At 41.6% G+C, this 144179-nt stretch overlaps 1 protein-coding gene across 2 annotated transcripts; it reads left to right on the top strand.

Annotated features, from left to right (window-relative positions):
- The first annotated feature begins 76895 nt into the window (after positions 1 to 76895).
- TGFBR2 (transforming growth factor beta receptor 2) lies at positions 76896 to 138924 on the top strand. Of its 2 annotated transcripts, none has more exons than XM_087770822.1 (7): positions 76896 to 77244; positions 104561 to 104732; positions 106387 to 106577; positions 119805 to 120604; positions 124846 to 124987; positions 132847 to 132974; positions 136487 to 138924. In XM_087770822.1, the coding sequence occupies exons 1-7, from the start codon at positions 77151 to 77153 to the stop codon at positions 136664 to 136666; spliced, it is 1707 nt and encodes a 568-aa protein (XP_087626948.1). In that variant the 5' UTR covers positions 76896 to 77150; the 3' UTR covers positions 136667 to 138924. The 2 variants fall into 2 exon arrangements, with proteins under 2 accessions (XP_087626948.1, XP_087626958.1); XM_087770832.1 differs by lacking the exon at positions 76896 to 77244 and adding an exon at positions 97750 to 97767.
- The last annotated feature ends 5255 nt before the right edge of the window (positions 138925 to 144179 follow it).

Raw genomic sequence — 144179 nt, 5'->3', positions numbered from 1 at the left:
GGAGCCTACGCCCACCGTACCGCAAGGTGGGGAAATCCCAAAGCTATCCTCAGCTTAAGGAGAGAGAAACTCCTCATGAGCTGGCAGAGGACATTCAGCAGTTCAGCCTTAAAGTTCCACAGGGAAACACCTGTAAAATCAGTGGATGAAATGAACTGTTATGGGATAGTATGGCACACCAGTAGTTCTTTAGAATATCAAGCATATATGCTGGCATTTTCCAGATGTGGACTGCAGAAGAAACAGAATTTTAAACTGATAATGTGAAAGCTTCTTCATAGCCACGGTGAGATCTCTAGCTTTCCATTCTGACCACTCTGTAATTCACAGTTTTCCAAATGCTTTCAGTGCCTCCTTCTCCTTTAACACTCAAACGTAATCTCCTTAGAGGATCCAGAAGGTATATGGGTAATAGTCTTTAGTGATGTGCAGTGGTAGGGAGGCATGTATATTTGTAACTTCATGACCTCTTCCTAAAGCAGAAATTATTACAGCCTACTCCACATCAGTGATTTAGATGTCAGTACTAAACTAAAGGATGTGGGTCAAATTCCTCTTCACTTGTCAATGGGAGGATTGTCTATAAAGAAGAAAGCCCTTTGAAGAAAATGAGCAAAATCATCAGCACTGATGAATATGGAGTGGGCAAACACATTCTCTCATGAAAATTCATTTTAAAAGATAAAATGCCCAACATACATCAAAGTTGATGTCCGTTAATCTAACCGCAGAGTACAAATCATTTCAGTTGTTAACCGTATAGGCATACAGGGGTTATTTTCTGCTGCCTCAGCACTGTAGCATAGTTTTTATGCCTCCTCCCCAAACTTGCTTCTTTTGTTCTTGCTACTTACAAATTCTGTTTTAAACTAACATATTTCATCAGCTACATCCCCTCCAAAGGAATTAATGTGCAGCTGGAGCAGCTGAGGTAGTAGGACAAGCAACAGTGCTAGAGGAAGAGAATACATTGCAACCCACAAGAGGCCTGTATTGACAGACCCAGATTGCTCAGGGCTTTGTCCCACCAGGTCTGCCCCTGCTCTGCTGCTTAATTATCCTCATAGTAAAATTACTTGCGTTATATCCAGGAAAAAACACCTCATTCCGGTTTATGATCACTGTCTCTCGTTCTGCTACTATTCATCTCAGCAAAGAGCCTGACTCTCTGCTCTCGATAACTTCTGCAGGTACTGGGGGCAGCAGGTCCCCTGAAGCCATCCCTTCTCCAGGTTGAACCAGCCCCACTCCCTCAGCCTCTCCTCACAGGGCAAGTGCTCCAGCCTTGGCTGCGTCTGGAGTGCTCTGCTGAACTCACTGCATTTTATTGACAACTTTTATGTACTGGGGGACCCAGAGCTGAATCCAGCATCCCAGATATGATCGAGCAAATGCTGAGCAAAAAAACTGCTTCTCTCCATCTCCTGGCTGTGCTCCTGCTGACACAGCCCAGGGTGCTGTTAGCCTTCATGGCTGCCAGGGCCCTGCTGGCTCGGGCTCACCCAGCTGTCCCCCAGGACCCCAGGCCCTTCTCCTCTGAGAGCTGTTCCCCAGTCAGGCAATCCCAGTCTGTTTCCTGGTGGGTGTTAGTCTGTCCCAGACAGAGGTATAGGACATTTGTCCTGGCTGAATTTCATGAGTTTCTTTTCAGCTCATTTCTCCTGTCTAGGTCCTTCTGAATGGCAGCCGTGCCCTTGAGCATATCAGCTGCACACCCCCCCATCCCCCTCCATTTCAGGTCATTCCAAACTTGATGAGGGTAAGTCTGTCTCCTCCAGACCCAGGACAGGCCCGTGAGCAACTCCACTTCTAACCATTGACAGACATTTGTGTGTAACTTTTTTCCATCCGGACCTTATTAAAAGCTAAAATTTTTGCAAGTGTTGTGCTAGAAAAAATTGTAACAGTAAATCTGTCCAAACATGATGTTTCCAGCAAACTTGTTGCAAGATGGTCTAAAAAAAATAAAAGTAGGCTGCCAAGATATTTTGTAAGGCAGCAGGAATTGATGGAGTAATTTTTCACATTATTTTAGCATTTTCTTATCTAACAAATTTATGGGGCTGGTAAGAAGTGACTTAGGCTTCAGTTATGGTTTAGCTCCAAAGTACCTCCAGAAACAAATATATAGGAGTGCCAGCATGCCTAAAACTGAATTGGAGACCTATATAATGGAAAGGATAACCTGTGTGCATGGCAGGACAGGTTCAGGGACCTAAAATTCACTCTGGTCTAATTTTATTTTTGCTTATCTTTGAGCCCAACTGTCTGATGCTCATGTGGCCCTGACCTCAGAGTTTGTTAGCAGGGTATTTCGTTGGAAAAAGCAAAATGAAACATTCTTTCAAGGTAGGATTTCTTTTTACTACTAAAACACACACACACAAAGAGGCAAAATGCCAAAAATGTCATATTTAAAGCACAAAAGATGCAGAGCCAGAAATTCCCTGGCTTCGTTAGAGGTGTGAATATTGCTATGTAGTTTTTATTCTGAGTTTTGGCTCTCCTCTCACTCAGTTGTTGTCTTTATTCATAAGCTCAGAAATTCTGCTGAGTGTGTCAGCCTCCTCTTTTGCTGCTGTGGCTGAACATGCTTTCTTCTGTTTTAGGAATATTCCTTGCAGATCTTCTCTCTGATAATAACTTCTTGTTCATTTGTTGGTTTGATTTTGCTGAAAGGATGGGACAGGTAAGCTTGCGAAGAAGAGAGTCCTTCCTCTTAACTCCTCCATATTTGCCATCTTACCTGCAGGATTAACAAGTTAGCTGATATGATAGTTTTTCCTTTTTTAATAGCTTCAGGCAGAATTTTGTGGTTGTGTCCTACTATTCCCACTTGAGTGTCTGTCGGCTTCAGTGCAGCTCTCTGGGCTTGTATACCATAGGATAAAGTGCCGTATTAGAGATACCTGGCTACCCTGAATGACTTGCTCTGTACACATAACAACTCAGCTCCGAGCAGACACTAGCTTCAGAAATGGAAGCAGCAGAGCTGCATCAGCCCAGCACTAAGCCCAGGCTAATTAGTCCCCCTGAGAAGCTCACCATGTTACCTAAAGCTTTTCAGCATCTTAGGTCACACCTTGTTTTTCCTTGTCTAAATATGTGGTATGGCTGCTTCATGTCTGAGCAGCACTCTTGAGCATCACTCCAGTGTGCCTCCATTAATTGTAGCTAGGGAACATCTTCCTTATCTTTGTAATAAAGATTTCCATTCTTAAAGCCCCTTTGCTTTTGGTACCTGGAGTCAGTGTACTTAGGTAGCAGGAGAGAGACGCTGAAATCATTGTCAAAAGCATAACGGGAATGTGTTGTCTGTAGGTCTGAATGGGAAAAGCATGACACCTTTTACCGAGAGAGCTACTACACATAGAGCAGCAAAACTACTTTTCCCAAAGAGACTTGATGCAATACCATGTGATAATGACACAGGAGTTATTTGAAGATGTTATCATCACAAGTTTTTCAGCTTGTACGCTCTGTCTACAAGCATAATACTGATGGCTGAGCCCAGCAAACTTTTAAGAGCCAGCTGCAAGGATGGCTGATATTGCTGCCTTTGTTTTGGTGCTTTGAAGACTGTCATTGAATTCTTTTGTGTCAGCTGCTTTCTTCTTATAGAACAACTGTAAGCAGAATTAATTTGGGCATAAGCAGATGAGAGGAAAGAGAACCAATGATGGTGATATCCACCTGGGCAGAGGTAGCTCAAGGTTGCAGCATTCAGACACAGTCCAAGAGGCCTGCTCTCCTCTGAACCCGACTGGCCTATCTCCCATGCAGCCATGTGAGCCGATGAATGGTGAGTCCACAGTATCCAAGTTGCTGTCAGTGCTGTTCCACTGGTTCTCCCATGTGGGCTTAATATTTTACTGTAGTAAAATATTAAGTGAAGAGCCTTAGCCAATGTCAATAATATCTGGTTAATGTGTATTTTTGCAGTTGTGGAGCAAAATGCAGCAATATACGACTAGGCCGGTTTTATTGTTTACCTAAGAAAGCTCAGCTTGGAGGCAAAATCTCTTCTTTTTTAGAGTTGGTCCCAGGTTTATCCATCTTTCCAGATGAAGCATATGAGGTGCCAAGAGGCCTTGTGGCTTTCTGAAGTCAAAGACTTGGCTGGTGTAAATTTATATTGTCCATTTAAAATTAACGGAGCTAATGTGATTCTTGCTAGCTCAGGATCTAGCCCCGAGACTCAGCAGAGGATTTGACTCAAATTAGAAACAGCAGGTGTGTTACTGTTGTACCTCCAAGTTGCCTGTAAATAGGCTGCAGGTGTTAAAACATACATGATTTGTAGTGTCTGAGTGTGAGGTCCAGGTATTATCCACTGTGATTTCAAAAGTAGGATAGGAGGAGGAGAGAACTGGAGTGTCCACTGTGCTTATGGAAGAAGAAAACATCACTGTGGAGAGGACTCAGGGAAAAGTGCAGAAGGGAAAACATAGGAATGGCATAGGAATTTTGTGTCCGTTAATGTGAGAGAGACTTGCCTTTGAAACAAGACATTTAGCTTGCTTATCTGGTACAACATTACATTGGCAGAAGTAGACAGCCTCCAGTTTTAACTGATTATCTCTTCTTAAAAAATATTTAGGGTGAGCAGACACACTACTTAAACACTCCATAAGATACCATTTATCAAAAAGATATAGGTGCCATTTGGCACCTGCTGTAATTGTTATGACGGAAATAGCAATAAATAATTATCAGAAGAACGGGTGCCACACTTCTAAAAAGCTTACAGCTATTTTATGCATTTCTAATGGCCAATGAATAAATAATGCAACATACATTTTACAGATCTGTGAACTAATGAATTGGAGATTAAATCATATATAATGATTTTCAGGTGCTAGACACTTTTAATATATTGAGGAAAAAATTGTCTTTGATGTGAAGTATTTACAAGTAATGACAAGTATGTTGGATAGTTCCTGGGAGTACCTTCTATACCTGAAGAAAATTATTTGGCTCCAGCATTGGACCCATCATAATACATGAAGAGCAGATCTATAGCCCTCATCCCAGATGTTTAGTTCATCTTCTAGACATCCAGTCATTAAAAACAAGTGCTAAATATTCTTGATTTTACCTGATCCTGCCACTGCTTGCTACTGTAGTCTTCAAAATGAGCCATTACAAGGCACACATGAACACAGCTGAACGTGTTCATAAATGAGTGGTGAGGAATTTAAATAATAATAAAAATGAACAAATTACATGACCTTCTTCCTGGAAAAAAAACTGTTCATCAGTTACAAGTATTGTTCAAATAGTAATAAAAAAAATTATTTTTTATTCCAAACAAAATGTCTGATTTTTTTTACTCACTGGAAGAAAACGAGATAATCTTTAAATCATGGAATTTTTTAGTCATTTTTTTAACTCTTAAGGAGAAAGTGCATTGTCTGCCAGGCAGATGAATCTTCCATCAAAGAATTTCAGATGTGATTTTTTTCTTAATGTAATAAGACACTATGCATTTTGTCCTCAGTTCTCTGGAAGGGATCTCAAAGAAGCAATTAATATCAAACTGAAAGACTGACCAACCATCTGCCAATTCCAGCACATTCAATACAACTGATGCTTTATTCAAATACAGAGTCAGAGTACAGACTCTGCCACCAGAAGAATTGATTTAGCTCAGATGGGAAGGCAAGAATGATATGTAATTATACCTAGAGCAAAACCTGCTTGTATAAGACTTTGATGCAGTAAAAGTCTTTTTCTGCAACAGTAAAGGAGAAAAGATAACAGGAAACTTTCAATATATTGCAAGGAAACTTTCAATATATTGCAATGTGTAAGATTGAAGGCAAGTTGTACTGAATCTTTACTTGTCAAGAAGTTGTCTGGGGAAGGGGAGGAATTGCCTCATTACAGGAGGTTTTGCTGTTTAAACTCACATATTCAGAGGTGCTAAAAGGATTAAACACTCAAATCTGCTTTATTTTGATGAACTTGGGCAACATAATCCTCGGGCAACACTTAACTCATGTTTTGACATCACAGAAGGCAGCTGCAGGGACAGGAAGCTACCCAACAAAGGGAGAGGAAATCCTGGGTTGTTTGGTTCAATAGAATATAAATGAAGAAGACATTATAATGAATAAGGAATCAAAGCTTGCAGAAGACATTTTGTGTCAGCTTCTGACCGCTGATTTGGTGACAGCCTATAAATCAACTGCAAAGTCAGCTGGAAAAGCCATGTGAGGTTTTCTACAGCCTTGGGAGAACCTATAGGTCTGCACTACATTTTTCCTCAATTGGCTTGCTTAGCTGCAGGGGGACCGGTTAGAATCTTGTCTGGAAACAAGGGCATAAAATCCTCACAGCGGTTACCATTTCTGTATTTACACAGAAAGTGTCCTCAAGTCACTATGCAGGATGTGTAGCAAAGTTTGAGGAAACAGGATTTCTCAAAGTAGGACTTCCATGGCTGGTTGTAGCAATTCTATGTTTTGATGAGAATAATTTCATAATAGTTATCAAAAGTAAAAAGGATAGTTCAGAGAATACCTACCTTTTCCTTTTTTCTTCTGTTAAAATAATGCTACTCTTCTATGTGACATGGACAGAAATCAGTAAGGATCATATCAGCCAAGCTTATCTATACAGCATAGAGTTCTGGCAACAGGCACAAAGCACTCTAACTTTCACAGAAGTGAAAGTGCTACTTTATTTATTCTTGAGACTGTTAGAACCTCTGCTTTGATATTACACAGAGCCAGTCATTCAGAAGAAGTTGATTTTGAGTCACCAACAGCTCTAGGATATGAGTAAGTTGCAGTTCAAGACTTTTATAAGTAGAGTTTGAAAATAGAACTTGCTTCTTGATCCAAAAGCTTGGGCCTCAGAATTAGGTAAGTATCTTTGTTGTTAACCTGTTGATTCTTGTATGAAGCACCTACAGAAAACACCCTGCCTGCACACTTCAGATATCATAGATAGCTAGGGCTTCCTCCTGAAAAATGCTTCTAAGGGATGCTTTGCTTTTAATACAAATTGAAACTAATTAGCAGCATGTGAAAATGATTGCTAGTAATTAAGTCACTGTTCATATAACCAGGCACATTACAAAGTTGGGATAGCAGGTTTTCTGTAGTCTTCTATGGGAGACTTATGTGTTTGTTTTTATTTGTATAGTAGTGTTTAAACCAGATCTTTGCCTGTTATACTTCGCATTTCACAGGTCAGTGAGGATTTATTTGTTTGTTTAAAATAAGGAAAATGAGTTGACATTAATTTTCAATCTCATTGATTTAATTTGGTGTGGAGGAAGGAAACTTTTTGGGACTGAACATTAACTGCTTCTATGTAATCTGACACTCTTGCTGTATCTGCCATCTCTTTTTAAATATTGCTGCTGACGTTTGTCAACCTACTGAGCCCAAGGAAGTGAAACTTAGTGAACTTAAAAATAATTCAGATTCCTTAGCAAAAATTATGCTTGCTGCTATTTTCTGCCACTATTGAGGAAAAGGGTAGAAGACCTTTAGACTGGAGCCTAGCTTGTTCACAGCCATACTTCCTTCTTGTTCAAGGTTCTTGCACTATCCATTCCATCAGGCTGCACCTCCAAAACAACCTGGAGATAATGGCACTGTGGGAAAGTTGGTTGGAGTTCTTGATATAAAACTTTACTTACCGTGTGTACAGCTGCTGCAAAGAGAAACTGTTTTGCCTTTCTTGGCACTTTCCAGAGGCAGCTGCAGCCCCCACGTTTAACTGCCTTGGTATATTGGCAGAATGGTAGCTTTGATGACTGTTTACAGGTGGTGAGGTGATTCTGTATATATGGCTGTTTTCCCTGTATTTCTAGATAGCGTTTTCTCCTTTCTGTTGTTGAGCATGTCTGATCAACAACATACAGCATCAAAGGAGCAAGTTTTAGCCTAGTTTGTTCTTTATGCTGCCTGGCACAGTTCTGTTGCAATATTGAGACCTGCCTCAACTGAAGGATAGCCCCCGTCCAAAATGATGCACAGCACTTTCACCCTGTCACCCCAGAAGGTGCTGTCACAGGAGGACTTGCTATCTTGGAGGGAAGGAAGGGCACAGGCAAATCTTTAGGCTACTTTCACTTATGCTAAGAATTGAATTAAAATGCAAACAGGATAGATTTCTCTCCACCAATTTCTTTCCAGCAGCAAAGAACTCTATTCAGACTTAATGATTTGGCTGCCTGCTGAGAGATGTAATATATGCAACTATCTCCCAATAGATTTCTGCCCTAAAAGATACTTTTTCCATTTCATTCTTTTCATCGTTATGCCACCTACCATGAAAGTAGAAAGGGCAAGAGTCATTTTTTAAGATATTTTTTATTGCAGATATGAAACTCTTAGTGGTCATTGTAAGTTAGTACACATCTAAATACGTGATCAGACCATCAGACCCTGAGTGTCTCGGGAACAGCTGGTGTATTGGCTGCTAAAGGCTAATCTTCACTCAGGATACTCTGATTGCAACTGAATATAGTGAAAAAGTATGACTCTCAAACTCCCTGCTGCTCAAAATGTTCTGTTTCTGCTATTATACTATTTTTTCCAAGATCGGGAAGATTAAAAGATGAATGAGATCTCAAAATTGAAAGGTAACATGTAGCTTTATGAAGATTAAATTTTTATTTCTTCCTGATAGCACTAAAGTTAAAAATTAACCTTACATTTCTAATGCCCTTCTCTAAATTTCCAAATCTGTGTTATTTCTTATGAATATTTGTTTAATAAAACATGAAAATCCTGTAGCTTCTTCAGCTACAGTGATGCTTAGTCATTTCTGTTGTGTCAAACTAAAATAATAAAAAATAGAAACCATTTTTGCAAGATGAATAACTAAATGCTTCTGGTAATCCAGCAAAACAAATTGCACTATGTATTTCTTAACAGCTGTGAGTTGTCAGATACAAATTTTTACTTTAAATAAATTTTGATTTTTTTTTTAACAGTTTATTATATTTAACAAGGGTATTTATTTTATACTTAACAATTGTATTTAAGTAACACTCTTTGACTACTACTTCCTTTTACGGACTTTTCCGCAGGATGCATTCTTGTATTAGTATTTCCCATACTTAGAGGGTAGGTCTTCAAATCTTTATGTGTTTTTGATGTTTCTTAATCACTTTTTAGCCCTTCTACTTTGCTTTTTTCTTTAGTTTTTTAACTAAATGTTTTAAATGGAACTTTTAAATATTTTTGACACTTCTGCAAATTTTTAATCAAAAGTATTTGAAAAACTTTGTGACTAGTAGAATACTTTCAGTTGCCTTATCGCTACTTTTCTTTGATAAATTCATTATTCACAAAAAGGATGTTTCCAAGTTCTTCACAAAGACTACTTTGTAGGTAATATTACAGAAATGCAGAGAATGATTTGGGTGAACTTGGTGATCCTGTATGTTCATTAACATAAAGACCAGGATTGTTTCAATGGGCTATATGTAAAATGGATCTCTAGGTTACAGTGAGAAAATAATAGCAATATTATTTCATTGCAAAAGGAAATACCACTGTCGGAAATGAGAAATCATGCAGACAAATGATAAGTCAATGCAGGAATGCTTCACTGTAATGGAATGATGAGGCTGAATACATTTTGAAATATTTCTTTTTTTTTTTTTTTTTTTTTTTTAAGATGAATGTTGTGGTGACTGTTTCGCAGTCAATACCACAGAAAAGACTGTACAGACTGTATCTGTATATAATTTGGAATGGCAAGCATTCACCACTCACTTTGCAGGCTTGAAAACATGTAAAAAGTATCTTTCAGGTGTCTCTGAAAGGAATGGGTTTGCCCCTGGTTACATACAGGGTTATCATGGCAACTTAAATAATAAAATTAATTTTAAGGCAACTAACAAATGTAGCAGAACTTGTTTGGTGGTTCACGATATGCAGACTGACTGTAAACTAGAAAAAAAAAAAAAAGAAAAAACATAGTTGTAATTTCCAGTGGAGTACAGTTGTGTGTTCAGTTTCTTCTCTATTTAGGTCAATAGCATCTGAGAAATGGAGAAAAAAGTCAAATGGTTGCCCTGAGGTTGAGTCTCATCTCAGAGCCCCTAGCCAGTGTCCCAACCACAGTCTGCTACTCTACTAACATTTACAGGACTTCACGTGGTATTTGGCATTACAATAGCTTAGTTGGGACAGTCATTTTCAGAAGTTTATTGTAGCACTTGTGAAAAGATCTAGATTGACAGCTCTGTACAGTGAAGTCTTCTGTTAATTGGTCCACAGAAGATTTGCAGCAGCTGGTGCAAGGTCTCTGCACGTCATACCTGCCACCCTACAGAACTGCCTGGGGGAGCAGGAGAAAGAATCTCCTTTCTCCGCCTGTAGCATCGCTGGGATTAAAGGTATTGATAGTCACCATTGTGTAAATATCTTCACTGTGCATAAAAGGAGAGCAAAGCACTAAAGCAAAAGGTACCAGAAATGGCATATGCCTTAACAAACCTGTTTTTTAAGTGAAAGAAGTTTGGCTTCAGTGTCAACACTAGTAAATTACAGAGTGACACTCCTACAAGAACGTTGTAGTTATACATGGATTTTTAAAGCTCAGGGAATTCAGAATCAGGATTAAATTCACAAGCCATCGAACGCTCGAAAGTTTGAAAATTCATAGTTTAGGTCCACAAACTCACTTGGCTTGCTCCCATGGATGATAGCAGCCTCCTCAAATTATTTTTTTTATCTGTGTTGTAGTAAATGGTATTTTTTGATGAAGCATTTTTTAAATACATTAAGAAGTCAGCAAATTTGAAAAAGCCATTGGACTTGTACTTCCACAGAAAATCCAGGAAGGGATCAAAGTGTGTGTGTGTTTGTATTTCTGGCTGGCTCTTCTCTGTCCCCGAGCTGCTGATGAGCTAAAATCATCAGCATGGGTTGCTGGGATCTAATCACTAATAAACTTTGGTTCTGTGTGTTTAGCTCTGACTGATAGATCCATTGAATCATGATGATGTATCTCTTTTTCTTCTTTTTTGGTCATGTTTTTGCTGTGAGATGGCAAAAACTGAGAAAGGAATGTGAGTTTTCTGTTCTGTCTCATAACTGCTGAAAAACTGCTGGTCTTTGAATTCCTGGAAGGCACAGAATATTGTAATAATGATAAAATTATCTTTTTGACGTAACCATAAGCTTAGGGGAAATTACATCTTAGCCCTTGCTTTGAAACTTGACTTGGGGGGTGTGGGGCAGTAGGGTGGCAAATTTTAGAATGAGGGCAAAATTTCTGATAATTATGAAAATTGTAGATGAGGTATTATTAAGGTATGGTCTCCAGGAGTATACACAAAGGAGGAATCTATTATGTGTATTGAAAACACAACTATTATCACTGCATAAATAATTTATGCAGTTTAGGGGTGAGCTTTTAATTTCTAATACCTGTGTGTTGTTTGAGAGTTACTACGCCTGTATCTCTCATACAAATCCCAAAGTAGCAGAGGCACTGCAGAGTTCAGAGAAGAGCTTCCAGAAGCTTAAACAATGTGAAACTTCACTGATGCCCTTTCCAGTCATGTGGATCCTGCTAGCTTTGCTTCTGGATGCAAGTCAAATATAGCTGTCTGTGGAAGTAATGCAGAAATACATTACCGGTGTTTGTTTTTAATTCTCCTTGTGACCTGTACAGCTTATGAACAAATTTGGAAGCCTAATTAAGATAATGCATTGAAAGCTGTCACTGAATTTGAACACAGTGTGAAGCCGTAGTGACGCTTTTTTGATTTAAAAACAAAGCAAGTTGGGAATCAGAGTGAAAAATAAAATCCTCTCTTTATTTGAAGGTTCCCAGAGATTAAAATGAGCACACAGTGGAAATGTTTGGAGAAGTCTCGGTTTTCCATTCCTCCTCCTTGTGTACTGTGAACACTATTATATGAGAATGGCAGGTAATATTGGCTCTAGGAAACAAATGGCTGACCGTTTTCCAAGCTAGCAGCAGAGTATCCCTTACACTGCTGCTGGCTGGTGAAGACGACCAAAGCGTTTTTAATAGCTTGCAGAGATAGCGCTGTTTTGATTTAGAATCAGCACAGAATATGCCATTCTGTGCTTATCTACAACAAGCGTCTCTTTTAACATTACAGTACTTTCTATAGAGAGCTGCAAAAATGTATTGACATGTTGCAAGTTTAAAGGGAGATAGAGCTCACAGTGTGCTCACACAGGATGCTGCTCCCACCAAAGCCAAAAGCAAAGCTTGCCGTGACTTCATATACATGAAGGATTCAGTCCCAGCTTCTGAAACAAATTTCATGAAAAGACAAGGGAGAGAATATAAGGGCTGTGTAACAGCCAAGTCCTGAATCAAGTCACTAAGGACAAAGAGTCAACCTCTGACCCTGGCCATCCAGCCAACTGTTTGCCTGGAGGTAAGCAGTCCCTACCTGGGTGAAAGCCAACAGAGCCTTCTCCCATGCCACCCGTCTTGAGGAAAAGGAAATGTGGAGGTCAGTGTTCAGCTGTGTAACCTCCATAGTGATGTGAAAGCAGGCACATCCTAATGAAGTTTGTTTGGCTGTGAGAGAATGTACACAAACAAAGATGACCCACAACCACCAACTTCTTGAGATTTTCTCTGATATGTCTATGTATTTGTACTTTTTTTTTTCTGAAATGAGGATTTCTTATTTAATGTCATCAACATAATATATGCAGAAACATGCATAGGCACAATTTACTATATGCTGAGGAGGAAAGTGTTAATTTTGTACCCTGTAATAGCCAAGATCAGCAATTGTCTTCTATTGCAGTTATAAATACCAATTAAGCTTTTCCACTGTCTGATACCAGCTAGGACCTCCCATGCTTACCTTTCTACTGGCATACTGCAATGCAATTTGTGTTTCTCTTGTGATACTGTAACAGAGATAAGGCTTTGAATGGGCTAAAAGTAATCTTGAGGAAAAGGTTGTGGTTTTTTTTACTCTTAAAATTCCAGGTTAAATTTAGCACTTAAGAGCCTGGTGATTCATCTGTATTATTCCTTTAGAAATAACCACTGTGTTATAGTTCTATATCCCATCAGCTCTGTGTTTTACATTTCCATTTTTGTAATCTTGACTGCCAAGAAGACAACTGGGAGTGCAGTGAAAATTTCTCAAAGAAACTGTGTTCACCTCTTTTGAAGGGTTGTAGGAATGTTGGAGGGATTTAGTAGTGCCTTTTGATTAATGCAGAAATATTCATCTTGGTGTGATCCAATTTGATTATGTGCATTTGTATTCTTGTGTAATTTGAGAATATCTGCAGAGATGTTTTTATAGGAGGTAAAGGTAAGCAGTAATGCATCCTTTGTTAAGAGGCTGTGTAATTTACATGGATCAGTTTCAGTGCGGTTAGGTTAAATAGGAAGGTGCTAGCAGATACTATCTGTCAGTTGTAGTATATTACATAAATATGCATAGTACAGAGATAATAGAAATGAAATCTCCCATATTTTTCTGTTTTTATTCTTAACGCCTAAAGATATTGGAAGTAAAATCCCCCCAAAATGCATTGTAACGTTTTTCCTGTTCACAACAGAGTAATTTGTTCTCCTCCCAGCCAGGCCTAGATGAGCTAGCTAGTTATGTGTTACTTATCTCTTGGACTGAATTCCATGTCAGCCTTAAGACTTCTTGTCTTTTTCCTCTTGTAACTGAGGGTCTATGAAGACTGATGCAACTTGAAGAGAAGAACTGGCAAAGTAGTACCTGCTGGTAGCTTGGTAGGGTGCTGCTGAGCAATCTGTCTCAGACATCAGTGTTACACCCAGGCATTCCTGTCGCTTGTGATTCCCCTTTTCTTGCAGTTGGGAGTAATGGCTGTTCCTCAGGTTTCAATACCTCCAGTGTGGCAAGTTTGCCTTCCTGTGGTGAAGAATGAGTATGAAGAGAGCCAGCTATGGTTGATGGTAGCCACAAGTAAAGCGGCTTTCCTGGTGACTGTGGCCCCAGTCATGGTTTCTGAAAAGCCTGCCACAGAATAAGTATCCTCGTTATTTTGCTCTATAGCAAACAAGACCTTTTTTCCTCCATAATTGATAGAGAGGAACATAATTGAGAGAGATTATCATATTTGCTGACTGAAGTAACAGAAATTTGGGGAAAAAAATGTGAGTAACATTCCCTTATTACTTTCTTGACTGAAAATCTACATAAGAAAATACCTTCACTTCATTCAGGCTTGAAAAATAGCAGGTGCTCTTACTGAGGCTGCCAGAAATGTTTTGTGAGACTTGCATGTTCTGATAAAGCAATACAGATGTGAGGAAAGCAGACCATGTCCATCAGCAAGATAACAGAAAAGGAAAGGGGGACTTCCTACTATTAAGTTCAGTGTTTGGTTCCTTGAGGCTTGTTTCATATCAATTTGGGGGTTCCACAGTTGTCCTGATGCATGTGTCATGACTAATTACATAATCTAAAGTTTTAAGCCATGTAGTATATGTAATAGCAAAGCTCTGACAAAAGGATGACCAGCAATATATAAAACCCATCTTCATTACATTGCTTGAATCAAAACCACTTGCATGTAAGCACTAGCTGGATAATACAGCAAATTGCTGCTCTCTGTAAGTGTTAAACCAACCTAGGAAATCTTGCACTGTTATGAAATTTTGTGATTTATGTTGGTTATTACGAAATATTAAAAATCTCCAACTATGCAAAAGTGTGCTATAGCTGGAGGGGATCTGGAGATGCTCATATTGTGAAGTGACCCTTTGAGAAGAGCTCTTCTTTACTTGACAGCTGTGTTATTCACCCTATGATATGCTTCCAAAATATTTCAAGTTGTGGATTAGTTGCACTGTTTTAATTACTAAATGCAGGCTTTTTTAATCAACCATGCTTCTAATGCCTGAGGAATTTGCCCAATCCTCTGTTAAAAGTTAAGTCTTTGTTAGTGAAAGGCATTTGAAGAATAGCCCAGTAGTCTGAGGGCTAAAGAAAATCCATATAAAACAAAGATATATTTTCATTTTTCTAGTTCTGCATATGAAAAAAATGCTGATATGCCATAAACTATGTAGCCTTCTGCCATTTTTGTAACCCTTGGGGAATGCAGTGCAGAATGGACACTTGTTCAGTTACTAAAACTTCTTTTCAGCCTCACAAAGACTTGGCTTCCCAACCTGATGAAAACATTCTCAGGAGTTTATATATAGCACTGATTCTTTGAGCAGTATTGTTTGGTGACAATAATAACATTATTGTTTTAATTTCTCAAAAGCTCTCTTCACAGCAGTAGTTGAATAGTAGCAGACTAAATGCCACAGTACAGTCATATGTGTTGTACCATTTTCTTCTGCACCCATGGACATAGAAGATGCAGGTGTTGGTTTCTCCCACCAAATGTATCTTGTTTAATAATATCCATGGGCATAAAAGTATTACTGCATGAAATACACCTTCACAAAATTTGAATACAGCTTCATGATTTGTAAAATGAAGGAAAACAGTGATTTTTGGAGCAAGCTCCCAGCTGGTATCAATTAATTCAGATTTGTTGAAGTCTTTCTTTTGTTGTATGCTACCCTATGGTTTAAGGGAGACATTTTGGCACAGTCATTTTATTCTGGCTCAGGATTCATCTACCTAGAGAATTTGACAGCCTCTTCAGTGATATGAAGTCAACACAGAAGTTGAGCGCTTTTTCCCCCACCCCATCAGGGCGCTTTCATTTAGAAGTAGACTTCTATTCACTGCGGTTTACACAATAGAGTATTTGAAGAGCTTTTAAGGATTATTTTTTTCAACTTCAGACATTAAGCCTAAGCTTCTAGAGTGCCTCTGGATAGATAAGCAAAGAGAGTCCTTGACTTGCTCAAGCAGTTTAACTGCATATTTGCTTGGTATATGTTTGTGGTAACATAACTCATTCCCGTAACAGTAATTCATAAATCAGGAGATCTCTAGGCTTCCAGTTTACTGTTTAGCACCCCCTCTTTTAAACCTGCCATTTTGCTTGCCCACAGTTGTGAGAAAACCCCATTCTCCCAACCCCAGTTTTACATTATGCTCACAGATGTAGTATAACCTCATGTAATTGATACAGTCCCTTGTGACATGTTATAATATAATAGGCCAGCTGGTAAAAGTGGAATAATGAAGAAATGTAAGTAACTGTTGATGTCAAGATAGGACTGTAGTGAATGTTGTGCTCTGGCCAAATCCCAAATTAGAGCAGAAAACACAGTCAGCTGAGGTAGGTATGGTTTGAAGCAGCATTCAAAATGTTAGCAATCCTACAACGATGTGCAAAAAACTCACTAGCTCACTAACTTTCAGAGGAACTGTGGATTCTCACCACCTCTGAATGAGGCCCATTCCTGAAGAATAATTCACAGTGAAGTCAGAATGCATGAGAAAAGCTGCTTTGCAGAAATCCCTCAGCAGGAACAGTGGTGCAGTTTACATCAGTCTCAGCCATACCTTCTCAGAAATCAAATTATGTTAAAACCCAGGCTCTTGAGGATGTGGGCACGTTCTTACAGCATTGCTCCAGAAACATTCAGCCAAACCATATCGATAAAAAATGAGTTGTGCTTGCTTGATTGTGCTGAAAGATACAGGATGTGCACTGGCTAAAAATCACTGTAAGATGCTTATCACACTTGACCTCTTGGGAACAGGGCTATACTTGTATGTACAGCTGGTCAAAATTCCTTTTTTGTAAATGTTGACTTGAGCACAAAAATATTGGAGCTTCTTGTCCAGAATATTCTTGAAAGAAGGAGGGGAGAGTTTGTTATCTAAAAGAAGAAATATTTTAAGAAAGCTTTTTAAGAAAAGGAGCCATGCTCCACAAAAAGCAGATTTCCACAAACCCCACCCATTTGCAAATATTCCTGGTTAATTAAAAATTCACTTTTTGTCTTTGCTTTTGCCTTTTTATGATAATCTGACTTGGAACACACCAAGTTCCTTGCCTAGCCTAGTTATGATGTTACCAGCACTAGAAGTTAGAGCAGCCCACTGGGAGAGTAACAACTTCTATTTTTTCACATCGTGTTTAGAAACAACCTTGAGCCCCAGAATGGTTGAAGTGTTACAGCTTCTTTGGCCTCACTCCTGTGCTAGTCTTCTAAGGGAGCAGCTTGAGGTTTCACATACAAGTTTAGCATCAGTCTTGCATTATGGAAAATTCTCTAAGAGGCTACTGAGATTCTCTTACATTGTTGAACAAGATCAAATGTTTGATGGTAATCTGAGTATGAGTGAGCTCAGGAATGTTACTTGGAGTTTAGAAATGTTTTCACTTTGAGTTCAACAAATACAGGCTCTATCTCTTTAACACTCATTTTGTTCAAACGACCAAAGACTAGACAGTTTCTAATTTGGTATCAAATTGATCTTGTCAGTGAAAATAACCAAGTGCTTAATGTGTTCAAATAGGCTCTGCCTTCCAGAGGTAAAACTTTGTAAGCATTAATAAAATAAAACTCTAAGTCAGCTGTGAAGTATCCAAAGCACAACTTACTGATGTTAAATGTTATTTGCCCCATTCCTCCATTTCCAAATGGAATAAGATGGCTAGCAAAGGACAGAAATATCTTAAAAAGGGATGTTGGAACAGATTTTTTTTTTTTTTAAATGGAAGAGACAAGTTAATGGCCAGGCACCCAAAGCTGTGTTCTTGTGGCCAAGGGGAAGGAAGAATAAAAAGACGCCTTAAGGCAAAGAGCAGTCTCCAATTAGTGGCTAGTTTATAAGGGAAAAGCTTTTTAGATGCTCTTATTACTAGAATGGGGGAAATAAAAAGAGAGTGCTGAAATGAATATAGACCAACTTCAGAAAGTTTCATCTGATGATGTTGAGATGGTAAGGTTAGCTGGAAGAACCTAGCAAGTCTATATTTCACTAGAAAATACCTATGTAGTTTTGAGGAACTGATTATTCACTTTGATTTACCGAAACTGTGTAGTTACCTCGGCTCTGCAGTTAGCAGCGAGATAGGGTGGACTCAGTGTTGTGCTAGGGAAGAAAACTGGCTTTCACCATCGTCGGTGTGATCCTGAACAAGGCCAGGTTGGATGGGGCTTTGAGCAACCTGGTCTAGTGGAAGGTGTCCCTGCCCATGGCAGGGGGGTTGGAACTAGATGATCTTTAAGGTCCCTTCCAACTCAAACCATTCTATTATTCTATGATTCTATGACATGTCTCTGTTCGTGTTGGTCATAACAAAGTGAGTTGTTCTCAGTCAGTTCTGTAGAGGAAACAAGGAGAAAGTAGATGGAGATGTTGTCAAAGTACAAAATTATGAAGATGACCTTAAGCATCCGTGTGTTCTTTTCTTTCCCTGTCAGATAAAGTCCAAAAATCTGAAAGGACAAGAATAGGCTGAGATGGGGAGGGGAAGGAAGAAGGCAACTGCACATATATTTCTAAAGAAAATTAACACGCTGAAGACAAGATAACTTGAGAAAATTCAATTTCAATTGATGCTGAAATCTTGATTTGTATTTTTTTCATAGACATCAAGCAATTGCTTGGCCTTCCTTGTTAGAAAGCTATAAAAGCCACTCAGTTTATGAATTGAGACAGGAAGAAAAATTGAGAAAGTAAATAAAAAATTTCACCCTCAAATTGTCATATTGTCCACACATGACCTAGTATAAATCGTCAAAGAATTCCAGTTTGAAATAGAACATGGTAGAGAAATGAATAAAATGAAATACAAGAATTCTCTGGTTCTAATGATGTGCCTTTAAGGGAAAATCGCTCAGCTTACACAACTTATTACCTTTTCTGTGTAATGGAAAAAATATTTACCTACCTCAATGGAATTTATGAATTGGATCCTGATTCTGATTTTATGGTCACATAAATGGTAATTTTACCAATGAACGTTTTGTCTGGTAAAAGGACAGAGGAAAAAAAGTCTTTTTTCAAAATAGAGACTTTTGCAGGTGCAAAGCAGCAAGCATTAGTATTTCCCTAATAATATTTGACACCACATAAAATTATAAATAGATGCCCATCGCTTGGGATTCCCGAGTCACTATTAACAATAATGATACAAATAAAAGCTGTTTTGTTTTGTGTCATGTTTGGAATCAGTAGATTGGGCTATTAGCTCCATCTGGAAATATTAAAAATATATAACCCTAGTGTAGCAATATTGCTTTTGCACTACTTTGACAATACTGTCTGGTCTTGAAACAGAATTCGCCTAGAAATGCAATGCAAAGACATCAAAACAGACGTTTGCATATAAAGAACCAGAAGAATTAATGTGATGAGGTTCTCAGTTCCTTATCCTCTGGAAGTGAATAGCAAAACTCCTGCTGACTTGGAGGGTGGCTTCAAACATCTGTCCATGTCTTGTAAATCAGAAAAAAAATGGTAATTCAACACATCCTCAAGCCTTAGGAGTCTAAACTATCAGATTCTTGTCAATTTGCTGCTTCCTCTCTTTCCTGCAAACCTTTTTCCTTCTGGTTCTTTGTTGCAGGCCATGCTTGCTTTGCTGTGCCTGTTCTTTAGATATTTAGGATGGCATAAAATGAAGACAGCCACTCTGTGCTTGGAGGAGATAGTTGTGTCTTGAAATGGTTAACTTCAGATATGTAATAGTCACTGCTCTGCCTCAAAGACTGCTCTTGCTGATGTACGAACTGCTTTCTCCCTAATGTCTTGGCATATTTCCTCTTCATGAAAATGTTAAGATTTGAAATTTAAAATGCTTCGTTGCCCCAGACTTCCTGCCACTGGCAAAGGAGGGAAGACACTGTCAATAACCTTGGTGCTTTTTTCAGTTGGGCTTTTTCAGCAAATCCAAACAAAATTGCATAGGTCTCAATATAAAAAGCTTTACAAGATTGCTGATTCCCTCTCAAATCAGTCTCAGTGCTAAAGGAAATTATTTGATTGCTTTGCACATTATAAATTATTATGAAGGATATTTGCAAAAATGCTTAACTTCTGATGGATTTAGGAGCACAAGTCATGACCATAGTTCCTTTCCCTGCTTTTACTCCCTAATATATAATCTGGTGCTACCAGACTGTACTGCGCTGGCAGTTCTGATACAGGATGGGTCCAGGCAGCTGTGCCGTGACTTCAAGGAGGCTAGGAGTTTGCTCTAAAACTTTCTTAATCAAGAAGTCCAAAATGCAGATGAACACAACAGCATCCCTTTCTCATATAAGTGGCCCAAATGCAGTTGATGGTTGCTTCACTCTTTTAAGTTCTTAATCTCTTACACTATTGTCCTTGATTAGAGATGCAAAAGCTTTAGTACCTTTGAAACAGCTGCAGCTTCTGTCCTTACGTCAGAAGATAAAAATATTCTGCTCTTTGTGTCTAATTCTGTTCAGTTACAGTAAAATTAGGGCTGAAATTAGGGATTCTGGTTTTCAGATTACTAAAAAAAAAAAAAATCTGATAAAATTACATCAGCTCTAAGTTTCCTAGAGTCAAAATAAACATACTTGAATGGCAGAAAGTGACACATTTCCTTTAAAATGTTTTTCTGGAATTCACCTTCTGTTCACACTGTCTGCCGCACAGCACATACATCTCTTCCTGTTCATGCTCTCTATGGTCACATGTGCATTGGTAAAAGTAGTATCTTAAACAGCTTTTTATTTGTGCACTAAACTCCATGTGGGACCATATGTACCAAATCCTAAATGAAGTAATGGCAAAGTTTATATGCGTTTTCCTCCTGCCTTTCTGTCTGTCTTGTAAAACAGCTCATTTTTGCTTGGGTTTACATGGCTACCATTCAGATCATCGTGTAAAAATCAGATTTCTAAGAATTTACAAAGTACTAACTATTTGTAAAAGCAGACACTAAGGATTCACTAATTATACCACTAATTAAAAAGAAATCTCTCTCCTGAAGCTGTAAATAATTCGTTTTATGTTATATGCCTGGGAAGAGTACAGTCTCTCTTTTTTTAGGGGAAAAGATTTGGAGTTTGTTCTAAATGTTACAAAGTCAAGGATAGAAAATACAATTAAAAATGACATTTTGATCATAATCCCCCTTTCAGATACGGTATGTAAAAGAAAAGGTATATTTAGTAATGGATCATTTCACAGAAAGGCTTAAAATGTCATTGCTAACCATATTTTCTACCTTTGCTCTGTGCGTGTAGATAACCACTTGTTCCATTTGCCACCTACACACTGATAAAGCTTTAAACCCCCTTCTCCAGGTGAAAGGATAATCCAGTGGTTAGACTGAAATTTGAATTTGATGAGCAGTTTTGCTATAGACCTATATCTGGTGACCTGTCACAAATCCCTTATAGCCATATGCAAATGAAAGGCAGTAAATGCTGCAATGTTTAGGTCTTCTGGTGGTGTCTGGCTTGTGCAGTCTTATGAGGCCCATTTGGGCTTGTGGGACACCTTACCTAGAGAGAGCTGCCTTGAACTGTGGGAACATTCAATCTGGGAATTCAGGCCAACTCAAGTCTGAAGTAAAACGCACAAAATGACTTGCACAGGATCGTCAGTACCAACTGCTTGATCTGCTTTTATTCCACTGCACTTACTAGTGTGATTGACTCCTGCTGTGTTTCAGCATCTCGTTTCCCTGACTGTACGCGCCATCTGCTTGCTAGACCAATCCTGAGATTCCACCTGGAATGGAATAACTAGGCCTCTTTCTGGACAAAATTAGCAGCTATGTAGGGTTTGAACAAAGATCGTTCCACTGGGCAGGAGGGTCCTCTGGTATTGGTGCTCCAACCAGCCTGGTCATCCACTGTCATTCCAGAAAACATCGTAACGATACATGACCTCCTGCAGTAGCATAGAGAGATTAATGCTTAGAGAATCTTTAAAAGATTTTTAAGATGTCTTAACCTAAAATAGGGACCACAAGGGACCTGGAAGAGAGATGGGATCTTTATGCCAATGTTTCTCAAGCTATGCCACATGAGAGAGGCGAGTTCATGACTGTGATATTGGTCACCTGCAGGGATGTGGAGTGGCTTCATCTAGAGGAGTTTAAAAACGCCATTGAAACTAAATGTGATCTATACTAAGGTCCAAGGAGGGAAACTGCCATGTCAAGCGCAGGGCAAACAAGTGTTGTGCATGGCGTGAGCCATGTGCTAGAAATGCCTTTGACAGAGGAAAAATTGAGGTGTATGGGACAGCTCTGGAGCCAGGGTTTGCATTATGTGGTGTGCGGTATGGAATTGACTGGCTGGTGTTGGGTGTGGCTAGGCAAAAGCAGGGACAACACGAGCTACTCTGGACCCCTTGGCCAAGGCAATGGGCCCAGCCATAGGTGGAAACCACAAAAAGGTGAAACTTACATGCTTCAGTTCCCCAGTGATAGAATGAATATTTCATGATCAAGTGTGTTGTGAAGTGAATAATTGAGAGGTACTTGGGTGTTATAAAAGAGAGTTGTGTAAGCAAGTACTAGATATGCAGTGGTTATCCATTGGCCTTTGAGTCAGCAAGGCGGGTGTTTAAATGTTCTGCTAAACAAGGATGGATTTAAACAAAAGCATAAGGTCAGAGTCCTGATTGTTACTTTCTTCTCTTTGCTTTGGTCCTAACAACATCTGCTGCACTGCATCATCCTGTTAAACACATCAGAATAGTCAAGACAACACTTCTTAAAAAAGCCGGTAGTCATTTCATACTAATTTCCTGGCAGGAATGAAGCTAAATTGGTTAGAATTTTTTTTAGGGAACATCAGCATTTGGCAAATAAGGATGCATAAAAATAATTGAATATACTATACATTTTGCTAGAGCAGGCTTGAATAGTTTCTGCACTAAATTACATACGTGGACCCCACTGTTTCATCTGAGATCGTCTCAGCAGGGATGACTATGGAAATGCAAATTTACGCTGCTGCTGAGTCCTTGCAGATTTTACAGTGTGTCAATAATTCGCTTAAGGATCTTGGAATGGTTTGCTTTCTTTCTTAACGTTTAGCAATTCAAACATTCTGCTCTCCAAATTAGATAAAATGATTTAAATCATAATGGTCTTTTCAGTACCTGCTCTGGGCCTCTTCTTGCTTCCTGCAGGAGGTTCCAGGTTTCCCTGTTTCTCCTTTGTGCAATGTATGTGCATCACTTCATCTAAAATACGGAGGGGACTTTGTGCCAATGGTCTTTCAAAAAATGACAAAATGTTCATTTTTCATATAACTTTTTATTTTACCAAAACCAGAGTCAACACAGATGACAATATTGCTGTTCACGCAAAATCCTACAGTTATTCTGCCATCTATTGTTTTTACAAAGCTTCCTTCAAAATTGCTGCAAGCTATGCCGACATAATGACTGAAGAATGCTTCAGTATGGAGGTGTTAGATATCTTGTTAGACTGACTGAGTTGTTAAAAGATAGCCAAGTTTTTGCCTGTGTGAGCTGCTTTCACCTTGTCTCAGCCAGATTGACTCCAAGTCTGTAACTACCCAAACCTGGCAAACTTCTAATTGCATTAATTCTTGTACTGAAGAAGAAGCAGTGAATGACCAAGACTGGTCTGCTAAAAGTTGGAAAAAAATTAAATCTTCTAATAACATTGTCTTGCTTTCTTCTATGAGAAAAATCAATTTTTTTCTGTAAGCATCAAGAAGGAAGGACACTTACGTTCTTACGAATTTCTTTTGTGATTGACTTCACAGCCCAAGAGGCAAGGTCTTGCTCAAGCCTTACCAACAGTGGAGTCATTTGCAGGGGGGGTTTGATATTGCAGACTTTCTGGTATCTAATAAACCCTGCACCTTTTTCCCTCATGGGAGGCACTGATAGCCTGACTCTACCCAGCCTTCATGAAACTGCTAGGAACTTAATGTCTCTGAGACTGCCGTCACTCTGCCATGCTTGCTTGAGCATATTATTGGGAACTGGATGGACAGATAAGTGCAACACTTAACAAGTCACATGAGGGTAGGTACCTTACTAACAAGGGTAGAAAACAGTATTGTTTGTAGCTAGGCTAGTCAAAGTCACATTTTGGGATATACCTGATTTTTCAGGGGATCGTTAACTTTCTTCCAGTTTACTGTAAGACTCTGTACATGCCTCTCCATCTGCCAAGATTCAGTTGTAGAAAAAATTTAGGGATCTTTAAAGAAATCAGTCATTCTGAAAAGTAAACTGCACTTGGATGAATTCTTTTAATATAAATTGGTCTTTCTGTTGTCTCTGCTCTTTAACTCTGTTTCTGCGGGTGAAGATTTTTGGCAGTCACAGTGAAAGGGATAGCACATTTATATGGCAGTGCTGAAGGTGCTTTTAGCTTGAAACTAGTGGTATTTCTTGAAATGAGATACTCGTGGGAAATGTGCTTGGAGGCCTGACCAACTGAAGCATGCTGCTCTGGGCTCCATTAGCTGTGGCTGTGTTTTGTCGTAGGTCAAAGAACAAGAGGAAGTCTAGTATGACAGAATTTCTAGCCATCCCAAGAATAGAATGGGTTGGATGTTCTCCAGTCAAACCATTTTTTTTTTTTTCAGAAAATGGTGACTCATCACATCTGGAATGATTTGTGGAACTCTGTCAGTGTTAGCAAACTGACGGCAAACTGTAAGGAGGTTTTCATCATTTCATGCTTGTTTGCCTGGCAGGAGGTTGTAGGCCCCAGTAACAGTCACTTCTTCAGCACCATGGGACTTCTATGGGTTATTATAGCTGCCAGGAACTCTCACAGGCATTTGGAGGCCAGAAGCCCAAGGAGCCTTTGGTCCATTTGGAGTTTGGCCCACTGTTGTGCAGCTGAGAGCTCATGCTGAGGGACTCTCTCAGGGCTTTCATGTAGACACTGTTGAAATTTTCCAGATATAAATTGCCTTTTTTTTTTTTCCTGAAAAAATAGCTATTTATATCCATACAAGTAATTTACAGATACTTTGAGTGAAAAAGAGAGTCAACACATTTCTTTCTTAAATTGACCTAAATTTAAAGTTTAAAAAAACCAAAACCCACCACAAATTCTCAAACTCCAACATTTCATTCTGCCCAGAAGAGTCTTCCTTCCATATTTGGGAGAAAGAGAGGTTGAGATGTTGTTTTCTCTTTTTTGATGGTGGCTCATGTGGAAAGCAGGACTTAAATAAGCCACCTAAAAAGCGTGCTCTGTGTAAAAACCTGACTCTGGACACCTTTGCCAGTGAGCTGGAACACTGATTCCCACACTCCCTATCTGTTGCCTCACCCATGGACTCTCGGGGCTTTGCCATTTCTGACTCCCTGTTGTTACCCTAGGAGCTGGGCATTAAGCAAGAGTCTGTCATGGTCTCCAGTTTCAGTGTCTTCAACATTTTTGAAAAATCAGTCATTTTAGCTATTTGGAAACAAAATATTTGGGAACTTTTCACTTTCATGAGAAACTCTTGAAATGTCTATTTTTTTTATTCCAAAGAAGGAAGAAAAAAGTCTAGAATTTCCTACAGAGAAGAAACATCAGCTTTTAATGTGGTGTTCTCAGGAATATCCTTGCTAGAGGCCACAGCATTGCAGCCTTAGGAACTATCGGAGCTGGATAGAATAGCTGGAGGCAATCTGAAGTGTCTGTTTTCTGTGATGTCATTTTATTTTTATCCGGGACCAGCAGAGTGCTAATGCCTTGACAGCCAAAATCACAATCAGCTCTAGCTGTAATGAATGCAAGGATGCAGACTTGCCTGCAAATCATAAGAGGTGTGAGTTTTGGATGCAGTCATCTGTACTGCCAAACCTTGCCCACATGTTGTACTGTTCTCACATTGGGATTTTTCAACTGCTACTTCTATTAAGAAATAGCATCGCTCTCAGAAATTACAGAAAAGAATTTTGGGGAAAAAGCAGAGCATTTTTGAAATCTCATCTTTGCCACCCCCTCCCTAACATCCCGTTGTCACCTTTTCCTTCCATAAATGACTTGGAATAATTAGAGCTTTTTAACAGATCTGAAATTATCTGTTTATCAGTGAGTGACGCTATAGCTCTTCAACAGCACTTGTTAGCAGGGTGATGTTGATCTGTCATCTTTGATCTTAGGAAATGATCCTGGTGAAATTAAAATGACATTGAATGTGCTGTTTTCTAAAGAACAGCCTTTTGGTTCCATGGAAGGAGAGTTGCCTCTTTCACTGTGCTGCCAAAGCTTTTCTTCTACACTTTCAAATTAGTATGAGTCATTTTTGTAGAGAGCTGAATATCTGCCTGCTAGTGAGGCTGCAGGTGTCTGGTGTTATTCCCAAAGTCCTCTTCACACTCCGTGCTTGCTGTTGTGTTCTCCCAGCACTGCTCCTGCCTTTTTGCTTGCTAGATTGAAATGTGCATTCAATTCTTGCTAAGCCTTTTTGCAGGGAAGCATTGATCCTGGTCTTGTTCAGTAACCTCTGACACTAAAGGTGTCTGCATGTTCTCTTTGAAGCAACTTCAAGCTTGAAGGGAGAGGCCATAGTTTGCATTAGACCAGCTGAAACACTTGGAGAACACAGATAAGTCTTCATACATGCAAACCTTTCTTCTGGTCTGTGGGAGAAGCAGCAGGCAGGCTCACACTAATATTGCTCAGCCATCATGGCTACAAAACCGCCACTACTATTGTATTGTAATGCTTTCTGTAAAAATGCCAGATAAATAGAAAACAGAAAGCTGGGGAGGAGTACTTTATATTTTTAGTATTCTGCACGAGAAACAGTTCCGCCAAACTGAAATAATTTTGTTTGGCATTTTTCCTAGATTTGTACTTGCACAAATCTGACTCCAGAGTGAATATGATCGCTTAACAGGGTCACAAAAGTATTTATCAGCAGGCATCTTTAAGATTGCCTTCCTCTCTTTTGCCTTGTTTCACTTGCCAGACCATATTCCCTCAGCCCTAGAGAGCTTCATTTTCCTTCCAGCCTGAAGGCTGGTTCTCTGGTGTCTGTTCATATCCATAATAATGCCTTTAGGTCTACAAAATATTAGGACTGAGCATAAGACTTTTCAGTTTGTAAATAAGAGCAAAATCTATTAAGCAAGCAAGGAAGCAAGAATTCATCATTTAAATCCCAGATTAGAAACAGTGGATATAAAAAGCTGCTTGAAACTGTATCCTGCATTAAAAGGAAAATACAGCCTGTCATTTACTCACTAGAATTTACATTTTTTTCTCTCATGCATGAAGTGGAATTCAATACCTGGGTCATTAATTACATCTTAACTTCAGCCATCTTAAGGCTTGCCCCTTAATCTACATAAATTATCTTAGTTCCGTCTGGAGACGGAGGAACAGAGGCAGGCAGCTCCTGAGAGTAATTCAACCCACCTCTCTTAAGAGAGGATGAATAGTCCTGTGTGACAGTTTTGCATTGCCTTTCTTCAAGTTAGGTGAGATGAGCCCCATTTTCCAAAGTGAAACCCTAGATTTTCCCCATAACCCCCCTTCCTATTAATTGATCTGTTTTTCTTGGAAGCACTAAAGGAAAAAAAGTGGATATGGAATCAGTTGGCAGGATCCTTGCAGGATGATGCCTCTCTTCTTATCATATATATGTATTTTTTTTAGAAGAAAAAAAAAAAAGCTGCAGCGATATCGTACAATCTATAGAGAGTCCTCTACATTTGGCAGAAATAAAATGCAAAGTGTTTATACCTATACTGCAAAGGGCCCTAGAAGTGCAGTAATCAACACTTTATACAGCCAAAGCGGTGTTCTAGGAGACATGCTGTAAAGCAGACCCAGACTCAGCGGCTATACAATCCTGTGTCTGTGGTAACTTTGATAAAGAGGGAAAAGTGGGGATGGTTGTTCCACAAGGAGGTTTGGATGGTTTAATCCTGGGGATCCTAGTGGTAAAGGCAATACAGCTGGAGCAATTTGTATTTCATTTAAAGCCTAGAAGACCCTCAGCATTCTCCATGCTGATGGAACCAGTGGGGCACAGGGAGGCTCCTTATTTACAGTTCTAGTCTATAAAGAAAATGATATGAGATAAACTTCATTTTCAAGACCAGGGAAATATGACCAGGACAGTCCACTTTGAGGGGGGTCTTTAAGTTCCCAGAAATATTTACCATGGTGTGGCCTACCCTAAAGTGAGCTGGGGAGCAGTGGCTCTTCAGACCACGTGGAGACCCCCTATATAGAGTCCCTCTATGGGGGGCTCTCTCCAATGCGGATCCCATTACCACCTAGCCACATTTCTCTGCAAAGATGTTACTAGTCAATAGGCAGTAACGACCTTTATTAGAGAAAAATGCAGTCTTGCAGATCCTATGAAAAGACCCTTTCCTTCAGCCTTTATCAGAACCAGGGAGTGACTCATTTCAGTACTGATAGTAGAGCCTTCTCTGCATCTCACAGGCATCTAACCACTTTCTGGGAGCCTCAAAACCCACGGAAGTAATTTCTGGGTAAACCCTAAATCTGGGTATTTTGAAACAGATGTTTTTCCCCAAAATAAAGGTGCCATTTCTCATTGGTTATTCTACTCTACCTTTTTATTTCTCTTTTCCTTAGAAAAGGCTGTAACTGCAATAATTAAATTGATGCTTTTAAGAATAAATTTACCTGGAGCCACTTCTACAAATATGAAGTCATCAGACTTTGGCCTTTGCTTCAGATTTTGCCAGGAAGCCACTTCTCCTTACAGTCATCTCCATTCAGCCAAAAAGAAAACTGTCATATAAAAATGCTATGCAGCTTTATAGAGTGATTGGACCATTTATCAGTTTTGGGCCAAATCTCGTCTTCGGTGATTACCTCATGCCACTGTATTCACTCTAATGGATTTGATGTGAAAAGAGATGGAGCTGATAGAAGCTCAACCTATGCTTTCAAGCCAAAACTACAGGCAACAAATCCAAAGCACGTTGAGTTAATGTATACCGATAAAGCCAATGTCTTGGCAGAAAAATTCATTAGTGTGCTTACGTGAGCAAGACTAGTAAGCTAATGTGTGCATCATTCAGTACAAACAATTGCACCTTCTACTGGCAAAGTATGATTAGTAGGAATGAGAAATCCGAATTCTGGTAAATAAACACTAATGTTTGTTACACCCAGTAGTTGTGCAGCAACAGAAATAGAAGAAAAATTTTATTCCCTGACATGTTCACTACTAGTCTTGTTAAATCTCAAGCGCTCTGATCCCATGAAACATGCAAATAAACCTAGTTGCAAGCATCTGGGTAGTCACATGGGATTATTAGCTCCATTGCATTTTCTTCAAATGGATAATCAACTCTAACCTTGCAGCTTCTTTACTGTCTGACACTTTGCACCTAAGGTTCTGCATGCTCTGTCTTCGAAGGTGGTTAAGGACTTCCAGAAGGCCATTTGCTGAATACAGATGGTGAATATGCTCCTAATTCCAGGCCCTCACTTAAATCACTGAATTTGGATGGAAATAATGCCAACCATAGTCTTTTCAGGAGGATATCAAAACCCAATTAAATATAGTCAAGAGGCAAATCTGATGGTGCCCAAAATAGGTGTGGAAAGCACAAGGAGATATCATCAGCGTATGTGACATGCCCTTGAAATTTGTTATCCAGGAACACGATCTGTTTCTGAAGAGGGGAATAGTGCTGGGAATCAAGGCTGCAAAACTACATGGCTAAAAGAAGTAGTTAAAGTGCTGTGTGGCCTGAAAGGCATTTGGGAAAGAATGAAATGGGAAGGCACCACTCAGGGATGCCTTAGTGTTAAGTCTGAAGTTTTATGATTGCAAAAGGAAGGCAAATAGACTCTGTAAATCTCTTCACTATTATGGGAACACATGTAAGAGGAGGTCAGTTTTCTGGAAGCTGGTCTTTTGAAAGTTATTCTGATCTGTGTCTTCTCATTTGAACTTTACTTCCTGAAATGCAAGAAGTTAGTTTCCTAAGTAGAAGATGGATTAAAAAAAAAGCTGATGTCACTTGATTCTTTTCACTGGTAGATCTATTGTTATGTAACCATCATAGAAACATAGAAAAAAATAATTGGGAAGGGACCCTTGGAAGTCAACTGATTCAACTACTGCTCAAAGAAGCCTAATGAAAAAGTTCAACATTTCTAACTTCAAAATCTTTGCTGGCAGTGTCATAAACCATGTTCTTTGATTTTAGTCACTGTGGTTAGTGTAGAGACTGGGGAAAGAGAGAGATTTTAAATGACTTCTTTGATTTTCCTGTATTTTTGTGCTCTTAGGTCTGCCTGGCTCACACTGTAAATTGAGACCACTCTAAAGTATGTTTTGTTAATGGGCCGTGAGAAAGAAAATACAGTTTTAGCATTCCCTACTCTGCCTGTGTCTTTTGTTCCCATTTTAGAGGAGTGCCATTACAGTGGGAGCTGAGAGAAGCACTGGAATAGGGTCATTCCCACAACCTGTGCTGATGGGGGAGGTTCCTCCGCCTAGTCCCACAGTACCTTTCATGCTGCAAGATTAAATGTAAGCCTTTCTTATGTCTTTTGCTGTACTCAAAGAGATAGTACAAAGGACCCATACCTTTATGTTTCAAATAACCATGTTTGCTAATACACAGGGCCCAGCTGCATACAAACCTCTGCTATCTGGAGGGAGTTGGAATCCATCCACATCCTCTGGATTTCAAATTGGCACTTTATGTATCTCTCAGAAAACCAATAAGAGGCATGTAAAGAAATGAGATACATTTTCCTGTTCTGAATTTCCCTGTAATTAGAAATATTTCAAGTCCTCTTTTTCTATTTCAGTAAACTAAAATGGAAAAAATCATCATAAGCAAAAGGCAAGCAATTTTCAATCTACATGCGAGACATCATTTATCATTAGGAGCTATGAGAGCATGACCATTAATTTTTTTCCCAGGTCTTTCATATCTTGTATTTTTAACTTGCTTTTGTATTACGTTTTTGAATGATAAAGTGTTCAATTCACTGCTTAGGGATTGTTCTCAAACTCTTTAATATAAACCACATCCATACAATATTGAAGGATCTGACTTAAATTAAATCTACAGAAGAAGGGATATTCAAAGTTCTCTATTTTTATGAGTGTATCATTCATCTTCATCTGTCACGTCAGTGTCTCTCTGTACTGAAAGACTGTGCACTTGTCCATTCTAAATTGCTTCGATATCCTTGAAAAAAGAGAAAAAAAAATCAGAAGCAGTGAGCATTTTGTCATCAACTTCATGGAGCCCAGAATTCAGCTTTCAATGCAAGGAGTGCTACTTACATGGAAGTCTCTGCTCAGTCACTGCAGAAAATTCAATAGCAGGTGTGAGAGACTATGGAAATGATGCTCACCTTAGTTATGCAAGTGTTAATCAAAACTAAGCTCCATGGATTTAAATGGAGGTGCAGAAGGTCGATCAGCTGCCAGACAAGAACCAGGTTCATTAAGTGCTAAGGGAGTGACTTCCACCAATTTTCCAGAAGTTGCGTTTTCCCGTATCATTGCAGGGTGAATGGGAAGCTATAAGCAGCAGTAAATAACAGAAGAGGATATGATAAAGTAGGGGGGGGAGGTTAACTGTAACCTTTGTGAGCCGTTTTCCTGCTGCACGTTGCTTTCCCCTGCAGTTGGTTTGCCAGCCCACAGAATGTCAAGCTGTTGCAAGACACACTGTTTTAGCACATCTGTGAATTCTCCAACCAGTGTTTACTTGATGCACTATACACATGCAACCTGGCTTCCACATACGATCTAAGAAGGCACATATATATGCATATGAACCCGAAATGTTGTTCGTGAAGACTTTCAGTGGTCTGGCACCTTTGGAAACGCAGTAAATAATATGGTATCTGTGCACCAAATTGTGTAGGAATTTGCTCCTGAAAATACTTTTGGTACCAGAGCTTCAGTTCTAAAATTTGTTCGTGATCAAAAGTAGGCTTGTACAGTTTCTGCTACTTAGAGTAGCTGCGCAGCATATACGTTCTAGAGAACATTTACGTGCTTTTGATGCAGTTTAGAAACAGTTTGTCAGAACAGAATATAACCCAGTATAACTCATCACTAGCAATCTGGGTAGTTTTTAGGGCTTAAATACTTCTTCCTTTTCTTAAAGTGCAAAGACTTGACTGACTGCACTATGCCTTCTCTCGTAGAAAAATGCTATCATGCATAGGTCATGCTACCTCAGTTCACAGTTACAGGAGCATACATTAACAGTATCAAAATTGATGTCTCTCATCAGCCCTTTTAAATTAATTCACTACTATTTATTATAGGGACTGTATTTATTAGGGCATTTTATCAAGGGTTTTGGACTTTTTTTACTTAAATAAAAATATATGATTTTCTTCCGATTTGTGCTACTGTGACTCCATTGCTTTTAGTGTTTCAGTGGCCAGTGTAATTCAGAGGACAATTTGACTTTTTGTATTTATGTTCCTAATGAAGTTAGTATGAAATTTCACTTCCATTTCCCTTATTCCCAGATGAGCTGTTGTGAGAAAATAAGTTCGGGCAATACCGTCTGGACGTGGCATATCTAAGAAACCCAAAAGCTTGGATTCCAAATGAAGAAAATCAGTAACCAGAAGTGATTTTTGTTTACTGTTCCCTACCACGTCCCTGTCCTTGCACTGTCCTGCAGTGGGCACGTGTGGGTTTTTAACATTCTGGTCTGGACACCTGCGGGTCCTCTCTCTGTTAACAGCTTTCAAGACTCCAAACTTCCAGCAAGCAGAAATGTCTGATTGCAGAGCTGTGTCCTTGCTGCCCAGCTGAGGAAAGCTCTGCCCCCAGCACTTCTAAGAACACTGTGCAGTGGGGTGACTAACGGGTGAAACGCTCTTCTGGGAAGAGTTAGCACAAAATACAAGGAACCTGAAAAGAATGAACTCACTGTGTGGTTGCGGCGGGGGTGGGGGTGGGGTGGGAGGGGGGGGTGTATGTGTGCATGAAATTCAAACCAAATGTCCTACAGAATTAAGACTGGTTTGCAGAGAGACCTACTGTGTTAAGATTGTAAGCTGATCATGTTCTGCAAACAGAAAGAGATGAAAAATGAATGTTGTGGACCCCTCAGATTCGTAGTCACCTGGGAACTTGGGCACATGTGAAGCTTCCGTCACATAAGCAGCCACGTTGAAGTCGGTGTCCGTGATTAAGCCTCTTCCTGAATCGGGACCTGGTTGTGAATTATTGACTTAGCTCTAATTCTTGCCACATGGGACTGCTTTTAAATCTAAATTCATTCATTAATGTTTATAAGGCGCACTGAGATCTTCCAACGTGTATGGCACTATTGAAATGTTAAGTGTCGTTATAACTCATGCTTGCAAAAGCAGCTGAAGATGGATTTACTTTACGTGGCAGACGGTAATGGCTCACTTGGAACGGTTACACATTCTATTGAGTAAATAACAGGAGTGTTATAAATTGTAGCAGTGATATGTTTACATAATAGATGGTAACCACTCCAGAGGAGCCATAACAGTCAGCTTAATAACATGCATTTTGAAAATGATGTAAATATATGTATATGTGAGGAAGCAAAATGGCTGTAGGAGTTAGAAAGCTGACAGTTCTTGGTAAATACTGCATGTTTTCAACGCTGTATTTTAATGTTTTTATGCAAACATGTCCATCCGGTGGCTTAACATGATAGCAGAGCAGAAAAAGGGTTGTATTCCAGGGGCTGTCACTAATGTATACACTAGTGCTATTAAATGCACTATAGATGGGCTATATGTTGGGCTGCTGAGTCTGCAAGTCAGGCAGTGCTGCTAAAAGCTTTCAGGCATGTTTGCTCCCCAGGACAACTCCCTCCATCTTCTCATCCCCCTTTTGGCTGTGTACCTTCACTTAAGCTTCCTCCCACACTTTAAAAAATGCGACCACTTAGTTTCTGCCAAGCACGTTGCCTGTCCTCCATCTGCACAGTGCCTCAGGAAAAAAAGTCCTCCCAGCTTTGTTTTCTGGCTCTGTAGCATTTACCTGGCTGTTTCTACCTTATCGTGCCTTAATTTTTAATATTCTGGGTAGCGAAGTTCTGGTGAGAAATGCTGCTCTATGAAACAGTATCAAACTATATTTTCCACATGCCATAACCATGCTGTTCATGGTTGTACGCACTATGTGTGAGGGGAAATAATGTGGTAGCATTAACGGTAAGTGTGAAACCGAATTCTTGACTGGAACTATTCTGCGTGTGTTTGTGAAACATTTTTTCAACAAAAGTGAAAATACCTTTTTGACCAAAGGAATTTTTCTTCCAGGGGGAAGGCATATTTTGGTCAAAATAATTCATTTTGGAAAGGAAAAAGTGGGGGGGGGGGATACAAAAAAGGCATCATTATAACTTCTAAAAAAAAAAAAAATAGTAGCAAAGTCAGGATACAACTTTTTTTTTCAGACCATGTTGTCAAAAATGGTCATATCTATCTGCTTTATTCCATAGCTGTGTTGATGCACCTACCATTACATAGTTCATATAAGAGCTTTCCCCACAATTCTTCCACCATTTTGAGAAAATACCTGAACTGTATCACTCCCTTTGGTTTCCTCGTCTGTAAAAAAAAAAAAAAAAAAAAATTACTCAAATAGCTTTTTAAGTATTAAGAATAAGCTAAGAACACTTTAAAATTTATTTTTAGCATTGAAACTATTTTTAGTACCCTGAAATAACAAGTCTATAGACAGGAAAATCTGTCAACAAGGAGTTCTGTTAACCCCTGTGCTGTGGTGGCTGTATGACAGACCAGGAGAACTGTAGTCTTGCAGCTTCTGTAGAGTAAGAATCATACTGCTCTTTCCATATTTATCTGGTTTCTGTTTCTCTCTAAGTCTATGCAGTTTGGGCCCCCACGAGAGAAAAGATTTTCTGCGGGGCGAGCCACATGGCAGTCCAGAAATTATGCTGCCTTTTCAAATCTGAGCAGCGCTCTGCAGGGATGCAGCCTGGTGCTGTGGCTGCTGAGCCAGGCGGGTCTCTTGGTGTGCACCAGCCCTTCAGTGGGGCCCGCACAAAACACCTGTGGAGGATTCCTTCACTCCTCCTTGCCCCCCAGCTGGCATAGTAAATGGGATTCCTCCCCTTGGGTCATCTGGGGTGAAACGTGAGGAAGAGGAAGTCTTGTGGAGCCGGAGTAAGGACCTTTGGACGTGTAGTCCATGGACAAACTGGGATCAATTTGTCAATTATGGTTAGTACTAAAAAATTGAAAAATTTTCTTGGGGGCTGGGACTGGGGGGAGTCCCGCAAAGCTCTTGTGCATCCAGTTTATTCATTCGGCATCTCCCTTTGCCAGAGGATGAACCTGGACTGCAGCTTTGATGCCCCTTGCAGCTTAGCCCCAGGGCATGCTCCTTCCCCCCCTCCCCGCTGCTGTGCGGCTCTGTAGTCTCTTCCTTTACATCTACAGCAGGAAGCCAAGCAAAAGTCAGGAACGGAAAGGTCTGGGCACGAGTCCTGTGTCAAAGCTGAGAGAGAGGACCAGCTTTGGGTATTATATATGGCTTTCCATATTCCTAATAAGGATTATTTACAGTTAGAATAAAACTTACAGCGTGGTTTTGATCTGTTTTTTAACTTATTGGCCTTCAATAGTGCCTAAGAGCTAAACAGATTTCTACTATTACCTATTTCAGATACCTGTTTTAAAGTCTATTCTAATACTTTGATCTAGATTTATCCATGATTTTGTAAAGATTTTGCTTCCTCGAGGATTCTCTTCCTAAACCACAAGTAATATCTCAGTGTACACGGCAGATCTACAGGTTTACAGTCAGTTAGGTGCAGCCTAGGGGAGGGGAGGAGTTTGGATTTCATTCTTATCTGTATGTGCAGCAACTGGGTTAGGATGAGGACACGCTCAAAAGATTGATTTTCTTTTCCTGTAAATACAATGGAGGGATGAGTCTTTTCAACTACAGAAAAACCACACCCTGCTATAACAGGATCCCCGCCCTGTCTCTGCTGAATCCTTTTGATAAAAGCCCCATGCTGTGGGCAATACGGATCAGTTTTAGATGAAGGAAGCAAACTGGAGAGGTAAGGATGAAGGGGAGGTCTCTGACTTGCAATGCTGTGCATTCTAGTTATCTAGGAAAATGTCTAGGGACTGCACCTCATCTTACCCCAGCAATTGCTAAGAGCTCTGTGTCTCATCAATGTTCAGTCCAGCTGTGGGACTGGGACAGTTTCACTTCTCATATGAAATGGCCTTAGCTCTTTCCAGGCACATAATTTTAACTGAAATGTGGTATTTACAGTATATCCTTTTCTCATTGATTTTGCAACATCAAATGTCATTTAAAAAAAGAGACTTACAGGAAATATTAGGGGAAAAGGCAAAAGTACAAGAGTTTCCATCAGCAAGACACTGGGAAAGTGAGACACACACAGACCAAAAAGGAAAAAAGAAATTACCAAGCAAAACCAGCTGACATGGGTTGACATTATTCTTCCTAAAATCAAAATGTCATGGCAGCAGCAAGGAGCAAGATGTATAGCATGATATTTTAACTGGGCTGATTCGTGGTAGACTCACAAGAGTTGCAGAGAGACAACCCCAGTGACAAGTAAATTTTAATCAAGATGCAGGTCTCTCCTTCTTTGTCCTAAAGACATACCATTAGCCCAAAAATTTACTTTTGTTTTCTTTTTCTTATTCAAGCAGTGAGACAAGCTGGATGGGAGAAAAGAGCTAAACTATAAAGTAGTCCAAGTTCTTAAAATTTGGATTTTGGACAACATATTTGGGAGTGTTAATTAGGGGACAAACCATTAGAGTTTTTTCCTGCAGGCCCTTCAAGGTCCAGCCTATTAACTCCAATTAAGTTGTTCTGAAGAACAGTTTATCATGGCCAGAGTCCCTGTTTCAGTATCCAGTGAGGAGCTGGATTGACTCATGCGCATTATATCTAAACACTTCATCTGAATAATAAAAAACCTATTTCTCTCTCCTCTCTTCCTAATATCCATTTTGTGATGATGACTTGATTGTAGACCATATCTTGTTTGTAGTATTTTTGTTTGGGAGTTTCAAAATGCCTAGGCAAGTCTGATACTTCTTGCCACTGAAATGCAGGGTTAACTAGGAATTGTAACTATTTTTCATAAGCTTCAGAAATCTGGTCTTTTATTTTTCCATCTGTTACTAATTTTTTTTAACAGATTTCATTTTTTTGAGGTGTGAAAAAGACAAACAGATTTTATTGGGTTTTTTCACCTGCAGAACCTGATTAAAAAACATCTTTCTGCACAGAATACACTCAGCCTGTGACACTGTGGGTGGGGAACTCTTCCGAATTCTCATGTGGCAGGAGACAGATTTAGTACGTAATTCACATTTTAATATGTAACATTTTTCTTTCCAAGCTGTAGCCTTTTCTAATAATTTTGATGACAGCATTTGTCATCAAAAAAAATATATACAGTACATGTATACATATGTATACATATCTGTATATGCGTGTAATTCTGGCGTGTGAGAGAGCATGGTGCCTTATGGAGTTACTAGACAATATATGCTATCCGAAGGTACTGATGTCTGCGTTGTAAAATCTGAAAAGAAGGCAAGTTAACTATTGTGACACTGAGGGAGAGTTGGCAGCTGAATAGCTAAGCACTTCCTTGCGTGCCAACCTGTACAAGGGCAGCAGGGCTGGTGTGCTGTGAGACTGAGTACGACCCTGTGGCGGTGCTGCTTAGTTCCTAAGGCATCTCCACCTCTCACTCCCTTTCACTATTTCTATATTGAGTAAGACAGTTTCAAGTTTGAATATTTTGTCTTCTTCCTTTCAGTTTTTAGAGGCATTTAAATAAGTCCCTTTTGAAGAAGCTCTTTGGCCTGGCTGCAGGAATTGTTCCTCAGAGGAAGGCAGCCAGGAAAATACCCTAGAAACAAAAGAAGAAAATGACAAAAACAGCCCCGATGGGAATGATTTACAGGCAATCTCGGTGAGATTAGCAAATGGAATAAAAGCCAAGCCTGCAAAAGGAGGCAATGCAGAAATGAGATACTGATCTCTCTGCAAGAGACACTGTCCCAGAATTTGGGATCAGCTCAACTGAGCAGCAATAAACAAACAAACACCAACAAAGCTTAAATAGTTGGGGTCATAAAAAACTCAAACTCATTCTGAAAGCCATATTAATACAAAGCCAACAGGAGAAACAACAAAACTTTTAAGTAAGCTACAGTATACTGCACCTCATAAGAAAATTGCCACCCCCCCCAATATCTAACGCAAATATACATCATGTTACAAGACCTCCTTAGCACTGGCTGACTATATCTCGGTATTTTGCAGAGCACCTTACTTGCTGTGCCTTGTTTCTGTTCAGCTGTTTCTAATAGTCAATGCCTATGTTTGCTCTTCATCCTCATCCCTTCCTGAGAAACTTGACCCTCAGATCCACACACCCTAGTCAGCTCTCGGAAGGTGATTTGAGATCTTCCACTGATGTTTTCTTTCTTTTTTTTTTTTTTCTTTTTGGTCAAAAAAAATACAGAAACTAAATTTTTTAAGGTTAATATATCACTTATGAAACAATTTTAATTGGAAAATATTTTCAGTTCCAGGAATTTGTGGTCCAAGTGTGAGAGTAACAAATTGTTTCAGTCTAGGGTTTAGTATCTCCTGTTTGGAAGAGATCACAGGTTTTTCCAGATTTAAGGCATGGTATCTGTTTTGGTTCCCTGATCTGTTAAAAGAACGTGACAATGGATTAAGACTAACAGAAAACTTGCTCTAGGCCTCTTGGTGTAAACTGTGAACATGAATGAATTTATATTAGCAAAACGCAGTCAAGCCATTCAAAGCAGTATTTGGTGCAGCGCCACGGTGGATATTTCTGAGCTACCTTATTCTGTTCCAGCTCTGGGCCCCCTGCACTGCACTCTGTTGCACAGCAAAGATATGACAAATTCAGGTTTTGAAGATTTTGCCAAGTTTCACATCAATTATGTTCCAGATCAGATTTTTTTTCACATTAATAGTCACTGCCCTCTGATTACTGCTGGAGTCCACTCTTGAATAGTTCTAGTGATTTTCTCAGTTCCTATTCGTATCATGTAGCCAAACTCCTAAGTTCAGTAAAAATAAAATAAAAACAGATCCACAATTTACAATCAGCACATCCATTTTGTATTTTAAGAAACAGATTCTACACAGATTGTTCAGTGCAGTGAAGCAGTATTCATGATGCAATAGCACTGAGACATTTCCCACACTACAAGCCAGGATCTTTTAACTAGACTCAAGGGATTGTTATTCCCTGGCCTGCTTTTCTTGCTCAAGGACATGGTAGAAAGAAGTTCAGCCTGAGAAGCCCGTGTGGCACCTCGCATTCATTGGCAGCTTTGAAAGCCTTGCCTTCAAGGCCAAAACCTGCACTGTCCTGGAGTCAGTCCTGACCTCTCAGTTGAGATGTTATCTGCATGCTAGAGCTAGCTCACAGAGAGTTAGGACATAAGGCGTAAAGGCACTAAAAATCCAGTTTGTTCTGCTTTGCTACTGGACGTGTAGTGGGGGAGCTAAGAGGAGTCACCTGGGGAGGTAGGATGGAGAAGCCATTGCTTCCTAGCCTCATCCCCAACCCACTGCACTCCAAGAGAGCTTGAGGAATAGCGTCAGGAAAGCTTGCTGTGGTGCTGCCAGAACTCAACATTTGCTGCAGAAAAAGGCCTTTGGTCTCTAGTTCTGCTCCAAGCCAGCAAACATTACATTCACTCCAAAAAGTGTTTAAATATTTTTTTTATGGAAGAGAAAAAAGATTGTATGCTGTGAGTAAGGGGGTGCAGAAAAGAAGCAAATAAAAAAAAAAGATATGCATAAAAGTTAATTAAAAATTATTTGCTGCATGAAGCAGTTAAGTAACACGCACCTAAAATATAACATTGGTAAGAAATCAAAATATGGATTTCTTTTATATTCAGAATGAAACTCTTCACTACAGTATCCGGTAGCTGGAATCATTAAATAACTGTGAATCCATGTTGGAAGTGGTTTTGAGGTTATTTTAAAACAAAGGGAAAAGAATAAAAGTCAATGAAATACAATGGTTTGGAAAGACTTTTCCTGGAAGACAGATACACGTTTTAGGGTATTCATGATCCACTGGGACTAGTACTTCTTCTGCTGCTTTGATAAATGATTTTTTGCTGCTTCAGAGTGAAAGGGAGAGCCACTTTCCAGAGTGAATGGAGCTGGGTGAATCACATGGTCTATGGCAAGCTCTGGAGTGCTTAGCAAATGAAGTCATCCAGACAGGATTAAACAGAATTATGTCTCCGTAGCAGAGCCTTGTTTATGGAAAATGAGTTTGGGCGATTGGCTTAGCCTAAGCACATACTGTTCTTTTTTACCTAGGCACATACGGCTTTCTTCAAAAAAGTAGTCCTGTCCCAGGCAGCAAATGTTCCTGGTTTTAGTTCATAGAGGTGGAGCTTGGGGGAAGTAGGCTGGCCTATCTGTTCCTCTGATTGCCCATAGCCTTGGCAAGTGCCTCAATATATACAGCAGTCTGTGCTACTTTTTTTTTCTCTAATGAAATCCTACACTTTTTGAGGTCCCTGTGTCTTTTCCAAATGAAACTGCCAAGAAACACATGAAGCATATATCAGCTGCAATTAGAAAATGGTGTTTTAAAATTATGTCGGTATTTTAAAGCATAAATATTCCTATTCATATGCATCTAAAATGCATAAATGCACCAGCTGTGAGGTTTTTCCTTTACTTCAGCTTATGAAAAATTCTGGGAGATCAGGAAATTTAGAGCACAAGAATGGTTTATTTTTATACCTATTTCCCTTGTCATTTCCGTTCCCCATTCCAGTCCCCCTGAGAAGAACCAATTAACTTGAGACATTTTCCACATTCATTAGTATCTTCATTAAAAAAAGGGCAGAATTGTTTCAAGACTAGTATTTTATGCCCAGTAAACTATGGTAATGTTGCCTGTCAGAGTGCAGCAAATAGAGGAAGCGCTAAAGATGTAAAATCTGTGAATAAATAAAACTGTTAAATTTTGCATCTGCACCTGCATCAGAATGGAACAGATGCCATTACAAAACAGCAGGTTACTAAATAAAATGTACTTTAAGAAAGCAGGTTAGTGGCCATAAATGAAAAGGTGATTGCCAATGCTGTTGGAGCTAGTTGCTGGAAAAGAACCTGATTAGCACTTTTCAATAGAAGAACAAACTGTTGTGACTTCAGCAAAACTCTTTAACACTGTCAGGCATGTAAGGAGTCACCAAAATGTCACCTCAGCTACATGCCACAATCAGAGCCACAGGTAGGGAGAAAGGAATGCCCCGTCTGGATGCCCTCTGGCGAGTCCTGCACCCACAAGGCATCTGCTGCTGGTACTGCTGCATGATCCCCTTCTCCCTCTCCCTCCTTCCCTCTCTCCTCCTGCTATTTCAAGATGCCACAGCCACCCTGTCATGAGCACAAACAGTAGCAGAGGCAGGCAATGGGGAGGAGTACAGGACGTGTGGGGGGTGAGAGGTGGTCCCTTCACGTGTATGCTTTTCTCACTTGATTTGGCTGGCTGGGGGTATTGGTCCAGGCCCAGTGCTCCTTAGATGTATGCTCAGGTTTGGGCCTGATGCTTTGCTACTTTGCTTCTTGGCCTGAGTAGAAAAACACTAAGTCAGTAATAGTGTAAGAGAAAGTTACTTTTGCTGTGTACGTATGGTTGGTTCCCTGCTGTTTATCACTGCATTTCTATGGGCTATATAACAAACTATTTTTTAATTATTATTATTTCTAATAATTTAGTGAAAAACACTAACAGGTTCTTTCCACAGCTCTTTTCCTTTTTTTACTACTGAGGGGGCTGGAATTAGCTCACGCTGTCCAGCCAAAATTGTGTGTAATATCCAGAAGTCCTCAGATGGCGTAAGACCAAGGTAGCTGGTTCTTACACCCATTCATCTTATTTTTTTGCTATGGAGATATGAAGTCCAGTGCAGATTTATTCTGTCCTTCAAAGATTTCTCAAATGATGTAGGGTGAATATTAGACACCAACCAATAGTGTACATTGGAGCAACCCCAACAAGGTTTTGTTTTAGGATTAGAAAAGCCTGTTCATCAGCAATGTGTCACACTTCCTTATGCTGCTCTCTGTATTCTTTCCTTCTTGCCATGCTGAGCAAGTTGTCGTACATTCTCGCTAGACTGGCAGCAACCCTGCTCTGACCTATTTACCCCAAAAGGCTCTACAGTCTCTTGCGGTGACAGTTGCCTAGCACAGACAGGTCTGACACTAGTTTTTGGTGAAGTTCCAGCAACTTGCTCTACAATTCCTAGCTGAATCTGTTTTTTCCTATTATTAGGATTTTTAAGTTGCCAAGCTCAGCCAGCATTTCAGACTTAGGGTTTATGGCTAAAGTCAAGTACAGTCAACTCTGAAAGGAACACTAGGGTCTAGTTGCTGCTTGAATAAAGTGACCAGATCTTTAGTAGCTCCATCTCAACTATTAAAGGTAGAGAGAGAAAGAAGAGGGAAGGAAAATAAAAGCATTCGTGATGGAGCAAAACTGTCACCCCAGCAATAAAGTGGGGAAACCTTTCATAATTCTTAAACTGGTCTCACAAAACCTCTGGTAAGGTTAGAGAGGCTTTTTGGTTAGATGCCTTTAGTTCCCAGGCTCCAAGGCCCCACTCAGAAAATTCAGCGTGCTCTTACATGAAAGATTAAACTTTTCCTGACTAAATTATCAAGAAAGATTACAACTGCCTTCAGTGACTGCTTGCAAAATATTGTTCCTCTTAGGAAAAAAAAAAATGGCCCCATTTTTAAGGAAAAGGCTTCGCATACAACTGCCACACTGTAGGTTCAGACACAGATAAGAGAATTTTAAATGCAAAATTTAATAAGAGAAACGTAATAGCTGTTTGAGTTCTTGATAGGCACAATAGGAATGGTAAGTTTCTGATCTTCATCGCAAATAGCACTGAATACAGCCTCCACCTCTCAGTCATATTTGCTGAAGTAATTTAGTATCTGTTATCGTGTTGCCTAAATGGTTTCATTACACACAGAAGACAAATCTGAGCCAAGTATCTCAAGCATCTTTCAGAGTTTGTAAGCACAATATCTTATAATAGAAAGCATTTCAGTGTCAGAGTGCTGCAAAAATCTCATGCTTAAGAATTGTATGTATGGAACAGTTCACCTCGGAAATTATGTTTAGCTTTTTAAAATAACATTTTTCTGATTTTAGTCAACTTAATTCGTCAATCTCCCATACTTAAAAATACAGGAAACAAGAATTAGACAATGGATAAAAGAGCTCATAATAACTAAAACAAAATTTCCTCCCATGAAGTCAGAGATCTCAACCTTGCAGAAATATCAAAGTACTGCATAGATTTTCTGTGCACTAAACTAAATATTTTAAAATACCATAGAGGCTTTTAAAAATAAATACCTTACTTAAAGCAGTATTACCCCTAAAAATATTTTTAAGAAACACAATTGTGGTTTTGGTTTCTATATTGTTCAAAAGAAGAAAAGACAATCTGATGAGGCAGAAGCCAGAAAACAGAGCAAATGCTGTAGTGTTCCTGTAGAAAAGTAAACAAACAAACAAACAAACACTATGGGGGAAGATGTACTGAGCTACCCAGGGCGAGATTGCAATGGCAGTGAAGGGAATCACATATGCCACATTAGGAAGGGGAAACTAGATTTAAAGCTAAGTCAATCCCACTACATAGAATAAAAAAGATGACCTAAACAAGCACAGACACTCTGTTGGCTTTACTTGTCCCTGCCACACATTTACGAATTTCAGTAGTTGATTAAGGATTTGGGAGGTTTTTACATCTTCATGGGTCTGCTGCTTTCTTGGGGATATCAATTCTGTCCTTGACAGTATACTGCACGTGAAAGATGGATGCTTGCAAAAAGAAAAGCCAAACGTCCTCAAGCCAAGCTTAGAGCTCTGCATTTCAGTGTTCTCCATGGAGCTGGTCATACAATACTTACCCTGCTCTAATCGTTAGTGATATCTGTGCCTGTGCAACAAGGAAGATGAAGTAATAGAGCTATAGCACCTTATGTGAAGAAAAGATGTCTTATATTTGTGAATGTGTTCTAAATTGTTGAATAACAGCTGAGACTCTCTGTTCTGACGGCACACGCACCTTTGCAGTGGAAGGATCAGCAACAAATGTTACCCAAAACAGTATTTGATTAGTGCATGAATAGCTGCAGCTAAATTTTGGAGCCTTTTGTCTCATGAATTATGACTTTGATCCAGCTCCTACTGAAGTCAACAAGCGTCTTTCCATTGACATTCAAGAGAAGCTGGATATAGATAGACCTACAAAGTCAGTAGTCTTTGGGCAAAACTCCTTTGGCTTCAGCTGGAGAAAAGCAGCCCAAAAAGGCTGTAAATATTTCAGGATGGAGTTATATACTTGTGCTGACACAGCAGACAGTTTCTTTTTATCTGGACATAAAGAACATTTCAGCCAACTAGTGGATTTTATCTGGTTAGAGCAGAGTTTTAAAATTCACAAAATACTTCATTAGAAGTGGCAGATGTATTCCTTACTCCTGTGGGTCAATGTGAAACACTTAGCAGAAACATAAAACAGCTTGAGAGAACTTGCCATGTGCCCTGTTGATGGACTTTCACTAAATGGCTGCATGTTTTGGGGGGTTAACTGCAAGTTTGGATTTGAGCATTTTGGCACATCCGTGGGTCAGCAGAACTCTAATGCAGCCTTTCCTGGAGTTATTGCATGACTGGACTTGTATAGTGTGAATGATTGATTCAGAGAGTCTGAGCCTCCTCCCTGTGCCTGAGAGGATCCTTTAGAGAGCCGTTTTCTGTGTTTGCTCAAGTTTCCTGGAGAGATTAAGTATGTGGAGTGAGGTTATTGCTAGAACTAGTGGAGAGGGGTGGAAGAACCTCACAGATCTTCACTGCTAGAAAATTGCTATGGGATTCAAATTCTCCAACACAAGGACATGTTAGGAGTGGGTCAAGAGCAAAGGTGTGAACAGATCTCTGAAATCCTCAAAGGGACCAGATGGGATTTAAGTAAATGGACACTGAGCTACCCATGTCTGGAAATAAACACACTGTATGGGGGAACAGAAGAAGTACGTGAATTGTGGGGATGGCAGGAAATTCAGTTTCCCCATTAGAAGATCTGGCATGTGTTGTACATTGACTAATGTTAGTGAAGCAGACTATATTTTCGTCATTGCCTGGTAACTCTGGCTCTGGCAGTGTATTTATGCATGCTAAGTCTCTACGTATAAAAAGGATGTTTTTCTCTGTCTTTCTTCACCTTCTCTTCCCTTCAGTGGACAAATCTGGCAGGTGGTTACTGCCTTTAACTCTGCTTCTGCATGACCTCTCCCAAGAACAAACACTGTGTATGAAAGCTTTCCTCTGCAAATTTTTATAGCTTTACTAAAAATATTGTACACACACACTTAAAAGGATGTCTTATCAGCATAAAATGATGTGGAAGCCCTTTTAGAGTAAATTACTGTAGGAAAAACATATCCTTCCTCTCCTCACACAACGTCAACACATACCATTATTACGTATGTGTTCCTGTCTCAAGTCCAACCACGTGTACTGCTACATATTGAAATGTCTGTACATTAGACAGTTACTTACTTTGAGCAGCTTCAAAAATTACAAGCAATTTTTTAAGTACATTCTGTGCTTCGTCCTTATGGCCCTGTTCCTGTTATCCATCAAGTCTGTTTTAAAATAGGACGCGTTTTTGGTACTGCAAAGTCAACAGTGCTGGAAAGTTGGCAGGTACGCTTGTTTAAACAACATTCCCAAGTAGTCTCCTGGCAGGTGTTTCCAGAGTACTTTGAGCACAATTCTTTGGATGGGATATCTGCCAAAGTACATAGCAACAGGGAAAAAAGTGTTTTCCTTTTACCGCAGTTGGGACAGTGCAGTGTTTTAGATGCTGCGCTGTGCATCCATTTCAGGAGCTTATTTTGGCACAAGGTCAGAGCCTATACAATGGTAAAATACACAGCATCTTCCTGCCTGTTTAATGCAAGTGAGGTCCAGAATATCAACTGGTAGGTTATCTTCCTGGCAACGGGCCAGCCTCTGACATGCCTCTTGCACCGAACTAGTCTTTCAGCTATATAGAAACCCTTTATGTTAGAACTCCTTACCGTAGACCGTCATGCTGCAGGGGTTTCTGCAAGTTCAGAACAAATGTTCATTTCATAGCTGGCCAACAGAACAAAATGGGAAGGATGGGTGAGGCAGGAGAGGGATCAGAGAAGCCTTGTCTACCTGGCACTGATTTCTGTTACAGCTGAACCTAGCTTTGCTTAATTGAAGCCTGTCCTTTAGATTTGAAAAACACATGACTGGTTTTATAATCCTTCTGGCAGCCTGTCCACTTCTCAGTATGTGTTCTAGACCTAAAATTACCCTCTGTATTATCCACGCAGAAATAGTCTCTTAGATATGTATACTCTTAGATACATACAAACGTTCTCTGACCTAAAATAGAAACAGGTATGTGGAACAGTAAACAGACATCAAAGGCTAAAGGAAACATTAACTGAGGGATATGCTGTTTTGAAATTTAAACTTTAATGCTATGCTGAAATAAGCCCTGTTCAAAGACATGGTCACAGCATGTTTGGCTGTTAAACGAGTACTTAGGAGTTCAATACCAGAGTTGCAGCTGCAGGTGACCTGCACTCATGCAGCCTTGGCACAGGTTATGGAGAGTGCTCTATGGCATGAAACTGGTTTCCAGAATAAGGGCTTTAATCTCAAATCCAATTCTAGCTCTTGATTATAAAGAAAAAGACCTGGGTCAAGCCAAAGCACTTGCATTTTCCTGGGTGTGTAGACAGGCTAACACAAAAGTTTCAGATATAACCTACTCCAGTCATTTCAGAAGCTTTGGCCATTGAAGTGACTGTGTAAGCATCCGTACTGCCAGTTATTTCACTTGAGCCGTTACTGTGCCTGTGACACAACTCCATACTGCCTCTTTACTCACCCCCTTACTCACCTGCTATACAGTGAGCTACCAGTACCTTCACCTTTCTCATTTGTAACTTCTGCAAGTTGGCATAGGTGCAGAAACCTGTCGTACCCTGTAAGGAGCAAATGACAATATCATGTGGTAAATACTGTAGGAAGACAAGCAGTGTAGGTAGTAACTTTTTCCTGTTTCATTTTGTAAAAATCTCCATTCTCTATTGAAATTGTCTGGCACAGAATTTTCAGGTAGCCGGAGTAGGCTGCCATCAAATCCAGCTGGCCTGGCTACAAAATGTGTGGACTGACAAGGACTGACCCTTGTCCTTTGTAACTGCCAATATTCCTGTTTCACTGAGCCTGTCCTGTTTCCCACCCAAAATTCACCTTGGCCTGAGCTAGAGGCAGGCTCTTCTCTAGGGGCTAGGCTTCTCTAGCGAGTTGTGACTCCGCCTGTCTTCAAAACTAACTTTAAAGCTCTCCTGTTGTGAATATTTTATAAGTGACTACTTCCATTACTTTTCTTTGCCTTTTATGTGTAAGTAGAAGGCAGGGCTTGTTTTTACTATTGTATGTCATATAGGTTAGAGAGCCTAGGTGTATGGACAGGGATGCTGTGGGACTAGGCACTGTGCGAACTCAACACAAACACAGGCAGCCCGGCATCAGACACCTCCTTGTCCCAATGTAAGGGGTGGATGAGCAGGAGAGCAGGAGGACACAACTAAACACTACAGGGTGGCATGGTAGGTCTGAGCAGACTTGCTCTTATTAGACTGTGCTTTTAAGAGCATTGCAGCAAACAGAAGTTTTCAGCAAGCTTTAGAAGAAAAACTGACTGTCCGAAACAAAGCACGAGCATCACTTCAGGGGAGCCCAGCCCAGATACGATACTTAAATACTATTATTGGGGGGAGAACCTACAGTATGTTTTTTCTAGTAAGTCCTTAATAAATTGTTTTATATGTTGTGTAATAACTGTTTTAAAGAATGAAACAAAAGAACATGAAAAAAAGAAAATGTGCAATGGATCCAGGGGAATCAAGTATTCAATTCTGAGTTTTGGTGTTTGACTTACAAAAACACTTGTCAGTGGTAGACAGAGATACCTGAGTATTACGGGGGCATTATAGTTGCATTAGATAAGCGTCCTTTTCTCTTGCTTTTTAGACATAACCTAGTTGTCAATCATTTAATATTCTCAGAGGGTGACATTCACTCTGGTGCTGGCTCTGTCCCAGGGAAGAAAGTAACCCAAGAAAGTAAATATAAATGCTTTGAGTCTGGGTGAAGCAAAATTTGAGTGAATATCTCCAGAAATGTTTATAGTATTTGCCAGGCTATGTTGCTCAGATTAACAATAGAGTGAAGAATACTAGTACTGCTCATAAAAAAAGCTATATTCTGAGTTGTTATTGGAATCCTAAGCATTTCCAGGTGTTGTGCATGGTTTACAATAGTAAGGATGGAAATTTTCCCAGCCTCCTTTTCCTTTTTGTTTTGACTTTTTCTACACTTGTGAAGGATACTAGACTGACAAGCCTAGAGAATTCTCATTTGCCTTGCCACGGATCATATATACTCCTGATGTTTGGGCTTTTCCACTCTGACCTATGATCATATTTCTTGTTTGACTTGATTTCTTTATGTTGGAGCTGTCTGCCTTCTTCAGATAACAGAGTAAGACCATCAACATTTTCCATAAAAATAAAAACCCTTATTCCATTCAAGTTGCATAAACCCACCATGGACATCAATGTGAACACAATCACTTTCAGTGATGATAATGCTTTCTAGTCATTACCAAAGTAGGCCAGAAAAAGGCTAGTGACCTAAAAACCTCAGAATTACTTTATTAATCCTGTAAATCTCTGGGTTCCTTAGCCAGAAGGTGGACCTGCTGCATCTGACCAGTGCTCAGGCTGATGGAGATCCCTGTTCAAGGCAATAAGGAATTTTTGGTTCCCTAATAATTTGGACTAGGCATGTATTTTCAAACATCTTGCCTTTCGCTTCTGGGGTTTCCTGAAAACTGTTACTTTTGAAGAAGCTTCTTTTAACTAGTAAGTACTCCTGTTGAGGAGGGTGCATTAATGGTGTAGTTTTTCTTAAGGAAAGTCTTTAAACATATGTGATCTTACAGATTTGCATCAGTCAGACAGGGCCTTGGAGACAGAGCTTTGGAAACTGCAACAGAAATTTTGGAAGAAGGTCTAAACCTCAGGAGACACTGGCTGCCATTCTTACAGAGACTTTTTGAAAGACGAATGTTCCTGAATACTTTACTTTCCTTACAGTTCTGGATGTAACTTTACTCCAATGATGGTGTAGCTTTCTCTAGAGTGGGGAGTGGGCAAAGATCTTGCAACCAAAATGGAATTTCTGTGAGTGTGGTTACAACATGCTTCCTCCAGAGAACCTGACAAGGCAAACAGGGAGGAATGTGCTGAGCAATCAGTGTGGGGGTTTTTTTGCCAAGCATGCTAATGCCTGTCATCCTCTCTGAACAGTCGCTTCTGAAATTTGTGGGAGTTTATCAGTAGCACTGACAAATTACCAACAAAGATTCAGTATTTAAATCAACTGTTCAGACTGCAAAGAAATCACCTCATCTTTTCCTCTGTTGAATGCAAGGTGCATAATAATAATTCAGTGGATATTTTCCTGTAGAAAGTAGAAATCGCTAAAAGCTTTAGAACAAAATGTTTTCTAAGCCTAGCTGAATGGTCAGCAGGTTGCTGAGTTGGAGGCAGCTTTCAGATCCCTGTTTGTTTGGAGCTGTGTCTAGGCACGGCTTCTAAATCAGCTTACCAGCACACCTCTGTGGAACAGATCCTCTGTCTAGTATCTCTCACCAGCACGTGCTGCCGTAGCATTCAGCTGCCAGAGACCCAAGTATCAGTTCTGACACATCCCATTTCCTTTACTCATCTCACTAACTGAAATATGTCCAGAGCTCTAACCTTTGGATTTTGTAACCAATTAACATATGGGATAGAGAATATCAGCTGAGTAGTCTGTTCCATTGCAAGGAACACAGACTCGGAAATCCCAGCCCACGCAGAACAGAAATATGAATAAAAAAAATTAAACATAGGAAGGACAAGAAAGAAGTAATGCATTAGAATTGCCTATTGGAAGGCAACTCACTTTCTAGCAAGACGTGAACACGAGGCTAGGAAGGCAAAAGAGATTCCAGATTCTTTGGAAGGGTGCTGTGGCCGGGACTCTCAGGAAGAGAGTCTCAGTGAAGACACTAAGAGAAGATCATGTATGTAACGTAGACTGTTTTCTTACAGGCTGTTGTCTCCTGAGCTTTGCCAATAAGGCATCTCATTTTAACAGTTGTTACAATTGTGTTTTGTTCTGTGACGCCTAGTCTAACTATTCCAGCCTTGTTTTAAAAATAACTGCAGGACCCAAGAATTTGTTTCCCAAGCTGAAATCTGAAATTATCTTCAGACTTCTATATGCAAGCAAGAATTGCTAGGCTTGAAATGATCACTCTCTCGTAACATCTCAAATAGCAGACAGCCAAATGATTGTCCACATTTTCTTTGAGAAGAAATTTAATGATTATAAGGCAATAATGATTCAACATTTCCAATTTTTTTATTTCATTGAAGTATGTGATTTGTTGCAAATTATTTACCAGTTCCACTAATGAGAGAGAAGAAAAGGAAAGTCATACAACAGCTTCAAAATAGAAAATGGAAGTAGTGTTTATTGTCTTAGGCTGCAGTGTGAGAAAGAGATTTGTGCACATAGATCAGGCTTCAACTGGTGCAGCAAACCATGTAAGATGGAATTCCTATCATATCACTTCAGTCATCTGGAAAGTAGATGTTTAATTTAGTAGCAGCCTCAGCTCACTCTATAGCCAGTGGCAAGTAGGCACCTCCTGAGAAAAGTCATCCACTTTGGATGGGTTAAATACTCCTCCACACTGATTACAGAGGAAGCCTCAGTAACCAGATCAATAGCTCAGACAGCTATCTTTCAGGAGGTTAATGTTAGGTGAGATGACCCCTACTTACAGGAGGGTCTAGCTTCCAGTCAGGGCCAAAATTACAGGTCGAAGTTTATCATGTGCAGTAAACACATTTATATTATGCAAACAGTTCTTTGTCACAAGGGCCTCCGGCTGGTGAGGGCCAAACAAATTCATGAGATGGTTGCCCTGTCCCTGGTGTGGTTCTTGGTCTGTGAAGCACAACAGCCCTGAGGCTGGCAGCACTGGGAAAGAGCGGCTCAAGGAACAATGGGCTCGTAGCTGAGCCGCACACAAATGAGGAAAGGAAGCCATTTATCATCTCTGGGCCATAATGGAGAGCCACTTCCTATTAACTAGAGAAACACAGAAACTGAAAAAAGAAAACAAGAAACTTACGTAATATGATCTCAGAGCTGGCCGATTTGCTAATGTAAAACACAGGGTGGAAAAAAAAGGCTGATAATGTGGAACAGTAGGGCATGACTGCTGATCTCATAGAAAAAACATGCGGAAAATACTATTCAAAACACTGGCAAAATGACTTCATGTGAAAGGCAGATTTCTTCTCTTCCAGTGGGCAGAGTGTTCCAAAGGAACCTGCGTGCATCTGCCTGTGTGCTTTTTCCATTAGCAGGCATGCAGAAGGCTTGGGTGTCGCAGGGCCAAATAGGCAGTGTTTGGCTCACCTCATGTGAGTATCTTCATCCTGGATTATGAACCTGTTAGATTACACCTGTGACATTTTTCCTTCTTGAGCCCTGGCTGTAAGGCTAGGGCATTTTCTGTGGTTTTGAGGACTTGGGCAGCAAAAGAGAGTTCTTTATCAGATGCCGTCACTCACCTCTAGCTCTCTAGACCCAAATGGTAACAGAAGCAGAACTAGCAGCAGGATATGGCCAGTCCCTGTTTTTTAAAACTGGAGTCTGGAGCATGGGCAAGTGACCCAGGAACACTTCCTACTACTTCCATTTTGTAACCATGTACACTTTTTATTATTTCTATAGTAGTTATGAATGATTGAAGAAATAGGCGTTAGTTCAGGTAGATTTAAAAAAAACACCCATGATACTGTAAAAAAGTGACAATTTACAAGGCAAAACTCCCCTTCTCTTTCATGTATAGCAAAGAAGGTTTAACAGTGATTACTTTAGGAAGAGACGGTATGTTGCACTGAAATAAGAGATGCCCAGTATTTTGCATGACAGTATAAGATGGTGTTCAAAATCTTTAGTAGCTCCTAAAAGTTTAGGAGGAATTTCTCCATGTGCTTATAAATTCTCACTCCCACTATTACACACTCAAGCACTACGCTCTTTTGCTGTTATTGGCAGGAAAATGAGTTTGACAGGGGCTGATCAGAGGCTTGAGAAACTTGACTGTTGGCCTCTGTTTCTCATGCTGTTTTTCCTGCCCTTACAAAATCTATAATAAACCTGGGCATTGAATGAGATCCCACACAGACTGAGAAATGAACAGCTAATAAAAAGAGACCCCAGACATCCCTTTGGAGGTGAACATGGTCCTCTCTTGAACAGGCATCTCTGCACCACTTGACCGGAGGTAAATGTGCCACATCAGCACTAACTGTGTGACCACAGTCTCTGTGGTCCTTCCTTCCTAGCAAACCTATGCTTCCTATCTGTGTATTTTTTGAAACATCAGAGTGAAGACAAAACTGAAGTTTTAACCCTTGCCCAATACAAAAAGGCTGTGGAGTCCTTTTGCTCTGGGTAATACGTGTGTGTTTGAGCATTGGTGTATTATTTTGTCTTTAGTTGCCAGCCTCTCTGACACCTGGTGTTATGACACAAAGGCACCTTCTAATTCTTTGACAAGCGCAGTAGCTAAATGAATTATTTTCTTGCTCACAACTGTTACGTGCACCATCTTGCCTTGGTAGTGCTATCATCTGGCTTAAACTAGTATGCTTCATGTAAAAGCAACCAGGAGTGCCCAGTTTTAGGCAACAGTTTTTTTGTTAGGTCAGGCACTGAGCTGACTCAGATGTAGCTTACACTGGCTTTTGGTTCATTTTAAAGAGCTGTGCAGATGCCATGGCAACTGACCCAGGCTAAGAGAGGCAGGCTGGGCATTACTAAATGAGGCTTTGAGCTTTTTAGTGCAGTTCACTGGAGAATAACCTGACCTCCATATACGTGGCACTCAATCAGGCTTTTAAAGTATTTTTTTCATTAAGAAAATGTTTTTATAATTTCTGCCCTGAGGCAAAACAGCCTTGGCATTTGCAAAGGCTTTAAAGATTGTTAATATTTGACTAGTCCCTATCGCTGCAGCAAACTGAGCATAGGAATGGCATAGGGGATACGGAGTGTATCAGGATTTTGTCTTTTTCTGTTATTCACATAGGAAACGTACAGTGCATAATAAAACTTTATTCTGAGTCATTGCATTTACCAAGAATAGATCTGAGAGCTGCAATAGTCCACAACAGAGATCAACAAGAAAGGCAGGAAAGCCAAAGACGGCACACAGGCATTTTTTCATGCTATGTGGTCTAGAGCTAGGAGCAACATCATAAAAGAGAGATCTGTAAAAGGCAACACCTCCTTGCTTCTGTTTAAATCTAAATTGAGCTCAAAACCATTGTCTCATAAAGAATTGAGATGCCATCAGTAAAACTTTCTCGTGGAGGTGCAACATGGCCTGGATTCTGGTGTATATTTACTAGGCAGGTTTTAATCTCCGTTTTGGGAGAAGAAAATTACATCCTGATGCAACCCTTTCAGATAGGCTGCTGCCTCTTGACATAGAGCACTGGGCAAAATACCATATTGCCTAGATAAGGAGGTTTTTGTAATGTTAATTGTGCCCCACATTTTCTCCTAAGAAATTTTTTTTGCACTCTCTCTTTCATTTTTAAAACAGCTGAAAATATGTCATGTACCTTAATATAGGGTTGAAATCTTAATCCCAGTTTTATGAGGTCTATGAAACTGATATGTATTGTGCAATGTGGGAATTAATCCCAGGTGACCGTTAGGCAAGCCTGGTGTCTCTAGTTATCAAGTGCTAGTTTCCTACAAGTACGCGTGTGATCTGTGTGTTTTCCAGTGTGTACAGTGTATTCTGTGTTACAATTTAATGAGATAAAGACAAGTGGAATGTGCACACTTAATCAGTTCGAATGATAGTATTTCCTAACCCACATCACCAACAAAGGCTCACAGCTGTTCAGGCTCATTCCAGTGAATAATAGCTTTCAAAGAAAAATGAACCATAAAAAAATAGTAGAAATCAAAATGTAATTAGAGGCAACTGGTAATCTTTCTGTCCTAATTTCAGCACTGCAATTGTCCTTACTCCAGAGAGAGAACTCCTGGGAGAGTTTTGCCCACTGGATTGTTCAGGGGAAAAAATTAAAAACCTGTAATTTTTCGTCCATTTCCCTCTTGTGTGATTTCTTCCTTTATCCTAAAGACTGTCAGGTTCATGTCCTTTTAATTTCATTGTCTGGGAACATGTCAGCTGTGGTATGGAAGTGACAAAGAGAAATTGAGGGTTTCTGACATCTTATGGAAGAATTAGGAAAAGTTTTAAGAAAGCATGTTCTGCATCACTGTAGAAACTAGTGATTTATCATTTTCAAGGGAAATTGTTTAGAAAGTACTTGAAACTAGTTTTATGGAGCAGAGTGTATTACTTCACCTATTTTGAACTTGGTGGATTGTACCTGTTGCTCTGAATTAGATCTACCCTCTCTCTTTGCTCCTCACCCTTCATATCCCCTTTCCAGGACATATTTCTCTAGTGCCTGTTTTTAACCTTTGCTAGATTGTACGTATTGTGAACAAAGTTGTTCTTCTCTTTTTTTTCCCCTCTTCCTCTTCTCCACTGTTATCTTGTCTTTCCTTTCCTATAATAAGTTGTTTAATCCTGTCGGTTTTCTAGCAGAGACTGTTGTGGGTATACTCTGGTTGTCTTCTGTATGGCTTGTCCTTCCATCTCAGATGTCTCTCTGCTCACTACATCCCTTCCACTTGTCTATTTGACTGTAAGGGTGGGATTCACTCATCTAAACATAGGTGTCCAGAGACATTTCAATGCCTTAGGGTATTCCCTAAGGCCTTCAGTTGTCTGTCTTGAAATCTCTTATAGGGCCTGTGTCATATGAGGATGTCTTAGATACTCTAGGACATCTAAACTGAACTTGTTGACTGTGTTTAGCTAACTGAATTGTTTCCTTTTAGCTCCTCTTTCTCTTCTCTGGCAAAACAACTTATTCTCCTAGTGACAAATACATAGTCTGCAGGCACAGGCCAGCCTGTCAAATGGCTCCTCTCTGGCATATAGACTTCCTGGGAAGCTCCAGCCATTTTTACGCTTGTGAATTCTTTGCACAGTATCAACTTCTGATACTTAAGAGCTATAGAAAGATGAGTAGGTCGCTGTGCCACATCAAGGTTTATCCCTTGATAAACCACATTTACTGCTGACATGTTGAAAAAAGAGAGGCAAATTATCACCCATGCTTGAATCCACATCCTGGCTTATCCCGCCTTACTTTTTCGTAGGAGGCTTGACAGAAGGAAATGTATTCAGAATTCTATCCCACTTTGAGCACTGAATCCTCATTTTTCAGTTGTCACTTCCTAGTCTCCGATAGCCTTGTTTCTCTTTACTTTTCCCACGTGAGTTCCAGTGAAAATGCAGCCCAGTCAGGAGTTTTGGGTGCAAAACGGAAAGACTGAACAAGAGCACCACTGGGTCAGATTCTGATACCTTTTTTTAGTGTCCTAGACCCTAACTCCAGACAGACCCTCTAGAGTAACTGTGAAGCACAGCACTAGTTCAGACAAATAGGTCTTTGAAAACAGTGGCAACAGCCTAATTCTGCACTTACTAATATCTTGATAAACTCCAATGAATTCGGTATAATTCATCCACGAATTTGGCTGCCCTTTTTCTTTTCTTTTCAGGGTAAATAGTTGACCTTAAATGCCAGATTATGAAACAAATTACGGAAAATGTGATGTTTTTCTAAGAAATTAATCCAATGTAACCATAGAATGTGCCTTGTCAGTCTGGACTCTGTCACCCTGGGTTTTTCTTATATGTGCAAGTATTACTGGAAGAAGTCAAAAGAAGTGACCCTTGGGAGCCCTTTCTTATGGGAAGCAAAAGCCAGGCAGCACCATTTTTGTGAAAGTGTTGAATGGTGCTTCTTAAAGACAGCCTTAAGTGAGGTGGGAAACCATCTGTCTGAAAATCATTTCCTTTGCCAAATTTTGTATCTCCTCCTCAATATCTTTGTAAAGGCAGGCTGGGAAATCTGTAGGCAGTTGTTACCAGCAGTAGTTTTGCCTAATCTCCTGTCAAAAAAATTCATTCATTTTAGCCTGGTTTCCTGCCTTGAGACACAGCCAACATTTTGAGATATAAGTGAACGAACATTGCTGTGCACTTAGCCAGGTATATAATGTTGTTCTTGTACTCATGTGTGCGACAGGATTCCCTCTTGATCTCTCCAACCATGAGCTTATGCCCTGAAGACTGACTACAAAGAGAAGCAACATTTTTAGGTCATAGCCTGATCTTGTGGGGTGGTATCACAAGATGATAGAAGACAAACACTTGGCTGAGGAGACAAGTAGTCAGGCTTCCTTCTACATTTCTTTTTTTTTTCCTTTTTTTCTGTAATTATGAAGGATTAATCACTGTTATGTCAAGCATTGTCGAGGCCTATGATGCACATTTGTGCTACAGAGTCTGGGAGCTTGGCTCTTTTAACTTGTGCTAACACAGGGCAAGCATGAGGAAGTAGAATTTTTTTTTAACAACAGCTTACTGGTTATGAAGCAAGAAGTGTTTAAGCAAAAAAAAAAAAAAAAAAAAAAAAAAAAGGAAAGATTTGAACGAAAACAGATTTAGCAAGACTTCTGGTGTCCTCTCACAGCAACATGGAGAGCTGAAGCGAGCCTGCCTCGGTCCCCCGCCATGCTGCAGACCACTGGCCTTACTTGGCAGCTCAGCAGCCACTTGCTATCGCTGAGCATCTCCCCACTTTGCCAGGTGGCCAGAAGTCAGGCAGCCCTGTCTGAGGAATGGCTGAACTGTGTCTCTTTGCGGGGTTTGATAACTGAGACATTTTGCAAAAGAACCTGGAACCATCAGGGGAAGCATTTATAAAGCAACTGGAATTACTTCTCTGTAGCACTTTCCCAGACTTTTCCTTCCTCACAGCTCTCCTAGATCACTTTTCGCTCTCCTCCATCTTCATTTTCTCAGGTACTTGGATAGCCACCATAAAGTCTATTGTTCAAAAAAAATTCTTACTGATTTGCAGGGTTTTTAGCCCTGAACATAGTACAGGGCCAGAAGTCAGTCTTCACTGAAGGGGAAAGACTCCCCCTTAACTACCTTTTAACCCCTTCCTTAACTAGGGCTCTAAAGCATAGAGGAGATAGGATGAACTAGGTTCAAAACTCTTAAAAGGATAAAGAATGCAACTTTTCCGGGAAAAAGCATCCTAAATATCTCAGTGCCAAGTACAATGATTGAGAATCAACAATATTTTTTTATCCACTCTAACATTAGAGTTAGGCAATGCCCTTTAGCAAGAACTTCTATGTCATTGATTGTTGAGTCAAAATATTTTCTATGACAGGTCACAAAATGGTTTTGCAGCATTTCCACACAGCTGGAGAAATAATCATACAAGCAAAAGAGCAGCAGCTGTGAGATTTCAAAGTCTTACCAGGAAAGGAATTCTGGAAATGTAACAGACATTTTGAAGTCCCCATCATCTGTTCAGTCCCCCCATTTTTCTCCCTTTCTTGCCTACATATTTCTTAAACACCAAGTAAAATAAATTACTGATATGGTATAGTTCTGGTTTCCAATTTGTATTATCTGATATTTGCAAAAAGCTATCCATAAATAAAAGTAGAGCTCTTTGTCTTAGGGGTTCGATGTCTCAGCTTTAAGTATTAAATTGTTCTTTAAGAATCCATAAAGTATGGACACCTATTTGAATCCAGTAATTCCAGGCTGTGTTGTGAAACAAAGATAGGAAACCTCCCAAACTGGAAGCGCACAGCAGCCATTGACTAACTTTCTGCCCACCAAACAACTGAACATACAGCTTGCCATTTTCGGCACACTCCTAAGTCTCACAGAGAATACTGCTTACATGCACTGTGGAATGAGCAGTTTCTTGAGCAGCGAACACTGATTATCCTGGGACTGCAAGTCTGAAGAATATGGATGAACTGCAGGGAGAGAAAATGAAGTAGTAGGCAAGTGCAATCAGCATAGTGAATTTAGGGGCAAATTTTTCAGGGACTTGCTCTCTGTCTTTGGGAATAGTTTGAGTTTGTGCAGATTTTCCTGAACTATTCCAATCTAGAGCATTTTTCCTCATACAAAAGGGACGCTATTTTCAGTTTGCAAATCTTCAGCTAAAGCAAAAGAAGAGTTTGTTTAGCGCTCTTGAACACTGTTATTTATATTTCACACACACCCTCTCAGCAAAAGTATAACGCGGAGAAATACTGACCAGCATATCTTTTGTTGTTCTTAAACCTTTCCTTGCTTTTATTTCTTTGATTCATTATGAAGCGGCTTTGCACTATGGGTGCTCAACTTACCATCTTCTGTAGGTACAGCCTCTGTGCCCACCTGTAACAATAAACTCCTCTTGACCTCAATGGCAACAAGAATGTGCATTAGGCAGAATCAAAGAACAGTACACAAGTACTGAGAAAGCGGGAACACTGGGCAGATTGCAGTCTCAGATTTACAATCTGAGAACCCACTAGTTTCATCAATATCCTATAAATAGCTAAATGCATCTAGTGGTGATTTTGTCATACCTAAGTATGGGGCTGCAGCAATGAAGGATGTATTCTGGAAGGACTTAGTAGCCCCATGCAGGGACAGATTCTTGGAGCTCAGTTCCTTTGAGCTGTTTCAGTCACAGACTGTCCAAGATTCCTATTGCTCTCATGGGAGCCAAAGTGGGTTTTGTTTTATTCCATTTGGAAAGCTTCTTTTTGGTTCCTGCATGGGTCCTGGGGCTTTTGAAAATCTGGTCATTTGAGATGTTCAGCCCTTCTGAAAAGAAAGCTTGTACTGCAGTGTTTTGCATGCATATTCATACAGGACAGAAGTGTGGGAAAAAATCTCTCTTAGCCAGCACAGCCTGTTAAAAACCTACCAACAGCACAGGGAAGGCATAGCTATGCCAAAGAAAAGGGTGCCTTCTGATGTACTTCGTGTCATGAGGAGTTATACAGAAGGTCTCCACTAGGAGGCTCTGCCAATTAATCCCCATTAGCCCAACTCCTCTGGTTCAGTTCTGCCTTGCAGCTTGTACCAGGAGATGAGGGTTGGCACCTTTTGCTAAGTGTTCGGAGTGCATGGCATGGCTACAGATTTTGCCAGGGTGTTAGTGAAATAACCTAGAAGGGAATTCTGCCTTAATTTAAGTTACCTCCCAATTACTGCAAAGTGTGTCCACCCAAGCTTACCTCGTCTTATTTGTCTTCCTGTACACCAAAGTGTCAAGCAATGCAAGCACCATCACTTCTACCATGTCAAAATGCCTGCTAGTAACTATCTAGATGAAGAACAGTCAGCTCAGGCTGAATCCAGGCAAGACCAAAACGTGTCTGGCTGAAAGGGGAAACACTTTGAAGAGCTGGCCAAAACATTGTCACCACCTTTCATCAAAGATATACAGCCCTTATTCATCAAAGTTATGGCTAACTCCTCGCTGGACTTGGATGATCAAATTTGCAGCAATTTCCAGAAATGTTTTCTCTCACCTTCAGCTCGCTAGGAAACTCTGTCGTTTCCTTATAGATGGGCATCTTACCCCAGTGATTCATGCAGTTGTCACCTCCAGCCTGAACTCCTGTAACGGGAGTGGAATTCAAAACCTGTGAACAGATCCAGAAGGTGACTGCTGACTTTTTCCATGGTGTAAGGTGCTTTTAGCACAGTATGTCTGAACTCAAGTCCCTCAGCAGGCTTCCACTTTCTCTCAGTACCTGTTTACAGCCTTGGCCATCATTTTCAAAGCAACTGAAGAAATGTCAGGGACAGCTGCATACCTCTGATGTGCTTTAGATCAGGAGGTTTGGGAAAAAATGTGTGAGAACTACTCACAATATGAATCTGGTTTTGCTTTGCTATGTCTGCACCTCTTGCCAAGGTAATCCTGCTGTGGAATGCTCTGCTGGATTCTGATCATCTTCATGAAATATTGCAGTTTTCCCTATGTGATTGGGGGGGGGGGGGCTTATTACCATATATGACATAATTCAACAGCTGTTTTTATTCCATAATCCCTTCCTCCTTTATCCCAGCTTTCCTGCACCAAAAAGAACTTAATGAATGTTCATCCCACAGAGTATATGCAAAGAATCCCATCCAGGCAACCAGGGGCTTCACTATTGCTTTTGTTGCCCTGTGGAAAGTACTCAGATAGTACCTTGTTCTGTTCAGGATTTAAGTCTTAGTAGCTCATCTTTTTCACCTTCAGGCTCTTTTCAGTTTCTGTTACTTTTATTTCAAGGGAGGCCATAAAGGTTTCCAAGTACTCTGAGTTTTAAAACAATTTGAATTCTGAAGTTCCATGAGTGTGACCTCCTGAGGGCAAAAGTCAGTTCATGTGGTTTATTCACTTGGCTATCTGTGGAATACAATTTGTTTCAAAATGCACCTGAGATATATATTAATATATAAATATATCAGATATATATTAATACATATCTGATATATTTAAATACCGAGATGTTCTTGGCTGCTTCAAACTCGATTTGAGGTTCTTAAGATACTATGTTTCTGATGTGATAACAAAAATGTTGGAATTAGTGAAGTAAAGGCAACTGTTTCATTTAGAATTAAAAAACAGGAGGGTGGAAGGGAGGGTATTTAGAGCTTGCTTCTGAAACAGTGAAATAGTTTAACATTTAGGGCTATTTTGACAAGTGACTAAATCCAAGGGAGTACAGGTCAAACCACTGTAGAGAAAGTGGTTTTCATATGATAGTAAAGAATGTGAATAAAAGTAAACTAAACTGAAAGGAACACTCCATCAAAATGCATATTTTTCTTTGGAAGAGCAGGACAGTAGGGGCTGATGCAGAAGGCTTAGATGGAGGTGAGCATACACAGACTGTTACTGCACTGAGGCCAAGACTTCAAAATGCATGCAAGAGTATGTAGATTGCATAGCAAAAATGCTTTTGGCCTTCAAAGTATAAATCTCTGTTGAGTCAGTATTCCCATCACAAGGAAGATTCATGAGCAAATTGTCTTCCCTCCATCCTTTTTCATTGTGGAATATCTTGTAGACCTATAAGGCCCATGGCCAAAAGTTTTACCTGTCTGTATAGACCAGACTCAGAATTTGGAGATGTGCTGGAGCCTAAGTTGTGAAGCACCAGATGGGAAATGAAGCTGCTTTGAATTAAACTGAGCAATAGACATGACTGGAATTCATATGACAGAAAGCCAGCTGTAAATTTGTGGCTAACATAGATTTCTATGGAGAGGAGGATTAAAAGCTCCTCCACACCAGTCAGGGGTTGTTGCCTTGACTGTTCGTATAGCAAGAGAGCAGTTGTGTGTCTGTAAAGCTCTCCCCCAGTTTCCCTTTCCATCACCATTCTGGTAGATGTAGTGCTTAGGGACGTGTAGGTGTGGTGCTTAGGGACATGGCTTAGCGGTGGACTTGGCAGTGCTAGGTTAACAGTTGGACTTGATCTTAAAGGTCTCTTCCAACTTAAATGCTTCTATGATTCTATAACATTACTTGTGGGAGCCATTCATGGGAAGAACATTTTTCCCATTCATAGGGATTATTGCTGCGGAGAATGGGCAGCCCAGAGAGTTTAGACAAGGCATTTGGTATGAGGTTAATTAATACAATTCACAGAAATACCTCAGCATAAATTTCTACATCCCTGCCAGATGGAACTTGTTTGTCCCAAGGCAGACGCCCTGAGGGTGAAGCCATGGCTCTTCCTTTCTGCCATACATGGAGGACTTTCTACAAGAAATCCAAACTTATATAAGTAAAAAGAGCCTGGTACAAATGGCAGAGAAGCTCAGAGAGGAGGAAAGATTGGTCCAAAACAAGAAAGCTAAAGAACCTCGCTTTCCTTGTAGCCATTGATTAGAGAAGTGCTCCGCTCTTAGCCCACAGCAGGTGAGAGGAAGCAGCTGGAGCTAGAAAGGTAGAGCTGCTGCCCACGCTTTTCCTACTATTCTCACACTCTTTCAGAGATTCCTGGAATTTATGGCCAGAAAGGACTATTAGTTGATTTAGTCTGACGCACTTTTTTTAATTCTAACTTACTCCAGTAACTTGTGTTTCGTTGCAACTTCTATCTTCTCAATCTGAAGACATCAAGAAATACAGAATCCACCACTGCCTGCAACAGTTTGTCCAATGATCGGTCATCCTCACAATTTTTAAAAGAAAGTATCTAATTTCAAAGGCATCTGTTTTAAGCTTCTGCTCATTGATTATGTGTGATTTTCTCCTGGTATTTTCTCCAGATGAGAGTAATCAATGGAGACTGCTCAGTCTTATCCTAGGTGGCCCTCTCCTACTTGTGAAGGTGCATTCCCACTCTGAATTAATCTATAACAACATAAGCCAGGAATAAAGCTATCTAACAGTGTCCATGGAGACACAGCATTGGTTTAACTCAAATAATTCATTTTAGTTTTGTATTTTGCTTAGCACAGAAGACTCTACCCCATCACCATCCTCTAGAGACCTTGGACATTATTACAAGATGCTTAGGGAATGAAATTCCATTCCCTTTCAAAGCATACAAAATATTTCTTTAAATTTCTTTAAAATTTCTTTAAATTTTCTAAAAAGCCTTCACCTAATCTCAGTCTGTTCTAATGTTATGGGTAGGGGGAACTCCTGGGGAATATGGGACTAAGCTGGTTGATCCAACAGATCCTCTTAGGGAAATCATAAAGAATGTTTTTTCTGCAGCTTCCTCAGATCAGGGAAACCTGCTATATTTGCTGCTTCCGTTTTCCTTCCTTTGTGGAACAGCAACACAGAGGAGTCATTTCTCAGGGGTGTCACAACAAATGAATGCATGGATCCAATGGCTGTAGCTTGCACTGAAGGAAAACAACATTCCTGATCAGCTGAGCAATATGAATTGCTTACGCTCCCAGTGCAAAAGTTCTTGCTACCGGGTAAGACTTCAGTAGTTCAGGATCACTGACATTAGAAATTATAAAATCACCCAGAGTAAATAACAGTAAAATAGTTACAGTCCCCTGGGAAAACATTTAGTATTTTGCTTTAGTATTAAAAGCAGCACCTTGCTAGTTGAGCTAAAGGAGCACTAATGTCTTCACCCTTCCCAGAAAGATTCACACTGAATCCTGATTCTCTAATGTAGATTGACATTAGCGAAGATAAATAAATCCACAGATCTCTCTCTTAAGACACTGATTTGATCTGTTTGGTTCTGATTACAATTCAAGAACCTCTGAGAAAGGCATGGTTTGTTCAAGGAAGAAGGTAGGACACCTTTGAATTTGACTGCCCGTATTTTATTCTTTGCCACAGCTCAGAGACTGAGACCCTGTCACCTGTGGAACTAACTGTGCTAAGCAAGTTGCAAAAGTGCTTGAGCTTGAACACTAACCTCATTACAAATATCAGTCAGTTTTAAACAACGCATTTGTGCAGTGCTCCGTCTGAACAAGTCATATGTGTACAGCACTCTTCTCCAAAGGAAGGCCAGATGGCACTGTTGCAAAAAATCTTGCTAATCTGCGTGTGTAAACTGGTAGTCCTTGAAGAACTCCTTATTGTCACTGATGAACCATTTCTTTCTAGTTCTTACCAGTAAAAATTTTTTTCCTGGCTTTAATCTCTCTGTGAAGCCATTGTATGTAAGTCTGCTGCCACAGCAATCAAACAAAATATTGTACAGTGCCGAGACATTATGCCACAAATGAATTCTCAGCACGTAACTCTCCAAGAACATCTCTCCACCCAGTTAAAAAGGGGTGGGACTTTTTCTCTCGTTTCCCTTGGTAGTCTCTCCAACAACTCTCTGCCTAATTAAAACAATTTTATTGCAGATTATTTTGCTTGAACTTACTTTGCTAAAAGAAATGACACATACTAAGAGTTTTAAAGCACTTCTGGAAGGTACGGTACAGGAAAGAAAAGACATATGATGTAAAAGGCAGGACAAGGTATGGTTTATGAAAGAGAAAATGAGCTAAATATCGGCTTGTTCCCAAATATCAAGCAGCTCACAGAACTTTAAAATCTGCTTTTTTTTTTTTCTTTCAATGTTAAGGTAAGGAAAGATTTTTCTATGAATTGTATGCATACCCATACTGAAGTATTGCCATCAGCTTGAACAGTCTTTTTGCGGTAGAAGATGTAGAGACACTAACTCTCCTAGAAAAGGCAACGCACAACTGAAGGACAGGCTTCACTGGCAGGAAGGGGCTTGCCTCTCCCTCTGCCCTGTGGTGCTGGGGGTGATTCTGCAGAGGTTGCCCACAGGGCTGTCCTCGTGGCTCTGGAAGGGGTGCACAGGGGTGCACTGCTGTTTCTCTTGAGGGAACAATTCACCATCACGGTTTCTTACAGAATTCAATTCTTCCCTTATTTAAGGACTTGTGCATGTACTGTAATTAAGCTGTTTTCTGGATAAAAGCCTGAAGCATTTCACAGTGCTAGGGAACTTCTGCTTATAGAAAAGCCAATATGTGGAAAGAGTTAAAAACATGACCTTGGTAACAATGGACTTCGCTTTACCCAGGTACTTCTCTGCCCACTTCCCAATTGCTGGAAAGCATCCCACATAGTTATGTGAGCCTCACAGCACTGTTGTATTATGAGGCTGACCCCTTCAAAAATACTCCCTGCCCCTTTCATAAATGTGGAAGTATTCCAAGTGTCTTATTGTCCAGTGACATGGACATTTAGCAGCTTGTTCCTTGCAGAACCTTTTTTTTATGTGTTTAAATCTTAAATCTCTTGCCTATACTCACATGGGAAGAGCAGTAACAGAGCTGAGAAGTGACCATAAGTAACCGCATGAATTTCTTCCTCTTTGCTTCTTTAGACAGCCTAACCTACATGCATAGTAGCTTGATGTGACAGGTACTGCTGCAACTGCAGATTTTCCCAGGGCTCTGTTCTGATTTCTAAAGTCTGATGGAGTCTTTTTGCTCTTGCTGCTTTTCTCAGCACTTAAAACTCGCTGTCATTATTGAGCCTCTGAAATAAAATTCAGATATATGAAGATTTCCTTCATCCAACACAATGAAGTTTCACACAGACTGTGAACAGAAACCGCTGGTGTGTTTCAGAGGCTGACAACAGTCCAGGAGCATCGTACAGCGTTGTGGAGGAGTGCTAGGTTAGTAATCAGAGGTCACCGAGACTGCTTAACAGTGACCACAGCCACCCTCTTCTACTGATAATGTTTCTTTCTACACGACTGGAGAAGCGACTGTTTATACAAATAATCTTTATCACACTTTTACCAGGAAATTGCTTAACATGTATCTGATGCTGAGCATGTTCAAGTTGAGCTCATTTCATTTCAAGCCAACTGCTGTTTCTATGCTGCTCAGTGAGCACAACCCATTCAATTTTAGTTTTGTTACAAACAAACAAACAAAGATAACTAATAACATATGCTTTAGAAAGACTCTTTTTCCTAGAGCAAGATGTTTTCCAAAACCCTTTCCAATATAGAGCTAAGAGCAAAAACTGTTCTAAAAACTCCTGTGAGATCCTGAGGAGTGCTGTGCTCTGTGTACATTGCTGTCCTCTCCTTCGGACAACTGGTGTTCTGTGCCATTCAGCGCACCGTCAGCTCTCACCTGCTTGGGTTGGACCTTGGCTTTACACAATGGCAGAAACATTAAAATGGTTGCCTTGGTAGGCTTGGTGGTCCACTCTCATCTGTTATCCTATCTCAGTGCTAAATCTGTTAGAGGAAATGACCCACCACCCCAGAAGCAATTACTAGAATGTACGAGGTCAAACCAAACGAGGACTTTTTGACATGTTTGTTGAGTTAATGCTAAGTAGAGAAGGCCATGTGTCTATGAAATAAAATGTGATCACTAATGGAGATATCTACAGACCTAAGGTGTCTGATTGGCGACAAAATATTAGGCACGTAGGAAAATTCCTGAAAACTCCAGTTGGCATTGATCTTACCTATATGATCTAAATCCCTTTTTTAAATGGGTGTCAAGAAAGCAACACTCTACTGACTCCAGTGAGACAAAGGTCTGGTCTTAAATTTTCTACATATAGTGCTTTCAAAAATATCTAGAAATTGAGCTAAACTAGAACTACAACCCCAGACCCCAAAGCTTTGAGGAAGTTTTGGTTGGAAGACAAGCTTTGCAGCTGGGCTTTGATCTGAATGGAGCAAGCCCAAACCTAGGATGAGATCTCCTGTGAATGCTGAAGAAAATTGTGTTTGGATCCAGATTCAGACTTTACAACTTGGGGCCCATCTCCTAAAATGGTGTAGATGAAGGCCAGAAATGGCTGCCTGCTGTAAAAGGAGGCAGAAAGCCCCCCACCAGCTGCATACTCTGAGCAGCCTAGCTGCCTGTGTACAATAGTATCAACACAGCAGGGGTAAGCCCACAAGGAAGTCTCTGCGGTAAACTGGTTTGCAAAAGCTGAAAGTGGTGTGCATCCTTTGTAGCACAATAGCAGAAGGTTATTCTGCGGCTGCTGCAAAACAACCTCTAATTCCTGTCTCGGGCTGCAAATGCAGCCTTTGCAAAATACACGTTAGGCTTTGAAACCAAAGTTCATGCCGGTTCCTGCTTATCGCATATTGGCTTACGCACTCTATCAGCACCTGCTAGTTCTCAGTTGTCACCACTTCTTTCACACCTGGAAGCTTACGTTGCCGGTCTATGATTGGCACCAAGTTGCAAGTGGTGATGTTAGCATGCCCCAGATGAATCACATTTGATACTGCAGGTGTCTTCTTAAGAGTCATCAACATGAACACTGCAAAGAGAATGTTTGCAGCTGGAAGGCCGTGTAGAAGAAAACATACTAGAGTTATGAAGTACGTATATCATTTATGGTGCTTTCCACCTGGGAAGTAAAGTATGCCTTATGTACCCTAATATATGTCTCATCCACACTGTGGGGTAGTAATTATTACTTCCATGTTGCACGTGAGAAAACATATCCACAGAAGTATGAGTTAGCCTCCATCTTGTCCCTTCATGTGTCACACACAAAAGTCAACAACCGAAATAAGAATAGATATACATCCTCGTCTAAAAATCTGCTCAGTGCTGTAAGAAAAGGGCACTATTTTTTTAGGTCATAATGATCACTCATGAGAAAAGAAACTTACCTATGCTTCCCGGGGGTCTCTTTCTCCACCATGCATTCCAGCTGAGGATCTTTGAGCACTTCACAGGGAGTAGTGTGTCTCCTAGTCTATGAGAATCATTTGGTTTCCTCTGATTCTTAGAAAGCTCATATGGCTCCCTGGAGAGAGGTGCAGGCTGTTGGCATGCATGGTGCAACTGTGATCATTTGTAGCCTGAGTGGTTTATTCCAATGCAAAAAAATATTTTTTTGCAAAAAAAAAACAGGGGAAAAAAAAGACTCAGGTCCTTCTAGTGGTTACCTCCAGCCATTGTCTCTCGTGGAAGATTATAAATTGAGTGACACTTATGGCTACTTGACTGCAGTTCAGTGAGGTGAAGGTCTACATGTCTGTGTAGAACAGGCAAAATGGTACCTTGCTCCCTTCGTCACCTCCATGAGCTGCCTGCTTTCTGGTTGCCAGTGAAGCCCCTTCAAAGGCATGGCTTCCTTTGCCAGGAGGTGGGTGGACAGTAAGCAGAAAACAGGAAGGCAACGGAGCTTGGCTCCATGCTCCAGCTGTATCATGCAACACGACCACAGCTGGCCCCATTTGTCAGGGCACATGGAAGGAATTGTGACTTTCAGGGGATGTTCTGCCTGACTGAAGACTTTTGGAGCCTGTGTACTAAATGATTGGGCTGACAGGCATGTCTGACTTGGTGTGGGGAAGGAAAGGAATAATACTTGAGCTGTCTGTGTAAATTCGTTCTTTGCCAGGTTCTTATTTTTCTCACCAACACCCAAGAGGATGAACAACATCAAAACTAATCAATAAGCAGCAGCTAGATATCCAATTTCTTAAAGAGTCCAAGACAGCACTTACTCGATGTTTTTGGTGTAGAAAGGCAGTGATGAAAAAACTCTTGCCAATGATTATATGACTGTGGCACCAGCAAACTTTAATCACAGTATTAAAAGCAATTCAGTGCTAAAAATCAGGTTTACCTTTTAAATTCTTTTGCCTACTGCAGCTAAGTAAGGAAAGAAATTCAACAATGACCCAGTGGGTGTTTCAGATTGTTTTTTTCTTCTTGAATCTTTATTGGTTTTAAGAAACTTTACATGAAATACCATGTAAAAGCTTCCACAAGAGCCATGGAGGATGATCCATACCGGATAGGCAGGGACACATACCCCAGCATTCCTTCGAGGGGCACAGCAACCCAAAGCAAGTATGTCAAACCCTGCCAGCCAGGGCTGCTGCCCAGCAAGTCGGGCAGTGGGCTGAGCGGGCCGAGCAGGCAGTGGCAGCTGGCAGGAACTCAGAGAGGCTAGAAATAGCAGCGGAGAGACTGAGAGGGAGAACTCAGGAACTGGAAGGAGCAGGTGAGGGAATGCATTAATGGCAGGGGGGAAGGCAGGACAGAAAGGAGAGGCTCTGAGACTGAAACATCCTGCTACGACTCTGGGTTATGATAAAGCCTGCTGGTGTTTTACCTTCCCGTTTCGTTACATGTAAGAAGGGTCTTAACTGCAGTCGCAGCATAGGCTCTGGTAACTTGGATCTGAGTGTGTAATTTAGCCTAATCTACCTTTGTCCCCTCTGGGTCTCCCAGGGAGAGTATGTCAAGCAAGTCTGGGAGCGTGTCTCGGTGCAGCATTCATCTGAGCTAATGATCCAGTCCCTGGGAAGGGTGGAAGAGCTCCCAGCCAGGGCAAACTGTGGGACAGCAGCAGCAGATGTTCAGCTCTCACATGAGTCAACTTGTGTCCTTGCTGCAAAATAAGTACGTTTTTGAAGTGAAAACGGGATCGATACTCCCCGATATGCCACTAAGCTTCATGAGCAGATCAGAGAGGAGTGGAAACAGGTTCTGCACAGGAGGCCAAGCTCATTCTGCAGTGCCAGCCCCAGTTCAGCTACATCCTGCCAGCTCCACAGACATGTATATGATTGCAGTGGTAGAAAAAGTGGACCTCAGTGCTGTGGCTTTTTGCAGGGCTTTATGTATCAGCTTATCAGCCCATCTGAGAATAGCTAAAAGAAATTGTTGAGGGTGGTAAGGGAATGGAGACCAGCCTGGGCTGGGAATTTTCATTGTGGTTAACAGGGCAAATAAAAGAGCTGTAAAGTATATTATGCTGCTACCATTTCACAATGCCCTTTATTCTGGGCTTTGACTACAAGACACTATATTAGACCCAGAAGTTTTATGACTGATAAATTAACTGAGTGTGGCTGTTGCTAGTTGCGAAACTGATAGTCAGGATTTTCTTCTGATCGAAATGTTAATGTGCACACACAAACACACAAGCAGACACACTTTTGAAGAAGCAGCTTGTTAAGTCTAACAGTACCATAGTTTGAAATAGGAGTGATTGCAAAGATGTTAGAAAAAGTATTTATTTTTAAAATAGCAGTCTGTAATTGACACCCAGAGGAAAAGTCGATGGGAATAGATTAAAACGCTCAGAACAAATAAACTGAAAGAAAAGACGGAAAGAGATATTAGAGAATAGGAGAAATAAGGGAAAGGAACCCAAGGAAAGGAGGCAAAAGAAGGCAACAGAATGAAGCAAAGACAGACATGCCAATTCAGAACAGCATGCCCTTTAAAGGAAAAACATTGAAATCATACAAGAGTAACGTCATGCAGACAGCTGTAAATGACTTTTCATTTGTTATGGAGATTACTGAAGTTGATTTTTCAATCTTTTCTTATTTTTGAGTCACAGTAAAAAATTAACAGGGAAAGGTTGAGATGAAAACTAGGCTAATATTTATGCAAGCAAATACATGCATCAAATAGCAAGTACTATAAAAGCTCTTCAGAAAATTCAGTCTGATTTAAAATCACTAATGGATCTCCTCACTCACTGACGATCATGACTACACTTTTCTGTACAACATCCCACCCCATTGACTGGCTGTCTTGTTTACCTCACCATAAAGCCTACAAACTCCTCAATTTCCAAGCAGTTTTTATATTAGATGGGCAGCAGTCCCTCAGGACAGGAGGGCTCCAACTGCTGCATGATTCAGAGATCAAACTGTGGTAGCACTGGACAAGATGTGTCCTTATCTATACTTTAAAGCATGTGAAGAGACAACAAATATTCATTTACACTCTCATCAGTCTCAATTGCACCTCGATTTGTAGTAGGCAGGAGAATTACCAAGTCACTTTCTCCAGCCATAGGTTACCAGAGACATGAAAATGTTCTTACAGACAGGGCAAAGTTGAGTGAGAAATGTTATGCACCTTTGCATAGAAGGGAAGGCTGACTTTAAACCAGCAATGCTCATTTCTTCCCTCACTGCAGTCAATATCTGGACGTAGAACCTGGGGAATTGACACTCCAGAAATGCCAAATTGACAGAAAATGCATAGTGTTATTTCCCCATAGACATTGGGGTCAATCATGCATCTTTTATTAACTGCAAAGCATCTAATTCTCAGTTACGTTAAGGACTATTTATAACACTTTAATATTGTAAAAGGGTAATAAAATGGGTGTAAATTGCACTAAAGCTTTCTCTAATAGCCCCTATATTGTTATAGTGATGCAAAGAGCCTTGAATATCACTGAGGCTGTGGATTAACAACCTCTCCCTGATCCTTGCAGAAATCTTTAATGCCTCCAAGGCTTGTCCCAGTCTACCAGATGGAGTTGGTATCCTTCACACCTATTGAGTGAGCACTATGTAATTTTCACTGCCCAGTATTAGACAGCTCCAGCCAAGAACTGAAGCTATTGACGGTAGCCTGGCTAGTCTGGCCTGAGTCGTGAAGGGAAATGCCTGCCCAACATTCAGGGCTGGTAGGATTGCACGGAGAGCATCTTCCAACTGGGGAGATGTCGTACCAGCTGGAAGATGTGGGAGACTGTGTGCACAGCCTGAAAACTGGGCTCACAGGCTAGTTTGGTAATGGCCTCGGTCACAGAAAAGGAAAGTATCAGAAGTGAATTATGTTAGCTGAGTTATTTGCAAGCCACAGTTAGCCCATTTGTTCCAGGGTCAGCTCTGTTGGAACAATACCCAACTCCCAAGGCATTCTGAATCCTCCTGTACTGCTTGCTTCTGACCTCTAAAGCACAGTAGCCACCTCCTGTGACCACAGATCATAAAGTTGCCTTGCAGATAAAAATTATGGAACCATGCGTTTCTTTCCTGAGAGGAACAGCTGTGCTATCGCAAATAAATTTATTTAAAGATCCTGGTCAAATGAGTCAGTTTAACATCATCAGTGTACTGCATTCCTGAATAACACAGACACGATCTTCTGCTTGGTGGGGTGGGAGGATACTTTCCTTGGTTCTGCGGCTTTGCAGTTGAAGTATTTGGATTCTTTCAGATTAGATTTAGGGATATACTCTATCATAGATTCACAACTCCCTTTTGTTCCGGTGGGAAAAATGAAACAGAAAGGCCTCTGTGTTATGCTACTTAGGTTCTTTGATAGCTTCAGGTATTTTCTGAAGATTGGCATCCAATGTTCAAATTCTTTCTAATGAAGAGCCTAAAATAACAAGCTTTGATGATAATAAATACTACAAATTATGTGGTAATGGAGACAAATTCCATGGGTAACCATATTTTTGAGCAACTTAAATTATCACCCAAGCATATCTGTAGTAATTTGGTTCCATGTCTTTTAAAAATGCGACTTCATCTAGACTTAGTTTTACTAGTTCTTTGTACATGTAAAAGAGTTAAGACAAAAGACAGAACATGCTTATGGAAACGTGCAAGGTTTTTCCCCAGCTCAGATACCCATTGTAAGAAGTACAAGAAACTGAAGAAAACAGTATAAAATTCTCCAAATGTCCTTTGCTTTTGGAAAAATAGCATGGAATTCTTAATATAAAAGGTTGTGTGGTGAAATTAATGGTGCTTCCTGCTTCTGGCAGGGCCAGAAGCACTGCGGGAACGATATCTCTTCTGACACTAACGTACTTCTATTTTCACTATTGGGGGTATTTATACATACACAGTAAACACAGAACAAGCCAATTCAGTGAAGCTTAAAAATGGTTGATTTTCATTTCAGCTAAAAGTCAGAGATGACGTGAACAGCAGTGCCCTGAGAGTCTAGTGCTAATTTGAATAATATTTCAAAACTTTATTTTGCTAAGTGTCATTCAGGAGATTTGTACAGAAAGCATTACTGAGATAAATCTTGAAGATAACATTATTCTTGTTGCCTCTGATGTATGCAGGAGTTGATAACAAGCTGATTGCCTCCTTCTGATGGATGATTACACACAACAGATGTTTTAATTTGGTTATATCTGTGAGATAAGCATAAAGCTGTGTTAAGTCCAAAGACTTTTTATGAGTCTCTCAAAAGATTTTGCAATGAATGTAACCTTTTGTAAATGTCCTTGCTTGAGGCTGCGTGTGTTCTCATAATGGTGCAAATTATTAGTAACAAGTTGAAACCAGTGATTATGCAAAAGAAGAAAACTGCATTTAATAGTAGTTGTAATTCTGTGCTCTATGATAACCTAAATTAAGAGAGAAATACGATGCAAGCAGTGATACAAGGCACAACAGTTTAACACTACTCCAAAGAAGACTATGTGTTCTTCAGCAAATGATGCACAAGACAGGCAGAGCTTTTATCAAGAACACTGAAAGGCCAATACTGCGTGCCAAGCACCCTCAATTTGAAAATTAGCGGGCCGATGTCAGCTTTGTGAACAGAGCACTGCTGGGAACAGAAGTTTGGAGTTGCAAATAATACAGGGTTACGAAATTTGACTTTGATTTGAACAGAAATGCCAAAATTTCCCTGAAAATAAACATCTTCCTTCACTGCAGTGAAATCAAAGTGCTATATGTTGTTCCCGTGTTTTGTTTTTATATGTAACATGGAGAGAACAAAAAAATTTCAAAACTAATTGGGTGCTTCCAAACAAAACCCAATCTGTTTCATACCAAAAACATCAAAATAGGATGTGTCAACTTTTCAATGCAGATTTCCTGTTTTTCTTTTGAAAGCAGTTATGACAAAACTTCGACAGAGTCATCAATGTTTTTATTTTGGTCAAACTACTTATTCCAGTTATGTCATTTATAGTTTAGTCAAGGCAATATCAGCATACTATGTACCCGATTGCCTTGTTTCATTCCAAACAAAAATCAAAAGCAACAATTCCAATGATTGCCAGTCAGTAAAGCATCTTGTAGCTTACATTATATCATGTATACAATTCAAAGAACATTTTCTTTAGGCTTCATGTCATCTAACATCAGATACCTAAAAACTAGATGTCTGGGCTAACTATGCTTTCTGTCATCAGCTTATGTGTCTAGAGGTTTTTAAAATATCTAGATTCCTCTCCATCCTTTGATGACTGAGGGAATGTAGGTGACCTAATAGCTTGCTGCCACCATAATGGCAGTTCTGTTCATCCAGCCTTTGTCTTCCATCCTTTGGTCCTTGAACCAGATCTGGGACTAACCCACTACAGTCAAACAAATAAGACTGCTCCTTTAGATGGCAGAAAAGGTGCTAGGTTGTTTCCACTGTCTCCTGGAACCTCACTCCGAGGCTAACTCCAACAGCTAAAGTAGGGTGAGATGTCTTCACCCCAAGCCACATATGTCAGCTTTATATAGGCATGAATATTACGTTGTGCTAGTGCAGCCATATAGGCCTTATTTCATTCTGAGTCAGTGGATCTGGGAAGTAGCTTGTTGTGGGATTCTTAAACAAAGCAACACTGGAGCTAATAAACTAATCAAAATAATGGCTTTACTGGGCACATCGGCAGTTCTTGGCTGTGGGTAGAATGATTTTGGGTTAAAAGTGTATGTTTTATACAGTGAAACAACAGTTTTTAGTAACAACGCAAGTTTTGTTGAAGCTTGAAAGCGTTCATGTGAGAATAACGCTGTAGTTCACATAGGATTTTGACAGAAATATGATACTGCAAGCTGAGAAATGGTTGGAATACTAAAGAGAGATCATTTGTACTCAGTAGTTTTTATGAACTGTTTTAAAAAGCTGTACCTAAAACTGCAGCAAGAAGCACTTTGCTTGTCTTCACTCGGAGGCCCTGAGATACAAGAGGTACCAGCTTGTTTGTGTTCTGGGTATTTCTTTTTAAGGCTCAGAAAGAAAACACAATATTCAGTGCTTCAATATTTTGCCTTCCTGAGTAGCGAACTGAAATGAGCTGACCCTTCCTTACCCTGTCAGGCTGGAGTTAATTATTTACAGCTTTAATCTGCAGCCTTCCAAGCGGGCTCTTTCTTACTTCAGTCAGGCTGAGGTTAAATATTCACAGTTTCAATCTAGAAGTAAGTAATAAACTGCCATCTGCAAATAGGGAACTGGGAACTATGAACAAGGAAATGGGAAGAAATTACCAGCTTACTCCTGTTTTACATATTTTGGTTGTCCAGGAAATCCTGATTAAGCTGCATTTGGGCCCTAACAGGGAAGCTTATAGTACTCAAAAAGGCAGGATGTGAGCTTTTGTTAATAAGCCTGTCTGGGACAAATCTGTGAACCGAACTGGGGTTCACTTCAACTTCCACACTGACTTTTGGCGACAAAGTTACTCCTCCACTGGGGACATCCAGGTAAGATATATTCCTTCCACCCAAAAACTTTCTAGTAGCACCTACCACTCTCATGGGCTCTCTGAACATCCAAAGTGCAGCTGTAGCACAATCCTCACTGCATGATGTGTCTGTGGAAATAAAAACAATGCTTAAACGGAAATAGCAGACTTCTGAAATGCACTTGTAACAGACTCCTCACTTACTGGGTAACATGCACCATATCACCTCATGGGAGAGAGAGGGGCTGTGATGCCAGGCTGCAGTCAGGGATGTGAGACCAGCCCTCCCCAAGGCCTCCATCTCCTGCAAGCCCCTCTCTGACTCCCAGACGCGGGATGAGAGAGGCTGGTCAGAAGGTGCCCATGTAGGACAAGAGCCATAGAACTCGTGTGAGGGAGAGAGTTGTAAGTGAGGCAGAGGCCAGCTTGCCAAGTCACGCCTGGACTGTGACAGGTTCAAATAGTAACATTAAATCTGTATTTAACTGCTTTTAAGCTTCTTTTCGTATTGAAAGTTAGTCACCAAAACTAACAGAAGATTTCAGTACACACAGCCAACTTTCTAAGCAAACAGCAACTCTTTGGCACCTGCAGCTTGACAGCTACAAGGAGAGAGAAGCGAATACAGCATACAGGATACATACTGATGGGGGTTGAGAAATGCTTTTGTTTAAGTGGATTACTGAAAACACAGCCAGCTTCTAGCACAGAGCTGGTGCACAGGAACTGATAAGAACACTCCAGTCTGTGCTGAAAGGGGAGTCCAACATTTTTCTTACCTCTGGAAGGTGGCGACTGTTTGAGTGAATCTTGACTGCATTTAAAGGGGGTGCGGGAGAGGAAAATGCTCTTGGAGAGGTTTATGAGAACTTGCACCATAAACTGGGACTGCACAGTGAAAATATGCATTTAGGGAGTTTTTAAAACTAAATTTACATAAAATCACAATGAGATTTTTTTATGTCTGTTATAGACCAATTAAATGCATTAGGCAAACATTTCTAAATTCATACAGAGTTGATCTGGGACATTCAGAGCACGATTACATATATTCCCCCTGAGGCCTTAGTCCTTTTTCTGAAATACCCAAATCTGTACCTCTACCTAGCGTTGTAACCAAGACGAAAGTGAATCACCAAAAGTTGAACGGGCATTCTCAAATTATTCCCACGTGCATCAGTTTACCTTTCAATCAACGCCCAGACATTTAACTCAGAGAGGAAGGAAGACTCTGTGAACCAAAAATGAGTCTCAAGACAACTGCTGGCTATGCAGTGGCTGGATTTATATTGGCAGAAAGCTCAGGCCTTATTCAGGTTGAGAGTCTAATGGTTCTTAGAGTCTCTCTCTAGGCCATGCAAAGCTGGCATCACCGGTGTGGTCCTACTCGCTGAGTCCTATGTGCAAAGGACAAAGGGGAAGGCAAAATCGCCGGTGAAAGCTAAATCTGCTTTAGAGGGGAATGGAGATGAACTTCATCTGTGTCACATAGGCAGCGTTTGGGACTAAGTGGTGTGCATCCAGCCCATTTGGGAGCAAAATGCAAAAAAAGAGGCAGGTGACAATTGTTGCAGTCAGCTTCAACATCTGCAGGCTGAGTGCCCAGCTCGTCTGCGTGAACGTTTCCTGTTATTACCCTGACTTCAACCTCCCCTGTCCCCTGCTTTAGTTCATCTGGGGGTTACGTCCGCCTTTCAGATACCAGGTCTGCAGAGGGGGAAAGAGGCTGCAGCAGCATCGATAAGGACAGGGATACGGATGCAGGGCGGAGATCTGGGAAGCCCCCGTGCCCCAAATGACAGGACTGGGCCCTTGTCAGCTCGTGGGGAGAAGGGCCCGTCCGAGCTGGCGGGTTCCCGCCGACCTTGAGCCCCCTCGCAAGCCCCGCCGCCGCTGCGGGGCCCGGCAGCGCGGGCGGGTGGCTGTGCCCGGTCCCCGCCTCGGGAGGGAGGCAGGCGCAGGGATCCGTGCTGCACGTCGGGGCTGGCCCCGGCGCGCTTGTGGTGGGAGAGCCAGACCTGAGAGGGGCTGGCCTCTGGCAGATGATTGACACGAAACTGGGTGAGGTTTCATGTTAAAAAAAAAAAAAAAAAAAAGAAGAAAGAAAGAAAACGGGCGAGCGCAGGGGAGGGGGTGACTGTGGGAAGGGGGAGAAGGAACTACTGTAAGAGTAAGAAAGTCCTGCCCAGCTGTTTGGGAAGTTTAAGATTTCCTGTTTCCCCTGCAGCGCCGAAGTGAAGTTTTCAGTGAGTCACCCGCAGTCCCGAGCAGCGGAGCCGCGCAGCCCGCTCCCCCGCCGCCCTGCCGGCCCCGCCGCCGCGGCCTCCCCCGCTGCCCGGCCGGCCCGGCCGCCCCCCGCGCCTCGCCGTCTATGCCGATCCGGCTCCGCGATGACTCCCCATCGGCCGAGGAGCCTGCGGCGGCTGCTTCTGCGCGTTTCCCTCTGGGTCCTCATGGGCAGCTCGGTCCCCGCTCTGCTTCGGGGTAAGTGCGCGCCGGCTCGCCGCTCCCGCTTGACAGTTGCCGGGGCCGGAGGCAGGAGCGGGGCAGGAGGCAGGCGTCCGCCGCGGGAGGGGGGGACGCGGTTGCTAAGAAAGTTTTGAGGCTGGAAACGTTTCGGGAGGGGTGAGCGTGTTTGTTTATTGCCCTGCTGGAAAGTAAGCGGGGAAGAAAGGACTGGGAATCTGGGGGTTTCGCGGCAAAACCCGAGGTCCGTCCGTGAAGGGAAGAGGGGGGAGAAAAGAGAGGCTTTGGCAGGAAATGCTGCAGGGTCCGGTCCGGCCGGAGGAGCCCGGAGAGGGCAGCTCGGGAGCTGACTGCTGTCCCCGGGGGGAGCGGCTGCCCGGCCCTGCAGCTGCTGCGGCAGCTCCCGCACCTGGTGCCGGGCCGCACCGTGTGCCCGGGGGGAGCCGGCCCGGGGGGAAGGAGCCGGCCCGGGGGGAAGCAGCCGGCCGCGGCCCGCGCCTCCCGCCCCCTTCGGTGCGTGCTCGCGGGTGCAGGATCCAGCCCCCGGCGCAGCTTTTGCCTTGCCCTCTGGGATGGGGAGCAGCTCGCCCTGCACTCCCATAGGGAGAGGGGCTAGAAGGTGCCGCGGGCGCTACGTGGCCTGAGCCGGTGCGCGGCGGCTCGCAGAGCTGAGGGCCTGTGCTGCGGAGATCAGCAGTTGCTTACCAAAAAGTTATTTTGCATGTGACTTTCTGCCTGCAGCAGAATTAAGCCGTGACTGTGAGCAGTTGGACTGAGAGTAGCAGTCATTCCTGTAGCACTTAGTGCTCATGTTGTTTGATTCACTTTTAATGATACTTTTTACATCCCTTATTCTGTTTTAACCAAGACATCCTTAGATAGGTTTTTGAGGCTGTGGCTTGCAATATTCTTCATAGAATAATTTGGAATGTACCAAGAGCTTAAAGTGCTGCTGCAAAAACAAGGTCCCTGCCCTGAGGAGCTTTCGATCTCACTCCTACCCGTACTAACCCACATCTGTGAGCTAACATCTGTAACTGCAAAGTTGGGCCCTAAATCGTGTTGCAGTGCAACTGCTGAACCTAAAAAGAGAACATCAGATTGCAGCACAACTACATCTGTAACAGTTTTGAAGAATTACGTAGATTTCTGAGATGTCTTGTGATATCATGTCTACTTCTAGTCTCCAGGTAAGATGTGCAGACACCTGAGCTTCTACAAACTTTGCTCTGTGCCCTCTGGTTCTCCCTTGTGGTCCATTCGTGGTCAATAATGATCTCAAAATTGTTGCTAAAACATAACAACATAAACTAGATAGCTCTTGTGTAGCTACTGCCAATAGCTACGTACAGTATGAATAACTTCATGCCTCATTAATAATCCTGTCAAAGTCAACAGGTTTTTACATACCTGCAAAGTTACTCATGGAAGCTTAGGGCAGATGAAAAAAAACAGTTTAAGAATAAGACACTGTGGTGTCCCAGGGCTCAAAATGATATCATTTTAAGTGTGAGGTGTGCAGCTTCTTGTTGATTTTGAGACATATTTTTATTATTTCTGATTAATATGAATCATACTCAGCTAGTGATGGCTTTTATTTTGACCCCAGCCCCAAATTTGTTGCAGATTCCCATTGCAAAATGCTTTAAATGAAAAAGCGCCACTTTTGTTAACCTTGTGTTATTTACTATTATGCTTTTTTTTCACTCAAACAGTATAGACAGTCTCAAACTACAGGTAGATTTTAAAAATGGACATAGCTTAAGAATTTGTTCTTCTTTCTTGTCGTAGGTCCAGTGAAGAAAAAAGATATATAGATTGGTTACAATTCAGCATTTTTCATGCTGATCTTCTGCACCCTACAGTAACTAAAGCTGAGTAGACCTGTTGTCAGATGATCTATCCTATATCTCCAAAAGTTGTTTTAATAATCACCATAGGATTCTGTTGTGTGTATAACAGGAAGAACTGGTCAGAAAACAACAGTTCTGTGAGGGCAGAAACTGTGAGGTTTGGATATTGGTTGTTATTTGGCATCAAAATGAAAACGAGAGCTGCCAAATGTTTGGGGAAAAACAAAACAGAAAAAAAGAGCTACTTTGTAATAATCAATAGCTCAGCAGTTCAGTGAGGATGAGGCAGGAGAAATACCAGTCTCAGGAGAGCTCACTTCCCAGGTATGCCTACTAACCAGCTGGCTCTTGTTGGTGAAAAGGTGAAAGCCCTAGCTAAAATTTCATTTTAACATTCTTCACAGCAAAATATTAGACAGGAATAGCATATTCCCATAAAGATTCTGAAAAAACAAATATGTGAGCAGGTCCAAGAGGAACTGTCTACTTTGAAAAAGATGTTCTCATGTCCTATACTACACACAAGTAATTGATATTTTTTCCATAGAGTAAAGGGACAAGGTGTTATTTTTTTGGAATGACTGTGAATGCTATAGTGAGCATTTAATCAATAAATGGCAGTGCAAACCAGCAGTTGCCCACATAAGAAATCTATGCTGCTGTGTCCAAATGAATATGAATCTGTAATTTATCTTTGGGGTATCAAAACCAGAAATTTGTTCTTTGGGATAATCTGTGTAATAATTGTTCATTTCTGAACACCAGGAACTTAATTTCTCCATTCAGCCAAACTCTACTTGCATTATTGTCTCCTTATCTTTTAAAAGCCATATCATAGTCAGTTAATTTTATAGTAACAAAATCAAATTTAGAGCTTCAGATATTTGCAAGAGGGAAGTATGAGAACAAACATCTTCATAACATGGTGGAACATGTTTGTACCATGATCAAATAAAAAATGCATTCCTGCCCCCCATTAAAACTGGCAAATTTCCAGTTATTTCAGGAGGGAAGTAGGAATAGAACAGAGATATTATTGCGTTTTCTTCTATTCATGGGGTACCTTTGAATTCTAAGACTTTTATACCTGAGACTTTGAAAATCACATTTATTTAAATTGCTATTTTGAGCTCCTTGGCATTAACCCGCTTCTATAATATTCAGGTGCTGAATTCCATATAGGAATGGTTTCTATTAAAAAATGATGAGCCAGATCTTAAGCTGGTGCAAATGATTATAGTTCCATTAGCATCAGTAGAGTTACGTAGAGTTATAGCATATAAGTTTCCTGAAACAATTTCAAAAGTAATTTCAAAAAAAGGGCAATGGAATAATTCAGATTTTTTCATATTCATAATATTTTTTCACTTATATTTTATAAACACTTACTCTTATATGATCTACATTTTGAAGCAATGCTGTTTGGCTAAATTAAATACTCCTTTCTGGGATGAATTGTTACAGTTTCATATAACAGTGGCTGATAACAGTTGTCATTGTGACAAGGTTAATTCTGAACTTAGGAGCAAAGGCAGTGTCAGGCTCTTACCAGAAGGAAAATTCTTCATGGTTTGGTTTTTGGGGTTTTTTGTGTTGTTTTTTTTGTTCAGGACTAGGCTTTTAGAAAGGAGTTGCTCTGTTGAGGGGAGAAAAAAGAGTGTAGTATCACCATAGCACCCGTTGTTGGAGTTTCCCATGCTTGTATTTCCTCTGCAGGATATTTTTAAGATGATAATTTTGCATTTGTGGCATAGGAACTTTTTTTTCTCAATAATGTATGTCTGTGCTATATGAATTTTGCTGGCATTCACTTTGTATCACTGTCACTCCTCTGACTTCAGAAGAGCTGTGCCTCACTTATGGTATAGCAAGAATGAGCAAAACCAACTGGTTGGGCCCAGCTTCTTACTCTCTTGGATTTTGCATAACCAGGTGCATTTGTATCAGCTAGGTATGAAATATTATCACCAGTGCAATGACAGCTTTTGATCTGAAAGTGGTCCGTGCAGTTTCCACACTGGCTGGCATGGCTACACTTGAGTTTTGGTGGCACAGTGAAAGTCAGGGCTTCCAGCCACCTTTGTGGCCCCACGATCCTGGGCTCAGCAGGAGGGAGGTGAGTCGTTACAGTCCTGGTCTGCCCATGGTCCCCACCGTCCCACTGGCACCTGGTGAGCAGAGGAACGAAGGGATGTCCTGAGGCGCATGGGAGACCAGCGGTGCAGTGTCTCCTTTGCCACATAGGAGCCCTTTGACTCAGGGAAAATTACCAGGGAGGCAAATCCCAGGGATATTAGCTAGTTTGTGTTGCCAGAGCATTGCAAACTCAGTAAAATGGACTAAGATACCAACCAGTCCTGTGCAGGTGTTGGAGAGTACAAGGGATTTCCAGTATGGAGTAGTAGAGAGCCAGTCTTGTTGTGAGAAAGAAATTTGGCTATGTCCTAGTCTAAGAGATCTAGTGCTGAGATTTTGGTTTATTTAATAGGTCTTTAGCCTTAAATTTTGTTGGGGTTAGAGGGTTTTTCACTTCTTTTTTTCCTATAGGATAATGGGAACTGGTTTTTAAACTCTAATAATCAAGAATAAAATTAAAGGTCATGACAAAATACTTGTGCTTTTTTATGAACCATAATTCTGGAAGGTTAAAATAGACCAAAATAAATCAGAAAGAATATGCCTTGTTTTCGACAGACTGGTTAGAAGTCCTTTTGAAGTTTAACTTCACTGGCAGGTGGAAGTGGTAAGACTTGTATTAAGAAACAGTAGAGAAACTTCTTACTACAGGGGATAGATTGCTTTTACAGCAAGGAGTGGGCATACACACTGGGGCAGGGCATTTGTAGTTAAGGCAAATGCCGCTGTTACGTGTATGCCACTGTAAGCAATGAGTTGATACTAAATATTTGCAAGATTGGGTTCTCAGTGGCCCAGCTAAGTCTTCAATGGTTATTTTTCATAGTATGCCTTCGTTCTGGTATAAAGACAGAGCAGCAGCACTGATGTTGGTTGAGTACAACCATTTATATCATACTGCCTGAAAGAACACAGATTCAGTTAGTGTACAGATGTTTAGGGTAAGATATTTAGAGAGAGCAAACCACTTCAAACACCATCCACTGATGAAAAGCTCATCCAAATTAGTAGTTAGAACTAACAAATCTCACCAGGAGTTGCTTTATTCTATTTCTGTTGGTGACGGCATGCCATCGTTTTTTTTGTGTCCATTAACTTCTATGGATTTAAGCAGAATTTAAATTGGAGCATGTATTAAGGAGTTTGCCCTGCAGTCCGTACGGATTCCTGAGTCAGGGACTAATGTCCATTTGTTTGCGTTGCTGTGAAGTTTAGCAACTGTTTCAGATTTCAAGAAACAATAACATTAGCAGTGGCAGGAGAAATACTAGTTACCGATTTGTCCACGTTTGTGCATTTTTTTTTATATGCCATTTCCTTGCTCTTTGTCTTGCTCTAAATGCCATTGTGGTTGTTACAGCTGGAACTACCTGTCCTTTTTTTTCATATGAGTTTTACAGCCTTTTCACCTCTGGGAAGATCGTCTGGGGAAAGAGTAGTTTTCCTTTGCTCAAACAACTGGTATTTAGCAAGAACTTCCTGCTGGCATTCATCCCTGAGTTAATCTGGTTAGAATTAGAGCTGGTTGAGAGTTTTTGACACTGTTTTTCATGGGAAAATGCTGATTTGTCAAAACTGAAACAATTTGTGGAAATGTACCAGTTTCCATTAAACTTTCATCAGGAAACCTACCCCCCCAGTCCAGGATGGAATTTCTGATACAGAAAGAGAGAGAGACAGACATCATCGTTAATCAATAATTAGAATAATCACTGGTCGGGGATGAAAGAAAGGCTGGATCAAGTGCCTGGTCTGGCTTATAGAGTGCACAGTTGAATCTAGAGCTCCCCCTATCCACTCTCCCCAGGATATTGAAGGGCTGTCACTCTCGTTGTGGATGCATGCACAAACACCCCCACGCCCACTACTTGGAATGATTTTGGTTTCACTTTGGTGGTGAATATGAAAATGTATGAAGTGTTACAGCACTCAGTGGGGCAGGAAAAACATTTTCCTGACAGTGTTTTTTAGGTTGACCTGTAGCCATGTGTTCGTTTTCTGGCAGTGCCCTGAATGACTGGTGTCTTCTTCTAGTCTTTGTTTCATATCATAATAACAAGCTGTATTCAGAAATTTCTGTCATGCAAAGGAACCACAATATTTATTTCTAAGTCCTGGTAGTCTGATTCCAGGATTCTAGTTCTCCACTCACCCAGAATAGTATTTTGGCAAAAATTTGACTGAAATTAATAAATTTCAGGAACAGATAGAGGAGTCTGCTTCCTCACACTTAAAAGCATCCTTCAGTTTGCAACCCAGCAGATGCATCACTACGATGACACCTAGGGTTAACATTGTGCCTTTGAAATGGTAATCTGGAACTAGAGATATTAGAAAGCTCTCTTCTATTTCCTACACACCTCCTGTTTGTACCCAAGGACTTCGGCCCACGCCTGCAAAAGAGCTGTTGCCCTGCTCCGTAAGTAGACATCTGAGGTTTTAAGATAAAAAAGAAAGACTTATCAAGCAACCAAATCTGTAAGCTCAGCCAGTGGTATGAAAGTCACACCATATTCTTTCTGGCTTGTTTATAGTCACCAATAATACAAGTTTTGAAAGATAGCCTCTGCCCTCTGTGCAGTTGATCAGTTCCTGCAAAACATTGCATTGGTATACCTGTAGGCTTCATTTAATTCAGCAGTTAAATTCAGTTAAAAAAATCGTCTGTGCAGAAGACATTATAAAATCCATCTTTTGTTCTCAAGGTTGTGGTGGCTCTGTCAGGGCTTAGAGACTTCCTTCTGTTAGAAAAGCAAGTGCATTTGAACAGTAGAGCAGCAGGAAGGTTTCACAGTCTTGCTGCTTGGAGCAACATTTTCCAAGTAAAGACCCAAGTGCGGTTCTTATGTGCCTGGGGCACTTTAATGGGCCTCTTTAAAAACTAGCATTGTGCAAGTGGAACGCATGCAGGGCCAGACTGTCAGCTGGCATAAATCAGCTTTACTCTGTTGAAGGCAAGGAACCTGCCCTGATTTATACCAGCTGAGAATCTGGCCACAGAATAAATAATAGGCAACTGTATGTTATGAGGCTGTAATTCCCTTGAGGGTATTTTTGTGATATCAGTCTTACAGGAGCCAGAGTGATCCAGTTCTCTTTCTTGGAGCAAAAGAGTAATTTGACTGCAGTATTTTGAAGTCCTCAGAACTTTAGGAAGGAGAGATTTCAGGCAGTCAAGGGAAAGAAGATGTTTCCAAACTTTTTGTAATGTATCATTAAGGATTTTTACCCAGGAAGAATCATGGGAGGAGAATTTGGGAGGATGGAGATGAATTTATTTGGGATAGGTAGTCCCAAAAAAAGAGAAATGTGTAAGAGGAATGATTTCTCATCAAGACCTTTCCTTCGAAAGCACTCGTATACATTTCCCAAGCTGTATGAAAACTGAAGCTCCCTTGTCACTGATAAGCTGCTAGTGCTGGTGTAATTAATAAGGAAGCAAAGTGGAGAATGGGAAATGAGGACTAAGGGGCAAACTCCTCCTCAGAATGTGGATGTGGTTTTTAATTTTAAGGTTTCACCCAGAAGGGTCATAAGTGGGCCGGTACTCATTTTATTGACTTAGAAAGAAAAGGCGGTTCAGTTAGATTTTCCAAGAGTTCACCTGTAGTTCTCCTGAGTCTAGATATTTTAGACATGAGATGCAGGTGAGCCACCTCCCTCCAGTTTTAATCCTGCTGTGGATTCTGCAGCCCAGAATGGGAGTAAGCACATCACACGTATACGGCACCTGTTGGCACGCTTAGGTGGTGCCTGGGGCTTTTGGATGATAATGTGGTAATTTTGTAGATTTCATCTCATGAACTAATATAAGTACATTTTTAATGTTGTTGTACAAGAGGGTGAACTTTGAAACAGACCACAGGTGATTACTAATGGATTATCACTTCTGGTTATTTTCAGGGAAGGCAGCAGAAGCAGCTGTCCAGGATTCTTTTGTTTCTTGAGATGCTGATCTGGTCTGATCCTTGAGGTCTAATTAGTAGCTCAGATTCTATTGACAAGTCACTACATAAAGCTGTAGAACAGCAGTGGTTTTGATAACACGGCTATAGTACTTAGGCAACAGTTTAACAAAGGTCTTAGTGCTCAAAGGGAGCTGAAATTTCTTACCATTTTGACTGCTACCCTGTTTTTAGTGTTACCTGACTGTCCTGACTAACTTCCATATGCTTTGTTTGGGAGCTCTGTGGCTGGAGCAAATCTGAAGTCATAGTTATATCAGGACTTATCATACCTTGTGCACATAGAGTGCTCCAGGAAAGTAGTGTGTGTGAATAACTTCTGTCCATTAAAGTGCATGCTTGGGAAAATATGGTAGATGTAACTAGAGCTTTTCCCTTTCCAGATTTTTCTCTAACTGTCTAGACTCTTAAAATATTCCTTCATTAGATAGTCAGTATCCACTGTGCAATTTCAGGCCAGTGCTAAAGGGAGGTCTGTAGCTGCATGTTAGTTTATTTTACTTCAACTCACTGTAAAGGTACTATTTAACATGGAGTAGCCCTTCTCTGTTATGCTGAGCAAGACATTACATAGGCTGCTGCTTTTTTTTTTTTTTTTTTACCTTCTACCCTAAAATGAGCTGCATTGTAAAAATATACATAATTAAGGATGTACCTTTTTCATTATGTTATCAGTAGTGATAAGATGGAATGACAATAAATTCACATGCAGGAGTTCAGCATCTGACCAACGCTGAGTTGTTTCTGGAGTTCACATGATAGCTGGTTGCTTCCTGCCCTCAGGATGCTCCCCCCTCAGCTCTGTACCTATCTTAAGCTTTCCTGTAACATGACTGGGTCGTGACTCCAGGGTGTCCCATTCTTCTTGAGAAACTCATGGGAAGACTGCAGGAATGAAGAAGTAAATCTTTGTGTGTTTCGCTAATGGGAAAAATTTAATGAGGTTTTGAACACCACAAATTTGTCAATCTGTGATCAGGAACCCATGAAGATTTCAAGAGAAGAGCTGTCATATGCAGGTGGTGACTGATCCTTTATTTCCTTTGGCTGGTTCTGCCTGCAAGCATGCAGCAATTACCCTTCTCATTTGTCTCCTGCATACAAGGAGATCTATGATTCTGCAGTGACTGTGCTGTGGCAGTTGGCCAGCTGCCCTGCTGTGTACCTTATACCTCCCCACAGTTCCCATTACCGATTTTCACGGTTGCATTGCCTCCTTTTCCTGCAGTGGTTAGAGCCTTTGCCCAGAAAGTGGGAGGCCCATGGTCATGCCACTCCTCAGCCTGAGAGTATCTAAACTCCATCAGTGATGGACTCTGAGAGGAAGGATCCTTGGTGGCTGAGACTGGGCAGGGCTGTAGAGGCGGCACTCTGCAGAGAAAGGGTTGACGTGTGTGCGGGTGGTCTCCCGAAGCATGTCAGAGGAGAAGAAAGCCTGTTCCCTGATGGATTCATTCATTATTCCAGCCCCTGCAGGGTGACTGATATTCTCTCCAGGGAGTTCACAGCACAACAAAGAGAGACTTTACATACAGAATCTTTTTTTCTTTTTTAAACTGAAAACAACCATTTCTCATCCTCCTGAAAAGATCAGAGAGGACCATGTAATAGTCATGACTTCGTAAGCCTCTTTATTGAAGCTTTCACAAAGTAACTAGGTCAGCAATACGTGCTTCTGGGCTATTGAATTTCCCCTCTTCCCCTCAGTCTGTTCTTCCATTTCCTCACCCAACTTTACCACAAGGGAATGCCTTAAGTCAAAAATGTGGGAAGCTGATCCTTTTATTGCATTTGTAGTATTCTCATCTGGTATTTACAGTGCCAGGCCATCAGGCTTGCAAAGCTGGCGTAGCCCAAGTTTGCGTGTAAACAGCAGTACCACATTGTCTGGTTGTAACTAAAGCCATATCTCCTCTCTCTTTGTCTCTAGATAATAGAAACAGGAAGATGTTAAGCAGGAAAAGATTGGTGAACTATTCTGGAAAAGGGAATACAACTAGAAAGTGTTTCTTCATCATTGTTTTGCCTTCTCCTTCAACTGCTTTCTCACACACTCCTTACTTCTCACATTTTATACTTTTGCCCTGAAGTTTCTGCCTGGCTGGGAGTTTTGCTGTTCCCACTCTTCCCTGAGGCCACACTGGTACCATGAATATTAGTGCAATAAGAAGCAGCTTAGAGCTTCCCATATGTACATGTCCCCTGCCTTTAATGGGTATAAAGGAAGATAAAAATGTGATTCAAATTAAATCACCAAAATCCAGGAATGTGGGATTCAGAATGAGGACCCAGGCATATCCCATGTAGATTTTGAGTTGTTTAAAAACTAGGCACTTGACCGTAGAAGGAAAATATCAAAGTATCTCTATTAGGCATGAAACCTCCTTCTGTACGTGTTGGAAGGAGTTACAGGCTCATTCTTTTACATGGGAGGAGGAGGTGGCAAGACTTGTTGGTGACTTGTAACTGAGAACAGCTTTTGCAGTGAGCAAAAGCAGTGAGCTGGGAAGTGAGAAGCCTGGGCTCAGTCTCTTAGTCTCTGGAGATCCAAACCCAGATCTCCAGCTTCCCACGATGTCATCCATTGTATTTTTGATGCCACTGTTGAACTTAAGTACAGTTATTTGTATTAGAATTTCCACAGTTTCAACTAGTTCTGCTTAACATGTCAAAAAATTAATACATTGATGTGTTAATTACAGTTTCTATAGACAATTATATAACTTATGGGAAATGAACAGAGATTGTTTCAACACTGTTCTATTGTGATTGGGAAACTGAGGTTCAAAGACAGTAATTTCTCAACAGAAATTCTGGATTAAAGCCCTTAGAGCATCCAGAAATTCTCATCAGCCTCAAATATCTTGCCAACTTCAGTAAGATACAGTTAGCGCTTTTTTCTCCCCTGTCTTTCTCAGGTTAAAAGGCTGTGTGCTAGGAGCTGCCAGGGAATGGTGAGGCACAAGGAAGCTTTGGTGGCTTGCTTCAGTTTGACCACTTAAGGCCTAACTCTTCCCTCAGTTGTCTACCTACATATTATTCATGGTTCAGCCAACTTGCACTTCCCCTAACTGGGCTTTTTTGTTCTAGTGACTTGCAGTATGATTGTCAGGCACATATCTACTGGTGGTTTGAAGTCAGAAACGTATTGACCTTCTCATAGGTGAAGGTGGGTAGCAAATGCTAGAAGCAAACCACTAATTATTTGAAGTACCTTACCCTTGAAAGTTAATGACAGGGCACATTTACCGCTATCGTAACCACATAGCTTGAAATAGAAAACACTAACACCTGCCTTTCCAAGCTGTTGCTTAGCATGAGTTGTTAGACTACTTGTACAATTATCACTTTTCCCTTTAAAAGGTGGATTTTGTTTTAAGTTTCCTTTTTGTGCTTTTGAAACGGAGGTGTAGATAGCTTTGACCAGAGCAGTAACTTCCACTCAATTGTCCTTAGGCCGGCAGTGGGTTAGGAAGGAGGTGGTACTGTTTGTTTAGGGAACCATACTGCCTTTTTAGCATTTTCAGGTAAGAGCGTAATGTTAATGATTGCCTGCCTTTTTGAAAATGACAGACTGTTGTGGTTTTGAACATATGAAGAACAAAAGAATTAGGAATGGTACCTACAGCTGCTAGTCCCTGGCTGAATACAGATTTGGTCAGATATACAGGCAGTTTGCCATGCCTTAATAAGATACCACACATCACATAAACACCAGTAATTGGGAGCATTTGCCTCAAGGCAAATGTAAGGTAATGCAACTTAGCTAAATCTGCTCTGCCAGAATGCTAAGCTGTGGGTAGGAGAGCTCACGTGGAAGTTCACCACAGTTGGTTGATGGAGAATAAGGTGTTAAGCTGTGCTAATTTGATATTTTAGCCTCTGCAGCAGATGAGATTATGAAAGGTGAACAAGCATTCATTCCAACAAATAAAAGCTGTAGGTGAACTAAATCACTCCAGAAACAAGGTGTGCATTTTTAACGAACAGGGTAATTTCATGATTAGAACCCTGCCAAGGGATGTGATGGAATGCCCAATGCAAATCTCTAAATCAAGACAGGGTTTTGCTTGCTAAATATATACCCAGAGAAGTTAGGTCTTTGCAAAACTAGATGAGTGGAATGACTTTACTTGCAGAAGACTAGACTGGGAATATCATCCCAGCCCTTCCTGACACAGAGGTCCTGTAACCTGTGAATCTGTGATACAGCAGTTTGCCACCACCAGGCTGGTATCACTCATGTCCCCCTCAGAACTAGGGCTAGCATCTCCAGAAGTAACAGACAGTTAAGCTACTCTGCTAACTAACCCTGTGCAAGGATATTTCAAATATGCATGAGTTACAAAATTTTGCATCCAAGGAATTAAAAAAATGTCTCTATTCCTACGGAGCACTTTCCTCTGGTATAACCTAAGCTATTACTGTGTTTGGAAAGCTTGGAATTTTTGTGTTTTGTGAGAACACTTTTTAAAACATATTGTGTTCTACACGAGTGCAGTATTTGTGAAAAACACCAAAGTGACGGCTTTAGAGAATGAGCTGCCCATGTCACTGAACAGTTACACCAGAAACCATAACCAAGCATGCAACTGGCTCCTGATGTTTAGAAGGATGCTGAGTGGTTCAGCTACTACGGCCATGTTATGCACAGCCTCTTCAATAACAGTTGTTGAAATAGTATTTTCATGACATAATTATTAATCCACTTGGCATTTGATTAAAATTATCAAGGCATTTCATAGAAGCCCTTAGACATCCTGCTGACTATTACCGATTTCTACAGTTGAATAAGTGCCCTCCAGATGAAGGATGATGATGTGCTATATGACCAATATCCAGAAACATTCAGTGACTCTAAACTGTTAAACATCAGCTAGTATAATTTGACATAGCAGCACTCAGAAATCACAGATTAGCATCTGCTGAAGACCTTACTCTAATACATGTGACAGTAAACATCTTCTGTCCTGCTGTAGCAGGATAAAGAAATGTTATGCTGTTGCCAGAAATGAACTGCACCATTTAAAAGTTTGTGAAGTGTCGTCATATTTTGCTTTTTCACTTGTTAGAAAAAAATGTTGAAGTAACTGAATGAAATTTGAGATATTCAGAGGAAAATTAAGAGGCAATGGAAGGTTTGCTTCTGAGCTGCTGCTTGATAGGCTTGGTCTTGTGTTTCTGTCTTATCTCTTCCCAGCTTTCTCCCTGAAACAATTCCTTCAATAGAAGTAATTGTTTTGTAGACACTTAAATTAGTTTCTTTTTTGCAATATTTTTTCTAAACAAGCTTGTCAGTATATATACTGTCTTGGAATGCTGCTGAAAGATTATGGTCTTGAGAATGACTGAAGATATAGCTTGAGAACCTGAAAGAGTGGGTTTACGGAAACAACGACCATATCAAGAGCAACTGGGAGGGGAAAACCCTAGAAATCCAACTCCATGTGTACATTTCACATTCAGAGTTTATTTACAGTTTTATTCTGCCTCATCATAAACAAAGTGAAATAGTCTGCAGTCCCTCACACATCTTCAGGCAGGTAGACTAAACATTTTATACTGGCAAGTTCCTTCCCACTGAGCTGCCTCTAATGTAGGAAATGTCCTCACCTTATGCTGTAATGCCAACCGACCCGGCTGGGGGCTGGCTGCCGCAAGCAGTGGCTAATGTTGTATTGTTGCATGGAGAGAGAATTGTTGTATTCCTACATGCAGATTTTCTAGTGTCCAGGGCTGATTTTTTTAATGTGGGGGCTTACCTGCTGGACCGTGCACACATGCGGAAGAGACTGTCCTTAAAATACTCCGTTTTATAGTATAGTGAATGAATTCTTTGCACATGTGGTTTAGTAATAATAGCAAAGATAAAGACCTTTCAGTGAACTTTTAAGGGATGTATTTATGGGTAAAAATCCTATTTATTTCAGAATGGGCATGTTTCACCCATGACTTTTATTTTCCTTTAAGCCCAGTAAAATTTCAGCCTCAAATAGAAATGAAGTAGCTGATAACTCTTTCCCTTATTTCAGCAGGATGGTATTGCTAGCTACGGATTCACAGTCTCAAAGGTAACTGGAGGGAGTCATTTGCAAATGCCTTAAAAGCAACAGCCAATACCTGGGGGGATATGTTAGCAAATTTACCCTTGGCAGATAAGGGAGATGTTGCTTTGTTGGTAGAGAGACTTCTTTACCAAGAAATCTGCTAACTCTGTAACAGCACGCCACACCAGTAGGATTTCTGCAACAGAAGTCAGCAAAAGAAAGTTTTCCTAAGGTTGAATATCATTAGAAGTGTGTATTTTCATGCATGTGCCCTTTTCTCAATACTCAGTACATAATTCCCATTAACGGTTGTGGAAGTTAGATGCATCTATCAAGAGAACATATCCCCAGGGTATTCAATTCTATTATTGTGCTTCTTTGCATGTAACTTGACAGAGACAAATATAACCATCCAAGCTACTGAATTTGAGAAAGATGTGTATTTTTCCCCAAATCCATTCAAAGTGATTCTGCTCCCAAGGGATTACATTTGAGTCTAACTTCCCTCTGATGTACTGTTTTAGCTGAGCTGATGGATTATGAAAGAGAGTCATTTCTCTTTCATACTGTTTTTCTGAATCTGTCATTCAAAACTTGCTGTGTGGGGACAGAATGGCTCATAAACATTATTTTCCTGGGGGAAAATGGCTCCTTACAGTGAAAAGGAGCTCTGGACAGAGCTTCCGCATAAACATGTTTGCCTGTCAGTGAGTGACAGAGAAGCCTCTGTGTGTGTAAAGGATGTGGACTTGTTAAATGAGACTTCTTATTTGGCAACAGTTTTTCAAATAGACTAGGAAGGATGGGTTATACTCAAGTCTAGAGAAAGAAATTGCATAGGATTCTGTTTTACCAGAATCTATAGATGATATTGTAAACTTGTACCATAGTAGGAGCGCCCTTTGGTCAGGGGATATGCCTTAACTTAAAATCCAGATCTCTCACATATTCCTCAAGTTCAGAGGTCTTCGAAAAGCTAAGCAAAATGAGGTCTTTTATGCTCTTTACATTAGTAAGTTGTCTTTTCATATTAAGCTTAAACCAAAATCCCCAAGTCTTAAACTGTGACTACAAATTTTGCACCCTAAACACATCCTTGTTTTTGTTTTGTTTCCTTGTTTGTTTGTTTATGGCTGGGAGGGAGGGATAGTGGCAGTGAATGCACTTTAAAAAAGTCCCACTAATACCCTCCTTTTATCTGGAAAAACAAATATTTATAAATCCCTCTGAATCATGTAACTGTGTAACGATTGCCAGCTTGAAAGCACAGTTGTCTGGTTAATCCATTTAAATGCTTATTTTGAATGGGCAGCTGTGAGTCTTTGTGTGCGCACAGCTTCTCCCCATACTTACTAGTGTGTTATAAAATACCATAGAAGTTCTGGTCTGGTTCAGTAGCAACTGTCGTACACACATACAGTTTTCTATTGTACAAGATAGAGGCTGTCCCCATGCAGAGCACATCCTTGCTTAGGGTGGACTTAAGAGCTGTGGCTTCAGCCAGTTTGCTCGATCACTTCCAATCCTGGCTGTATAGGTTGCTGAGATCATGCTTAAAGAATGTGTGGGTCCTAGTCAGAGGCACAAAGCACCCCCTAACTCGTGACTTGAACATGCTCCAGCAGTTGACACAAAAGGTGCACTTGTGAAGGGCCAGTACAGAGGCGCAATATGGAGTTGTGCATGGAAAAAGATCGAGAAACTCTGGTTTGAATTCCTCCACCTAGGTAAAAATAAAACACTGAACAGTAGGACTGCAATTTATGTACTCCAAACCACGCCATTATACCTAAAATCTTTTTATGTCTTACTTATGCTATTTGTGCCCTTTGTGCTTCATAATTATGAAGTATTTCCTACTTGTGAGTGTGACACTTAACCTGATATTTGAACAGATGCAGCCCATTCCAATTACTGTGTTACTTTTTAAGACTGCTTATGACTTTTTTTTAAAATCCCAAATCCATTATTTAGGTTTGGCTTTGTTTGACTAAGGTTTTGTTCCTTGGTCTACAAGATCTTGCTTCCAGTTTACAGAAAAGGAAGTGCAGTCAGAATCAAGCCCTTTGAAATCAGAGGTGGGAATTAAAGTTCAGCAAAAGTTTCAGAGCAAAAGCCGAAACTCAGGCAATACTTTCGTCTGTCTGGTTTTACACAGCATTTTCCCGGACTAAGGGTAGTTTCAGGTAAATGTTCATCAGACTTTTTCCCTGAAACAAGGCAGAATTAGGGTGACTGGCTGAATTTTATTTTTGTGTTCACATGACAGATCTGCTGCGCAATCAGATGTTTCACTTCAGACAGAGGATATCTGTGCTTCATAGTACTATCTGTCCCATTTATATAGTCTTGTCTCTTGAAAAAAGTGTACTCTAAAAACAAGACTGCTCTGACTCCTTCAGCATCCTGTGAAGAGGAGACATCTGCTAGGTCTGTGTACTGCTGAGGAAAGAGTCACGGAGAGTAATACTTGTCTTCTCAGATGTCTCCCATAAATGTTGTCAACTGACTTGAGATGCTAAAAATACTTTTTCTACACTTCAAAGTCAAAATAACTTCTCATCTACTTTCATAGTGGCTTTAAACAGCTATGGGGCCCATCCTGAGGTGCCTCTGCAAATATTTCTGGGGAGAAACATCAGTCCTTGGAGTGCTCTCCAAAGTGTCATAACCCATGCAGATGAGTCCTAGGCAAGTCCCCTCTGCCCTTGCAGTGACAATGCCAGGCAGAAAAGAATAACTGCAGAGCCCTTGTTTCTTCTCCCGGAAAGGCTGTGACATCTCCTGCCTCAGGGCAAGTGGCATTTGAAGACAGACTGCGCTCAGGTTGGAGACAGCAGCAGACAGCAGGTCCCCCATGCCCTGGTGCGGTGGGCACCCTGATCTTGCCCCAGAAGTAACTGCAGCCGTAGATCCACGGAGACTTTTTTCTCTGCCCTCAGCAGAGGCAGCAGCAGCAGCTGCTGTTGGAATATACAGTTTTGCATTACCCTGACCGTGGGTTCCCGCTCCTCATACCACATTCTTTATTGTGTTTGTGTAGTCAGGTAGTTGTCTAGACTGGAGAGCTGTCCTGGGTCAAACTGGCCTTTTGGAGGGGGAGGGAGGTGTGGTAAGGTGCGGTCTGATTCCTCTGTGAGGGAGGAGACAGTGCAGTAAGGGATGTGAACAAATAACCAGAGCAGAGGAGCAGCACTGCTGTTTTTTGCAAACTGAAACTGTTTGTGCAGATGTTTTCTGTAGGGCCTCACTAGAGAGAAAAGGAAAAGGGAATATCTTTTGTGTTCACAATGCTTAAGAAACAAATTAGTAATTTTTCTTAAAATGGTCTGAGGACTTCTCCATGAGGCAGACAATTGTTGTTCTCAAAATACATGTTTTCTTGCACCAAAAAGGAACGACACTAAAAATGAAAAAGGTCTGTGAGCGTGAAGGAGGCTCTGCAGTGGCATCCCCAAAGGAGTGATCCACTGAGGGCTCTGGAAAGCTGCATGTGGCAGGAGTCTTCTGAAAGGAAAGATGGGTATGGCCTTATGCCTTCCAAAACCTGTCTGGAAAGTGTGTCAGTAGTTTTAAGGGGATATTACTAAAAGCAAATAAAATGAAAAATAAAAGCGTGAAATGGCAAATACAGGAGTGATACTTTTTCTGATTCACAAAGCAAGCTAGCTGTATCAAAGGGAACCTGGGGGAGTTGGATGTAACTTTGAATTTCCTGTTTTGTGTGATTTGTCACAGTCTTAATGTCTGTGCTTCATTTTCACTGCTTTAAAAAGCAAACAAAAATCTCCTCCCAAACTAACATATTTCATGACCTTTCCTGGGGGTTCTTCTCTGAGACCAGAGAGGGTTTGCAAGTGCCTGCCAGTCTCCTGAGTGAAAGAACAGTGTTAATAAACATCTGCTTGTCTGTATTAACTCTTCATAAGGTATAGCAGCTACTTTTAGGTATTATTTACAAAGTTTCCTCTACATTTTAGTTATCTTAGTCTGCTCTTTTGAATACATTAGAGCCCAGCGGACATACATTTAGCAAGAGTTTAACTGTAGCAAGAGTTAACTTTAGCAAGAGTTAACTGTAGTTTCAGGAGAAAGATTTGGCTTTTTGCCACCTGAGTTGCTGCATGCTGCCAGCGTAGAGTTCAGTCTTTAAATCATTACCATTTTTCATTTGGAAGAGATGATTTTCTGACATCTATCTAACCTTCCTTATCCCTGTCGAAAATGCTGCAGTTAGATAGTAAAGTAATATTATGAAAGCTTTTTCCACATACAGAATTCACACCTCTTGAACTTATAGTTGATTTAAAAGTAATTGAGTAAACCACAGCAACTTTGTGTGCAGCAATTCTCAATTCTGACACTGGCTAGACTTGTTCCTAATATAACTTATACTGAGGTATATCAGCTTTAAAAGGATATGAAGATCCACATGCACAGCCGTAAAACCTCCACCCCTTTAATTTAATCAGTTAAACTCACGTGGTGGTGTGTGTATGCCAGGCCAGCACTTAGTTACTTGAAGCCATTCAAAAAGTTAAGCATGACAAGACCATATACTAAATATGAGTAAAGCCCTGTAGGGGTGTCATTTGCGAGCGTTTGGCCAAGCAAGTATGTTACTATTTTTGATTTCTGTGTGGCTTTGGTTGTGCAGTAGTCTGTGGGAGCTGAGGGCAGGACTCCATCTGCGCAGCATGCCGTGTGGCTGCCCGCCCTGGTGTGGTGGTGATGAGCTGGCACGACAGTAGTCTGTGTAAGGGAGAAGTAGGAACTGTACTCATGTGCCCACCTACTCTGTCCATCACAGGTACCACAGCTGCAATTCCCCATGGGAAGGTTGGCAGGGTTTGGCAATACAACACAGCAGGAAGCTCATAACACTTTTGAAGTTAGCCTCTTTGCCCCTATGGTAGGTCCTACTGCGTTCTGCTGCCCAGAAGTTTAGCAGAAGGTGCAGTCACTTGCCCTGTGACATAGACTTCGAAACTTCTCTGCCTTCCTCCCACCTGTAGCCTGTCCCGTGAGGATGCTCCTAAAAAAGCAGATAAGATTTGTCTTTGTGTTAAGCAGATATCACAAGACAGACACTTAGGACAATTAGTAAGTAATAAAGGGATACCTTTAGGTAAGCAGCACTGATACCTTAAGAATGTGATTCATTTTTTTTATGGTCTCATGGATTTTTCGGTTTGTATGTGGCACTGAGCACAGTCAGTAGCCTTGCAGATAAACTGAAGAGCCAGGATGTGTCTCTGAAAGACTTCACAGCTAATAGAAATAGCTTGGCCATAACATTATTAGAAAATGTCCTAAAGTACTGTACCACCTGTACTGGGTGGACTCCTGAATTTCCCTGTTGGAAACTGGGAGTTTAATGAATAGGCCCTTGAAAATAAGGTTGAATGACTCTTTAAGGTGGACATTCCTCATTTCTTTTGTAGTAAGAGAGATAAAGGGAAGAAATATAAACTAAACTTTTGGAGGGAATATGTGCCTCTTTCAGGACAAATGATTCACCTTCCCCAACACCATTATGAAGAATGAAGAGCCCTATCATATTTTGAAGTAGGTTGTTGGTGGTGGTGTGACTGTTGAGGGGGCAGGAGTGGAGAGAAGCATGTTTCTGTAAACAGGCTTTCTTAACTAGCTGAAGGGAGAGGTACAATGCGTTAAGAAACTCCATTCAACCTACTTAGAAGATTCAATTGCATGGTTTTCTGGTGAGGCTCTGTAGCTGAGAGTGGAGGCACATTTGTGTTTTTCTGAATCAGAATTGTTCCTAATTGTGTATGTTTTAAATGTTGGGGGTTTTGCCACAGAGACTCTTCTGTCATGCAAAAATCTTTGCTTCCTTCTGTGTCACAGAAATAACTGTATAATGCTTGAATGACTGCTGTCTGCTTTCAGAGCATATAAATTGGAAAAATAATATTTGTACAAAGCTGAAGTGTTTATACTCTTTCAGCTCTGTTTCAAGTGAAGTAATGGCAGCTTTCACTGGGCAGGCAAGAATACAAAAGGAGGTGAAGTTGCAGGATATGCTTTTTAATGGACAGGTCAGAATTAGCTACGCAAATGTCAGTCCTGAACCATGAATCATGCTTATTCCAACAAAGCAGGAAAGCTGCTTTTCCTAATCTTGTGAACCAGATAAGCATTGCTGTACTTGATACTCACTATATATCTGAAGCCACAGAAGGAGTTAAACACCAAAGATAGCTTCTGGTAAATTCCAAACTTAATGCATTATGCAGAAAAAACCCTAGACCCTGTAGTCATAGTTGAATAAATCGATCTTCGTGTTGTATCACATACGGTTCTCCAGTGCTGTGTGCTGTTTACCGGCTGTGTTAGGGAGGCTGCGGGTTAAAGTCAGGAGAAGATGAAATGTCCTTTTGAGTGCCTTGTGGGAAGCCATCATTTAGATTTTTTTTCAGCCTTTTTGCCTGGAGACAGTATTCTTTTGTTCCACCTACCATGGAGTGCTAAAGAGTGGCCAGAAAATGTGGAAGAGAGCAGCGAGTTAAAAATCTGCAGGTAAAAATCCATCTCATTATTTGAAACATCACAATAATGTTATTTTATTCCCTGTTTTCAGAATGTGTTCACACTTCTATTATAAGTGCTGAGCTGGAGTCTCCTCACACCTGCACTAATGTTAGTCAGGAGTCACATCAGTGAGCTCCGTTCTTAGGTGTGTTTGAGGCAGTTTGCTGCCATGCCCTGTACCAGCAAGAAGAGCCCAGCCCACGATTAAAACTGCCAATGCTAGCTCATTTTGGAAGTAGTGGATAAAAATAGTGTTATTTTAATGCTTTAAATACAAGAATGATTTTTATCTTCAAGATCTCCAGCTGTTCCCTCCCTTATTTTCTCTGGTTGTGTCCCTCCCCCCAGCTCCTGCCAGATTTGATTCTGTTTCTGTGTCAGTGCCTGCAGCAATCCCTAAAGCAAAGTTTTGCCAGTTCCACTTGCTGTTAAAAGCCAGGCACTTCCACTGCAGAGACGAGTTAAATAACATTTTCTAACTCCTGCTCCTTTTCGTTTTGTCTTCTCCTTCTGCACATACCTTCCTCTGCTCCTTGCCTGCCGGTAGGTGGGAAATAATGGTTTCCCAGATTTCAGTGCAGTCCATCTGTGGCCTTCCTGCTGTGAACCAGTTCTTCTGTTTTGGCCTTCCTTCAGCTGGGGGTGGCCAAACTACTTCTGGCTAGGTCTAGCTTGTCAGAATGGCTTACCTAGTCTGCCCTCTTCTTTCCTAGTGGACTTCTCAGGTATGGCTGAAGAGCAGGTCGTAGCCCACATAAACTGTTTGAAGGCCTGTGGGCCCCACCAGACCCTTCTTTCCCTTCATGTCATAGTGGCTGGTTTGTGATAGGATTGGTTGCAGGGCTGTATGTGTGTCTCGTTGTATTAACAGTTGTATTGTTGCCATCCGATAGGTGTGACTTGCCTTTATTTCATATGACGGGCAAGAGCCATTACGTGACAGGGAGGAGCCATGACGTGCATCTCTTCCAAATACTTCATTAAGAAATGTGTTCATAAAGAGGAAGTTATTTTGGTCTTTAACCTTTGCAGAGCCTCGATGAGGTTTGATCAGGCAGGAAAGCGACACAAAGGTCCCAACCACTTTGCAAACAAAGGTGTGATCAGTACACTTAAAGGCATGTCTTTAAGCACTGACTAAGGCAGCTGTTGTGCTAGGACGGAAGGCTGAAGATCAAAAGGAAACCTAAGAGGTGAAACACCTTTGGAGGGAAAAAAGGGAGTAAGTTGCTAGGGGCAGACCAGGGTGACGTCAGTGATCTGTTACTATATGTGATACAGGTCGAGGCAGAGAGGTTCTGTAAAAGAATCTGTAGGAATGTGGTTTTCTGGAGTCATGCCACAGGGACAGTTAAATATCTGGTGAGCTAAACATTTATGGAACCTGTTTTCCTCTGACATATTTTTGTTGTATGTAAAAGATAGCTCATATCTGGCTTTACAGAGGCTGTCTCAGCACTCTTGATAATCATTGTTGTTAATCTTAATAGAAACAGTCACAAAAGTCCTGCGCCCATGGTAATCCTACTGGGGTAAATCATAGTTGAGATAAAGGACTGCAGCCCAAAGCAGAGTCCAAGACAGTATGAACTATGTGAGTATGGGAGTATGTGTCACACACTGACACTCCATTTCAACTCATGATGACATTAAGCCCAGAATTGGCAGCAGTAACTGAGAAATTGAAAATACATATTTCATAGGGTTACCCCTGAAGGTGTTGCCATGGGAGTTACTAGGTGATCTGCAGTGTTGCCAACTCCTGTGATTTTATGATGAGTCATATGATAGCTGACATTTTCTTGAAGATCAAGCTCCTGGATTCCAGTGATTTATTTTCTTTTTGTCTTTTCATTTTGTAAGTTAGACTAATTCCAACCCTCCTGCTTATGGCCAAAGCTTCAAAACATGACTCAAATGCACTCTAAGAGTCCAGGCAGCAATAGCAAATAAAGGAGAACCCAGCAATTGGTTTTTGGTTGGGTCTTGGGTTTGTTTTTTTTTGTTCCTTTATTTCCATGATCTCTCTGGCTAGTCTTGTGATTTTGTAACTTATGATTTTTGAATCTTCGGGGTTGATTATGGTTCTGTCTTTTCTTTCTTGTATTACTGCACTGAACATAATCAGTATAATTAAGAATAACCATCAGGATATATTCAAGTCTTAAAAGCAAAGCTCAGATCACTCATTTTCCTTGACTCTTTCCCTCCTGCAGTTGAGGGAAAGAATGTGCTTTTGCATCATCACATCTCCACTTTCATGATGCTGGCAGTGTCCTCATCACTATCAAAGTTATGCTGTGGTTGTAGATTGTGTACTGGGGGGGTAGGCAAAATAGAAAAAAATGCTGTCTTTAGTACTGTTCCTGCAAAACCTGGTGTCTTTCTGTTGGATGAGAAGATAATACAGCCTGGGCATTCTTCACAGCTGCTACTGTGCTTTCCAGCCACTGAGACGTTATGTCATAGAGCTGTGCTCTTTGGGAGAACAAGGACAATCCCCTCCAAGGCTTTCTGATAAAGGCATCCTCCTCTTTGCAGATTTCCATGATGTAGTGAAGTCTTAAATTCAAGCCTCCACTATCAGGTAGAATTCTTTCACAGCAGCTGAGTAGTTGAGTTCCCATCCCAACATCTCCCTCAGCATTTTTTTTTTTTAAAGGGATGAGATCTGTCTGCTCAGCAGTGCTATTTTATATGTATACATGTGCCAGAGGCACTGGATGAGAGAAGAGAAATACAGTAACTCTTTTTACAAGATAGGAGTAAGAGAAATTGGCTGCTGTTTCTGAAGTGCATCCTAAGACATAAATAAAGTTTTCCAGTGTAGATATTCCCAAAAAGACAGCATGTTGGTTTGGGCTTTGTTTAAATGTTGTTGGCTTTTGAGAGTTTTGTAATGATACTGAAAAATAAGAGGAATGTAAACTATAGCCTGAGGCCTCAATGAAAGTTACACATCTACAAACAACAGACACAAAGCAAACAACTTCAAGACAGTCAGTAGATTTGGGTGAGGCATACTGTTTATAAGGTCCTGAGAAATCACAAAAAAGATGTGAACCATAGAGTAAAAATGTTGTCCTGCAACCCTGGCTCCACCAGAATCCCTGGAGTTGATATTTCCTATGGGCCTGCTCTGATGTCCCTTCCATAATATCCAGCCCACATGTTGGCTTGCATGGTCCATGCATTTTAACCACGGTGACTATCTATGCTGAACTGGTTGGTTGAAAGCTTCATAGCAAAGAAACCGCAGTCTTTTATTTGGAGCCCTCTCCATGGACAAGGAAGCAAGGAAAGCTAGAATTAGGCTTCCTGTAGAAGTCAAAATAAGAAAACTAACATTAGAGAGTAGATGGCAAAACTCACATTTTAGGAGACAAGCACACGTTTTAGGATGGTTTCCTTCAGATTTGCAAATCTGTGTTTTTTCTGTTGACTTTCCCATTATATCCACTTTTTTTTTCCATGCAAAATGAAAAGTTGCTTCTGTCCACAGTGTTCAAGTGACTTTGGTTGTCCAAATGGGACAAAACCTTGAGGAGCTGGCTCATGTGGTATGAAGTGCACAACAGGATAGTCAAGCATTTTTAGAGATGGACATTCAAGTGACTACAAAAAGAGGGGCAGTCTTGCTGGTTGTGAACCACTCACTGCTTGTGGACCCCTCAGGGAATGAGTGAATACACTTCCCTAAGGAAGAACCCTACCAACTTGTCATTCTCCAGGCAGGATTTTGTTGATTAGAGACAGGTCTGAGTTCACATGACTTGGAAGGAGACGAATCTTTCCTGGATTTCTAAGTCCTCAGAGTCTAATAGCAGGCTGTGATCAGAAGAGAGTGACGTTAAGGTTCACATCTGATTCCAGATTTAATCTCAGGCCCTTTGCAGAGGTTGATTTCAGCATCAGTCTGATAGGGGAAAGGCAAACTTGGCTTTAACCCGGGTAGTTTGGAACTAGTTGCGTTATCAGAGTGGGCAAAGCTGAGCTGTATTAATGAACAACACACCGAGACCTGCTAGTATTAAGAAAAGTAAACTGCAGTCTCACTTTAAATCAGATGCTGAAGCTTGGAAGAAAGTTTGTCCACCTGGGCAGTTTATCCAGTACCTTGAACTGCCAGAGGAATGAATAGAGAGGCACTGCACTGTTAGCCTCTATTACAAGAAGTTTTGGAAGAAAATTCAAGTGTAGTCAGTTCTGGAAGTCCTAAAACCCCATTAGCTTTTGCCATTAATTTAACCTGTTCAGAAATTAGCTGGGCCTAACTACCCAGCCTTTTGCTAGTAATTGAACTAAGGCCTACCACTGTAACTTAGAAACTTAGGGTTTGTGACCTTCCAGTGGATTGCTGCGTTCCAGAGAGTTTGTTTTTTTTGTTTGGGTTTTTTTGTTTGTTTTTTTGTTTGTTTGTTTGATTGTTTGTTTGTTTTTTAAATCAAGTTGCTTGGATTGGAGATCCCTCCTTGGAAGAGGTCCAAACATATTTTCATATGTTTGTTCCAGTGGGTGAGTCTTGGCAGAACCTGGCATGGCTGGGGACGGCACAGGAATGAGCCAGGACCCGCCTTCATGTGGCTTTTGGCCCCAGTGCTGTGGGCACTAGAGAGGACTGAGTCGTGTCTGTGGCACCCATCGCGACACAGCTGCCCAGTGAAACACAGAGCCATGTGAGCTCAGAGCTGAAAGCAGTGTAGATGCAGCTAAAGTCTTTGCAGTCTGAGCAGCAGATGTCTTTCCCCTGTGCTTGGTTGTGAGTCGCTTGGCACCCTGCCACGGGTTTCCTGTGTGAACTTGGGTGAGTCACTTCATCTCTCCCTTGATACTTGTCTGTATTGTTCATCCAGGCTTTTTAGGCCCATAGATTCTCTCTTAGTGGGTAGAGGGACAGTCCCTCATTATCACGTTGTTTTTGTCATTACTGGAACCCAGATAAATCAATACAGCTGTTAGTTTCTCTTCAATATGTGGTAAATAAGAGGTACCATCTAGAAGAGAGGACCAATTTGCCATAATGATGCTTATATTAACATGTATTTTATAGAACACTAGATTCAAGACCTTTTGAGTTCCTACCACACCTGCTTCAATGAGGCTTTGTTCTTCTGCGTAGCTTTTGGGAGTTCTTGCAACACAAATAATTAAGAACAAGAAATGTTTACCTAGGGCTTAAAATTCAGCCAGCCCGTAACATACTGCCAGCATTCTCCACCCGAGTAAGTACTCCCAGTGAGCTCATCATAACCCTCCCCTCTGTGTAGGAGCTTCTTCTATACCATTAAAATCATTGGGAGTTTTGCCACTGATTACAATGGCAGTAAGATCAGAGACCTTAGGTCAGTACCAGAGCATGCAAGTGAGGAGAAGGATGTGTGATTTGGATGAAGAGGGAAGGCTTTTCTCTCAGTCCCTCACAGTGGCTCAGAAATCCATTGAAAATGTTAGCAAGAGGCTTTTTTATTTCCTTCTGGAAAAAGCATGCATATTTAATTCCTGTAATAAAATATTCTAATGGTAGCAAATAGTGAAGTTCTAGAAGGAAAAAATTGATTTCTCAGCTAATGGAGGAGAGAGGGGGAAATTACAAATCCCTGGTAGCCTGTTACCGGTTGACTAGCGACATTTGGCCACAGAGAGCAATATGAACATAGTTTTAACATGCATGTGGCTACAAGAGAAGGGCTGTGCTATATGAAGCCCGGTATCTCCTTAAAGTGGTTCAACCTACTTTTCCAAATATATTACAAAGTGAGTCAGACTGAAACTGTTGTAGATAGTCTGCTCCACTTCAGATAGTTGCATATTCATTTTAGCTTTAGAAAAAAGTTTATGTTGGCGTTTTCTGTTGCTTGTAGTCACGCTGGCTTTTCGAAATACTTTTTGAACTAAAAATATGTTTCCTAAAATTCATACACTGGGACAAAAAAAATCTCTTCCCTTACTGCTGCCACACTGAAGCAGATGGTGAAGACTAAGAGTCGGAACCAGTAAGCAAGTAATTCTTCAATACCTGAGTGCAGAAATGTAGCTGTTGGGTCAAAGTAGACTTCTATGAGACAGACTGTCATTGCAAGTTAGTTTGAGTTCAAGTCCCCTTGAGTTAGCCCAGGAAGACTCCAGTAGCAGATTACATGAGCTGCACAGATGCCCTGTTGCATTTCCAGCTTGAGTTTCACCCACAACCTCTGGCAGACTATCTACCTTAAGTTAAAAGTAAGTTCCAGCTCTGTGTTTTTCTGTGTGAACAGTAATCAGTTTAGGGATGACGCCTAGATTATGCCTCAGGGTAGTAAAGACAAACTTGTAAAATTCGTCGTGATCCATGTCATAATGATGTCACCCACCTAACGTGCATTCCCACTATGGTATCCACAGTTACTTTGGCACACAGACCATGATGTAATATATTGTACCTGAGGGACAGATATGCTGCCTGTGAAAAATGCAAATGGGTGACTGCAGAGTAGTTATTTCAGTGCAAACTGGACTCAGAATAAGCTTGATTCTGCAAATTACAAAGCAATGTTTGCTCCCTCTGAAGTCAATGGAAGTTGATTTTACTTTTCAAATTCAGTTTGATTAACCTGGTCTTGACACTGTGGCACTCGCCCTGTTGTAAAGAAAATTGGGAGCTGTGAAAGATCAAAGATTTTCTAATTTAAGGTGGGAGGGAGTGCTTGCTGCTGATGAAAACCTTATCTTGATAATGAGCAATAACGCAATGTGATAATTACCATTATTGAGTTTCCTTCTCTTTTTTTTTTTTTTTCTTAAGCTGAAATTATGTCACCTGTAGACAGAAATAAGGCAAATGGATTGCAAATCCCAAACCTATGCAAATTCTGTGACATTAAAGTAACAACCTGCTCAAACCAACATCAGTGCAAGAGCAACTGCAACATCACTGCTATCTGTGAGAAGAATAGTGAAGTCTGCGTCGCTATATGGTAAGTTATTTCTTCATACAGGTGGGGAGGGGAGCACGCCCTCATTCATCATTACTTAGTACTTTCCTCGATTGCTCTGATATTCAGAATGTCCCTGCTACTTCACCAGGCTTTGCACTCTCACTTCCAACTCATATCTCTGCTCAGCATACTGAGAGTTGCTTGAGGTTAACAACAATTCTGATATGAAATGTTCTGGGGATTTTTTTATTCTAAAGCAGTTCTGTTCCAGCTTATGCTGTTATTGGAAAAGAGGCATGTTTTTGCTCAAACCATTAAGCTGCATCCACCCACAGCCCTTAGAGTAGAAACAGATTTGAGACTCGGAGAGGATTGTGGTGGCATTTACTGAAGAAAGGCAATTCTCCCTCAGGTTTCAAAGTGAACTAGATCATGTAGATCTATCACAAGAGGCTTATTTACCATGTATAGGTAGAAATACTTTCTCTTAATGGTAGAAAAATCTTCTGTGTATGTAGTGACTCTGATGTAAGTGAGGTGCTTTTTATATAGCGTATGTCTAGGTTCAAAGAAATGAAGAGTATATGAAAATGAGTTGTAACACTTTTTAGGATTTGTTGACTCTAAACTTGCATTCCAGTCTAAAAACGGGAGTTTTGCCCTTCCATAAATGGTAAACCAATCCTACCAAAGAAAACCAGAAACACTTTTAATGAGTTCATAAGTGGACAAAAGGAACAGAGCTATTTGCAACATTGCTGCTGATTTAGGAACATAATTAGAACCACTTACAGAAAGACGTTGTTAATTCATTTATTGAGGGATTAGTTGTGTCTGTTGACTTGAAGAGATGTTCAGCATAATTGGAAGTAGACACTTGAAATGCAGGATCAGTCCAGTGTGCTGTTCCATATTTGTCCTGTGCTCCTTTAGTAAGTGGTCAGTGTCTATTATTGCCATACAAAGTGGCTGTAGTGCAATTTAAGATATATTATGGATTTTTCATGCCAATTTATCCAAAAGGCAAATGAGTTGAGAACTGTATTTAAAGTACTCTTTGCCTCTGAGTCTTGTGTCAATGAAATGAAATCTGTGGACCAGGACAAAACACAGGAATATGGTCCAGATTATCAGATGTAAATATTTCCCTAACAGAGAGGCAACTCTAGCTTGCACCAGTTCTATGGTTGGTATTGGTTTTATTTACAAAAAAAAAAAAAAATTGTAAGGATAACTCCTTCAGTGCAGAAAGTAGGTTTCAAAAGCAAAATGAAAAGGCCAACTCACTAGAAATTCCTCTGATTTTGAGGAAATAATTCAGTTTCTATCATAATTTCCCACAGATTTTTACTGTCTGCACAGTGACCACAAAAACCAAAAGTATATTCTGAAGTTCACGGTGGTTCATTGAGCATTAGCTTGAATAATTTTGGGTGAGATTTTCAAAGGCACTCATTGGAGCTTAGTGGTAATATGATACAGGAATAGCTGTGCCATTGTACAGATGCTCCCATGTGAGGAGCCCAGACACAGCCAAATTTACCCCATTCAGGAAAGCCAGAGAAGAACATATGATACTCTTCAAATCCCATTTGAGTTCTCAAAAGAGCAAATTTTGGGCAGGCGCAGTCCTGTCTGCTCCCTTTGTAAAATATTCCTTCCTTGATTTCAATTTTCTCCTTTTCATTTTTAGGAGACAGAATGATGAAAATGTGACATTAGAAACAATATGCCATGATCCCCAGGAAACACTGTATGGTCACATGTTGGATGACTCCAGCTCAGAACAGTGTTCGATGAGGGAAAAGAAGGAAGATGGGGGACTGATGTTCATGTGTTCCTGTACAGGTGAAGAATGCAATGATATACTCATTTTTCCATCAGGTAGGTTTGATAATTTACACTGCATTCCTAGGCTATACCTCGCAAGTAATATTAACTGTGTCATACCAGTGGACTTTGGAATCATATTTTGTGGAGGAAAACTTCTAGTGGCAGAAGACATTTTGGTCTCTTCCAAGTCTTGTAAAATCTCAACCTTTCTTTTCTGTGTTCAGAGGGTATTTCTTCCTGCCAGGCTGTCCTCCTTTTGAAGTAAGTCTAATACTCAGCTCAAGACATTGCACTTAAAAGTTGATGAAAATAAAGATGAAAGCAAGATGTTTAGAGTTGTTCTGTTGACACCAAAATGCAGCATATGCCAATTACATTATAAAACATAAACAAGAGGCAAAGGCCGTATTTAAGGTTTTGCCTCTTTTAAAAGGCTGTATTGCCATAGTGTGGCATCTGTATATAGAGATACTACTGAGTAACTCGATAGGATGTGAGTTTAAAGTCATCTTCTCTGTTGTAACTGACCATCTGCACTTGTTCTGTGGTGGGCGTGAAGTAGCTAGAAGGTTCCTTCACTGATGGATATGCTACCTCATGCTTACTACGGCACAAGGACGTGTATGTGAATTCAGTTAAACCAGTGAAATCTGAGTGTAGACCAAATCACAGGTGCATAACCTGTCCCCATTCTACTTCATGAATGCCTATGTAGGCCACTGCAAATACAGTAAAGGCAGTGCAGCTGTGTACAGTGCTGGTGAACCTCATGCTGCACACGCAAATGTGTATGTGTGCACACACACACCTCACTTTATTTTCTCCTACCTACTGGATCCTACTGTTAAAAGAGCCCAAGCATTCCCGCACCATCCAGGGAGTCGCACACACACCGCACGAGACTTTAACTGCTAGGACCGGAGTCCCTTCGCAGTGGGCAGCTCCCTTGAGCTGACGGGTGCCCCTTTTTGACTCCTCAGTCACACACACACACGCTCACCCTCGGGTGCTTTCTCTCCCCTCAGGCTCGACCCTAGGTTTCCCCGAAGCAGAGTCTCCGACGTGACATACGCCAGGCAAATTTATGGAGTGGTACAGTGGTGAAGAGCAGCTCGAGCTGGGTGCCTCCAGAGAGGGACCCCAAAAAAGAAATCCCTGGGCAATTATACCCTTACAGTTTATGTTCCCCTCCCCTCATGCGACGGTTCAGTCCAATAATAATATCTGAGTCTGGGGTCTTCTTGTTCCTTATTGGATCCTTTCCCTGTCTCCAGGCAGGACATTCCTTATCTTAATAGTTGCAGCTTCTGCCGATGGCTGTGGCTACTTTATCTTTCTGGTTTGCACCTGTTTCAGGGCCTTCCTTCATGTAGCTAGGTAAGAGTTCAGCATATGGTCAGTGTACCTAGGTGAAAGTCCACAGCTTGCAGTCTAAGGCTTCAACAGGCCTTGCTCCTAACGCTATGCATTGGATTCTGTTTGAGCCAGAAAGTGACTTCAAGAACACCACAATGATTCTTTTACTGAGACTAAGTCAGGTCTCTCGCAGGCGAGTGTGAGGCCTCCTGTGGAGAACATTGTGTGCACACACTTCTAAATGAGTATGGCACACAGAACCCATCCTTATCACCTGTAAGTTCCTCAGAAAAGGATATAACCAAATCCTCATTATCTGAGATAACAAAGGGTTGGAATTGTGTTTCCACTCCTGGGAAACATGGTGCGTGACTGCACTGAGGTGGACAACTATGTGAGTGGCTTCTGGATCTCACTTCCAAATTAGCCAATTAGCCAAGAGCAAGCTTGATTTGAAACCAGACAGCCTGACTGCTGATCCATGGTTGTATGACCAACCCTTACTTGGGTGGGCTTTAAAGGAGTTGGAGTAAATGCTGGCATTGATGTGAGCACAGGTGGTAGACCCAGGACCTAATTCTAAGAGATTGCCTTGATTTTATCGATGAGAATGTGTTCTCAGTGAAAAGATCTTACTGTGTCGGCTGTCTAGAGTTTTTATACAAAGCGAACCACGCCCTTGTGGATTTTGGCTAATTTGTTATAAGTTAGTCACGTTATAGCTGTTTCTCCTGGAGCTATGTAGCTGAATACAATCGCTCTGACAAATGTGTGTCTTCTGTGTGTATGTTTATGAAAACTGTTCTATAAATTCAACACCAACTGCCTTCGTTCCCATCAACTCTGCAGCCCCCCTCGCACTTCCCGAGCAGCCTAAAAGGAGCTGTAGTACAGATTAAAACCCAGTCTTTTTACCCTAATTCCTTTCACTGTTCGGAGTGGAGCTTTTCCTTCTAGGTCATGTGCTGTAAGCACTCTAGGTGACTCATAAAACTGTGCCCTGCATTCACATGTAGGAAGTGAATAACTACAGATAAAAATTAATGTAAAACTTCAGTTTGTAATATTTCCAGTTCATTCACAAACACAAGCATTAACTCCAGTTGGGAGGGGCGGGGAGAATTGAGGCTTTGTCATTCCTTTTTTATTGTCGTGGATTAGTGTTTCTTTTAAATGAAAACAGCCCCTTTGGGTTGCTTGCCTGGTTAGCCATGGCAGGAAGACAAACGATTTTTACAGTATCAGACATGCGGTTTCCTGTCTGTGTTTAACTTTGAGCAGAACATCACAGCCAGCTGGTCCACGGCTCCTCCAGACAACTAGATAATAGCCTGTAATAATTTTGCCTTTGGAATGACTGTCATCCAGATCTATTCTGTACATTGTTCCTGCCTTTTTTCTCTCTACATTTCTTGTACACCAGAGCACGGATTTTTGCAGTGTTTTTGCACGTCCTATAGTTTTAGAGAGTGGACAAAAGCTAGAAAGCCTGATCAAAAAGTGATTGTACTCATTTATTAGCAGAAACTGAGACAATAAAAAAGATTGTAATTTTTCACCTGATAATCACAGCCTTTCCTTTCAAACTATTGCTATAAATGATCAGTATTCTAGCTTTTCTTCCTCCTGGGTGCACACTTAAGATAGACCAGATTTAGTTTGTTCTGGGTGTTTCTGAGGTAAGAAAGAAAATTGTGGGTAAGGCAACAAGTTCTAATTTCCACCAGAGGTTAGTCACTGCATTTCAGTGATTCACAGCTGAGCTGTTATTGCTCTTAGAAGAATTGGTTTATAGCACTGTTGGCTTGTATCAGTCTTGACTGTGAAGGGTAAACCTCCCGACTTCATTTTTAGACACAAACATCTAAAGGTTTTGAGTAGTGAGAGGTGTTGTGACTCACCCAAGTGTGGCTTTGGAAGTGTTTGAAGTAGTTACATCCAAATCAAATGCCTGTTTCTTGTATTGACTTTCATTTAAATTGCCAATCTGCAAAATAAGCAAGACACAGTCAAGCATGTGCCTAAACATGCCTGTAGTTCTGCTGTGTCAGGGGGCTTCTGACCCTGATTCAGATCCCTGGCATTTCAGGCCACGGGCAGCTGGTGGAAAATACTGTGCGCAGAATCACTCCAAACAATGTTCTGTAGTTCTTGGAGAAATAATATACAGGAGACAGGTAGCCATTGCAAATCTGACTACTCTGTGTTTATTTTTTAATTCCTCTCTTTTTTGCCAAACAAAATTGTGGGTGACTGGCAAGCAGCTTTGGTGGAAAAATGCTTCTCACAGCAAAACTCAATGCCAGTCTGTTTTAATTATTATTTATTCAAATGTCTAATGTCAGTGTTACCAGAAGGCAAAGCCAATGACCAAAACCACTGGAAAAGATTAGCCAAAATCAGGCGGGAAAAAGGCCCTGTCTGGCTAGAAGTTGGCTAGATGGCAGACAGGGGCCTAGTCCTGCTGTCATGGAAAAGATGAGTACAGGACTGGACTACCAGGGTTTTTTCCTCTCTGATGTCTAGTTGTGTCTGATGGATCTTCTGCATCTTGCTTTGCCTTCTTGTGTTTTGACCTGTTGTGATGAACCAGGTCTGTCTGTAGCTGTTTGCACAGTTCCAAGCCTCCCTTGGTGTTTGGGCAGCTTTGTTCCTCAGTCTTCCCTTCGCCACACCATCTCACAACCTCTGTTCATCAGCCAGCGCAAGCATGACAAATGCCTAACAAAGTTCTTCTTTATTAACAATCCTAAGCTATGTGGCTGAGGTCAAGGCTTGTTTACCCAAAGGGACCAAGTAGGACTGTGCTCTTTCCAGCCTCACATCTGACCCGTTCTCTGTGGGCAGATGACCAGGCACTCATTGTAGCTGAGCAAATGGAATACCTGCACGTTACTCAGTGCATGACCTACCTGCTATGCAGTGCAACTTCTCCCTGTTGTGCAGGCTCATTCAGACACATTCATTCAGTGGCATGCAAAAGGGTGACCCCAGCACTGGAGACTGCAGACAGGAAAACAAATCCTTTAAGTACTGTTGGCGTTATATATGCAGTTGTTATCCCGGACATCGAGTTCAAATCGGAGCAAAAATGCAGAGATCTCAAAATGTGGAAACAGGATTTACAGACCTGTAGCCTAGCCCTATTTGGTTTAGAGTCATTCTAATAATTTACATGGCGATCATTTTTCATCCTCACCTGTCTTGCCATGCTATGCAGATCTCCATGTAGTTTGCAACTGAGGTGCCTGTTGGATTGTTCAGGTAGTCTCTGTTCATTTCTCACGTACTGCAAGATGAGGTCATTACTTTTGACATTCCCGCTCCACCCGGTCGTAATATGGGAGAAACCTTTAGCAGCAACAATGTATACAAGTTTTAATGATTATCAGAATCATCCAGACAGTTGCCTTGAAATATCAGAACTTTAGTGATAGAGACGACTGACACGTCAGGAAGAGTTTATGCGAATAATGAAGCTAATTGGGGAAGTGTGTCAGAGGAGGGGAGGGTGTTGTGCTGCTAACAATCTTCACATTGATCATGGTTTTACTAAGTTTGCTAATTGAGAGTGTACGAGACGTAAGTATTTGATTAATCAATTGTGGCTGAGTCATTTGCCCGAACGAATTACAGCCTATGGATTTGCAGTGTGTCAAGTGCTGTGATTGCTCACTGTGTACAGTTGTTACCTGGGAGACCTGGTATTGTTCTGCCGCCTGAACCGCCGCAAGCATGCCTGCGTAATGCCGTGTCCTGTGCCCAGGTTGCAGGAGATCTGCATAATGTTTTAGAATTTCCTTAACTTGGTATCTCTCGCTTGTCTCTAACATGTTGCCCCTGTCTTTTCCTTTCTTTCTCTCCTTTTCCTCTCCTTACTAGAGTCAAAGCGTTAGTGATTTTACTTGACTACATAGGAGGATCTCAGACTTAAAAGCAGACTTAAGACCTGTGCACAAACAGCCGCCAGGCCATAAATACTCATGTGATGAGTTGTCCAGTGCTCAAGGAACAGCAGAAGGGAGATGATTACAGCTGGACTGCTTCCAAGTGGATTTTAACAAAGGCTTTCATTAATCTGTTTTTCTGTTATCCAAGTAACATGTTCAGAAGGTAACTGTCTTCCAGCTGCCCTATAAAAGAGGTCAGTAGCATTACATAACGTTGCACAGAGCCTCTCACCGCTTGTATATTGGCGTTGTTCTCTATGTTTCCTCTTAGGTATTTGCAGCCACAGAGTCCCACCCAATGCCTGCAGCTGCATGTAACCAAAGGACAGGCTAATACTGAACATCTGATTCACTTAGTGGGATAGAAAGGAAATAAAATGGAAAGAGGCAAAAGAAGCCAAAATTTTGTTTTGCTCTGTATTATTTATATTGTTTGCTTCCTAGGAAAATAACCATGCAGAGCTCAGTTACAGCTTTGTGTAAAAACAAACTAGGCAGAGCTCTTCCAGTCTGGTTGGCATATTTGTTACAATTTGCATCACTTGAGAGCTTAATAAGTGTGGGAATGTGGCCAACCTTTTATCAGGTTGTCATGGAAGAGACTTTAATAATTACAGACAGAAACAAACTGTAACTAACACTGGCAACATAATATTTTGGGAAAGGTTGGAGGGGTGAAACTCAGGCTGAGAATAAAAATAGTGGTTAATGTGTGGCATCTGTTGGAACATATTGAAACTGGAGAGATTGATTTGTTCCAGAAAACCACCAGCAAACAGCAGCAGACACTGAGTTGTATAACTGAGGCATGTATCACAGAAACACAGTCACATCATGTAAAGTTAGAGTACGTCGGCTTTCATATCACTGATTAGGAAAGCTCAGCTACAAAAGTCAAAATGTGTGAGAAATGCCATGTACACACAGTGAAGTGACCTGTTAGAACAGGAGAGATAAGAAGGGAATGCATCCAGGGGTGGGAGATTTTAAACAAATGGGTGCTCTGCCAGCAAACCAAGGAATTATACTTTCTAGCCAGGAGTGAGGGAACAAAACAGCAACAAACTATTTGTTCTGTCTTAGAGCTTAAGAGTTTCTTAAACCTCCTGGGTGCTGAATAGCATACTTGGCAATCAGTTGAAAAATGAAATTCTGCTTACAATAGATAAAATATCCATTACATCATTGCTGCCCAGCCTTTTCACTGAAGCAAGCCACGCAGAGGCGATCAAGTTGCCTGCCTCCCGCCCCCGTGACTAAGATGCAGCCGTTCCCATCAGGTGACGGATGCATATGCATGACTCTTCCCACATGTAACCCGTATAACTGGGTCACATAACTGGGGATTTTCCCTGGGCATAACAGAGATATCTTGAGTCCCGATCAGCCGATCATGAGTAGTCATGTGCCAAGGGCAAAGCTGCTGGCCCCCAGGGGAGAGCAGCAGCGAGTGTGCCACAGCTCTCCAAAACTGCTCATACCTTTGCCTTGCTACCTCTCAGGAAAAGAGGTAGGTGGTGGTGCTGGGCAATGGCCTGCATTAAGTGCTCTAAAGGCTGGGTCTGGTTTGCCAGCCGTATGTTGACTGTAGAGCAACATTCAGACTGGCAAATAACCAAAAGGTCAAGTGCGTGAGTTCTCACACCTTTGAGCAAACATCCTTAGGGCCCAAATTCTGAGCCATGAGGATGGCAGTGCTTTAGAAAGACAGCTTTAGAAACAGGCTCTAGAGGTGGCTTTACCTTGTCGCTTCCACTATCTTTGAGCACCTATAGCAGGCCAGGTAGACCTGCCAGCTACTTGTGCTAGTGTCTCTCCAGGAGGCTGCTTCAGCAGATACTGTGTTTTGAATACCCTGGCAATATCCTCTTTAGACTAAAAGATGAAGATGTACAGCTCAAATGCAAGTTATTGGCCTTGTCTCGTGCTTTAATCCCAGCTGGCAACTAAGCACCACGCAGCCACTCGCTCACTCCCACTGCAGTGGGAATAGGGAGAGAATCGGAAGAGTAAAAATGAGAAAACTCGTGGGTTGAGATAAAGACAGTTTAATAAGTAAAGCAAAAGCTGTGCACGCAAGCAAAGCAAAACACGGAATTCATTCACTACTTCCCATCGGCAAGCAGGTGTTCAGCCATCTCCAGGAAAGCAGGGCTCCATCACGTGTAACAGTTACTTGGGAAGACAAACGCCATCAGTCTGAGCGTCCCCCCCTTCCTTCTTCTTCCCCCAGCTTTATATGCTGAGCATGATGTCATATGGTGTGGAATAGCCCTTTGGCCAGTTGGGGTCAACTGTCCCAGCTGTGTCCCCCCTCAACTTCTTGTGCGCTCCCAGCCTACTCACTGGTGGGGTGGTGTGAGGAGCAGAAAAGGCCTTGACTCTGTGTAAGCACTGCTCAGCAATAATGAAAACATCCCTGTATTATCAACAACTGTTTTCAGCACAAATCCAAAACATAGCCCCATACTAGCTGCTGTGAAGAAAATTAACTCTATCCCAGCCAAAACCAGCACACCTTGACAGACTTGGTTTACCTAGTCCAAAAAAAACTCCTGTCAAATTCAGGAACTGGCTGCAGGAATTTAACTTTCAGGGAAGTCTAGAAGAAATGTCAGGGTCTGTTTTCCACTGGATAACAAGATAGAGGCCATTCTGGTTTTAAAATCTACTAATCTCTGTCTTCTGCCATCAGATGGTTCAGCATAGAGCTGAGGGAGGGGTGGAACTGATTTCCTGCCCCACAAAACTATTAAAATGAAAAAAAAATCTTCATCTCCAGCAAGGATGGAAAATTATAATGTTTCCAAGAAACTATCAAGATAAAAAAATGCAGGTTAGTTTGAGGTGCAGCATTTGAGTTTGATTATTTCCAAGTATTTTGTGTCAGGCTCAACAATTTCCCTAAGGAAATAGTGCTCCCCCCAATAAAAAAGGTCCCCACACCCATCCACAAAGTCCAAAAAACAATGCCTGTAAATTTAGCAGAAGTTTTTAAACATAAAAATTTTATCAACTTTCAGACCACTTTTGTCCTCAAGATAGGGGTTTCAGGGAAAAGTGCAGGAATGTCAGAAGCAGAGTTTCTGTTTTGAAAATCAACATTTCCCATCTAAAAATGTTTTGCTGGAGATTTCCAAGCCATTTTAATTCTAAAAAGACCAAAATCGGGAAGCTACATGAGACATTGACCTACAGAATTTCATGGTCACTTGAGAATTCTTCAATAGAGATCAACTAAGTTACCCCAAACAGCTGCTCAGAGTGGAACTTCATTTCACTGAAAATGAAACATTTTAGGGAATTAGTTTTTATCCAGAAAGTAGCGCTAAAGAGACGGGCAGAGTTTTACATATTTTATTGCCTAGGGTCTTGCCCAGAAATTGGTACACACGTAAGGCTCAAACTCACATTTCCCTGATTCAAAGTAATCAGAGATGAAAAACTCTTCCCTGAACCAAACAGAGCAGGACTTGAACTTGGAGCTCCCATACCCCAGACTAGTCCCCTCACTGGTGGGGATTCAGCACTCACATCTCTTGCCAAATGGCAACATTTGAACAGAATTCTGTTTATGCAAAAAACATTCAAAAAATGTTAGTTTTCATTCCAGTGTGGAATTGAAACCGAACTTTGAAACCTCAGAACTGCTGCAAAACAGAGTCGTCCTCCAGTCAGCTCAAAGGGCTGCTTTGTGTCTCAGGAGCTTGCAAAATAACTAGATCACAGTCCCAGGTCTGGGCCCATATTTTGTGACTGTGTGTTTCTGGGGGTTTTTAAGACACTAGACAAGCATCAGTGTCGATACGTTTAACTTGAGTTCTGCCAATATCGAATATATTCTCGCCCTCCTGTGTGGCTTTGACTAGCAGTTGAATAGGCAGCAACCTTAGAACTCACACAAGCAGCAAACAGCACTGAAGTAGTTCTGTCAGGAGTGGCTGTGCATTTCTGCTGCCCTGTGCATTAAAGTGCGGGTCCTAATTTTCTTGCCACTGTTTTATTTCTTGTTTCCAAAGTTCAGTGACAGCGAAGCGCAGTCAAAGGCACCCAGTCAAACCTAAAGAATTTGCAGGCAAAGCACTGTTGTGCTTTGAAGCTTCCTGACTGAACAGGGGCTGTACAGCCTTTCCATTTTCCTTGGCACCTGAGCCCTATTCCCTAAAGGCTTGGGTAGTGTTAAGGGTTGTGCAGATGGCTTGTGCTTAGTTTAAACCGCAGACAGGAAGCTTTCTTTTAGCTCAACTTCTCTATTGTTATGCTATATTAATAGGTTCTTTTGAAGCTTAAGAAAGGACTGATCTGCCTAAATAATAGTTCTGGGTGGGGAAAGTTATTTAGGAGCATGTTTGCAAAACCTGAAAGGCTGTTTCATTTAACCATTTCCTTGCCTGCCTGTGCAGCCAGCTTTTGCTCATTCTGGTGCTCAGAAAGAGGAAGCTGCACTTCCATTTTTGAAATTATGGGGTTTGAGTCATAGGTATTTATTTATAAGCAAATGAACATATTTATTCTTAGATTCCTGTAGTCAAGCCAGAAAATGTTGGCTAGCCACTATGCAAACATACAGATATGCTCTGAATTTTGATCCTGCCCTGTCTTTGTACACAGATTCAACAGAGAAGTACCCCAACTTTAGCTTGTGCTGGAAGGGCTGATTTTGTTCTGCTCATATCAGCAGTCAAAGTCAAACGCAGTTCCAAAAGTGCCTTGCTCTGACCAGCCCTCAGTGCCACCAGCTTTTTGCCCTTTAACTCTGCTGGCAAGCAGCTTAGTCCCCTTCTTTTAAGCTCAGGGTTCAGCCTTGTCAGTACTGACTCCCAGTTCTCCCTGTTGGGTGCTCATTCTTGCACTTCCCAAGCCTTGAGTGGGACTTGTCTAGTGTCTTAAAAACTGAAAATGAGCACGCCATTTGTCCCTGCTGCTTCAGGTGGGGATGTGCAGCCATATACTTTTCAGCCCCTGCCTCCCTACTTCCTCCAAGGGACGGTGCTGAAGCGGATGTGTCACTCTGCAGCAGGGGTGCAGGATGATACAGTGCTCAGGGGAAGTGGCCAAAGTGCTCAGCTTCTGCTTTGATTAAAAAAATTTTTTCATTCTTTTTCAAGTGACATTTGCAACATCAACAGTTTCTTCTACCCAGAAATTCCCCTGCACCGCAAGCAGAGCTTTCTCTCGTGCAAAAAGAGGAAGAGCCAAAGGGGCTGTGAAGTCTGCCGGAGACTTCTCAGCTCTAGGCCAAAATAATACAGCCTGCTCTAGGGCATTATAGGAATGACTGGAGACCCTCAGACAGGTAGCCGTAACAGTCAAGGAGCAGCGGCTTTGGGTGAGTGTCTTCTCAGTTAGAGCTGAATATGTACCCAACTACCTCCTACTGCTTGGACTCATGGGGAGAAATTGGAAAAAGAGAACTAATACATCTTGGGTTTTTTCTCCCTCATTTAGAAAGACGTTTGTATTTCAAATATCTAGGCTACATATTGCAGCTCTGTGGCAAAGAAAAAGGGCTTAAAGGCCCTAAAGAGGCATGTTCATCTTTGTTAAAAGTATACCGTATGATATAGATGACATATTACTTAGTTCCAAGAACAAAGTCCAAACTTCAAGCATGCTTTTCTGTGGTCAAGAAAAAAACCAAAACAGAACCCCAAACGTTCATCAAAACTATTTTATCTGATTGTTACAGATCATAGTTGCGTTCATGTAGTTGTGGCCTGCTTGCAGCCAAAACTCCAAAACAGCCACCCCACAACGTAGTCAGTTCTCCTCCACTGGGGTGTTTCCCAAGTTCTTTATAAAGCAGATTTTCTGAGAGTGAAGAATGCACATGGGAATAAGCAATGCAAATCTTCTGTTTACTGACAGTGACATTGGACTTCTTACATATATTCCTCCAGTAAGGGCCATAAAAGAACAGTTTTTTTTTCCCCTCTTCAACATGTTGAGAAGCAGAAAGGGTGCCTGTAATCTGTGATGAACTTTTAAGTATTTTTTTCCTTTAAAAGTTAAAAAAGTTTAAAATTTACTAACATTTTGTTGCCAAGGGAAATCACTTGACAATAAGGACTTGTGGTTTGCATAGGTATGGAAGAAGGGATTGGCTTAAAAGATTTTTTTTGCATAAATGAAGGAAATACATTCTTTGTAGGTGCTGCTAGTGAATGCCACTGACCTGTGCTAGCTGGGAATGTCAGTGCTAGAAAGGCACTTCCTCTTCCTTGAAACCTTGTGAGACGCTGGGATTGAATTACTTGCTTTACATCTGGTTGATGAACATTTTAAACAGAGGAAGCACATCCTGGTTCAGGATTCAGGCCTTCTTCCAAATAAAGAAGAATATACTCTTCAGATGTTCCGTCACCTGCCTTTTGAATAGCTGATGGGTCCTGCTGCTTGCCAGCTAACTGTGTTTCCAATGGAAAAGTGATTATATGTGAAACTGGAGGGTCAGACATACTGCTTGTTCTAAGTGTAAACTCTTTTCCCCCACTCCTTTCAGCATTGCTCACCTTAATTTTTAAAAGGCACAGTAGGGGAAACAGGTTAGCAGCTAATGTAGTTAGTGGCAACTTCCCTTCAGAGCTTATTAAACTTTTCTTTTTCTTATTGGCTTATTTGGCCTGATACACAGAATCTGAGTCAGTGACATTGCTGTAAGCATCCGTCAGAGCGTCTCTGGCATCATGCTGCCGACACAAGCCACTCGCTTAACTCTGCTTGCAGCTTCAGTTGTTTTAGTCCATTCGGGGCTTCTTCCAATCAATCCCTCCCTCATGGAAAGATAATATAGTATGTTTGCTCTGACTCAAAGGAAGAAATAGGCTGGGAGAGTACATTTCTGTGTCTCCAATCAAATCAGGTTCAGATAAACTCTGACCTTCCTTCTTTAATCTATTTTCAGAATAAAACTGTTCTCTCTTAAACTGTTTACCTTCCCTAAAAAATACCCCAAACTGAATTAGAAAGGTCACATCTAGAGGTGACAGGGCAGCTCTCGCCTCTAGAATAATGTTCTGTACCATTCCCAGAACATCTCCCCATTCTAGAAAATGTGTCTTTTGTTCTTCTATTCCCTATCCCTGTGTGGTCCACCTAAGAATATGTTAGTTTGTGGACTGCACCAGCTAAGGAGTTTGGCGTGAACCATCAGCTGCTTTACAACAGGGCAGCCAGTGTATAGCCAGCAAGGGGGACACAGAGGATGTTTTCAGTTACATAAATCCATGTAGAAAGTACATGGGGGGTGACAGTTCTCAGATGTGCCATACATGCCTGATTGTGCCTGCAGGATTCAAACACCTGTGTACATGCAGGTGTTTGAATTTGTTCTAGCAACACTCTTTCACATACATCAAAGTATGAGAACGAGTTTTGTTTTTCAGATGTGTATGCAGGCATACATATTGTGCCTGAATATTAGCCTGTGGTAGTTGTGTGCGGACAGGCTTCCTGAAGATGTCTTTACATGGATCCCACTGAAATATACTGGATCTGGAGTGATAACTGGGCAAGTGGAAATTCACGTGCTGCATTGTCTATTTATTTATCAATCCAGTTCTTAGAAAAATTAATGTGTTCCAGTAATTGCTCGTTAAAGGGGCAGATCTGTCAAGAATACATCGACAGAGTAAGTGCAGGAGACTTAGGCTATTGTATTCAGGAAAGCGAAGGTTTCGTCCATAATATATTAAGAGCCTGAGAGAAGGACAAACCTATTAAAATACATTAGGTTCTTCCTCGTTCAGTTCTGGCTTTTTATAAAATAAGCAGACAGGGAAGTCCTGGTGAGTGGAGACCTATATACAAACCTACATTTTGAGGTAAGAAAGCAGTGATAATTTTTATTATTTACTGTTAGTGCAGGAGATCATGTATTGCACTCTGGATAAAAATTATAATTATTGACAGCCTCCTGTATACATAAAGCTATTATATCATTTAATGTATGCCTTCCTTCTGTTCTTTACAGATGAGCCTCATAAGCCAGAGGAGAAAGATGAAATTTCCAAAGTCACAATCATAAGTCTTGTCCCATTACTGGTGATTTCTGTTGCTGTGATTGTTATCTTTTATGCCTACCGCACTCATAAGAAGAGAAAGCTCAACAAGGCATGGGAGAAGAATGTTAAGCCCGGGAATCATAAGGACTGCAGTGATGTTTGTGCCATTATGTTAGATGATGACCGCTCAGACATCAGCTCTACCTGTGCCAACAACATCAACCACAACACAGAACTGCTGCCCATTGAGTTGGATATTGTTGTTGGCAAAGGAAGGTTTGCTGAAGTGTATAAAGCCAAATTGAAGCAAAACACATCAGAGCAGTATGAAACTGTGGCAGTCAAGATTTTCCCCTATGAAGAATATGCTTCCTGGAAAACTGAGAAAGACATTTTTTCAGATGTAAACCTCAAGCACGAGAACATCCTCCAATTCTTGACAGCAGAGGAGCGTAAGACAGATCTTGGTAAACAGTATTGGTTGATCACTGCCTTCCATGCTAGAGGAAACTTGCAGGAATATCTCACACGGCACATTATCAGCTGGGAGGACCTCTGGAAACTGGGTGGGTCCTTGGCCCGAGGGATTGCCCATCTGCACAGTGATCACACACCCTGTGGTCGCCCCAAAACACCTATTGTGCACAGAGACTTAAAAAGTTCCAACATCCTGGTGAAAAATGATTTAACCTGCTGTCTCTGTGACTTTGGGTTATCCCTGAGACTGGACCCTTCTCTCTCTGTGGATGACCTGGCTAACAGTGGGCAGGTAAGTTAACAGTTTGAAGGGGGGGGGCGGGGTGTTGTACTAGTTAGTGTGTCAGTTCCTGGGGTGAAAAGAGGAAGAATTCCATGTTGCCATATTTACTTAAAATCTTAAAAAATTAAAGTGACAATATTTATAAACAAAGAGGCCCTAAACTTAACATTAAAGCAACAGTGAGAAATGTGCAATGAAGGTTTTGTTATGATCAGAGAGCTGCATATGTATACGATGCAACCACTCTCTTCATACACTTACACTAAGTGTGTATGAGCTTGTTAGTGACTGTTTGTGGTGCTGCTGCAATGCACACACACAGGATAAGGATGTGCTTCACATTGTGAGGTTGTGCCACAGTTTTCAAGCCTGAGGGCATTACAGTTTTGTGTGCATAGACCCACTCCTGGTGTACCCCAGCATATGTGAAGTCAGTCTTCTATCTTTGAAAGGCGTAAGCAGATAACTAGAGTGATAGATAATAACTTTGAAAGGCCAAAAATATGTTTAAGATTATGGCACTTTCTCCAAATGCAAACAAATGCAAGAATCTCAAATAAAAATAATTGCCCTGATGTTGCTTTTTCAACTAAGTAACATGGATAATACTGATCTGCTTCACAAGGATGCCAGGAGGATGTTTATAAATGCTTTGAAGATGAAATTTTTCAAGTAAACCTCTATATATTGGCTCTTCTAATGAAAATTCCCACATAAATTCAGACCATTTGTTAATTAATTCATAATTATTTAATTATACATATATTTATACCTGTATTTTTATATTTCTATTTTCATACATAGGTCTTATCAAAGCCTGTGCGTTTACACTGACTTTTACTTCACGTGGAACTAATACTTTGGTTTAGAACATTTTCAGGGACAGTTGAGTTCATGAGAGCTTTGCTGTTGTTTAGGTAACGAAGATCTGTCTTTGAAAGTCTCCTTACGGAGAGGCAACTGTCTCGATCTCATTTTGAGAGCGTTTATTAACCAGCACCGGGAGTAATGTTAATGAAGGAAGCCATATTTAAAATAACACAAACACCACTCACAATTACATATCATTTCTCTCCAGCATGCCAGACCTTTTTGGAGTTCAGGGAAGTCATACCATATTGTAAGTCATAAGACTGGTTCCATTTGGAATAAAGTGAAAACAGAGTATTTGGCAGTGTAAGGCAGGGGCTCTGAAACTCAACCCCACAGACACTTCGATTGCTTAAAGCCAACCCATATGTTAAGCTGATTTCTCTGGCATTGCTCACAGACACTTGGAAGTAGGAGGGTAGTGTTGATACTGCCACTTCCACAGTCCACACCGACACTGATGACAAAGTAACAGTGCTGCCCAGAGCAGGTTACTGCTTTGGAATCGGTGTTCTCGGGCACTGGTGTTGAGGCCTACTGTTTTACTTTGTTTAGCTTCATTGAATCTGTTTGAGGGTGATCCAGCTAGTGTCATTCTTCTCTGTGATGAGGAATAAGATGGTGTGAAGTGGTTCCACTTCAACCTCCACCTTGTTTCTTCTGGGCACACAAGCACCACCCACTCAAATTCCCCAATGTGCCAACTTCAGTGCTGCAGCTTTTGCTAAAGGAGTCTTGCACCAGAATTTGCCTTATGCATAATTTCTAAACTTTACCCTTTGAGTCAAACCTTTCCCACCAGGAGGTCCAATCTTTGAAGGTATACAATGGAGCTGATCCAAATCTCAAATCAAGGAAACCTCTAGCTTCCAATGAAATAGATAAAAGAGGATAAATATTTTACCATTTTTCTGGTCAGCCTTAGTAATATTCAAGGCAAGTTGTTGCGGTTACAAAGCCATCGTCTTTCCCATCTACGCAGCTACCTTCTATATCATGCAAAAGTAGCCATTATTGACCATACAGTACCAGTGCCCTGAGTGACTGGCTGGAAACTGCCTTTTTACCCACTAGAACCTTTGCAGTCTTTTCAGTTTGGCCACCCACAATGGTTAATATTTGCAGACATTACTTAATGTGAGTACATAAATCTGGACCTTTGTCCCATTGTGTTCAAAGGGCTGGTAGTGCCAGCAAGGCCAGCAGTTCCTCACCTGAACAGCATCAGCAACCTTGAAACAGATGGTCTCCCTAACCAGATAAAGAGGAATATTTACTGCCCCTCTGACTGACACACCTCAGGGCACAAAACATCCCTCAAAAGCTTGAAAGAAATGCAAGTTCTCCAGTAAAAAAGATCCAAAAGTCACAAAAACAATAATGTACCACAGGAAGAGAGATGGTCCCTCACTAGAAGTTTTGGAGAAGCAAGAACTGAAACCAGCCTTGTCTTTGCAAAGAGAAAGCATATCCAGACTCCAGAGGGGCAACCAACTCTGAATTGCTGCAGTTTAAATGCCTTTGAGACTCAAGGCTCAGGTTTCTGCAAGATATAGGAGAAGTATCTTTGACCCAAAGACCTAATAATCTGCAGATAAAAGGACACAAGCAGAGTGGAACACATGATAAGTCCTAAGCAGGCTGGAAATGGGTTTGATTTGATACCATTCTTCAAGTCATTTTAAATTTTCGCTGCATTTCCTGCTGTACTTTTTAGTTACAGGGCTTGATCCTCCACTGTCCAGCAAAGCTGCAGAATAATTTTCACTGCTGCAAAGAATGTGAAATGCCAGAACAGAACAGCACTTTGTGCCATGGTTAAGAATCTGTATTTAGCCACCATTAACTCTTGTTAAAATCAGCAGGATTTGGGGGTGTGGGACTGTTGGCCACAGTGTACAGTTAACCCTGCTTAAGCTTTGGATGGGATCTCCTTGGGGAAGAAGTTTTCTGTTGGGGAACAGATGGGGGATAGGAACAGCCTCTGCTGCAGAGTTTCCATACATTCATGGTCTGTAGGAGTGGGAGATGCTGGCCAACTCAGTGGTGCTGAGACACGAGTGTCCCAAGTACCCATTCAGTGTATGGCTGTTGCTCACATGCTTGGCCTTGAATTCACCATGCAATAGGGAATTTAACTTGGGGACTGATCACACGGGGTTTTTTCTGTCCTCTGTTTATAAAAGCTTTGATCATACAACCATTTGAATATTTTTGACGCAGAAATTCTCTGCCATTGCAGGGTCCCATGACAAAGCTATGTCCTTGATCTTTCCTGCTGTCTTCTTACAGTGCATTGCACTTTTTGTGGAACTTCTTCCCATGTGCCTTGAGCTTGGGGTGATAAGATGTTTACAGAAGCTTGTAAAATAGATGTTGTAGGGCTCTCTCAGGGACTACACATTTACTATGTGGATACCTGCTACTGCAGACCCAGTAACTGAAATGATCTTTTGCAGTCCTGCTTGCCGCTGGGCTCTGGAGTGATTGCTGTAGTGCAGTCTACAAATAGCTCATTTGAATCACAGGTCCTACTGCATCACCCACTGGTGCTTGTTCATCTCTGTGATTAACCAGTCTCCAATTTGAAACTGTCTTTGCCTGATCAAAGACTTAGTATGTTTGCAGTTTTTCAAGGGGGATAAATTTTCTATACCTACCCTGTGAAGAGTTTATAATTTGAGAGCAACTGTTGAGTGATCCAAAAATTCATCCTTAAATCCTTTCTCATGATAAAACCAGACATGTAAACTTTGCCTTCTGTAATGCAATGTCATAATCTAGATCTCAGCAAAGCTGCTGAAATCATTGCTGAAAATTGCTCAGAATGAATAAAGTTTATGAGAACGGCTTTTCAAACAAAGGGGCCGATTTTTGGTTTCAATTCAAATGTGTGCTTCTGCATTCAGTATTTGTGTATTTGCTTTCTTCTGCCAGGCCTGCATTTACCACTTTCCTTTTAAGCCTACTATGAAAAGAACAGCGAAGACCGTAATATGCAGCGGAAAAGAATACAATGTGTTTCTTGCTCATCTGAAAGACACTCGGTCAACAGCAATTGCTTCAGGCCCAAAGGGCAGAGTTTATCTGTGAACAGCCAAAGAGTGAGAAAGTTTGTTAGTGTTAAAATTATTTGCTTAAGGAACTAAAAAGGGTTTTTTTTTTTTCTTTACCAAGGGAGGTGCAAGTAAGTTGGTAGTCAGGACAATGCCAGATTCCCCTGGCAGCAGAAAATATGACCTGTGCCAAGTATGGCCTGAATTTTTGGATACATGTCAAATGGTACTGTTTCTGTGAAATCTGAAGTTAAATCACAGCAGAATCCAAAACATGAATTACAATTGCAGCTCCTGAGCTCTCCCCAATCTTCTATCCTGTAGGTTGGCACAGCAAGGTACATGGCCCCTGAGGTTCTGGAATCCAGGATGAACCTGGAGAACATGGAGTCCTTCAAACAAACAGATGTGTACTCCATGGCTTTGGTCCTCTGGGAAATGACATCTCGCTGTAACGGCGTTGGAGGTAAGCGCCATCCATTTTCTTCTCTCTAAGGTATCTTTGGACAGACATGCTGGTTGTCTGGGGAGGGGATGATTCTATTTAACTCTTACCAATTGTTCTAGTGTACCTGGATGCTGTAAATTAATAGGCCTTCAGTAGTATGAGATGCACATGTGCCTGAGCAGGCTTGAAGGGCAAGCACCTGAGAGCATGAGAAAATAGGTTCTCAATATGGTGTAAGGATAAATCTGCTGATAGGTAGACCACTTTTAAAGATAATTAATGTCTGTTTTTTTCCTGTAGCATCTTGAGTAGCCATGGATTGACTGAGTCTGGTTGACCTCACCCAAAATGATTGGAAATATAAGACAATTTGAAATATTAAGACCAAGAAGCGATAACTGCCTCCCATTTACTTTCATGGAATTTTAATTCTGAAAACTAATGAGGGCCAGTTAAGTGTCACATTTACTAATTGATCGTTTCAGTAAGAGCCATCATAGTGATACAGAAATCTTCCTGCTTTCCTAAAATCCCCAGCTGCTGCTCATCATTTTTTGTGATGTTGCAAGAGATCATCCATATGAGAAATCAAGGGATGTTTGTTGTATGAAGTGCAGTAACAAAATAAAAATGATTGGAACTGACTATCAGAGCAGCTCCAGGAAGAGCTGCTGTGCTTGTTCGTATTCATAGTTTGTTCACTGAAACAAAATCTCCATTTCTGCTCTGCCTAAAGCTGCCCCAGAATTCCCAGTATGCAGCACTCTTATGTGCTAGAAATCAGAAACGTTGCTGTTGAGATATGTGCATTACATATTGCCATGTTTGAAGATTTTCACCTTACTTCAGGGACTAAAGTGAGACTAAGTTACGTATAAAATTCTTCAGTCTGCTGGTATTGTCTAACATTCATTCTAACAAAAACTGCTGCATGGTCCAGGGCTCTCACAGGCAGTCTAAGAAGTGGGGCTGTAAAAGGTAACACTGATGTGGATATTATAGTAGATATGTGATGATGATTTGATTTGTTACCCTTCTTCCAAAACCACAGAGGCTCCCTTTTCATCGGACTTGGCATGGTGGCATCTCGAAGGGCTGCCACAGAGACAGGACAATCTCACAAGCTAGAGCACTACAGTATAGGGAACATAATGTACAGGAGGGAAACCGGTGTCCCATGGGAAGATGTGCATAGCTGCTCCTTGTTTCTCTACCAACATCCATGGGATACCACAAGGGTGTCCATGGAGGTCTCTGAAGCCACTCTGCACAGTGGCTGGGTGGCTGCATCACGGTGTCCATGTGCAGGCGGGAGGAATGCCTCCACCTCAGTCTCCTCCTGTGTCTGACCAGCATTTAGTCTTGTTGGGTGGGCTGGACTGTGGGCAACAGATTTGCCCCTGTTTGCACCCTGCCAGGAAAGCTACAAAGCGAGTATGTGTGCAAACAGCTAGCGCTAGCATAAAAGCATGAAAAAAAAATCTTTTCTATTCAAACATTTCAGGGAAAAAACATTTGGTGCTTCAGGAACTGAACCTCAGTCTGGCATATTCCAAGGCAAACCTATCCACATTTAACTGTTGCGGTCATGCCTGTTTCTAAATGCATTGGCACAACCTCAGCCTTTCATTAGCACTTTGTAAATGTGGCTGAGGAGATTTAAAACCCGAGAAAAGGGATCTTTGCCCTGTCTCTTGAGCTCTCTCTGTTTCTTGCATTCAGGAACTCACCTTATTAATATAAATATGAGCTGTTCACTGTGGAGTCTTTTATCTTTGCTGATGCCTGAGTCCCTTCCTGTTCATATTTGCTGAGTACAGTGAAATGGAGATTGTGGCAAGAGCAAACCTTACTGCTGCTGTTCTCAGAAGGCAACTGCCTAAAAGAGGATATAAAGGGAGTTTCATAAGGAAGGAAAATCACCAGCGTGTTAGCTAGAAAAGACTGACCCATTATAACCTTGAGAAGAGCTGAAGTCATTTCAGGAAAAGGAAAGGTTTCTCTGGCCCATCATCCCCTTTGCTTTCAATGTGGAGCTTAACTCCCACCCACATCCTGATTTTCCCTATTCATTTCATCCCTCAGTCATCCTCATCTCCAGAAACACATTTCTTGAATTTTGTTTCCCTATTTCAGTCATCTTTCCAGGGCCTGAAGTCCCCAGCAAAACCACAGGAGTACTTGGGCAGATCTGTGTGGGGTGGAACTTGGACTTATTGTCTTCATCCAGAGCAGTTAAATACAACTCCCAGGATGTAGCTCCCTTAACTTGTCACTGGTACTGAGCTGCAGCAGCATTGCACAGTTTCTCTCATTTCCTTCTTAGATTTTCCCCTGGTTCTTGCAGTCTGGCTATCTTTGCAACCAGCTGGTGAAATACCCTTACAGTGATTCATGACTACAGCTCCCCCTCTGCTTTCTCTTTCCATCTGTCACTTGTGAGACTCCCTCCTCTCCTCGCAGCCTTCCCAAGGAGCTGCCTCCGCTCACACAAACCCCTCTTTTCTTCCTAAACTGTTAGGCATGGAGAGGAATGACCTCCCGTATAAGCTGGAGTAGGCTGACTTGATTGCAGCCAGCCTTTCCCAAGGAGCCTAAAAGATGTAGGCACCGTCTTTGCAGGGCAGGCTTAACTGTGGTGTCAGCTCCCTGACACTAGAGAAACCTGTGGCAGTTTAGAGGGCAGGAGTGGTAGTCTAAGCTGAGGCAGTGGCATTACCAACTTTAATTAGGGAGGGAAGCATGGGGGGTGGCTAATTGCCATTCAGCCATGTAAAGGTACAGTGACATTTCTTTTACAAAGGGAGCTCTCAGGATTCATTTGTCAGTGTGCAGGTGTTCAGTGAGTGTGGGAGGCGATGGAGGCAGGTCCTTTCACTACAGCAGCTTTGTCAAACACAGTCTCCACGCTATGCCAGGCCTTTTCAGTCAGCAGACATTTAAACAAAAATACCCAGCAGCATAATCCATACTGTGAAGCTGCCGTAGTAAATAAGCAGGTGGGGATCAGCTTTCGAGAAAGGCCACGCTGTTCATTGTTACTTTGTTGTGCTAAATATGGAGAAGCAGAAATGGGGCACAAGGGAAAGGGAGACAGAGGCAAAGATCGAGTTTGACTGATTTTTCACCGGAGTATAATTTAAGAGGCATATTTAGAAACTCAGCAATACTACTTTGGGGAGAACTTCAACTGCTCCACGCTGCCGTTAACTTGGTATTTCATTCAGCGCAACAGCTGTGCACCAGATGCTGCACGTTGCAAGAAATATAATTTTCATCTCAACCACTTGCTTTCAGAGCGACACAGCTTTGGCGACTGAGGCAAGTGTAATTTCTCTGACAGCCTCCTAGAAAGAAAAGAAAACCATCTGTTTTGTATCGGAGCTGCTACGGGTGAGGGACTGTTGGGGGTGGCAGGGGAGAATGAGAGGAAAGGGAACTTCTGGATACACGGGGTTGGTGAAGAGGGAGAAGAGAAACCCCACAGAAAATGGCGACATTGCTCGTGCAGTATTGTACTGCCTGGAGTGGTGGCTGGCTTTGGTATAGCAGCAGGGCTTCATTTGAAATGGCAGCCTTGCTTACCAGGGCTGTGTTTAATGTGAATAAAATCACTGATTAATCTTACATTTACTAGGAAAGAGTCAGCCAAGAGCCACGCTTTGGTAACTAAACATTTGTGCATTCTGTACCTTGTAAAATGCTCAGCTTTCATCATATTGACATGGAGAGGTAACAGTTTCTGGCGGCAGGGGCCATTTTGGTAGCCTGTACAGTGGGGCTGTGCCTGTGCATCAGGGCTGCAGATGGGGCCTGATTTAAACCTCTCCTGTGGAGTGGAGACCAATTAGGGCATGTCTGCACTGCGCTGGCTTGTGGTGGCATATAACCCTGAGCTGGTACATCCACACAGTGCAGCGTCACCCCATGACAGTAACTCATGTCCTAGTAATTCTCTAAGTGTCACCACAGTACTACATTTAAGGTAGCAAGTGCTGTCCTTCAGCAGGCCCGCTTCAACAAGATCGCTGCGCTACGCTCCATGTTGGGTGCTGATGTGCTCTGTGTTCCCCTACTTTCCCACCTCAGGATCCAGCACACATTGACTAAGCAGCCTGTAACTGTACATTGACGGCAGAGCTTGTGCACTCCCAAACCTTTGGAAGAGTGGCTGTGTCTTTGATCATCAGATGTGAAGTCACTTAAACCATGTCTGTGCAAGGGAAACTGCACAGTGAGTTCACCCATCCCAACGCACCCTCACCCTCCCAGCCAGCATCCATATTCTGAAGGAGTGGAACGGGGAAACCTAGGGAAAATGTGAAGTAAGCATTTGACAGCTCCTTAAGCCTGGCCATGAAATGGCTTTTGAGCCTCTGCGTTATGCATTATTATCCCTTTGTGCAACAGCTAAGTAGATTGACCACCCAAATTCTTCTGGCATGAAGAAAGACACAATCCACACACACACAACCTGTGTGTGTGCATGAGCTGTCACAGTAGCTCTACCATCAATGGATTTATCCCTTCTGTGGCTCTCCCCCTGTAAACCCTAAAGGGAGGGACGTTTCAAAAAGAGCTAAAAGTTCCCAAAAACAAGCCCACTGCTGTGGAGTGTGCTTCACGGTTGATTTTTTCTGGCCTTCTTTCACCTCACTCCTGCTTGGATTCTACAAATGAGCCTTCATCTTCCAGCATGAGAAGTTGTCCCACAGAAATCAGTAAGACAGATCACATGATGGAATGTCGACAGGGTTTGCGAGTATGCTGTTGTGACCCAAAGGAAGAGAATCTCACTGCAAAGAGCTTAGAGTAGAAAGAGATTACATGGGCAAGGCGTATTTTTCATGAGGAACCCACGGCCAAATTTTCCGAAGCATTCATCAGGCACAACAAATAGATTTTCAGTAATGTCTCTGTTTGGGGCTAAAAATCCAGTTCCAGCCTTTCTGAGAGTTATGGCCAGGCCAGTGTCAAAGGAAACCAGAGGTACAGCGATTATTAGTGCAAGGTAGCTCACAATCATAAAGATTAAATGCTGGAGGTTAAAGTTGAAGGAACTCTGCCGTTACTGAATACTAAGGGTGCTGTCGTTCATGGTACCTGAGGTATTTATGGTACTTCAGCCAGCTGTCATTATTAGTGCCTGACTGGTCTAAAAACAATCAAAAGAAACATATAAGACATGAAAAATAGATTCAGCATCTGTATACAGCCGTGCACAAGCAGCTAGGCACAAACATCTTAACCTACCTCAACCTGACATCTGTTACATCTACTGTAGCACGTCAACATGATCCATGAATAACCCCAGCTATTACTGCAAAATGTGTCTGACACCTGAGATTCCACAGCATAAGGATGATTTACTGCAAGAGGATTCAGTGGGCTTTTATTTCTAAGGGAAGGAGAAGCAAGATAATAAATAGCAAGAAGATGCTCCATGGTTTTCAAACTGAGGGAATGCACAACTGTATCACTATGAAGTCATTACAGCGAATTGGTATCTGGCCTCAATTTCTTTCTTTACCATAAAAAAAACAAAAAACAAAAAACAAAAAACAAACCTGAAAAACCTATTCAATCTTTGTATTTGGAAGAGGAATGCTCATAGCATAGAAAGAATTTCTCAAACAGGGAAAACGTATTACAAACCTATCAGTTCCCCAGGAAGGCTTTCCCTTCCCCGACTTGAACCATCTCATGAACCTGAATGGCCTTCAGATTAAGCTCAGTGAGAGGGAACAGGTCAGCACCGCAGCAGCAGCTTCCCTATGTTGGACATTCGGACTCCTCTGACGACTCATACTGCAAGAAGATCTTAGAGCCTTGGCTGGTGTCCATGACCACTACCACGATCAAACCATGACTGATGGAGATGGTGTAGGAAATGGCCATCTAGGTCATGCTATTTAAATTTTCCCAGCAAACTTTAATATTTTGGTTAGCTTTGAAGGTAGAGGTATCTGCTTTGTAATCATTGTGCATCTGCTACATAGTAATCCAGGTCTGACCAGCAAGATGGCAACTTCCCAAATAACTTCTAGGGCTAAAGTCTTGTAAATTTACTTTAGGTGAGTAATCTCTAAGTCAGATTAATGCGGGTGAAACTGGTATGCCTTCTTGTAGAGGAAAGAAAGCGAAGCAGACTTTGGCCCTTAAGTCTTAAAGAAAGTGATTTACGTATGAGAAGATAGGGGTTGTGTTTCGGGACTATAGCCACTCTCCAGAGCATTGTGTGGACAGTGGCCAGCACCAGATGGTTCAGGAGAAGGGAGGAGAGCTCTGCAGGAGGCATCTGCAGGGTGATCTGCTGCGCTGCACACACAGTTGTTTGCAGCTGGATCGCTAAGCACTGAACATTTGAAGCACAAGGTTTATTATCCCTTCCAAAATGTTTGTTATCGTAACTTGGCTATTCATTTTAAGCATTAGAAATGCTTTTTCTGTAGCCTGATAAAGTCTTCATCTCATGGCCGTCACGTAGAAGTGAGATCTACAGCCTGCTTCTAAGGTTTTGGAGAAAAGTCCACCTTTTAGTTATGTTCAATACTACCTTGTTTTTATCATGAGACATGACAGAAGGGTCTGACCTCTGTTATCTTGATCATTAGTTAGTTATTTTCAGTATTTTATTATATGACCCCTTACCTTTCTCTCCAAAGTAAACAAAGCCAAGCTTTAGAGGTTCTTCCCATTTTTTTCTGGGCCTTTAATCAATGTTAGCACCCTTCTCGGAGCTTCTTTTTACCGTAAAATGCCCCTTGAGAGGAGTGAGCAGCACTGGATACTGCATTTGAACTTCGGTTGTAACATTACTCAACAGTGCTATGTCTTCCGTCTCGTTCATCTCTTTTCACACATCTTCTGGGCACTCACATGCATTCTTCAGACTGCCTTGTAGATTACACTTCAGTTTTTCTTGCCCTCAATTAGTTCCTAGAAAGAAGTAAGAGGCAGAAGAACAGGCCAACTTCATAAATCTTTATCTAATACTAGCAAGTCATTAGGCCTGTGAGTAAAGTCTCCATCTGTTCCCAAAGAAACCACAGCATTTTCTACACTGTGTCAGCATCTACTATAATATTTCCGCTCTCAGAGATTTCTTGAGTTTTCTCCAAAGGTCCCATATGTCTGCTTCTTCCTTTCTCTCTCCAAAGAAAAGCAAAGAAAATATGCAACATGCAAACAAAAACTAGAATGGCAGCAGCCCCTTCAGGAAGCTGTGCCCCCTGCATCATGGGCCAAAACTGACCCATTTTGGGAAAGAGGCCTAAAATAAGAGCAGACTACTACTTTCTACAAAGGAACGCGGCTCAGTAATAGGCAAGGGCAGCATGGCAGCTTCCAGCACTGCTCCTTACTGTATCTTTGTCCTTTTCAAACAACTGTTTCCTCCTAGCAATCTGGCACATTAACATCTATTATGACCTAGATAGATTTCAGTTTATTTTATATTCGGTAAGTGTGTGTGGACTCCAGGGGACCTAAGGGGAATCAGCCTGGCTCAAGTGAAACTCACCTTGAAGCTCCTGTGTGTTTTGCCTCAGCACAGATTGAAAGGCTCACAAACCATTATAGGTTACTCTGCTGCTCTGACTGTTGCTAATATGATTATGTCCTGAAGGGTTTAAATGAAAATTGTTTAGTTGGCTAGGAACAAAGAGGGGAGGGGGGGTGTGTGTGGGAGAAACACATTTGAAACATTTCTGAAAATGCCAACTGGCTTTGCTTTGTTTGGAGCTGGTCAAGCAGAACAGTGGCACTGAGCAGCTAATCAGTAGCTCCTACTCCTCCAGAGAACAGCCAGCTCCCTCCACACTTGGCACCAGCGCAGCCCAGCTGAATACCCTTGTGTTTGCTTATTCTCTTGGCAGAAGTGAAAGAGTACGAGCCCCCGTTTGGCTCTAAAGTGCGAGAACACCCCTGCGTGGAAAGCATGAAGGACAATGTCCTAAGAGACAGAGGGCGACCCGAGATCCCCAGCTCCTGGCTTAACCATCAGGTAAGAGCACCACATGTGAGCAGCTGGGAGCTGCGCTATACATTTAGCTGCTGCCTGAGGCCTGAGCCTTAACTCAGTGTCCTGCCCAACAGGCTGGACCTCTGTTTTGCACGGGTTAGAGCTCTGTCATGTGGTGACAACGGTGCTGCCATGGTTCAGACACCACAGTGCTCTGCACTGTGCCTACCCGAAAGCCCTGGGATTTCTGCTGCCCCCCAGTGTAATCTAAAAGTGATCAAAACAAAAAGATTGGAAACCTGAGACCCAACAATCATCCAGACAGCCACAGAATAATTAGGGCCTTAAAGCACACTGTGTTCAGACTCTGAAAGGTCAAAGAGAACAACTTTGCACATGGGCCCCTTCAGCAGAGAGAGCAAATCTCAGTACTTTATCATGGAGAGCAGTCATAGTTGTATCCCAGCTGTTGACAGGTTTAAGAAAAAGGAAATGAGTCTTCAGCAAGCCAGTCTGGTTTTATTCAGGTTGCGCATTAGCAATCCATTTCCCTTGCATGTCGTGAAGCTCTCTGTCAGCTTTCCCCATTCATGGACACCATGGTTGCACTTCCTAGGCGATAGTTGCAGCCTGTTTTCTCAGTAGATGAAACGGAATGCAAACAAGCCAAAGGCATGCATTTCTTCACCTTGCTCTGAGCAGTTTTATCAGAAGAGATAAAATGAGAATCGTCTCAGAGGAGAAGTGAGGCTTGGTCGTTCCACTTGTCAATGAAATATGTTGAGTGGCCTTTACAGACAAAAGGGAAGCACGTTTATAAAAGCCCAAGATCAGCTAGTATTTCCATCAGAAGCAATGTAACACTCCCTTTTTTATTCCAGTTGAGATGTTAAAATCACGGTCTAACACCTACTTAGGAAAGTCCAAGTGAGTGTCCAAAATCAATCATCTTTCCAACCAAGAACAACGCATCTGCTGCCTGATGACTATGGCAAAGTGCAGCCCCTTCCTGGATGACAGGGACTTGCTCCTTATGTAGTCATCTGTGATTAATAGGGTTATTGAGGAGGGGTGCTTTAACTGGGGAGCAGAGCTGTATTTTGAGGGACACCTGGATATCTGATGTTAGGAGTACTAAAAAAGCCTTTGACATTTCTAGGAGCCATGCACACAACCGTCTTCTAAATGACAAGTTGAGCTGGGAAGGAGAGATTATACTAATGGTCATCTTTATAGAAAAGAACTGGTTGCAGAAATTTTATAAAAATTGTGGATGAGCTGGTAAAGGGGATCATGAGTTGACTGCAGTTGTTTGTTTTCCACGAAGCCAAAATGAAGTCCAAACTGATAATAACATAGGTGGTACTTTAGTAGAGCCCAATTAACAAAACAGAAAAGGCTCGTGAGCCAGATCATTTGGGAGATAAAAAATATATAGTAGAAAATGCTTAAAATTAGGAACAGCGTGAGAAGATTTCTTGGAGTATTCAAAAGACATGATCTCGTGTGAAAAAAATTAAAGTAAAGGAGGGTACAGAACTGATTAGGGAAACAGAAGAACAACAGGAAGATCTGTGGTCAGCAAACTTGAGGATAATCAGTTTTCTCAAGAGCAAAAGGAAATCTAACTTAGTACCAATCTGTTGCTGGATATGAAAGAAAGATACTGCTTATGCTAATGCAAAGGCAGACAAGGTCAGCAAATATTTCAGTTCTGCATTTGGGAAGAGTCAGATGATGTACATGTAATAGAAGGTGATGAAAGCCCCTATAAAGCAAAAGTCATTGGCACTTAAAGCAGGCCTGGGGCAGTGTTAGGCGGCCCAGAGATTTGTCTGCGTTCAGCACAAGGCTACTCCTGCGGGCACTGTGGCATTACGTGGCAGCAGAAACGGGCAGTACCGCCCATTATGCCTTGGCGAGGAGCGTCCAGGAGCTCGTTTCATGCACAGCCAGGCATAGCGGCAAGCATAGGTGTGCTGGCATGCCCAGGGTGCCTGGGCAGGGGAAGCACTGGGCTCGGGATCCCCGTGGTGCTCGGGCACCGGGCAGGCCTGCAGCTGCTCTCATGGCAGCAAGCCTGAGTGTGCAGAGAGCTGCAGCTCGAGATACTGGAGTAGAGCTGTAAGATACGCTGTGAATTTCATCGCCTCTGGGTTTACATAGCAAGTAAAATGATCACAGATTTGGACCTAGGTGTCCTGCATTCAACTTCAGAGATTTCTTCCCCAAGTAAAACCCCAACCTCAGTTTGCCCCAGTACAGGGCACCCCACCAACTGGGAGAACCATGCATCTGTGCTTGTGTGTCACCGGGACTGGCACAGCTGGCTTCAGCAGGGTTCAGCAAAGAGTCTAAGGCAGGAAATGGATGCCTGATAACACACTCACAGTACATTTAATGAAGGTGGATTTAATTCCCTTTGTCTGAATCCCTTCAGTGTTTCACATTGTGCCATCTAAAATGCAGTGACGCATCGGCTTCTGCGGGGCCGTGACAGTTTGCAGCAGCTGAGGATCTGCTTTGAACTCCATAGAAGTTGCTCTTACTCTAATGGCTCTTCCATATTCATTTCCTTCCTCTGCAGTTGTGTTTTTATAATGAACTCATTATTCATCGTGATAAAATTCTGGAATGAATTTACATATTACAATTTCCCCCCCCCCTTAATGAGATTTGTTGCACTATTGATTTCAAGTTAATGTTTAATATTTAATTTAATTTACTGCTTGTAATTTCAATGCCAGCAGAAAACTAATGTTATTTGTATACAGACAATAACGTTCTGCTATTAACATTGACATCAGTCAACATCACCAATTAGGTAAATTATGCAATTAATGCAGTGTTGTGAAATGTTATTTTTTTAAATAAGAAGTTTAAGATAAATCCTACTTAATGGGCTTTTAGTGTCACAAAGCAAAGCACACAATTTCCTGGCAAATACCTCATGTTTATAAAATGCATTACAGAGATGCAACTGGTTTTTGCTCCTGTAAACATGTGCATCAGCATTGAAAGGAAGGTTAAATAGTTACATCTGTAAGTGGCGTGTTTAAGTGTTTGTGGGACTGTGGCCCATATTTGCACATAGATTTAGTTAGTCTGCAAGGAATTCATAAAGGGCTGATGAAAAGGCTGATATTGCTGGCAATCAGAATTTTGTTCAAAAAAACCAAAAAGAATTCAGGCACGCAAAGGCATGGGTTGAGCGGGAAGTCACGTTATCGAAGAGTTCTGATCATATTTATTAAAAAAACCCCTACTTGATTCTATAGCAGTTTTCCAAAGCAACATTTTTCTTGTTATAAAGTATCAGAACGTATGCCCAGAAATGACAGCACCAACTAAAGTGCTGAAAATATTGTAGTAGGGTTTCTTTTAAAAAAAAAAGCGAAGCATGCCCCCATGACAGTAGCAGCAGAGCCCATAAAGCACCTCCAGGGCACCCGTGATTAACCCCCTGAACTTCAGAGGGCACTAAAGGAACTCTCACGCACGGGCTTTGGCGATGACTGGCCCCATCACGGCTGCTCTCTCTGTGCTCTCTGCAGGGCATCCAGATGGTGTGCGAGACTCTTATTGAGTGCTGGGACCACGACCCCGAGGCCCGGCTCACTGCGCAGTGCGTTGCGGAGCGCTTCAGCGAGCTCAAGCACCATGACAAGCTCTCGGGAAGAAGCTGTTCGGAGGAGAAGATCCCCGAAGACGGCTCCGTGACCACCGCCAAGTAGCGCGCACCCAAGAGCTCCGAAACGGAGGGAAGTCACTCCTAGATGCGTTCACCTTGGCAAAGGAAGAAGTCTCGATCGGTGCCTTGACTTGCTTCCTGGAGGACTGAGGCTGTCACTACTCCCTTTAGGCTCCGGCTTTGGACAGGGAGATGTATTCGTGGGAATTAAAAGCCAGGGAGTAGGTGTCATACCCTAGCATTGGCTGCCAGCATCATGTCGTAGGAGGAGCTATGTATGTTAGCACTTCCTCAGGAAATGAGATTTGAAACTAGCCAATAACATTATGCACTTTATTAATGCCTGTATATAACTATGAAATCGCTATTTTTATATATATATATACATATATATATATATAAAATGTGTGTGTATGTATATATATATCTATCTATATATCTATAAACAGCCATGCTCTGAAAAAAAGAGTTAAAAAAAAAAAAAGTGCTTCCAGGAAATCACCAGTGCATTAGAGATCCCTCCCCTTAGGGAAGGAGCCTGGGGAGACTGGCATAGCACGACACCAGCAATTGTGCACTAAGCGCTCTGCCAAAAAGATAGGAATAATATGCGACAAGAAGATGGCTTTCAAAGCATGTGCTGTGACCACCCAGCTGTGGCCCTGCAGTTGACAGTTGCAGGAGCCGTGTCAAGCAGACGGGCCAATTTGGCTTTGCAGTTCTACCTACACATTCCTGTCTGCAGCACATTTTGGAAGGTTCAGGGATGCCTTTGCCCTCTCACCTTAACCCCAGTGTCTTCATAGTGTCCCAGAACAGGAGTGCGAGGAGGTTTGGTCCCTCCCATGTGTGTGTTTCCATACAGAGGTCATTAATGTTATAAGTTTATTGCTTTGAATTCACGCTGCTTGCAAGCAGGTTGCAAAATATCAGTGGGTTGAGTTTTCCCCTCCTCCCACCCCCATCCCCAACCCATACAAAACAAGACAGGGCCAGCAGATGTTTTATATTTGCTGTGCGTTCTGAGTGCGGGCAGTACTGTTTTTTTTTTCTTTCCTTTTACCTTGATTGTGTTGCTGTAAGAACAAACATTTTTTTCCCCGTACAGCATGTCTAATTGCTTGAGACACCACAATCTGACTCTGTTCCGCACTTTCTAGAGAAAAGTAAGAGACAACAGCCAGCGCCTTTATTTTTGGAAAAGGACTTTGGAGGTGAGGGAAAGCTCCGCAGCATTAGGTTAATGGCATATCCTGCCCTCAGCACTGCTTGCATATAGGGCTGCCCTCAGCAAGTCAGCAATTAACAGAAAAAAAACCAAACCCAAGAAAGATGATTTATTCCCAAAGGATCCCTCAGACATTGCTTACATTCTTTCAGTTCTCCAAAATGCTTAAGACTGTTGACATCACATTGAGCCTATATAAATGACAGCAATGTGTTTAAGAAATGCTAACAATTTTGTCTTCAGGAGTTTTGCAGTGATTTTTTCACTTTTTTCTTCTCCAAGCCAGCCTTGGAAATTAGAAATGCAGCCAGCACAAACCAGTCCTGTACAGATGTATCTGGTGCCATTTATTAAATACCTTTGACATAAACATCGATATTTTTCTAGAAGACATTGCCATGTAAATCAATAGGAAACATGCGTATTCAAATAGGAGTTAAGATTTATGATGACAAATATTTTATCTGAAATGGGTTTGTATCCGCCTTTTTTTTTTTTTTTTCTTTTTGCATTTTAACCAAACTACTCAGAAATATTTAAACAGAGCGGGGCAAAACCTCAACAACTGCAGTGGAATTCAGAGGACACTATGTCAAATTTTAGGGGGGTTGGGGGGAATTTGGTTTTTTTTTGTTTTAAAAAAAACAACAGAAGGGCGGGCGGGCCGAGGCGCGGGGCTGCTGGCGGCGGGGCCCGCTGCCCTCTAGCGACGCGCTGCTGCCGCGCCGCCGCCTCCCCTGCTCGGAGCCGGGCGGGGGGAGAGGGAACGGCGCGGCCCCTTTCTCTTCCTCCATCCACGCCGAAGGTCAAGGAATGGCGGCCCGTAGTTCCTGACAATACTGACATTTTAATTTTTTTTTTTTTTTTTTACTACTACATGTAAAGGAAAATTTTTATTCTTTTAAGGAATATTTCACCTGTACATCATGTATGAAATAGGAATGTGAACAATATATACTCTTGTATATCAAATGTTTCAAGCACTTAACTTGCTTTGTAAACAGTTCTGGGGTTGTTTTTTTTTTGGACTGTTTTGGTTTGTTTTGTATAAATCAAATGTTTATTGGAGCAAATAAAATAACACCAACTCAAGTTTGTCTTTCACCTCTGGAGCATCCAGAACAGGCAGAGGGCTCTTCCTAAAATGAACCCTATCCTAAACTGATTCAGGCCTATTCCTTCCAACCAGGGGCCTGAATGTCATGCTCAGCATGTCCGATGGCCGTGGCATGTGCCCTGCTTTGCTAATGACTCCTTCCCGCGGTCTCCACCCTGCCCTTCAGGAGAACCGCACTAGCAGATACCGGGACTTGCTGGCCCGTTAGCCCCTGCAGTGTGAAACCTTCACTAGTCTCAGGGGAGGGGAGGGAGAAGAGGGTTCACAGCTGATGCTCTCCTACTTCTAGGTCGCTCAGTTCTCGGTGTAGATGTGGCACGGAGGGACATGGTTTAGTGGTGGACTTGGCAGTGCTAGGTTAATGGCTGGACTCGATGAGCTTCAAGGTCTTTTCCAACCTAAACGATTCTATGATTCTATGATAAGGCCTTAGTTAAACCTCAGTCATTTTGGTGCTGGTGTTAAAGTGAGCCAAAAGACAGCCCACTAAATCTGTGTCACTAAGTGTATGATTAATGTGCTTGTGCCTTAAAGCTACTGCTCTCCACTCAGAGCTTTCACCTTTTTAAGTTGATACCCCCTCCCATGGAAGACAAGCAGAACACAAGCACTACATAAACAAAGAGTGAGATACCTCCCTCCCCACTAAAAAAATTGCCTTGAGTGTGACTTAGGTTGACTCTAAGCCTTTACAGAGGATGCAGTCCACGATTTAGGCATCTGAGACTCTGCAGGCAACACCATTTTTTTCAGAGAATGTATTTTGGTGCCAAAACCTCCACCAGAGCTCATGCTTGGCTGCGCTGAATGAACTTGGCTTGGCTGCCCTTTGAACCTCCAAGTGGGGATTCCCCAAACAGCCACCCAGGTGTCTTCGTTCATGAGTTGAAGCAGAATTGCAGAATAACTGAGGCTGGCAGGGACCTCCAGTCCAGGCGCTGGGCTCGCTGGTCGTCTGGTCCAGGCTCCTGTTCGAAACAGGCAGCTTAGATCAGGGTGCTCAAGACCTCATTGAATTTTGAGTATGTTCAATGCTCACGATCTCACAGCCCCTCTGGGCACCTGGTGCTCCAACGAGAGCAACACACATAGCTAATGTCAGGTGTGGTGCAAAGCACAGTGGCCACATCTAGTCTAAAATTGGCAAGCGGGGGCTTTGTGAAGCAGGCTTTGCCTAGGTGCCCCCCTGGGCAGACAGCTGCAGGTGACCAGCTCTTCCTTTAAGCCAGCTACCCCCTGCCCCATATTACCAGACTATAAATCAAGCTGCAGAGTGAGGATGCTTCGCAGCCGGCTGAAATCAGCTGCCTGGGGACAGCATGGAGGGGCCTGCAGACAGCCTTGCTGCAGGGCTGCTGCCGCCAAGCGTGCAGTGGGGATGGGTCAAGACAGGACCCCCGCCAGCAGCAAGGCAGCGCTGCCAGCACCAGCCTTGCTGTAGTTGCTCTAACCTTGAGGGACGGTGGGATGCTCTACAGCCTCCCCCTCCCCAGCAAATGTTAACAGTGCAGCCTTCGCTTCTCTGCTGTTCCTGCAGTGAAGGCCAGACACAAAAATAGCTCTCAGCTACCCTACAGGCATGCAAAGCCTGACTGCCCACACCTCTGTGGTTTCCAGCAGCACCCTGCTGAGCCCTAGGCAAGCCTAGCATCACCGTGGTCAGCTCCGGCATTTGCTGGTGCACTGGTGGCAGTGGCCACCCTTCACCAGTCCCCACCACAGGCTGCGTATTGGTGAAGATCTAAAGGCCCTGACAGGTTGTTTACACTGGCTCAAAGGCAAAGACCTTTTGGCACAACGAGGCAAACAAGTGTTGCAAAAAAGAAAGTGTATTAAGAAACTGTAGCAGGCAAACTCCAGAGACCTTTCAGTCTTGAAATGAAGTACACAATATCCTTGAAATAAAGTACACTATATCCTTTTAATAGTTTTTCCAATTAAGGCTTTTGCCCACCTTTCTTATCCTAAATATGGTATTCAACATCTTTCTGTGAGCAGCTCTTAATTAGCATGTCACTCACCATTTTATGGCCAGGATACACAGCAAGGAGGCTCAAGCTGTGCAATGCAGAAGGCAGTCCTTGGGTTTACTTCTGAACCAAGCAATGGTCTAAACTGGATGGCGAAGTTTCCCAGCACAGAGAGCCTCTGTGTTACTAGTTCACACAATTCCCAGCACAACTGGGATTTCACTCACTTCTAGGATATTCCCAACTGCTACTGGCACAGACATGAACAAGAAAAGCAGAAAAAAATCATGACCCAGCTCCTGAGGGTGGGGGGCAGAAAAAGAAAGCTATGTAGACATCATTATTCTGAATGCTCCTGGAAAAAAACTGAGCCACATGCAGAGCACCTGCAATATTGCCCTCTTGTCAAGCCAGCTGTGCTGGGACCCAAGGGCTTCCTTGGCTTCCAGAAGAACACTGATTAATTTATTTCCTGATCCTTAGCTCTGTTTCTCTCTTGCTTGCTTTTTTTTTTTTTTTTTTGGCATTATGTTTTTAATAAAACGCTGCCTGTGGCAATTTTTCCCTCTGGCCACAAAGAAAATGGAGCGAATTCTGTTCCAGACTGTCTGCTTGTTGTTTCTGAATGCAGTTTGGCTGTGTTCATGCTGCTTATTACTTGGCAAATATTCATGCAAGTGGGTGCACACCATGTGCGTGTTCAGAAGGCTCTTGCTGGGGGGCTGCCAAAACTTCCAGTCTCATCCTGGGTCAAAGTGCTGCACCTCATTCCAGGATTTTGGTGCGGTTTTTTTTCAGGCACCTGTATCCTACTGGGTTACATTTCCCAGCATGACCCACAAGACCCAGTTGGCCTGAGCCCATGGTGTCCCAGCCCGGCTGTCCAGACAGCATTTCCTCACAGTGCCTTGAGATATTGGCAGCTCTCACCTATTTTTGACCTCCAGCAGCTGCAAGGCCTTGCTCATGGGCAGAAAGCTAAGGACAAAGTCAGTGGATTGTTGAAATACAACCAAATTGTGAAGCTCTTGGGAGGATCGAGCCCAGGAAACAGATTTAAAACTCTTGACTACTGAATGCTTTGAGCACCATCTAATCACTTCATGAAGAGACAAAGGCAAAAGGCAGCTCATAAATTATCTGCTGTGAATTATTTGCTCTGTTATAATGGTGATTAACCAATCTCTTCAGACGGTTGTATTTATGTAGCTAAATTCTTAAAAAAAAATAAAATGGTCACCTGATTAAATTGGCATGATTAAACTCTCACTGCTGAAACGCCTGTTTCACAAATGTACTGCCATGTGAAAGCAGGTAGAGCAAAGATCCCTGGAATTTCTTCCCAGATTAGCCATCTCGTGTGTGTCACAGGAGGGACCACTCACAGCTGAAAGCACTCCCCCTCTTCCTCCTCCACTGCAGCAAGGCTTTCCTGTGGAAGAAGAAACAACAAGCAATTCACCCAGCTCTTTTTTCACCCATCCGTGGCTTCAAGCCCAGGCTGCCGCCTTCCCCTCCCTGCTGCTCCTCTCCTCCTTCCAGGCACCTTCAGGTGCCTGAGTGGGGCTGCACAGCGCACTCCCTCCTGCCTCCAGTTTTGGATCAGGGTGCTGGACTTCCTCTCATGAAAGCAACTCATGGTATTTGTGTTTCAGAACAAGACCTGCATCAGATATTGGGGTTTAAACATCAGGCTCAGCCCTGCACGATCCCCTGAAGGGCACCTCATTGTCACTTCTGCTCGGGCTGGAGCCGTGCCCTTCCTCCAGTGACCCTCTGCCCCCTGGCCCACTCCTCTCCCCAACAGCGACCGTCCTGATCTCCAGGGTCTGTCCTCCTCCAGAAACAGTACTGAGTAAAACCATTGCATACAGCTGTTTAAAGGCTCTTTGCTTATTTATGGCAGAAGCAATGCAGAGGAAGCAAAGCCCAAAAGAAATACACATCATATGTGTTTCTAACCAACTTGCATGGAGATAGTGGTCATGTCGCAGGCCAGGCTCACTGGCTTCCTGCTCCAGCATGAGTGGTTGAGTGAGGGTCCCTGGACCAGGGCTGTCTCCTTAGTTTCCAGAAGGAGAAGATGACCACGTTGTCCCCTCCTGGCACCCCCTGCGGTGAAGCTTCCACGGGCGGGCACGAGTGACTTGCATTACCCACTCCTTCACCCTGGACTCTCACCTCCCACTCCCATGAATCCCACCCCCGAGGCAGGAATGAAAATGCCCCTACAACATTTACACCCCTGCTGCAGCAGGGTTTTCTGTAGTGTACAGCTCAGTTGCCTGCCAGCATAACATAAGGACCTTTGAAATGGTTTTCACAGCATGCCTCAGCCACAGGCTGGCTGCGTGCGGAGTTTAGGGGAGTGCTTTATTTAGGATGAGTTAAACCGGCATGGGATGCAGGACGTGTTATCAGAGCTGTGTGGTGAGCTACAGAAGTGGGGCTCCTCACCCACCCCCCCCCGACAAAGCCCAGACCCAGCACTTTCCGTCTCACACAAAGAGTTCCAGAAATAGACTTCCTTCTGTTTGTTAGAAATATGCCAGGGTCTTCACGCTTCAACCTTGTAGGAGACAATTTAAGGTTAGAAAATGTTTTGCAGAAGGTATTGATTGCATCTAATTCCTGCTTTTTCTTGAAGGTGAAAACTGTCTTCCTAGTTCTCAAACAGAAGACAGTATAAACTTCTCCTGAGATAAACATCTGTCTCTCTGTGGCTGCAAATGTTTAGCACTTAAAGGCTGGTCTTTATCTACTGACTTCCTTATACATGTATGTGAATGCTGAGAGGATCTCTGCACTAATCTAGTGAGGCTGGCTATGCTATGACTACCCAGTAAAATAAGATGATAAAAATATCAATCTTTTTTAAATTGGGACTACATCATTTGGCAATGTGTAAGAAATGCCTCCCCAGACTCAGAAGTGGCAAGAGTCATATCACTTCAGAGATCGAGATGAAAATACAAGGCCTACTCTGGGCCTTTTCAGGGCATCATTGCAACAATTGTTTGAGAATATTTTTTTTTTTAAAGAAAAAAGCTATTTTTGGAAAGAGCAAAATCTTTTGTACAGGGTATATGAATGCCTGGAATGACAAAAACAGTATTTCAGCTTTGATCCAACAAAACTGAACTAAAGGCTGTCAGAGAAAGGATCTGGTAAAAGAAAACACAAAGCCCATCAGCACACACCACCAAGAAAAACAGCCACGTGGTGCTGCCACCAAGGAGAA

Source organism: Nipponia nippon, unplaced genomic scaffold, assembly GCF_047370975.1.
Source record: "Nipponia nippon isolate SJK-2023a ecotype South Korea unplaced genomic scaffold, ASM4737097v1 scaffold_1, whole genome shotgun sequence".
In the NCBI taxonomy this organism is placed as follows: Eukaryota; Metazoa; Chordata; class Aves; order Pelecaniformes; family Threskiornithidae; genus Nipponia; species Nipponia nippon.
The sequence above is the reverse complement of the archived record's forward strand: the minus strand, read 5'-3'. Positions and strand labels throughout refer to the sequence as shown.

Bases quoted from the DNA above. Each gene is read 5' to 3' on its own strand.
- TGFBR2 (XM_087770822.1), top strand. From the start codon at position 77,151: ATGACTCCCCATCGGCCGAGGAGCCTGCGGCGGCTGCTTCTGCGCGTT. The intron at 106,578-119,804 runs GTAGGTTTGATA...TGTTCTTTACAG, and splicing joins TATACTCATTTTTCCATCAG to ATGAGCCTCATAAGCCAGAG. The intron at 132,975-136,486 runs GTAAGAGCACCA...TGCTCTCTGCAG, and splicing joins GCTCCTGGCTTAACCATCAG to GGCATCCAGATGGTGTGCGA.